At 37.0% G+C, this 144,179-nt stretch overlaps 2 long non-coding RNA genes across 2 annotated transcripts; one reads left to right on the plus strand and one right to left on the minus strand.

Annotated features, from left to right (window-relative positions):
• Window positions 1-18,442: 18,442 nt before the first annotated feature.
• On the minus strand, window positions 18,443-79,278 carry LOC120881897. The gene is made up of 3 exons (XR_005725355.1): window positions 79,182-79,278; window positions 78,727-78,765; window positions 18,443-18,636 (listed from the first exon to the last, which is right to left on the minus strand). It is a non-coding gene; the product is annotated as an uncharacterized LOC120881897 (long non-coding RNA).
• Window positions 79,279-90,213: 10,935 nt separating this feature from the next.
• LOC120881898 lies at window positions 90,214-108,421 on the plus strand. The gene is made up of 3 exons (XR_005725356.1): window positions 90,214-90,227; window positions 90,755-90,758; window positions 108,225-108,421. It is a non-coding gene; the product is annotated as an uncharacterized LOC120881898 (long non-coding RNA).
• The last annotated feature ends 35,758 nt before the right edge of the window (window positions 108,422-144,179 follow it).

Genomic DNA, 144,179 nt, shown 5'->3' on the forward strand with positions numbered 1-144,179 from the left:
TATCCATAGGTGTGAGTGGGGTATTAAAGTCTCCCACTATTATTGTGTTGTTGTTAATTTCCCCTTTCATACTTGTTAGCATTTGTCTTACATAGTGTGGTGCTCCTATGTTGGGTGCATATATATTTATAATTGTTATATCTTCTTCTTGGATTGATCCTTTGATCATTATGTAGTGTCCTTCTTTGTCTCTTTCCACAGCCTTTGTTTTAAAGTCTATTTTATCTGATATAAGTTTTGCTACTCCTGCTTTCTTTTGGTCTCTATTTGCATGGAATATCTTTTTCCAGCCCTTCACTTTCAGTCTGTATGGGTGCCCTGTTTTGAGGTGGGTCTCTTGTAGACAACATATATAGGGGTCTTGTTTTTGTATCCATTCAGCCAGTCTTTGTCTTTTGGTTGGGGCATTCAACCCATTTATGTTTAAGGCAATTATTGATAAGTATGATTCTGTGGCCATTTACTTTATTGTTTTGGGTTTGGGTTTATACACCCTTTTTGTTTTTCCTATCTAGAGGATACCCTTTAGCATTTGTTGGAGAGCTGTTGGTGTGAATGCAAACTAGTACAACCACTACAGAGAACAGTGTGGAGATTCCTTAAAAAACTGGAAACAGAACTGCCTTATGACCCAGCAATCCCACTGCTGGGCATACACACTGAGGAAACCAGAATTAAAAGAGACACGTGTATCCCAATTTTCATCACAGCACTGTTTATAATAGCCAGGACATGGAAGCAACCTAGATGTCCATCAGCAGATGAATGGATAAGAAAGCTGTGGTACATATACACAATGGAGTATTACTCAACCATTAAAAAGAATACATTTGAATCAATTCTAATGAGGTGGATGAAACTGGAGCCGATTATACAGAGTGAAGTAAGCCAGAAAGAAAAACACCAATACAGTATACTAACACATGTATATGGAATTTAGAAAGATGGTAATGATAACCCTGTATGCGAGACAGCAAAGAGACACAGATGTACAGAACAGTCTTTTGGACTCTGTGGGAGTGGAAGAGGGTGGGGTGATTTGGGAGAATGGCATTGAAACATGTATAATATCACATGTGAAACGAACTGCCAGTCTAGGTTTGATGGATGATACTGGATGCTTGGGGCTGGTGCACTGGGATGACCCAGAGGGATGGTACAGGGAGGGAGGAGGGAGGGGGGTTCAGGATGGGGAACACGTGTGTACCTCTGGCAGATTCATGTTGATGTATGGTAAAACCAATACAATATTGTAAAGTAATTAACCTCCAATTAAAATTGTAGGGAACAAGGTATAAGGAAGGTTGAGAAGTGCTTGCAAACAAGACTCTCAACCAGAGCTGAACATTCTTGCAAATGAGATGTTCTGCCCAGTGTATGGAACAAGGTATAAGGAAGGTTGAGAAGTGCTTGCAAACGAGACTCTCAACCAGGGCTGAACATTCTTGCAAACAAGATGTTCAGCTAAGAATCCTATGTTTGTTCCCGTGAGAAAAGAACATTTCTTGCACACAAGGATGTTTCTCTGATTCCTCAAAAGGAACAGACCCAGGGACAAAATGGATTCTAAGTTGATAAGGAAGTTCCCCAAAACAAAGTCTTAGCTGCAGTAAATAAGGTAAAGGTTATCTCGCCCCACGCCTGCGCACTGTATAGTCTCTGAATCATAGTGCTTGGCAACTTGCCCTGTAGGTTGTTGTGCAAGGGATATAAAATAAAGCAGCCGTAAGAAGCAAGTGTTAAAATATAAAGATTCAAACCACTCTGCAGTGTTGGTGTTTCATTCCATCGCCAGCAAAAATAAATAAATTTATATAAAAAAAGATTGTGGGAGAAATATCAATAACCTCAGATATGCAGATAAAACCAACCTCATGGCAGAAAGCAAAGAGGAACTAAAGTGTCTCTTGATTAAAGTGTGAAGAGAGTGAAAAAGCTGGCTTAAAACTCAACATTCAAAAGACTAAGATCATGGCATCCAGTTGCATCACTTCATGGCTAATAGATGGGCAATAATGGAAACAGTGGCAGATTTTATTTTCTTGGGCTCCAAAATCATTGCAGATGGTGACTGCAGCCATGAAATTAAAAGACACATGTTTCTTGGAAGAAAAGTTAAGACAAATATAGACAGCATATTATAAAGCAGACAACTTTGTTGATAGCTATCCATCTAGTCAAAGCTATGGTTTTTCCAGTAGTCATGTATGGATGTGAGAGTTGGACCAGAAAGAAAGCTGAGTACCAAAGAATTGATGTTTTGAACTGTGGTGCTTAAGAAGGATATGAGAAGTGTTTCTGCAGTGTAAATTATTTTCTATTTCTTGATCTGAGTGATGGTTTTATGTGCCCTCACTTTGTGATAATTCATTTATCAGTATAACTAGGATTTTTCAGCTTTCTGCATGTAACATGTATTTTAATGAAACTTTGTATTAAAAGAGTTTGCATGTGTGTTCCTCAAAATACTCCATGTATCTATTTGGAAATAATTAACCCTTACATAATCCCTAAGAAGGACACTCCTATAAAGAGATTTATTATATGCTAGCTTGCCAGAGTACATGAAATCCTAATATTGGTATTCATTTTGTGGGGACTCTGACTCCTGATTTTGCTTGGATTTCATGATAGGGAAATATAAACATTTACTTTCATACTATTCTTGGCACTGATTTTGAAAGAAATTTTTCTTTAAATAGTCATTAAAATGTTTGACTGTATAGTTTTAAACTGATAATCATGTTTTTTTTCCAAATATATAATTTGTAGAAATTTTCCATTCCTAGGAGACACTCCAGAAAGCATTTGCTTTTCATAGACAGTCTAACTTTTAAAGACCACTTATGTTCACAAAACTGAAAATACTGATTTTTTTTTCTTCAGTTCAATTCAGTTGCTCAGTCGTGTCTGCCTCTGTGACCCCATAGACTGTAGCAAGCCAGGCTTCCCTGTCCATCACCAACACCTGGAGCTTGCTCAAACTAATGTCCACAGAGTCTGTGATGCCATTCAACCATCTTGTCCTCTGTTTTCCCCCTTCTCCTCCTGCCTTCAATCTTTCCCAGCATCAGGGTCTTTTCTAATGAGTCAGCTCTTTGCATCAGGTGGCCAAACTATTGGAGCTTCAGCATCAGGCCTTCCAATGAATATTCAGGACTGACTGGTTTGATCTCCTTGCAGTCCATGGGACTCTCAAATATCTTCTCCAACACCACAGTTCAAATGCATGAGTTATTCAATGTTCAACTACCTTTATGGTCCAACTCTCACATCCATACTACTGACTACTGGAAAAAACATAGCTTTGAGTAGACAGATCTTTGTCTACAAAGTAATGTCTCTGCTTTATAATATGCTTGCTATGTTTGTCATAGCTATTCTTCAAAGGAGCAAGCCTCTTTTAATTTCCTGGCAGCAGAAACCATCTGCAGTGATTTTGGAGGCCAAGAAAATAAAGTGTGCTTCCAATGTTTCCCCATCTATTTGCCATGAAGTGTTGGGACCAGAGGCCATGATTTTAGTTTTAAGAATGTTGAGTTTTAAGCCACCTTTCACTTTCCTCTTTCACTTTGATCAAGAGGCTCTTTAGTTCCTCTTCACTTTCAGTCATAAGTTAGGTGTTATCTGTATATCTGAGGTTATTGATATTTCTCCCGGAAATCTTGATTCCAGCTTGTGTTTCATCGTTCCTGGTATTTCACATAATGTACTCTGCATAGAAGTTAAATAAGCAGGGTGACAATATACAGCCTTGAAGTACTCTTTTCCCAATTTGGAACCAGTCCATTGTTCCATGTCTGGTTCTAAGTGTTGCTTCTTGACCTGCATACAGTTTTCTCAGGAGGCAGGTAAGGTGGTCTGATATTCCAGTCTTTTTAAGAATTTTCCACAGTTTGTTGTGATCCACACTGGCAAAGACTTTAGTGTAATCAATGAAACAGAAGTAGATGCTTTTATCAAATTTTCTTGCTTTTTTATATGATCCAGCGGGTGTTTTCAGTTTGATATCTGCTTCTTCTGCCTTTTCTAAATCCAGCTTGAATTTCTGGAAATTTTCAGTTCATATACTATTGAAGCCTCACTTGGAAAGTTTTGAGCATTACTTTGCTAGCATGTGAAATGAGCACAATCGTGTGGTAGTTTGAACATTTTTTGGCATTGCCTTTCTCTAGGATTGGAATGAAAACTGACCTTTTTCACTCCTGTAGCTGCTGCTGAGTTTTCCAAATTTGCTGGCATATTGAGTGCAGCACTTTATCTTCATTGTCTTTCAGGATTTGAAAGAGCTCAACTGGAATTCCATCCATCACCTCCACTAGCTTTGTTTGTAGTGATGCTTCCTAATGTCCACTTGACTTCAAACTCTAGGATGTTTGGCTCTAGGTGAGTGATCGATTATACTACCCAAACAGTGTATGAGAACTTTTTGCTCCACATTCTCCATATCACTTAGTATTATACGTCTTGTAACATTAGTCTTTCTTGGGAGTGTTGTGGTATCATCTGCATGGTTTTGATTTGCATTTTCCCTGATTAAGATTGAAACCCTTTTCACATTTTTTTTTTGTTTGTTTTTTGGTATTTCTGTATTTCCTTTTCTGAAGTGTCCATTCAAGGCTTTCCCCACTTTATCATTAAGTTATCTTTTTCTTATTGCTTTGTAAGAATTCTTTGTGAATTCAAATTGTAAATATTTCTTTGTTACGTCTATTATAAATACCATCTTACATTTTTTTAGCCAGTGATTTTAGTCTCTGTGTATCTTTTGTGGGCAGAAGTTTTTTTTAATCAATAGAACAGAAGTCCAATTTAGCGATATTTTCTTTTATGCTCAGTACTTTTTGTATATTGTTTGAGTGGTTGAACTACCATAAAATGTGACTGTTGATGTTTAGATTTACAGTCCTATTAGGGTTACTAACACAAACCCTGATGCTGATTTTTTACTATGGTGTGAGTTAGAAATTTTTATCACTGCAGATGGTGATTGCAGCCATGAAATTAAAAGACACTTACTACTTGGAGGGAAAGTTATGACCAACCTAGATAGCACATTAAAAAGCAGAGACATTACTTTGCCAACAAACATCCGTCTAGTCAAGGCTATGGTTTTCCCAGTGGTCATGTATGGATGTGAGATTTGGACTGTGAAGAAAGCTGAGCACTGAAGAATTGATGCTTTTGAACTGTGGTGTTGGAGAAGATTCTTGAGAGTCCCTTGGACTGCAAGGAGATCCAACCAGTCCATCCTAAAGAAGATCAGTCCTGGATGTTCACTGGAAGGACTGGTGCTGAAGCTGAAACTCCAGTACTTTGGCCAACTCATGTGAAAAGTTGACTCATTGGAAAAGACCCAATACTTTGGGTCTGGGACTGGGGGCAGGAGGAGAAGGGTACAACAGAAGATGAGATGGCTGGATGGCATCATTGACTTGATGGACATGAGTTTGAGTAAACTCCGCAAGTTGGTGATGGAAAGGGAAGCCTAGCGTGCTGCGATTCAAAGTGTCAGGCATGACTGAGTTACTGAACAGAACTGAGTTAGAAATCAAGAGACAATTATCACCCCACAGCTCCTAAGCGCATGTAATAATAAATTAAGTATCCATGCAAGTGTCAGGTGTTTCTAAATCCTCTTAAGCTTCATTGGTCTGTGTGACTCTCTTTTGCCAATATGGAACTGTCTTAATGGAGATATATAAAAAGCCTTGATAAGCAGGAGTATAAGTCTACCAACTTCTTAAAAATTAACTTAGGTTTTACTGGTTTCTTGAATTTTATACAAATTTTAGAATCAGCGTGTCAATCTGTACAGAAAAATCCTATTTGTATTTTTATTTGAATTTAATTTAATCTATAGATCATTCTGAAGAGAACCAACGTCTTTAACATACTAAATCTTCCGATCTACAAATGTGAGATATTTCTGTATTCATTAAGGCCTTCTCTAATTTCTCTCATAATATTTTTATACTTTTAAATAAGGAGACCTTTCATGCATTCTGTATATTCTTCCCAGGTATTTGATGTTTTCCATGCTATTGAAAATGACATATTTTCATTTTTATTTCATCTCTAAATATTTGAAGTTAGTATATAGAAGTAAAACTGATTGTATTAATAGTATTTTGCCTTTCAGCAATATTGCTGAATTCACTGATGATTTCTAATATCTAACCTTCAGAATAATTTGAATTTTCCAAGTACACAATTTTGTCATGTAAGAACAATGACAGATTCATTTCTTCCTTTCCGACTCTTGGCCCTTGAATACACTGTAGAATAAAACTGTTAATACTGGACATATTTGTACCATCACTGATTTCACGGAAGAAGGTTTACAATATTTTATCATTAAGTATGATATCTGCCTTACTTTATTTTTAGATTGTTGTTCATTCAGTAAGTCATGGCCGATTCTTTGTGACCCCATGGGCTACAGCACGCCAGGCTTCTCTGTACTCCACTATCTCCCAGAGTCTGCTCAGTTTCCAGTGAATTGGTGATGCTATCCAACTATCTCATCCTCTGCCACCCTCTTCTCCTGCCCTCAATCTTTCCCAGCATCAGGATATTTTACAATGAGTTAGCCCTTCACATCAGGTGGCCAAACTTTAGAGCTTCAGCACGAGTCCTTCTAATGAGTATTCAGGGTTGATTTCCTTTGGGATTGACTGGTTTGATCTACCTGCAGTCCAAGAGATTCTCAAGAGTCTTGTCTAGCACCATAATTCAAAAGCTCAATTCTTTGGCTCTCAGTCTTCTTTATGGTACAACTCTCACATCTGTACATGACTACTGGAAAAATCGTAACTTTGACTATACCAGCTTTGACCATACGGACCTTTTTCAGCAAACTGATGTCTCTGTATTTGTACTTATAGGTATTTTTATTTGTATTTGTAGATAAATTTTATAACATAGGAAATTGCCATTTATTCTAAGTTTACTAAGAGTTTTTATCCTGAATAGATAATTAATTTTACTCAATGCTTTCTCTGTATCTTTTCAGTTCAGTTCAGTTCAGTTCAGTCGCTCAGTCGTGTCTGACTCTTCGCGACCCCATGAATCACAGTATGCCAGGCCTCCCTGTCCATCACCATCTCCTGGAGTTCACTCAGACACACATCCATCGAGTCCGTGATGCCATCCAGCCATCTCATCCTCGGTCGTCCCCTTCTCCTCCTGCCCCCAATCTCTCCCAGCATCAGAGTCTTTTCCAATGAGTCAACTCTTCTCATGAGGTGGCCAAACTACTGGAGCTTCAGCTTTAGCATCATTCCTTCCAAAGAAATCCCAGGGTTGATCTCCTTCAGAATGGACTGGTTGGATCTCCTTGCAGTCCAAGGGACTCTCAAGAGTCTTCTCCAACACCACAGTTCAAATGCATCAATTCTTCGGCGCTCAGCCTTCTTCACAGTCCAACTCTCACATCCATACATGACCACAGGAAAAACCATAGCCTTGACTAGGCGGACCTTAGTTGGCAAAGTAATGTCTCTGCTTTTGAATATACTATCTAGGTTGGTCATAACTTGTCTTCCAAGGAGTAAGCGTCTTTTAATTTCATGGCTGCAGTCACCATCTGCAGTGATTTTGGAGCCCAAGGTGTCTTTATACTATGTCACCACTATTCTGCTCTGGTTAATTCCATTGATTGGTTTTTAAATGTTCAATTGACCTTGCATTCCTGGAATAATGCTAATGTGTCTGTGATATATTATAATCTTTATGTATCACTGGACTCAATTTGCTATTTTTTGTTTGCTATTTCTTATTTTATGTAACAGACCTTTTCTTTCTTGTGATTTCCTTATAAAATTTGGTAATAAGGTTTCAATGGCGTCAGAACATTAGTTGGAATGTGTTCTTACTCTGTTTTGTTATCTGGCACAGTTTGAATAGGGTTAGTGCTATTTCAGTCTTAAATGTTTTGAGGAATTCACATGTGAAGTTATCTAGGCAAGAATATTTTTCTGGAAAGGTTTATAACTATGGATTCAATTTATTTAATACAATGTTTATGAAACCTTCATATATATAGTTAAAATTCAGACAGTGATTCAGTAGGTTAGTGTGAGACTCAGGTCTGCCATCTTAACAAGATTGAGGTGATATCAATGTTGCTGGTGCAGGGATGACGATTAATTGGTAAGATTTTATTGTATATGACAATTGCTGTTTCTTTTTATGTCAATTTCCATTATGTTTTCTAGGAATTTTTCTTTTCTGTGTTCATCATCAAATTTTCAACATAAAAGATATAAAAGTATTATGTATTACTTTACATAGGTAGAATTTGTAGTACTATCCCCTTTTCATTTATAATATTTTGTATATCAGGCTTTAAAAAACTTCATCAGAATTTATCACCTCCACTTTCAAATAACATTTTTTTGCATTTTTATTTTCAAAAATTTCTTTTAAAGGAGGATAATAAATTTTGAGAGTTTTAGCTTACTGCTTGCTTTCTATTTCATTAATTTCTGCATTTACTTTCAATATGTTTTGTTCTGTCTATATTGATTTTGAATTTAATTTGATTTTCTTTTTTTGGTTTATTTTATTTTTTTGGTTTTAAATCATTTTATTTTATCTTTTTTTAAATGGCTTTCTTGTAATAGCTTCGTGAGATGAATGCTTAAATTATAGGTTTTCATCTCTTTTCCCTTTTCATTAAATACATCAAAAGGTATGACTCTTTCTTAAATACAACATAAACTGCACGTCACAAGTTTGCTATGTCGTGTCTTCATTATCATTCCATTCAAAATCTTTTAAAATTTTCAATGTGTTTTCTTCTTGCCTTCTTTTTCCCTAGCTTTGTTGAGGTCTAACTGATAAATAAAATGTAATATATTTAAAAGTGAATGTGAACACCACTCAGTTGTATCCTACTCTTTGCAACCCCATGGACTGGACACTCCATAGAATTCTCCAGGCCAGAATATTGCAGTAGGTAACCGTTCCCTTCTCCAAGGTATCTTCCCAATTCAAAGATCGAACCCCAGTCTCCCACATTACAGGCAGAGTTTTGACCAGCTGAGCCAGCAGGGATATTTAAAGCATACATATGATTTGATACATATACATATACATACATATACATTTGATATATATATATATATTCACACATTGGAAAGCATTACCATGATCAAGTAATTTAACATATCTATCATTTCATACAGTTACATTTTTTATGAGAATGTTTAAGTTCTGCTCTATTTGTAAATTTTAATTACACAATAAAATATTAGTTTACAATGACTCTTGCTCTAGAATTTAGTTCAAATACATGGATGTACAAATATATATGTATATATAATTGCATGCTATATATATATATATATATATATATATATATATATACTATGTATGTATATGTACATACATATACTAATACATATTACTAATTACACATTACCTAACAGAAGCAGAAGATATTAAGAAGAGGTGGCAAGAATACACAGAAGAACTATACAAAAAAGATCTTCATGACCCACATAACCACAATGGTGTGGTCATTCACCTAGAGCCAGACATCCTGGAATGCAAAATCAAGTGGGCCTTAGGCAGCATCACTACAAAGTTAGTGGAAGTGATGGAATTCTAGATGAGCTATTTCAAATCCTCAAAGTTGATGCTGTGAAAGTTGTGCAGTCAATATGCCAGCAAATTTGGAAAACGCAGCAGTAGCCACAGGACTGAGAAAGGTCAGTTTTCATCCCAATCCTTAAGAAAGGCAATGCCAAAGAATGTTCAAACTACTGCAAATTTGGAAAATACAGCAGTGGCCACAGGACTGAAAAGGTCAGTTTTCATTCCAATCCTTAAGAAAGGCAGTGCCAAAGAATGTTCAAACTACTGCAAAATTACATTCATCTAACATGCTAGCAAAGTAATGCATAAAATACTCCAAGCCAGGCTTCAACAGCACATGAACCGTGAAATTCCAGATGTCCAAGCTGAAACATCTAAGGAACACCTTTCCTTAGAAAAGGCAGAGAAATCAGAGATCAAATTGCCAGCATCTGTTAGATCATAGAAAAAGCAAGAGAGTTCCAGAAAAACATCTACTTCTTCTTTATTGATTATGCCAACGCCTTTGACTGTGTAGATCACAACAAACTGTGGAAAATTCTTGAAGAGATGGTAATACCATACCACCTTACCTGCCTCATGAGAAATCTGCATGCAGGTCAAAAACCAACAGTTATGACATGGAACAACAGACTGGTTACAAATTGGGAAAGGAGTATGTCAAGGCTGTATATTGTCACCCCGCCTATTTAACTTATATGCAGAGTACATCATGAGAAATGGTGGAATGGATGAAGCACAAACTGGAATCAAGATTGCCAGGAGAAATATCACTAACCTCAGATATGCAGATGACACCAACCTTATGGCAGAAAGCAAAGAGGAACTAAAGATCCTCTTAATGAAAGTGGAAGAGGAGAGTGAAAAAGCTGGCTTAAAACTCAACATTCAAAAAACTAAGATCATAGCCTCTAGTCCCGTAACTTCATGGCAAATAGATGGGGAAACAGTGAGAGACTTTATTTGGGGGGGCTCCAAAATCACTGCAGATGGTGACTGTGGCCATGAAATTAAGAGACACTTGCTCCTTGAAAGAAAAGCTATAGCTGACCTAGACAGAATATTAAAAATCAGAGACATTACTTTGCTGACAAATATCTGTCTAGTCAAAGCTAGTTTTTCCAGTAGTCATGTACAGATGTGAGAGTTGGATTATAAAGAAAGCACGGTGCTGAAGAATTGATGCTTTTGAACTGTGATGTTGGAGAAAACTCTTGAGAGTCCCTTGGACTGCATGGAAATCAAACGAGTTATTTCCTAAAGGAAATAAGTCCTGAATATTCATTGGAAAGACTGATGCTGAAGCGAAACTCCAATAGTTTGGCCACCTGCTGTGAAGAACTGACTCATATGAAAAGACCATGATGCTGGGAAAGAGTGAAGGCAGAAGGAGAAGGGGATGACAGAAGGTGAGATGGTTGGATGGCATTGCCAACTCGATGGACATTATTAAGCAAGCTCCAGGAGTTAGTGATGGATAGGAAAGCTTGGTATGCTGCAGTCCATGGGGTCACAAAGAGTTAGACACGAGTGAGTGACTGAACTGACTGATATGTATAATTAGTATAACTAGGAACTAGGGACTGGAGAAGGCACTGGCAGCCCACTCCAGTACTCTTGCCTGGAAACTTCTATGGACGGAGGAGCCTGGTGGCTGCAGTCCATGGGGTCGCTAAGAGTTGGACACGACTGAGACTTCCCTTTCACTTTAAACTTTCATGCATTGGAGAAGGATATGGCAACCCACTCCGGTGTTCTTGCCTGGAGAATCCCAGGGATGGAGGAGCCTGATGGGCTGCCGTCTATGGGGTCACACAGAGTCGGACACGACTGAAACGCCTTAGCAGCAGCAGCAGCAGCAGGAACTAGGGACTAGTCTAGAGCTTTTGATATATGCTTTTATGGCATATCTTTTTCTATCCTTTAATTTTCAGTAGCCTTGTATATATGTGTTCACTTTGCCTTAACCTCTTTGATGCCCTCAAAGAGAAGAGTTTATTTTGTCCATATTTTCTAATTTTTCTCAGTGGATTGGTTGGCATAAATAAAAAGGAATCTGAAACAACTTTTCTGAAAGCAACAGTCTAACTTTGTGGCTTTTCATAATATATAAAATTTCCTACTTTTCTACTACTTTCTGCTGTAGTAAAATAAGAAATGCCAGAGACTGATCTGAGAAGAGGCCCCTTGCCCCTAAAAACCCATCTGCAAATTAATGCACAAAATAGATGGACCTTCATGATCTGTATTTTTCTTTATCTTCTCATTATACTCACCTTGAACTGAAGAAATTTCAGCAAGTCAACAGGCTTTAAATGAAGATTTTCAAAGTTATTATATCTAATGCTTAGAACAGTACCTGACAAATAATAATTGCTAAATAAGTATTATTTATTATTATTAAATATTCCCACATATAACCAGTTTTTGAACTTATTTCTGATAGAGGAATTACAATTAACATGGACACAATACCTGTGTTAATGAATACTGCTACAGGATTCCTTGGTATGTTTAATCATCATGAAATATTTATTAGAAACTCACTATGTAAAAATGATTATGTTGGAAAATCAGTATTAAAAAAATGTAGGATAATGCTTTACCTCAAGAGAATTAAAATCAAATTCAGAAACAATATATGTGTAAAAATGAACATTACTTATTTAAATATCTCAATATTCCACTAAAATTTGAGGCAAAGAATTCTGTCTCATTCATTCATGCCTCCTCCATGAAGCCTACCACATATATCTGTACGTAAGAAAAGAAAAAGTGTTAGTTGTTCAGTTGTGTTCAACTCTTTAGCAACCCCATGGACTGTGGACTGTAGCCTACCAGGTTCCTCTGTCCATGGAATTATCCAGGAAAGAATACTGGAGTGGGTAGTTATCCCCTTCTCCAGGGGATCTTCCCAACTGAGGGATTAAACATGGGTCTCTTCCTGCATTGCAGGAAGATTCTTTGTTGTCTGAGCCACCAGAAACTGTTTCTGCATATAGCCAACACTCAAATGATTTTGGAATTAAATCAAGTTTACAATGTTAAATTCTAGAAAATATTAACTACAAAGGAATAGGGTCATCTTTATGAATGGATGAATGGAAGTATGAAAAAATAAATGAATGAACTAGCTACACCTTAAAAGAAGTGTTATTTTGATAAGGAAAAAAAGTCATGGTAGTAAATTAGAAGTGGAGAAAATATTATGATAAAAATAATAAAGATAGAATCATACATGAAATATTTAAAGATAAATTAGTACAGGGATCACATAAAAGAGAAGGATATGATAACAGATGAGTATGAACTAAGAAGGGTTGTGAATGGTTGTGTAACAAGTTTAGACTATGTTCCCTGGATAATGGTGAGTGTTTGAAGGTTTCTGATCAGTTTAATACTTATTTTGGAATAACACAGCAACAGTGGTAAATTCTAGTTGAATAGAAAAGAGATTTGAGTTGACCAATCCATTAGTAGCTAAACAAATAGTCTACATATATAAATAAATATGGATCTGAATTTCAGTGTTGGCACTGGAAATGTTAAAGAAAAAACAGGTTACAGCACTATTGAAGATAAAATTACAAGATCTGATGAACAAACACATATGGACATTGTATGGAGAACAATAAAACAATACAATATATCTTACCTGTTCAGAGAAATGTTTTAGTAATGTAATATGTTTAACGAGGTGGTTTTTCAGACTGGAAAATTCTGACATGCAATCAAATGGAGGGCTGCCAGGGAAAGATGACAAGACATTCTATCAATCTCAGTTTCACTTAATGCAACAACTTTATACCATAGAAAAGTGAAAATTATAATCCACAATATGTACAGCTTTACATTATTTTGAAAGAGTGTCGAGTGTCAAGTGTCAGCTAAATTTAAAACATCACAAAGTTACATCAAAAAATAACAGAAGGCTTATATGGAAGATGATCAATGTGATATATCATTGGCCTCAATAAAGTGATAGGATGATAAGTGCACAATTTACAGCAGTTATTCCTATTTTCAAGTTACTATAGGTAGAAGGTAGAGTATGTAAGTTTTCAGTTTTGTATTTTCTTTGGCTAGTTTACTATACAGATGATTATATGAAAAAAGGAAAAATGAAAAGTATCAAATATTAATTAACTACCCACAAGTAGATTATCTACCACTTGAAAAACAGATTGGCTGTTGGCAACTCATTTTATTTGCCACAATTGAAGAAAGATGTATTTTACTTAGGATACTATAACCAATTGAAAAGTTTTGGCTTTATTACTTTTGTCAGGCATAGCTCTTAGCCTTCTGTGGTTTGGGGAAGCTGTAATCACAAGTACTAATTCAAATGAGGTGATAAAACCTACATACTTTTGTTGGACAATGATCACTATTACAATCTAAAAATGAGAACAATTTTCAGAATGACATTTGTAAAATAAATTAACAAGCATTACAAGGCTGAAACCATATTTGCCCTCACAAGGGAAATGAAGTTTTATTTTTAAAAATTAGCAAGAAAAAGTAATTTATAAGCACTTCTCCAAATTCCTAGGAGATTGCAGTCCCTAGATTTTATATGAATGTGCTATTTTCTGGAGATCTATTTCTAAAACACATAAGAACATGGGCAATGATTCAAATCTCTTCTTATAAAAATTATATAAATGTATGTGGCAAATATAGCTGCCAGATCCACAGGATAATCTCCTTTAACTATGTCCAGAGTATGAAGCATGTGAGCAAAATTTCTTAGGCTGTTTTTTCACTTCTTATTTATTTCTGGATCAAAACAATGAGCAAATAGGCAAGAAAATATTGGGTCACCCTCTTACCATCTCACCCTACCCTATCCCTCAATTCTCAACATGAAACATGCTCAATTTATGGTTCCTTACATGTAGAATCTTGCATAGTTATTCTTTGATAAGTAGTCTTGCATTACTACATTATGCTTCTCAATAAATTTTGTCACAAATTATATTTACCTCAAAAAACAATTCACTTAAAATTTTAATGACTAATGCCAATATAAAATAGAGAAGCCCTTGTAAAATGACTGAAATTTACATTTAGTAACATAAGAATTCTTAATACCTATAATTTCTATAATAAATCTTTTTTTAGTTACATTTTTATTTTTATTTTTGTTAATATAAATTTATTTATTTTAATTGGAGGTTAATTACTTTACAATATTGTATTGGTTTCTTAAAATCTTTATTCTATTAGTAATAAAGTAGAACTTAAACTTAGCTATCTCATCTATATCTAAGCTTATAATGCTGGCAAAGTCAACCTTCCAGTACTCTTGCCTGGAAAATCCCATGGACGGAGAAGCCTGGTGGGCTGCAGTCCATGGGGTCGCTAAGAGTCAGACACGACTGAGTGACTTCACTTTCACTGTTCACTTTCATGCATTGGAGAAGGAAATGGCAACCCACTCGAGTGTTCTTGCCTGGAGAATCCCAGGGACGGGGGAGCCTGGTGGCCAGCCATCTATGGGGTTGCACAGAGTCAGACACGACTGAAGCGACTTAGCGGCAGCAGCAGCAGTTCAGTCAAAAAGTTCTCTGTTGTTCAGTAGCTAAGTCGTGTCTGACTCTTTGCGTCCCCTGTCCTCCTCTATTTCCTGGCGTTTGCTCAAATGAAAAGTTCTAGTAACTCACAAAAAAGGCTAATACTTTTAGGAAAATATAACAAATGGTAATTGTTCATGGGGAGAGATCATATAAGCACATTCCCCCCCCCCCTTTTTTTTAATGATGACATCTTGATCCAACTCCTGCTGTGCGAGTGCTAAGTTGCTTCAGTCGCGTCCAACTCTTAGTGACCCTATGGACTGTAGCCTGTCAAGCTCCTCTGCACATGGGATTCTCTAGGCAAGAATACTGGAGTGGGTTGCCATTTTCTCCTCCAGGGGATTTTCCCGACCCAGGGATTGAATCCGTGTCTCTTCTCCTGCATGGGCAGGTGGGTTCTTTACCACTAGTGGCACATATACACTTCAATTCTCAAAAGTATTATCTCTACCACCAAGGTGACTCATCAGACTTATTTGTTTCTAATAAAGCTGAAATAAATTTTAGGCCTGAAATCATATTTTATTACATCAGGTAAATTAACAGCTTGAACCACAATTTAAGAAAATATGATATTAAAACTAATGAAGCAACATTTACATTTTAACAGAATCTTTCCTCTGTTTTCTTTTAGAAACACAGAGATTAGGCTAATTTTAGGATAAGCTATAGAAATAATTTTTTCCCAATGACACAATTACTCAATTTCAGAAAGCAAAGAATGAACAGTTCCTTAAATTGACACTCCAATTCCTCCAGCTAGCACAGATATTTGGTAAGGGGGACTTAATTTACTACATAAGGAAAGCAATTAGGCTGAGCCCCAACAATTCTTAAAATCCATGTAACTCTCTGATGAGTCCTTGACAGAATTTTCAAGACATCTGGACTTCCCTGAAGTCTGGAAAATCAAAAGCAATTAAAGTTAAGAAATTTTAAAATATTAAGTTGTTTTGTAGCAACCATGACCAGTGCAAAACACATCATTGTTTTTTAATGTGTTTCATTCATAATATTTTATGTATTCAAAGATAATATATCGGATGTTCAATAAGTCTTCAGCTTAGTAAAATTATCATTCAGTATGAAAAACTTTTATTTAGTCCTCAAGGAAGGACTATGAACATCTGTCATGTAGTAAATTGGAATTTAAAACCTTGAAGCAGTTGGAAAAGAAGATGCTGAGATGACCCATAAATATGTCATATGCAAATGCTGTTATAGGAAGTCATTGGTATAATTACAGAATTTATTGAAAGAGTAATCTGACTGATTATCTTTAGGACTATTCAATATAAAATATTGTAGGAGTAATATAACTCCCATTTAATCTTCCCTGGTTCCAGTGATGAAAGTAAAAAAAGCTCTCAAACTGGTGATGTAGTAATATTATACCAGAGAGTGCTTCTTAACACTAATATCATGATGTGAATTTTGTAATGAGACTACTTCAACCAAATGAAAATTTAATACTGTGAGTTTTCCATCACAAATGAAGCAGATTATATCCACTATGGAGGTCTTCATGTTGCCACTACCTAGTCCTATAGTTATCTTTGCTATCTGTCAATTATCCTTTTCCCTATTTTCCTTAAGCTGAATTTATTCCAAGGATTCCATTATGTCCTTTGTCTTAGCTTGTTACAAGATACATGTTTGTAAGGAGCTCAGAAGAGAGGAAGCTAAGGAACTGATGAATGTCCTAAATTTTTTCCAATATTCAATTTGGAATTTTTTGAACAAGTGTGTCAATCATTTCATCCCCTTTTTATATGAATAAAATGGGGTTGTCAATCAACTATGAATTGAAATGAAGAGAAATGATAATAAAAGAGCAAATAACAAAGAGGGAAGAAAAAAGTATCATGACTTCCTCTTTTACTTCTCTGATTTGATCATAAAAGCATACTTCCCTCTCTTACTATCTAACTTCTCCATCTTTGGGACATAACACTTTCCAATAGAAGAAGCAAATGGCCTAGATTATATATATATAATATTTCATTTGTGTATAGAATATAGAGTTGACTAAAGTCTTTGATTAAAAATAATTAGAAAATGGAAATATTAATATATTACCTACAGATTATTATCAAAACAAGAATAACAATCATTAGCCTTTGATTTTCATAACTCTCTCTTAGTAGTAGAGAGTTTTACAACCAGAACTGACTGGTTTATAAATATTTTTACTATAATTTATATATATACATTTATATTTATACACGCTATTGCTACTGCTAAGTCGCTTCAGTCATGTCTGTCTCTGTGCGATCCCATAGACAGCAGCTCACCAGGCTCCCCTGTCCCTGGGATTCTCCAGGCAAGAATACTGGAGTGGGTTGCCATTTCCTTCTCCAATGCATGAAAGTGAAAAGTGAAAGTGAAGTTGCCCAGTCGTGTCCGACTCTTAGCGACCCCATGGACTACAGCCTACCAGGCTCCTCCATCCATGGGATTTTCCAGGCAAGAGTAGTGGAGTGGGGTGCCATTGCCTTCTCCGATATATATACATATATATACTTAAATATTTGCTGTTTTTTAGTTACTAGGTAGTAATTGACTCTTTTGCAACCACATGGACTATAGCCCACCAGGCTCCTCTGTCCATGGGATTTCCCAGGTAAGAATACTGGAGTGAGTTGCTATTTCCTCCTCCAAGGCATCTTCCTGAACCAGGAGCAAACTTGCATCTCCTGCACTTGCAGGCAAATTCTTTACCACTGAGCCACAGGGGAAACCTATATATATATATATATGTATATGTATATATGTAATACATACACACACACACACATATGCACACTCACATACATATACATGTGCAAACACACACACACACGCATATATATATATATGAAAAAACTATTTTGTCCAGATGTGATAATTTAAAACTTTTTTGTAACTGTTATGTGTCCCTGAAAGAGTTCAGAGAAACAAGTACTCTTTCTAACGACACAGTAGTTTGATCTATAAAGACCAAAATTAATCCTTTGTAAAACAAATACTTTTTCGGTAAAGTGATTTTTTTTTTCTGTTTAAAGTCAGATGATCAAATATTGTTTACTTAATGGGAATTATATAAATGTGTTCTTTACCCTATGGAAATATTAGAGTATAAATAAAAATCTTTTAATGTCTTTGAAACATACTGTGGAAATAAAATCCAATTCCTACTTAAAAATTTTGAAGAGATAGAAAGAGGGGGAAATGCAACTATCTGAAAGCTTTACAGATTACATATTAATAATTACCTTTGCAGAATGTTTAGTATCATCTTGACCGTATTAATCACTTCAACAGCAGCAGTAAGAATGTTATCAGGTGGTTGTTCATAAATGCCATGTAGAGAACGCTCCCTTCTTCTTTCCGATATCATGACAAGAACACGGTCAACAGCATGCTCAAGATGTTCACTTTGTCTTCTGAATCTGGTAGGCATCTCTTTGTCACTCTGAAATTAAAGTGGGAGTTTGGGGGGAAGAAATGAGGCAGCGCTTATCTAACACACTATAAATGTGGAATAGATTCAACAGCAACACCATTTAGTCAAAGTAATGTAAGAGGTGCAAATCAGACACTTTTCATTATTTACATATTGTTTCTGGTAATGCTTATATCATTCATGGTAATTGTTATCTAAAGGGCATGAAAAGAATAAGATTCATCCACGGAAATACTGAGTCATGTTATTTTCAGTCAGTTCAGTTAAGTCGCTCAGTCATGTCCAACTCTTTGCGACCCCATGAATTGCAGCATGTCAGGCTATGTTATTTTAGAATGTGACAAAAACTACTTGCCTGTAATTATGATATGTTAATTCTGGTACTGACTTATTAGTAAACTTACCTCATTTTCTTTTTAAAGTATAATCAACTAAGGGGAAAACTTATACCACTCTGTATTCTGGAGAGGATTGGGTATAGATCTAAAAGACAGGAAAGGGAATCCTTACTTTTAATTTATCTTGGAGCCCTGTAAAATATGAGAGCTGGTATTTTTTTTTTTTTTTTTGAGAGCTGGTAATTTAAACACACATGAGCTGTAATATTATTCAGTAATAAATACAGCACTTCAAGTAATTAGACACTTGTCTTATTTACCTATTTTCTCTGACTGAATGTGTATACATATACTCACTTTTATAAGACTTTGTCCAGAGTTTCATCAAATGGCTATTTGAAATAACAACAGAGTTGCAATAATGGCCCCATGTAGTCTCTTCTTTAAAAGAAGTTACTCTAGCTTCCTCATTAAATGGTCAGGAAATAATCTGTGATTTACTAAGTAGTGAGGACATTTAATAAAAAGGATCTCTTCCCTTTTAGTCTTTGAAATTTTGAGGTATAGGAAAATTTTGTTTAATTATGAAAGAGATAAATATACAACTATTTCTGTCCTGATTTCAATAAGATATCACATGAAAATATCATATTAATATGATTTCTATAAAACCATAAAACCAAGTGCATAGCTAATCAATAATTACTTAGTCCTAATAAAAGTCTATCATGTAACATGTTCAGATGTTCAACCTTAGTGTTTCACTTTAAATATCATGAAACAACATAAACACAGATCATTGTACAGACTTCTGATGAATAGCTTGGTTTTGGTAGTATTCACCTTTTTCAAATAAGCTTGCTTTGCATTTGTTGATTGGCAAAATAATATGTGCATTGGCATTTTTAAATTTTTTTCAAAGTGTTTCAGCATACAAAGATAAAAGTAATAGAAAATTATGGCTTCTACTTTTCTTATTTATGGCTGTCAGAATGAAAGTATCAATGCCAACATTTAAGATATAAACCTAAGCATGCTTTTACTTTCATCTTCTGCTTCCCAACCTTCTTCTGCTTTCATTGATATAATTTAAATTTTGAATATAAACTATTATCATTAATATTTTAAATATTGATGTTATTCAGGTATATACTTTTACAAAGGTTTATACTTTCAGGAAGTTTTTCTAAGCCTATAACCATATTAATGAAGGTTATTTTGAAAAACTGTACTAGTTTAATAGCTCATTGTCCATTCTTTTATACCAAAACATGTCTGTTCTTGGATTATTTATCTTTGGTCAGCTGAAACACATCTTCCTGTAATTTTAAAGAATTAATGGGTTCAGGATGGGGAACATATGTACACCCATGAATGATTCATGATAATGTATGACAAAACCACTACAATATTGTAAAGTAATTAGCCTCTAATTAAGATAAGTAAATTAAAAAGATAAAAATAAAAATGTAAGCCTTTAAGAATTAATAGGATTGAAGATGGCAGAGGAATAGGATGGGGAGACCACTTTCTCCCCCACAAATTCATCAAAAGAACATTTAAACGCCGAGTAAATGCCACAAAACAACTTCTGAATGCCAGCAGAGGACATCAGGCACACAGACCATTGTCTTCAAAAACAGGTAGGAAAAAATACAAAAGACAAAAAAAGAGACAAAAGAGGTAGGGACGGAGCTCCATCCCGGGAAGGGAGTCTTAAAGAGAGAGGTTTCCAAACACCAGGAAACACTCTCACTGCCCAGTCTGTGGCGAGCCTTGGAAGCGCAGAGGGCAACATAAGATGGAGGGAAAATAAACAAATAATTAAAACTCACAGATTACGAGCCCAAGGTAACTCCCCCAGCAGAGAAGCACTGCAGACGCCTGCATCTGCCACTAGCAAGCAGGGGCTGGGCAGGGAGGCGTGGGCTGCATTGCTTAGATCTGGCCCTAATGCCCCGAGTGTAATCAGAGAGAACTAATTTGGGCTAGCAAACCAGACTGTGGGATAGCTACCACGTGAAAAGCTCTAACATAAGACAGCAACAAGACCATGCATAGAACAAAGGATGGAACAGAATTAGCTGGCTGCAGACCATTCCCCTCTGGTGACAGGCAGCCAGAGTGAGAAGGGCAGGAAGGGGGCAATCGCAGACCCAGAGAGACATTATCTACCAAACTACAAGCAAACTTCTTTGCTAACTAAGACTTCTTGGGATTCTGGACAGTTATCATCCGTCTGAAAAGGTGCACCAGTTGTACACCCAGAAAACCAAGCAGCAGGGATGGGAGAGATCATAAATTGCAGCAACAATGCTCGCCAAACACCCGAGCTACTCGGACCTGGGAAGGGCACGAAGCGGAGGCCCAACTGAGTCTGCGCCTCTGAGGACTACCTAAGTGCCTGAACCTGAGCAGCTTAGACCTGGAAGGTGCATGCAGCCCAGGGCCGGCCTCAGATGGTTCCAGCAGAGCAACCTAGAGCCTGAGCTGTGTGTGCCCCAAGCGTGGGCAAGTCCAGTGTGGCTGAGACACTGCAAGCATACGCCAGTGTTATTTCTTTGCAGCGTCCCTCCCTCCTCACAGCAAACTGAACAAGTGAGCCTAACACAAGTGTCCACCACCACCCCCCTTGTGTCAGGGTGGAAACCAGACAATGAAGAGACCAGCAAACAGAAGAAGCTAAACTAGAGGGAACTGCCTTGGAAGTGACAGGTGCAATAGTTTAAAACCCTCTCATTACTAATGACTACATAGGAAGGGGCCTATAGATCTTGAGAAATATAATCCAGACCAAGGAACTATCCGAAAGTGAACTGACCTGACACTGCCCACAACAACACCAGAGAAAGTCCTAAATATATCTTTACTATTTTTATGATCATTCTTTTTTTTTCAACTTTTTTAAAAAAATTTAACTCCCCTATTATTCCTTTTCCATTTTTATAATAGACTATTAATTTTCTAAAGAAAAAGACCCTATTTTTAAAGCAAATGATATATATATATATATTAATAATTTTGTGACTTTGGTTTTTTTTTCCTTCTTTTCTTTAATATTGTATTTTCAAAAATCCAAACTCTACACTAGATTATTAATTTTTGCTTTTTGGTATTTGTTATCAATTTTCTACCTTTAAAAACCCAATCTTCAGTACCCATTTTTACTTGAGAATGAGATTACTGGCTTGACTGCTCTCTCCTCCTTTTGACTCTCCTTTTTCTCCACCAGGTCGACACTGTCTCCTCCTTCTGCCTTCCCTTCTCTACCCAAATCTGTGAATCTCTGTGTGTTCCAGATGGTGGAGAACACTTCAGTTCAGTAGCTCAGTCGTGTCCAACTCTTTGCAACCCCATGAACTGCAGCACGCCAGGCCTCCCTGTCCATCACCAACTCCTGGAGTTCACTCAGACTCACGTCCATTGAGTCAGTGATGTCATCCAGCCATCTCATCCTCTGTCGTCCACTTTTCCTCCAGCTCCCAATCCCCCCCAACATCAGGGTCTTTTCCAATGAGTCAACACTTCGCATGAGGTGGGCTAAGTACTGGACTTTCAGCTTTAGCATCATTCCTTCCAAAGAAATCCCAGGGCTGATCTCCTTCAGAATGGACTGGTTGGATCTCCTTGCAGTCCAAGGGACTCTCAAGTCTTCTCCAACACCACGGTTCAAACGCATCAATTCTTCAGCACTCAGCCTTCTTCACAGTCCAACACTCGCATCCATACATGACCACAGGAAAAACCATAGCCTTGACTAGACGGACCTTAGTCAGCAAAGTAATGTCTCTGCTTTTGAATATGCTACCTAGGTGGGTCATAAATTTTCTTCCAAGGAGTAAGCGTCTTTTAATTTCATGGCTGCAGTCACCATCTGCAGTGATTTTGGAGCCCCCCCAAAATAGTCTGACACTGTTTCCACTGTTTCCCCATCTATTGCCCATGAAGTGATGGAACTGGATGCCATAATCTTCATTTTCTGAATGTTGAGCTTTCAGCCAACTTTTTCACTCTCCTCTTTCACTTTCACCAAGAGGCTTTTTAGTTCCTCTTCACTTTCTGCCATAAGGGTGGTATCATCTGTATATCTGAGGTTATTGATATTTCTCCCAGCAATCTTGATTCCAGTTTGTGTTTCTTCCAGCACAGCGTTTCTCATGATGTACTCTGCATATAAGTTAAATAAGTAGGGTGACAATATACAGCCTTGACGAACTCCTTTTTCTATTTGGAACCAGTCTGTTGTTTCATGGCCAGTTCTGACTGTTGCTTCCTGACCTGCATACAGATTCCTCAAGAAGCAGGTCAGGCGGTCTGGTACTCCCATCTCTTTCAGAATTTTCCACAGTTTATTGTGATCCACACAGTCAAAGGCTTTGGCATAGTCAATAAAGCAGAAATAGATGTATTTCTGGAACTCTCTTGCTTTTTCCATGATCCAGTGGATGCTGTCAATTTGATCTCTGGTTCCTCTGTCTTTTCTAACACCAGCTTGAACATCAGGGAGTTCACGGTTCACATATTGCTGAAGCCTGGCTTGGAGAATTTTGAGCATTACTTTACTAGCATGTGAGATGAGTGCAATTGTGCAGTAGTTTGAGAATTTTTTGGCATTGCCATTCGTTGGGATTGGAATGAAAACTGACCTTTTAGAGTCCTGTGGCCACTGCTGAGTTTTCCAAATGTGCTGGCATATTGAGTGCAGCACTTTCACAGCATCATCTTTCAGGATTTGAAACAGCTCAACTGGAATGCCATCACCTCCACTAGCTTTGTTCGTAGTGATGCTTTCTAAGGTCCACTTGACTTCACATTCCAGGAGGTCTGGCTCTAGATTAGTGATCACACCATCGTGATTATCTGGGTCGTGAAGACCTTTTTTGTACAGTTCTTCTGTGTATTCTTCCCACCTCTTCTTAATATCTTCTGCTTCTGTTAGGTCCATACCATTTCTGTCCTTTATCGAGCCCATCTTTGCATGAAATGTTCCCTTGGTATCTCTAATGTTCTTGATGAAATCTCTAGTCTGTCCCATTCTGTTCTTTTACTATATTTCTTTGCATTGATCACTGAAGAAGCCATTCTTAACTCTTATTGCTATTCTTTGGAACTCTGCATTCAGATGTTTATATATTTCCTTTTCTCCTTTGTTTTTCACCTCTATTTTTTTCACAGCTATTTATAAGGACTGCCCAGACAGCCATTTTGCTTTTTTGCATTTCTTTTCCATGGGGATGGTCTTGATTCCTGTCTCCTGTACAATGTCATGAACCACATTCCATAGTTCATCAGGCACTCTATCTATCAGATCTAGGCCCTTAAATCTATTTCTCACCTCCACTGTATAATCATAAGGGATTTGATTTAGGTCATACCTGAATGGTGTAGCGGTTTTTCCTACTTTCTTCAATTTAAGTCTGAATTTGGTAATAAGGAGTTCATGATCTGAGCCTCAGTCAGCTCCTGGTCTTGTTTTTGCTGACTGTATAGAGCTTCTCCATCTTTGGCTGCAAAGAATATAATCAGTCTGATTTTGGTGTTGACCATCTGTTGATGTCCATGTGTAGAGTCTTCTCTTATGTTGTTGGAAGAGGGTGTTTGCTATGACTAGTGCATTTTCTTGGAAAAACTCTTAGTCTTTGCCCTGCTTCATTCCGCATTCCAAGGCCAAATTTGCCTGTAACTCCAGGTGTTTCTTGACTTCCTACTTTTGCATTCCAGTCCCCTATAATGAAAAGCACATCTTTTTTTGGTGTTAGTTCTAAAAGGTCTTGTAGGACTTCATAGAACCATTCAACTTCAGCTTCTTCAGCATTACTGGTTGGGGCATAGGCTTGGATTACGATGATATTGAATTGTTTGCCTTGGAGACGAACAGAGATCAATCTGTCATTTTTCAGATTGCATCCAAGTACTGCATTTCAGACTCTTTTGTTGACCATGATGGCTACTCCATTTCTTCTGAGGGATTCTTGCCCACGGTAGTGGATATAATGGTCATCTGAGTTAAATTCACCCATTCTAGTCCATTTTAGTTCGCTGATTCCTACAATGCCAACATTCACTCTTGCCATCTCTTGTTTGACCACTTCCAATTTGCCTTGATTCATGGACATGACATTCCAGGCGCCTATGCAATATTGCTCTTTACAGCATCGGACCTTGCTTCTATCACCAGTCACATCCACAGCTGGGTATTGGTTTTGCTTTGGCTCCATCCCTTCATTCTTTCTGGAGTTATTTCTCCACTGATCTCCAGTAGTGTGTTGGGCACCTACTGATCTGGGGAGTTCCTCTTTCAGTATCCTATCATTTTGTCTTTTCATACTGTTCATGGGGTTCTCTAGGCAAGAATACTGAAGTGGTTTACCATTCCCTTCTCCAGTGGACCACATTCTGTCAGACCTCTCCACCATGACCCACCTGTCTTGGGTTGCCCCACGGGCATGGCTTAGTTTCATTGAGTTAGACAAGGCTATGGTCCTAGTGTGATTAGATTGACTAGTTTTCTGTGAGTGTGGTTTCAGTGTGTCTGCCCTCTGATGCCCTCTTGCAACAGCTACCATCTTACTTGGGCTTCTCTTACCTTGGGCATGGGGTATCTCTTCACAGCTGCTCCAGCAAAGCGCAGCTGCTGCTCCTTACCTTGGGCGAAGGGTATCCCCTCACTGCCATTCTTCCTGACCTTCAACGTGGGATAGCTCCTCTAGGCCCTCCTGTGCCCACATAGCCACTGCTCCTTTGATGTCGGGTTGCTCCTCCTAGTCACCGCCCCTGGCCTTGGGCGCCCTTGACCTCGGATGTGGGGTGGCTCCTCTTGGCCGCTGCCCCTGGCCTCAGACGCGGGGTAGCTCTTCCCAGCCGCCACCCCTGGCCTCATATGCAGGGTAGCTCCTCCCGGCCACACCCGCTGACCTAGGACGTGGGGTAATTCCTCTTGGCTGTTCCTGCGCCGTTGCAGCCTGGCACTCTCAGCTGCTGTCCCTGACCTCGGACATGGGGTAACTCCTCTTGGCCACCGCCTTTCGGGCATGGGGTCCTCCCAGCTTCTGCCCCTGACCTCGGACTTGGGGTAGCTCCTCTTGGCCGCGCTTACTGTGCCAGTCGCAGCCACCCGCGCTTAATGCACCTGTTGCAGCTGGGAGCTGATTACTGGCTGGATCTGCCTTTCTTCTCTCATTCCCCTCTTTTATCCTCCTGGCCTCCTCTGTCTCCTTCCTCTTTCTCCTCTTCTCTGTATAACTCCATGAACATCTCTGAGCGGTGCAGACTGTGGAGTGTACATAAGGAAATTATTATTGGCTAGCTTGCTCTCTCCTCTTTTGATTCCACCTCATCTCATTCGGGTCACCTCTAACTCCCTCCTCCCTCTTCTATTCTCCATGTAACTCTGTGAACCTCCCTGGGTATTCCTCACTGTGGAGAAACTTTTCATCTTTAACCTAGATGTTTTATCAATGGTGCGGTATAGAAGGAGAAGTCTTGAGATTACTATAAAAATAAGACTGAAAAACAGAAGCAGGAGGCTTAAGTCCAAATCCTGAGAACATCGGAGAACTCCTGACTCCAGGGAAAATTAATTGATAGGAGCTCATCAAATGCCTCCATACCTACACTGAAACCAAGAACCACCCAAGGGCCAACAAGTTCCAGAGCAAGACATACCGTGCAAATTCTCCAGCAACACAGGAACACACCTCCGAGCTTCAATATACAGGCTGCCCAAAGTTCCCCCAAAACAACTGACATCTCATAACTGATTACTGGACACTTCATTGCACTCCAGAGAGAAGAAATCCAGCTCTACCTACCAGAACATCAACACAAGCTTCCCAAGCCAAGAAACCTTGACAAGCCACTGATACAACCCCACACACAGTGAGGAAAATCCACATTAAAGAGAACTCCACATACGGCCAGAATACAAAAAGGCCACCCCAAATGCAGCAATATAAACAAGATGAAGAGACAGAGGAATAGTCAACAGGTAAAGGAACAGGACAAATCCCCACCAAACCAAACAAAAGAGGAAGAGATAAGGAATCTACCTGATGAAGAATTCTGAATAATGATAGTGAAAATGATCCAAAATCATGAAATAAAAATGGAATCACAGATAAATAGCCTGGAGACAGGATCGAGAAGATGTAAGAAAGGTTAAACAAGGACCTAGGAGAAATAAAAAATAGTCAATATATAATGAATAATGCAATAAATGAGATCAAAAATACTCTGGAGGCAACAAATAGAAGAATAATGGAGGCAGAAGATAGGATTAGTGAAATAGAAGATAGAATGGTAGAAATAAATGAATCAGAGAGGAAAAAAGAAAAACGAATGAAAAGAAATGAGGACAATCTCAGAGACCTCCAGGACAATATGAAACGCTCCAACATTCGAATCATAGGAGTCCCAGAAGAAGAAGACAAAAAGAAAAACCATGAGAAAATACTTGAGGAGATAATACTTGAAAACTTCCCTAAAATGGGGAAGGAAATAATCACCCAACTCCAAGAAACTCAAAGAGTCCCAAACAGGATAAACCCAAGGTGAAACACCCCAAGACACATATTAATCAAATTAACAAAGATCAAACACAAACAAATATTAAAAGCAGCAAGGGAAAAACAACAAATAACACACAAGGGGATTCCCATAAGGAAAACAGCTGATTATTCAATAGAAACCCTTCAGGACAGGAGGGAATGGCAAGACATACTTAAAGTGATGAAAGAAAATAACCTACAGCCCAGATTACTGTACCCAGCAAGGATCTCACTCAAATATGAAGGAAAAATCAAAAGCTTTACAGACAACCAAAAGCTGAGAGAATTCAGCACTACCAAACCAGCTCTCCAACAAATGCTAAAGGATTTTCTCTAGACAGGAAACACAAAAAGGGTGTATAAACCCAAACCCAAAACAATAAAGTAAATAGCAACGGGATCATATTTGTCAATAATTACCTTAAACGTAAATGGGTTGAATGCCCCAACCAAAAGGCAAAGACTGGCTGAATGGATACAAAAACAAGACCCCTATATATGTTGTCTACCAGAGACCCACCTCAAAACAAGGGACACATACAGACTGAAAGTGAAGGGCTGGAAAAAGATATTTCATGCAAATAGAGACCAAAAGAAAGCAGGAGTAGCAATACTCATATCAGATAAAATAGACTTTAAAACAAAGGTTGTGAAAAGAAACACAGAAGGACACTAAATCATGATCAAAGGATCAATCCAAGAAGAAGATATAACAATTATAAATATATATGCACCCAACATATGAGCACCGCAATATGTAAGACAAATGCTAACAAGTATGAAAGGGGAAATTAACAATAACACAGTGATGGTGGGAGACTTTAATACCCCACTCACACCTATGGATAGATCAATTAAACAGAAACTTAACAAAGAAACACAAACTTTAAATGATAAAATACACCAGTTAGACATAATTGATATCTATGGGACATTTCACTCCAAAAGAATGAATTTCCCCTTTCTCTCAAGTGCACACGGAACCTTCTCCAGGATAGATCACATCCTGGGCCCTAAAACTAGCCCTGATAAATTCAAAAAAAAATTGAAATCATTCCAAGCATCTTTTCTGAACATAATGGAGTGAGATTAGATCTCAATTACAGGAGAAAAACTATTAAAAATTCCAACATATGGAGGCTGAACATCACACTTCTGAATAACCAACAAATCACAGAAGAAATCAAAAAAGAAATCAAAATATGCATAGAAATGAATGAAAATGTAAACACAACAACCCAAAACCAGTGGGACACTGTAAAAGCAGTGGTAAAGGGAAAGCTCATAGCAATACAGGCATACCTCAAGAAACAAGAAAAAAGTCAAATAAATAACCTAACTCTAGACCTAAAGCAACTAGAAAAAGAAGAAATGCAGAACCCCAGGGTTAGTAGAAGGAAAGAAATCTTAAAAATTAGGGCAGAAATAAATGCAAAAGAAACAATAGAGACCATAGCAAAAATCAACAAATCCAAAAGCTGGTTCTTTCAGAAGATAAATAAAATTGACAGACCATTAGCCAGATTCATCAAGAAACAAAAGGAGAAAAATCAAATCAATAAAATTAGAAATGTAAAATGGAGAGATCACAACAGACAACACAGAAATACAAAGTATCACAAGAAGCTACTATCAGCAATTATATACCAATAAAATGGACAATGTGGAACACTGGAAAAATTCTTAGAAAAGTTCAGTTCAGTTCAGTTCAGTCACTCAATCATGTCCGACTCTCTGCGACCCCATGAACCGCAACACGCCAGGCTTCCCTGTCCATCACCAACTCCTGGTGTTCACTCAGACTCACGACCATCGAGTCAGTGATGCCATACAGCCATCTCATCCTCTATCGTTCCCTTCTCCTCCTGCCCCCAATCACTCCCAGCATCAGAGTCTTTTCCAATGAGTCAGGTCTTCACATGAGGTGGCCAAAGTACTGGAGTTTCAGCTTTAGCATCATTCCTTCCAAAGAAATCCCAGGGCTGATCTCCTTCAGAATGGACTGGTTGTATCTCCTTGCACTCACTCCAAGGGACTCTCAAGAGTGTTCTCCAACACCACAGTTCAAAAGCATCAATTCTTTTGCCCTCAGCCTTCTTCACAGTCCAACTCTCACATCCATACATGATTACTGGAAAAACCATAGTCTTGACTAGACCTTTCTTGGCAAAGTAATGTCTCTGCTCATCAGTATGCTACCTAGGCTGGTCATAACTTTTCTTTCAAGGAGTAAGTGTCTTTTAATTTCATGGCTGCAGTCACCATCTGCAGTGATTGTGGAGCCCCCCAAAATAAAGTCTGACATTGTTTCCACAGTTTCCCCATCTATTTGCCATGAAGTGATGGGACCAGATGCCATGATCTCCGTTTTCTTAATGTTGAGAAGTACAACTTTCCAATACTGAACCAGGAAGAAATAAAAAATCTTAACAGATACATCACAAGCATGGAAATTGAAACTGTAATCAGAAATCTTCCAGCAAACAAAAGCCCAGGTCCAGACGGCTTCACAGCTGAATTCTACCATAAATTTAGAGAAGAGCTAACACCTATCCTACTCAAACGCTTCCAGAAAATTGCAGAGGAACGTAAATTTCCAAACTCATTCTATGAGGCCACCATCACCCTAATACCAAAACCTGACAAAGATGCCACAAAAAAGAAAACTATAGGCTAATATCACTGATGAACATAGATGCAAAAATCCTTAACAAAATTCTAGCAATCAGATTCCAACAACACATTAAAAAGATCATACACCATGACCAAGTTGATTTATCCCAGCGATGCAAGGATTCTTCAATATCTGCAAATCAATCAATGTAATTCACCACATTAAAAAATTGAAAAATAAAAGCCATATGATTATCTCAATAGATGCAGAGAAAGCCTTTGACAAAATTCAACATCCATTGATGATTAAAAACCCTCCAGAAAGCAGGAATAGAAGGAACACACCTCAACATAATAAAAGCTATATATGACAAACCCACAGCAAACATTATCCTCAATTGTGAAAAATTGAAAGCATTTCCCCTAAAGTCAGGAACAAGACAAGGGTGCCCACTTTCACCACCACTATTCAACGTAGTTCTGGAAGTTTTGGCAACAGCAATCACTGCAGAAAAAGAAATAGAAGGAATCCAAATTGGAAAAGAAGAAGTAAAACTCTCACTGTTTGCAGATGACATGATCCTCTACATAGAAAACCCTAAAGTTGCCACTGGAAAATTACTAGAGATAATCAATGAATATAGTAAACTTTCAAGATATAAAATCAATACACAGAAATCCCGTGCATTCCTATACACTAATAATGAGAAAATAGAAAAAGAAATTAAGGAAACAATTTCATTCACCATTGCAACAAAAAGAATAAAATATTTAGGAATATATCTACCTAAAGAAACTAAAGACCTATATATAGAAAAATATAAAACAATGGTGAAAGAGATAAAAGAGGACGCTAATAGATGGACGAATACACCATGTTCATGGATCGGAAGAATCAATATACTGTAAATGAGTATACTGCCCAAAGCAATCTACAGATTCAATGCAATTCCTATCAAGCTACCAGCAGTATTTTTCACAGAGCTAGAACTAATGATTTCACAATTTGTATGGAAATTCAAAACACCTCGAATAGCCAAAGCAATCTTAAGAAAGAAGAATGGAACTGGAGGAATCAACCTGCCTGACTTCAGGCTCTACTACAAAGCCACAGTCATCAAGAGAGTATGGTACTGGCACAAAGACAGAAATATAGATCAATGGAACAAATTAGAAAGCCCAGAGATAAATCTACACACCTATGGACACCTTATCTTCAACAAAGGAGGCGAGAATATACAATGGATTAAAGACAATCTCTTTAACAAGTGGTGCTGGGAAAACTTGTCAACCACTTTTAAAAGAATGACACTGGAACACTTTTTAACACCATACACAAAAATAAACTCAAAATGGATTAAAGATCTAAATGTAAGACCAGAAACTATAAAACTCCTAGAGGAGAATATAGGCAAACCACTCTCTGACATAAATCACAGAAGGATCCTCTATGACCCACCTCCCAGAATACTGGAAATAAAAGCAAAAGTAAACAAATGGGACCTAATTAAAATTAAAAGCTTCTGAACAACAAAGGAAAGTATAAGCAAGGTGAAAAGTCAGCCTTCGGAATGGGAGAAAATAATAGCAAATGAAGCAACTGACAAACAACTAATCTCAACAAGCAACTCCTGCAGCTCAATTCCAGAAAAACACATGATCCAATAAAAAAATGAGCCAAAGAACTAAATAGACATTTCTCCAAAGAAGACATACAGATGGCTAACAAACACATGAAAAGATGCTCAACATCACTCATTATCAGAGAAATGCAAATCAAAACCACAATGGGGTACCATTTCACGCCAGTCAGAATGGCTGCAATCCAGAAGTCTATAAGCAATAAATGCTGGAGAGGGTGCGGAGAAAAGTGAACCCTCTTACACTGTTGGTAGGAATGCAAACTAGTACAGTCACTATGGAGAACAGTGTGGAGATTCCTTAAAAAAAAAAAAAAAAAAACTGTAAATAGAACTGCCTTATGACCCAGCAATCCCACTGCTGGGCATACACACTGAGGAAACCAGAACTGAAAGAGACACGTGTACCCCAATGTTCATCGCAGCACTGTTTATAACAGCCAGGACATGGAAGCAACCTAGATGTCCATCAGCAGATGAATGGATAAGAAAGCTGTGGTACATATACACAATGGAGTATTACTCGGCCATTAAAAAGAATACATTTTTATCCATTCTAATGAGGTGGATGAAACTGAAGCCGATTATACAGAGTGAAGTAAGCCAGAAAGAAAAACACCAAAAAAAAAAAAAAAAGAAAAAGAAAAAAACCAAATAAATATAACAAAGCATAATAAATGGGATTTAGAAAGATGGTAATGATAACCCTGTATGTGAGACAGCAAAAGAGACAGAGATGTATAGAACAGTCTTTTGGACTCTGTGGGAGAGGGAGATGGTGGGATGATTTGGGAGAATGGCACTGAAATATGTATAATATCATATAAGAAACTAATCGCCAGTCTAGGTTCGATGTAGGATACAGGATGCATGGGGCTGTTGCACTGGGTGACCCAGAGGAATGGTATGGGGAGGGAGGTGGGCGGGGGGTTCAGGATTGGGAACATGTGTACACCCGTGGCGGATTCATGTTGATGTATGGCAAAACCAATACAATATTGTAAAGTCAAAAAAAAAAAAGAAAAAGAAAAGAAAGAAAGAAAAATCTGGCACATATAAAGTGGCTTTCTCAAGAGAAGGGAAAGAAACACGGAAGAGTTTCATTCTCTATATATTTTGTGCCTGCCATATTTGAATATTTAATTATTATGTAATTGTGTAAATGGGAAAAATAAACAAAAGGATGAATAATGGACCAGGAAAACTAAATACAGGAATGGGTTATCATTTATATTGAAAAAAAAAAAAAGAATTAGTAGGATTTATTTCCTGAATTTGTATTTTTAGGAATATTTTAATCTGCCAACTCCCATAAACGGTCTCCCAAAATCATACAGCTAACTATTAGTAGACCTCATCCTGGAAACAGAAGGCTCCTCATGCTCAGTGCTCCCTTTCTACTACATTATTAAATATATTTGGTCCCAGAGGGACAAGAAGAGATGGGAAATTTTTGATGCATGCCATTTATGAGTGTGGTGAAATGGAAAGACTCTATGTTTGGTTTAAGATCAACCACTTAAATGTATCGATTTGTTTCTTGTTTCTTTTCAAAATGTGAAAATCTATCAGACATTTGTTTTCTTTCCTTTTCGGGTTTTAAATTCATTTCACAAAGAGGAAACATTTTTTCCAATAAGCCACAGGACTGGAAAAGGTCAGTTTTCATTCCAATCCCAAAGAAAGGCAATGCCAAAGATTGCTCAAAGTACCACGGAATTTCAATCATCTCACACGCTAGTAAAGTAATGGTCAAAATTCTCCAAGTCAGGCTTCAGCAATATGTGAACCGTGAATTTCCAGATGTTCAAGCTGGTTTGAGAAAAGGCAGAGGAACCAGAGAACAACCTCCAACATCCACTGGATCATCAAAAAAGCAAGAGAGTTCTAGAAAAACATCTACTTCTGCTTTATTGACTATGCCAAAGCCTTTGACTGTGTGGAGCACAATAAACTGTGGAAAATTCTGAAAGAGATAGGAATACCAGACCATCTGACCTGCCTCTTAAGAAATGTGTATGCAGGTCAGGAAACAACAGAACTGGACATGGAACAACAGACTGGTTCCAAATAGGAAAGGGAGTACGTCAAGGTTGTATACTGTCACCTTGCTTGTTTAACTTATATGCAGAGTATATCATGAGAAATTCTGGACTGGAAGAAGCACAAGCTGGAATCAAGATTGCCAGGAGAAATATCAATAACCTCAGATAAGCAGACGACACCACCTTTATGGCAGAAAGTGAAGAACTAGAGAGACTCTTGATGAATGTAAAAGAGGTGAGTGCAAGAGTTGGCTTAAAGTTCAACATTCAGAAAACGAAGATCATGGCATCTGGTCCCATCACTTCATGGGCAATAGATGGGGAAACAGTGGAAACAGTGTCAGACTTTATTTTTGGGGGCTCAAAAATTACTGCAGATGGTGACTGCAGCCATGAAATTAAAAGACGCTTACTCCTTGGAAGAAAAGTTATGACCTACCTAGGTAGCATATTCAAAAGCAGAGACATTACATTGCCAACTAAGGTCCGTCTAGTCAAGGCTATGGTTTTTCCTGTGGTCATGTATGGATGTGAGAGTTGGACTGTGAAGAAGGCTGAGCACCAAAGAATTGATGTGTTTGATCTGTGGTGTTGGAGAAGACTCTTGAGAGTCCCTTGGACTGTAAGGAGATCCAGCCAGTCCATTCTGAAGGAGGTCAGCCCTGGGATTTCTTTGGAAGGAATGATGCTTAAGCTGAAACTCCAGTAGTTTGGCCACCTCATGTGAAGAATTGACTCATTGGAAAAGACCCTGATGCTGGGAGTGATTGGGGGCTGGAGAAGAAGGGGACAACAGAGGATGAGATGGCTGTATGGCATCACTGACTCGATGGACGTGAGTCTGAGTGAACTCCAGGAGTTGGTGATGGACAGGGAGGCCTGGCGTGCTGCAATTCATGGGGTCGCAAAAGAGTTGGACACGACTGAGTGACTGAACTGTACTGAACAGAGCTGAAAATCACTGCAGATGGTGATTTCAGCCATGAAATTAAGACGCTTACTCCTTGGAAGGAAAGTTAAGATCAACCTAAATCCCATGGACAGAGGAGCCTGGTGGGCTGCAGTCTATGGGGTCACTAAGAGTTGGACATGACTGAGCAACTTCACTTTCACTTTTCAGTTTCATGCATTGGAGAAGGAAATGGCAACCCACTTCAGTATTCTTGCTAGGAGAATCTCAGGGATGGGAAAGTCTGGTGGGCTGCCATCTACGGGGTTGCACAGAGTCGGACACATTGATGCAACCTAGCAGCAGCAGCAGACAGCATATTAAAAAGCAGAGACATTACTTTGTCAACAAAGGTCCGTCTAGTCAAGGCCATGGTTTTTCCAGTAATCATGTATGGATGTGAGAGGTGGACTATAAAGAAATCTGAGCACCAAAGAACTGATGCTTTTAAACTATGGTGTTGGAGAAGACTCTTTAGAGTCCCTTGGACTGCAAGGAGATCCAACTAGTCCATCTTAAAGGAGATCAGTCCTGGGTGTTCATTGGAAGGACTGATGTTGAAGCTGAAACTCCAGTACTTTGGAGTTATTCAAAGAACTGATTCATTTGAGAAGACCCTGATGCTGGGAAAGACTGAAGGCAGGAGGAGAAGGAGACAACAAAGGATGAGATGGTTGGATGGCATCACTGACTAAATGGACATCAGATTCAGTGCTGCGCATGGGGTTGCAAAGAGTCAGACATGACCGAACGACTGAACAACAACAATACAATCTTCAGTAGTATTTTGGACTATGGGCAGAGGCTACTTTATTGCCAAAGTTTATGTGAAAAAAAAATTCAAAATTGGAGTTTTTCAGCATATAATATTCTTGAATAAGAGTTTGAATACCTATTTAATGTTGAATCATGCTTTGTGATCCGCATTCTAGGGATTATGATGGAAGATGAAATATATGTGAATGTATTATGATTTTCTTTTTTTAATCATGAAATTATTCATTTATTTTTTTATCAACTGCCTATCCTCATTATTTAGAATGTTAGTTATACAAGTGCAGGTACCATGCTGTCAAGTTTATTGTAATACTGAACAGTCTGGCACATAGTTGGCCCTCAGCAAATTTGTTGAATTAATTAAAGTCATATATTTATTAGAAGCTTGTGTATTTTGTTCTATTTTTACTTTCCAGAATTAATTTCACCCCTTTTCAGAACCACTGAATATCAGAAAAGCATGATTCATTGTAAAATGTAAATTCATCATCTCCACATGATGTAAGGTGAATATTTCTTCGGTTATTTCTTTATTATGGCAAGTCAAACTACTGTATTAGAATGGACCTATTGGTTTCAGAAGCCATTATTGATTAACTGCCTAAGGTACAATAACGTCTGGGGCATGGACGAATTAAGACTTATATAAATGCTCAAAGTTTCCAACTGAAAATGAAAAACAATTACCTAAGCATATGCATCATATTAAACATCTGGATGGGTGACAGTTTTCACCCATTTTCATCCTACTAGTTGGCACAATGTCAGTATAGCTATATGTTATTCTATTTGTGATATTTTGAAATGGTCCATCTAGTCCAACAATCTGTACTTTTTCAATCTGTAGAGTTTCAATTTTATGTCTTACATTTCACACATAGTATAGTATATATTAAAAGACATAAACATATCAATTACATATATAGGTGTATATGTATGTTATACATATATATGTGTATATATACATACACACATATATACATGTACTCAGTTTTGTGAATAGAATTTAGTTTGCTAACTGACACTAGCTGTACTTTTAGAAAAGTGTACATGAATTGCTGAAATGCCTATACTATAAATTTCAGCTTGTTATATCTGTGAAAATATCAAATCAATTATATAGACATCATGAAGCAAAGGAAAATGATCTCCAGCCTTCTTATTTATGTTGAAAACTGTTAAAGACTAACTACCCCATAGTAAGCCTGTAACCTGTTCTTCTCTATCAAATATTATTCAGTTCTCATATTTTTGGCAACAGACACCACTATTTCAACACTTTGAAAAAAAAAATCTATCAACAGCCAAACTCCTGGAGTTGCTCAAGTCCACCCCTTCACTATTAACACAAACTTCCAAAGCAGTCATCAGTAAAACAAGCAGTGAGATATTTTAAAATACACTGTAGTATGGAACTTCACTAGTGAACTTTAAAAACTTTAGCACTGTTTTTAAAATATAAATTCTTTTTTGAAACTCATTATACAGTAGCCCCTATATTTACATTCTGTCAATAAAGAATATAAATTCTGTCAATAGTGCATTTATGACTAAATGCCATTTAAGTCACTCTGAGTATGATTGTTAACAGTTTTCTCAGTTATTCAGACTCACTCTGACTAAATTATAGTAAATTTCCATGTTATAATCACTCTCTTACAGTACTTTACCAAAATAATTATAGATCCCCATATTATCTACACAAAATCTAATCTTTGTAAACCACCTTTGATCATTTTCTCCTTTACTTTCAATAGAGAACAAACCCCACCTTTTCCCCAAAGTATCTTAATTAAATTATATCTTAGCAATAACTTTAGCCTCTCGGAAGTCAATGTCAGGTGTTTTTTTTTTTTTTTTTTTTTTTTTTTTTTTTTTTTTTACAATAGAAGGACATTAGCTTTATAAATGCTAGACTCAGAGACATTCTGATTCTCCCTTTTGACTGGAAAACTCACTCTTTTATCTAGGTCTCTACCTCTTCCTGCAATTATTTTAAGTGCAGAGCTTTCACTTGCTAATATCATCTATCCAGTAGTGTTATTATCCTAATAGTTTACCCATAAAGAAAGCATTTTTTATGTCTAATTGAAGGGATTTGCTATATACAGTGTATATAACAAATTTTGCATTTCTCAAATATCACTCTGAGGCTATTTATGTTGAACAGACATTCTTATCATGCACTCATACTTCTCTACCTCCAACAGCTTTACTGAGAAATAATTAACATGTAACACTGTGTAATTCTAAGATGTACAATGTGATTATTTGATGAATGTGTATATTCTGAAATAATTACCATCCTAAAGTTACTTAACACATTTATTACCTCATATAATTATAATTTTTGTGTCCTCTGAACATTTTTTGAGATTTACTTTCTTTTAAATTTGAGCTTATTTTGAGATAAAATTACTATTAATATATCATACAATTCATCCATTTAAATTACAAGATGCAATGGTTTTTAGTATCTTCACAGAGTTATGCAACCATTGCCAGTAATTATAGAACATTTTCATCTTCTTCCAAACCCATTAACATGTGTGCATACACGCTAAGTTGCTTCAGTCATGCCCAACTCTTTGTGACCCTATGGACTGTAGCCCTCCAGGCTCCTCTGTCCATGAGATTCTCCAGGCAAGAATACTGGAGTGGGTTGACATGCCCTCCTCCAGGGAATCTTCCCAAACCAGGGATCAAACCTGTATCTACTGCAATTCTTGCATTGCAGGTGGACTCTACCACTGAGCCACTGGGGAAGCCCAAACTCATTAACAGCTACTCTCAATTTCCTCCACCTTCGCCCACCTCAGCTCACTCTACTCCCAACAAGAGGCAAAAATCTGCTTTCTGTCTCTATGGATTTGCCTATTTTGGACATTTTATATAAATTGGATCATATAATATATGATCCTTTGCACTTATCTTCTTTCACTTAGCATAATATTTCCAAAGATAATCCACACTGTAGCATGTATCTGTATCTAATTTACTTTTATTGATGAATGGTATTTCATTGTATGGATATACAGTGCTTTATTTATATATCAAGAAATAGACATTTGAGCTGTTTCCACATTTTGGGTATTATGAATAATGTTGCTATAAACATTTATGTATAGGTTTTTGAAAGGACATAAGTTTTCATTTCACTACTCATACATCTTGAATTCTCCATATTTCTTTGCTTTATTGCCTTTCTCTATCAGTCTGTCTCTTTCTTTCTCAACTGCAATTACTTTGGGCCTATCTTTGGAGAGAAAGCCACACCTTTACTTCATTCACCCTATTGTGTAACTTGTAAACATACAGCAGGTGTCACCTTAGCCGATATAGATTTTTTGCCACTTTACTGTTTTTAATTGAAGGATAATTGTTTTACAGAATTTTCTGGTTTTCTGTCATACATCAACAAAAATCAGCCATTAAGTACATCCATGTCCCCTCCCTCATGAAACTCCATCACTTCTCCCTCCCATGCCACCCTTCTAGATTGTCACAGAGCACCTGTTTGAGTTCCCTGAGTCATACAGCAAAATTTCTTAGGCTATCTATTTTACATATAGTATTGTAAATTTTGATGTTACTCTTTCCATACATTTCACACTCTCTCTCCTCCCTTCCCACCATGTCCATAGGTCGGTGCTTTATGCCTGTTTCTCCATTTCTACCCTGAAAATTAATTCATCAGTACCATCATTCTAAATTCCATATATATGTGAATGGCATCTGGTCCCATCACTTCATGGGAAATAGATGGGGAAACAGTGGAAACAGTGTCAGACTTTAATTTTTTGGGCTCCAAAATCACTGCAGATGGTGAGTGCAGCCATGAAATGAAAAGACGCTTACTCCTTGGAAGAAAAGTTATGACCAACCTAGATAGCATATTGAGAAGCAGAGACATTACTTTGCCAGCTTGGAGAAGGAAATGGCAATCCACCCCAGTACTATTGCCTGGAAAATCCCATGGACAGAGGAGCCTGGTAGGCTACAGTCCATGGGGTCGCGAAGAGTTGGACACAACTGAGCGACTTCACATTCACGTACTTTGCCAACTAAGGTCCGTCTAGTCAAGGCTATGGTTTTTCCAGTAGTCAAATGGATGTGAGAGTTGGACTGTGAAGAAGGCTGAGCACCAAAGAATTGATGCGTTTGAACTGTGGTGTTGGAGAAGACTCTTGAGAGTCCCTTGGACTGCAAGGAGATCCAACCAGTCCATTCTGAAGGAGATCAGCCCTGGGATTTCTTTGGAAGAAATGATGCTAAAGCTGAAAGTCCAGTACTTTGGCCACCTTATGCGAAGAGTTGACTCATTGGAAAAGACTTTGATGCTGGGAGGGATTGGGGGCAGGAGAAGAAGGGGACAACAGAGGATGAGATGGCTGTATGGCATCACTGACTTGATGGACATGAATCTGAGTGAACTCCAGGAGGTGGTGATGGACAGGGAGGCCTGGTGTGCTGGGATTCATGGGGTCACAAAGAGTCGGACACGACTGAGCGACTGAACTGAATGGAACTGATACTATATATATATGTGTGTATGTGTGTGTGTGTGTGTGTGTGTGTGTCTTTCTGACTTACTCTGTATAATAAGCTCTAGGTTTATGCACCTCATAAAAACTGACTCAAATGTGTCCCTTTTTATGGCTGAGTATTCCATTATATATATGTACCACAGCTTCTTTATCCATTCATTTGTCAATGGACATCTAGGTTGCTTCCATGTTCTAGCTATTGTAAATAGATCTGCAATGTGTTTTTTCAATTTTGGCTTCCTTAGGGTACATGCCTAGGAGTGGGATTGCTGGGTCATATAGTGGTTTTATTCCTAGCTTTTTAAGGAATCTCCATACCATCCTCCATAGTTGCTGTAACAATTTACATTCCCACCAACAATGCAAGTGGGTTCCCTTTTCTCCACACCCTCTCCAACTTTGTTTTTGGACTTTTTGATGATGGCCATTCTGACTGGTGTGAGGTGGTATCTCATTGTAGCTTTGATTTGCCTTTCTCTAATAATGAGTGATGTCGATCATCTTTTCATGTGTTTGTTAGCCATCTGTATGTCTTCTTTGGAGAAATGTCTGTTTAGCTCTTTTACCCAATTTTTTAATTGGACTGTTTGTTTTTCTGGTATTGAGTTGTATGAGCTACTTGTATATTTTGGAAATTAATTCTTTGACAGTTTGTCCTTTGCTATTATTTTCTCACATTCTGAGGGTTGTCTTTTCACCTTGCTTGTAGCTTCCTTTGCTGTGCAAAAGCTTTTAAGTTTAATTAGGTCCCACTTGTTTATTTATTTTTATTTCTATTACTCTAGGAAGTGGGTCATAGAAGATCTTGCTTTATGTCATCGTTCTGCCTATGTTTTCCTCTAAGAGTTTTATGGATTCTGGTCTTACATTAAGTTCTTTAATCCCTTTTGAGTTTGTCTTTGTGTATGGTGTCAACAAGTGTTCTAATTTCATTCTTTGGCATATAGCTGTCCAGTTTTTCCAGCACCACGTATCAAAGAGGCTATCTTTTCCTCATTGTATATTCTTGTCTCCTTTGTAAAACATAAGGTACCCATAGGTGTGTGGGCTTATCTCTGGGCTCTCTATCTTGTCCCACTGGTCTATATTTCTCTTTTTGTGCCAGTACCATACTGTTTTGGTGACTGTAGCTTTGTAGTATAGTCTGAAGTCAAGAAGATTGATTCCTCTAGCTCCATTCTTCTTTCTCAAGACTGCTTTGGCTATTTAGGGTCTTTTGTTTCCATATGAATTGTGAAATGTTTTGTTCTAGTTCTGTGAAGAATGCCATTCGTAATTTGATAGGAATCACATTGAATCTGTAGATTGCACTTGGTAGTATAGTCATTTTCACAATATTAATTCTTCCTACCCAGGAGCATGTGATATCTCTCCATCTATTTATGTCAACTTTGACTTCTTTCATCGGTGTCTTATAGTCTTCTGCATATAGTTATTTTGTCTTCTTAGGTAAGTTTATTCCTAGATATTTTATTCCTTTGTTGCAATGGTGAATGAGATTGATTCCTTAATTTCTCTTTGTAATTTTTCATTGTTAGTATATAGCAATGCAAGTGATTTCCATGTATTGATCTTGTATCCCACAATGTTACTTAATTCATAGACTAGCTCTAGTAATTTTCTGATAGTTTCTTTGGGTTTTCTATGTGTAGTATCATGTCATCTGTAAAAATGAGAGCTTTACGTCTTTTCTGACATTGATTCCTTTTATTCTTTTTCTTCTCTAATTGTCATAGCTAGGACTTCCCAAACTATGTTGAATAATAGCAGTGAGAGTGGGCACCCTTGTTTTCTTCCATATCTTAGAGGGAATGCTTTTACTTTTTCACCATTGAGAAGAACAATTTCTGTGGGATTGTCATATAAGCCCATATAGATTTTAACAACATACTCCAGTGGTTGTAAGTTCTTATAGAAACTCTCAAGTGCAAAACAGTTTGGTTAAATATAGCCACCATGATGTTTATTAGGTCCCCAGAATTTATTCAGTTTTGTACTAACTGATCAACATCTACTCCTTTCCACCACCTCAAAGATCCTGGTAACTACTATTCTACTCTGTAAGGTTTTTTTCTTTCTTTTATTTTATTTTTTTTTAGATTCATCACATAAGATCCCACAGTGTTTATCTTTATATGTCTGACTTATCTTCACCTAGCATAATGTCCTCAAGTTTAACCCAAGTTCTTCCAAATACCAAGATTTTCTCCTTTTATATGGGTGAATAATATTACTGTGTGTGTGTGTGATGTTTTCATTATCCATTCATCTACCAGTGGACCTTTGGGTTGTTTACATGTCTTGAGTAGTGTGAATAATGTTGAAATAAACATGGGGTTGCAGATATACCTTTGCAATGGTGAGTTTATTTTCTTTGGATATATACCCAGAAGTGGGATTTCTGGATCATATGGTAGTTTTATGTTTAGGTTTTTGAAGAGTTACCATATTGTTTTCCATAGGGGCTGTTCCAATTTACATTCCCATTAACAGTGTACAAAGGTTTTCCTTTTCTTCACACCCTTGCCAACACTTGTTATTTCTTTTCTATTTGATAATGGTCATTATAACATGTGTGAAGTGATATCTCACTGAGGTTTCAAATTGCGTTGAGTTGATAATCAGTGATGTTGACAATCTTTACATGTACCTATTGGCCATTTGCATGTCTTCTTTAGAAAAATAACTAGCAGGTCTTCTGCCTAATTTTTAGTTAGGTTCTTTGTTTTCCTGAAATTGACTTATCTGAGTTCCTCAAATATTTTAGATATTAACCTCTTACCTGATAATGGTTTGTAAATATTTCTCCCTTTCTGGACAGTACCTTCTCATTTTGTTGATTTGTTGTGCAAAAGCTTTCTAGTTTGATGTAGTTCTACGTGTTTATTTTTGCTTTTGTTGCCTGTGCTTTTGGTGTAATATCAAAAACTTGTTGCCAAGACAAATGTCAAAGAGTATTTTCCCTGTTTTCTTCTAAGTCTTAAATTTTAGTCTTTAATCCATTTCAATTTAAATTTTGTGAATAGTATAAGATAGAGGCCCAAATTTATTCTTTATATTTTAATATCTAGTTTATCCAAACCATTTATTGAACAGACTACCTTTTCCCCATTGAGTATTCTTGAAAAACTGAGGAAGTAGTGGTCTCAATTCACTCTTCCTTTCCATGCAAGTGGAACTCTTCCTAGCTGCACAGTTCCTTCTTGGTGCTGAGCAATGTCAGGTTGGGAATCAGAAGATATACACAAAATTAAGTTATTATCTTTCCGTTTTTATGTAATTGTTCTAAAAATTTTTGTTCTACTGTACTGCTGCCAAAGTTTCATAATTGGACTCCAGAGCTCTCCCAGACATGTTTTTCATAGTGGGTGGGTCTAATTGTAAGTCTTTGTGGAGGGATGGATGTTGGCATCTCCTATTCAACCAACTTAGTGGCATCACTCCCTTAGGGAAGATCATTGAAAACCACAGTAATGGTGTACATAAAGACTAAATGAGACATGGCTAGGTCCTTCTGAACAACACTAACTTCATAAATAATGAGATGATATTCAACACAGATCAGCCTTCCAGGCCAAAGACTGCTTTTGTTATTGCATTTACCTATTTAGTCCCCCTAAATTCTAGAGTTGTGATGTGTATATTAATCGCTCAATTGTGTCTGACTCTGTGAACCCATCGATTATAGCCCCCCAGGCTCCTCTGTCCATGGGATTCTTCAGGCAAGAACACTGAAGTGGGTTGCCATTCTGTTCTCCAGGGGATTTTCCTGACTCAGAGATTGAACCCAGGTCTCTGGAATTGGAGACAGATTCTGTACCATCTGAACTACCAGGGAAGCCCAACAGTTGTGATTAGGGATGCTATTTCCACAAATATAATACAGACAGAAATACATGCATGAATAGTCAATTGGATTTAAAATAAAATACTTAAAATCAATTAACAGGACTTCAGAATGGAACACTCCACTCTATTAAGCATATTTTCAATAATTTATCATCCATGTTATAAATTTACATGTGTCATAGAAGGATTCCATATTGTTCAGAGAAAATGATAAAACTAATTACAAAATGTGTGTGATAACTATATCTCCAAAGATATACCATGAACTAAATAAAAACAGAAGATAGAAGGCATTCAAACTACCATGCCATAAGACTGAACTGCCAGATCCTAGTTGATTTTAGGTACAATGACACATTTCAGTATAGTGAAAATGAGTATACTACCCAAAGCAATCTACAGATTCAATGCAATTCCTATCAAGCTACCAGTGGTATTTTTCACAGAGCTAGAACAAATAATTTCACAATTTGTATGGAAATACCAAAAACCTCGAATAGCCAAAGCTATGTTGAGAAAGAAGAATGGAACTGGAGGAATCAACCTGCCTGACTTCAGGCTCTACTACAAAGCCACAGTCATCAAGACAGTATGGTACTGGCACAAAGACAGAAATATAGATCAATGGAACAAAATAGAAAGCCCAGAGATAAATCCACACACCTATGGACACCTTATCTTTGACAAAGGAGGCAAGAATATACAATGGATTAAAGACAATGTCTTTATCAAGTGGTGCTGGGCAAACTGGTCAACCACTTGTAAAAGAATGACACTAGAACACTTTCTAACACCATACACAAAAATAAACTCAAAATGAATTAAAGATCTAAATGTAAGACCAGAAACTATAAAACTCCTAGAGGAGAACACAGGCAAACCACTCTCTGACATAAATCACTGCAGGATCCTCTATGATTCACCTCCCAGAATACTGGAAATAAAAGCAAAAATAAAAAAATGGGATCTAATTAAAATTAAAAGCTTCTGCACAACAAAGGAAACTATAAGCAAGGTGAAAAGTCAGCCTTCACAATGGGAGAAAATAATAGCAAATGAAGCAACTGACAAACAACTAATCTCAAAAATATACAAGCAACTTATACAGCTCAATTCCAGAAAAATAAACGACCCAATCAAAAAATGGGCCAAAGAACTAAACAGACATTTCTCCAAAGAAGACATACAGATGGCTAACAAACACATGAAAAGATGCTCAACATCACTCATTATCAGAGAAATGCAAATCAAGACCACAATGAGGTATCATTTTACACCAGTCAGAATGGCTGCAATCCAAAAGTCTGGAAGCAATAAATGCTGGAGAGGGTGTGGAGAAAAGGGAACCCTCTTACACTGTTGGTAGGAATGCAAACTAGTACAGCCACTATGGAGAACAGTGTGGAGATTCCTTAAAAAAACTGGAAATTGAACTGTCTTATGACCCAGCAATCCCACTGCTGGGCATACACACCGAGGAAACCAAAATTGAAAGAGATATATGTACCCCAATGTTCATCGCAGCACTGTTTATAATAGCCAGGACATGGAAGCAACCTAGATGTCCATCAGCAGACAAATGGATAAGAAAGCTGTGGTACATATTCACAATGGAATATTCCTCAGCCATTAAAAAGAATACATTTTTATCGATTCTAATGAGGTGGATGAAAATGGAGCCGATTATACAGAGTGAAATAAGCCAGAAGAAAAACACCAATACAGCATAGTAACACATATATATGGAATTTAGAATGATGGTAATGATAACCCTGTATGCGAGACAGCAAAAGAGACATGGATGTATAGTACAGACTTTTGGACTCTGTGGGAGAGGAGGTGGGTGGGATGATTTGGGAGAATGGCATTGAAACATGTATACTATCATGTAAGAAATGCATCACCAGTCTAGGTTCGATACAGGATACAGGATGCTTGGGGCTGGTGCACTGGGATGACCCAGAGAGATGATATGGGGAGGGAGGTGGGAGGGGTGTTCATTATTGGGAACTTCTGTACACCCATGGCAGATTCATGTCAATGTATGGCAAAACCAATACAGTATTGTAAAGTAAAATTTTAAAAAAATAATAAATTAAAAAAATAAAAAAATCATTTATTCATTTAATAAGAGTATATGGTTGAAAAGGCATACTGACAAAGCCACTTCTTTACGGAAATGGGAAAAATAAAATAGTATTTTTTTTAATCCACATAGGAAATAAACTACATCAAGCAACGATCTCTACTAATAAGACCTCACAGATTTCAATAATCTCTTTCATAATGTGCATTTAAAGAACAGAAGGTAAAGGAATAACAATGCTGATGAAGTTGAGTCACATCCAACTGAATTAAGGTAAAGAAAACAAACTTCATATATTAAAAGTTGAGCCTTACTATTTTTCAAGTCAACTCATGATGGAGTGATTTGGAAGTTATTTGAGGATGGACATTTTCATATAATCACAGCTGGCTTTCAGTAATGTCTCAGGGACACACATATTATAGTGTGGATCTTATGTTTTCAGGTAATTTATGATTACTTATAATTTAGTGATAAGTATTCAAATTGTGGGTTTGCTAGCAGGTGTTAAGGGACATGAACTGCATGCTGTCTATTGACGCCCTCTTGAAGTATAATATATGGATAACTGACTTTAGAAGCTGTGTGAATCCATATATCTATTCCAACGTATACTTTCTTGACAGAAAAGTCATGGAAAGGCTACATTCTTTTTAATAGATGCCACCACCTTTTTTCTAACCTAGAAGTATTGAGATGGTGGGGTGTACAGTATAGATGAATGGGGATAGACATAGGAAATGAGGGCAAAAAAAATCATCAATCGCTTTAGACTTAATGGGGAAAAGTTCAATAATGCTGAACAAAAGGATACCCTAAAGAGCTTTTGATGAAAAACTGGTAAAATTTTCTTTGAGTGGTAAAAATAAAACTACTATTATATTAAAATGCAATTTTAAAATTTTTAGTGAGACATTTAAAAATTCTAAGATATAGTAAAAACATAGCAAAGAAAGATCTCTACTGGCTATAATTTATATAATGTCAGTTGTCACTGTACAACAGGTGAAATCTTACAGTTTTTAATTAGACAATGAAGGTAATCAAATACTTCATAGATTCATAAACACAGAGGCTGAAAAAATTCTAATGTAAATGTAATGTGATCTAATTTTTTAAACAAAGCATTTTTCATAAAACAAATTTTTCCATTTTACCTTATCTGGAAACAATTTAGAGCCATTGGAGCACCTACTAGGCTTTTAGAACAATCTGAAAGTTGAGTAATAAGTACCTACTTACTCAGGTCACTAAGTAAGAGGGAAGCTGTGACCTTATGTATATAAAAAGTGGGATACTTTATTCTGTTCACCAGGATCATTTAACAACATGTGGTCAGCACCTGCTGAATATTGTGGGGATGAGAACATTCAAAAAGGGCTTTTAGGCTTCTACCAAATTTGTAAAAAAGAAAGAAGATTGGAATGGATTAATAATTATTATCATGATAATAACAGCTAATGTTGTGCTAGCTGTGAGTCAGGAACTCTGCATTACATTAATACATTTAATCCTGATTACAATTTGATGATATACAAGTTATTATTAACTACACTTTACAAAACAGGAAACTAAGGCCAAAAAAAGCAACAAAAATTAAATAATTCAGATAAGGTATTTATCTTAGGTCCTGACACAAAAAATAATCAATAAATATAAGAATAATATAATAATTAATGTTTCCCAAGGTCACAAAAATAAGCTATTAGAAATAGTAAACTCTAGATTGATTTTGGATGCTGTACATTTAATTCAGGTCTATGGAGACGAGCTGCCTAGCAATGGCTAAATATTTTACATAAAAATGTTACTATCCTTCATATACTTTCAAATGTCAGTATGATTAAAGGGAAAAGTTACGTTTATTTTAATAAAGCCAAGGAAAAATTTATGAGATAAGCAGAGTTATAGAGGAATTCAGCCTCACATCCTGTATATGTGCTTTCCTTATTGCTATATTATTATGGACTGGTTCCAAGTTGGGAAAGGAATATGTCAAGGGTGTATATTGTCAACCTGCTTATTTAATTTATATACAGGATACATCGTGTAAAATACTGAACTGGATGAAACACAAGCTGGAATCAAGATTGCAGGGAGAAATATCAATAACCTCAGATATGCAGATAACACCACTCTATGGCATAAAGCAAAGAAGAACTAAAGAGCCTCTTGATGAAAGTGAAAAGTGGAGAGTGAAAAAGCTGGTTTAAAACCCAACAGTCAAAAAGCTAAGATCATGGCATCCAGTCCCATCACTTCATGTCAAATAGATGGGGAAACAATGGAAACAGTGACTTAATTATTTGGTGCTACAAAATCACTGCAGATGGTGACTGCAGCCATGAAATAAAAAGATGATGCTCCTTGGAAGAAAAGTTATGACCAACCTAGATGGCATATTAAAAAGCAGAGACATTACTTTGCTGACAAAGGTCCATCTTGTCAAAGCTATGTTTTTTCAAGTAATCATGTATAGGTATGCATAGATATGAGAGTTGGCCAGTCCAGGTTTGATGCATGATACAGGATGCTCGGGGCTGGTGTACTGGGATGACCCAGAAGGGTGGTATGGGGAGGGAGGTGGGAGGGCGGTTCAGTATGGGGAACACATGTACACCCGTGGCATATTCATGTTGATGTATGGCAAAACCAATACAATATTGTAAAGTAATTAGCCTCCAATTAAAATAAATAAATTTATATTTTAAAAAAAGCTGAGTGCCCAGGAATTGATGCTTTTGAACTGTGGTGCTGGAGAAGATGCTTGAGAGTCCCTTGGACTGCAAGAAAAGAAAAGTAGTAAATCCTAATGGAAATCAGTCCTGAATATTCATTAGAAGAACTGAGGCTGAAGCTGAAGCTCCAACAGTTTGGCCACCTGATGTGAAGAACTGACTCACTGGAAAAGATCCTGATGCTGGGAAAGACTGAAGGCAGGAAGAGAAGGGGATGACAGAGGATGAGACGGTTCGATGGCATCACTGACTCGATGGACATGATTTTGAGCAAGCTCTGGGAGTAGGTGATGGACAGGGAAGCCTGGCATGCTGCAGTCCAAGGGGTCACAAAGAATCAGACAAGACTGAGTGACTGAACTGAACTGGTATTGTTTCCCAAAGCTCTGAAGTTTTGAATCACTCTGACCTGGATACTTTAGGACATTCTGCCTTTCATATGCTATCTTTTGACAACAGTTTAATGGTACAACTACACTTTTATAGCATAATTGATGCTTTAGAGATAAAATATTTTCTGAAGTACAGTGTAATGATTACACGTGCATGACCTGTTAGTTATCACAGATACATTTTGTATCTCATCAGTAACAATGGAAAAGAAGAGATAGATTTGAAGAAAGCAATAAAAGAAAAATAAGCAAGGCTTTCTAGTTGCATATGGAGTATTAAAGTAGTAAAATTTGTTTAAAGATGACTTCCACAAACCCACAGCAAACATCATTCTAAATGGTGAAAAACTGAAAGCATTCCCTCTAACATCATGAATAAGACAAGATGTCCACTCTCACCACTATTATTCAACAGTTTTAGAAGCCCAAGCCATGGCAATCAGAGAAGAAAAAAATAAAAGTAATTCAGGGGAAGAAGGAAAACTGTCACTGCAGATGACATGACACTATACAAAGAAAACCCAAACATGCTACCAGAAAACTACCACAGTTCATCAGTGAATTTGGTAAAGCTGTAGGATACACAATCAAGAAACAGAAATCTCTTGCATTCTTATATACTAACAATGAAAAGTCAGTAAGAGACATAAATGGAACAATTCCACCACATAAAACAGAATAAAAATATCTAGAAATAAATCTACCTAATGAGTCAAAAGACCTGAACTCAGAAAACTATACTGATGAAAGAAGTCAAAATGATACAACAGATTTGTAGAGAAATACCATGTTCTTAGATTATAAGAATCAATACTGTTAAAATGACTATACTACCCAAAGCAATCTACAGATTCAATCCAACCCTATCAAATTAGTAATGCTAATTTTTTGCAGATTTAGAAAAAAAAACTTTTTAATTTGCATGGAAACAGACCACGAATAGCCAAAGCAATCTTGAGAAAGAAAAATGGAACTGGAGGAATCAGGCTCCCTGACTTCACACTACAACAAAGCTACAGTAATCAAAAATGTATGGCACTGGTACAAAAACAGAATATGGCTCAATGAAACAGGATAGAAAGCCCAGAGATAAATCCACACACCTACAGTTGCCAAGTCTATGACAGAGGAGGAAAGAATATACAATGGAGAAAAGACAGGCTCTTTAATAAGTGGTTCTTGGACAACCTGATAACTACATGTAAAAGAAAGAAATTAGAATACGACTTAACACAATACACAAATGGATTAAAGACACAAATATAAGACCAGATACTACAAAACTCTTAAAGGAAAACATATGCAGAATACTTTTTGACATAGGTTGCAGGAAGATCTTTTCTGATCTACCACTGGAGTAATGAAAATAAAAACAAAAATTAAAAAATGGGCCATGAACAAAAAAGCTTTTGCACAGCAAAGGAAGCCATAAACTTAATGAAAAGAGATCCCTCAGAATAAGAGAATATGTATGCTCAGTCACTCAATTGTGTTGGACTCTGTGATGCCACAGACTGTAACCCACCAGACTCCTCTATTCATGGAATTCTTCTGGCAAGAATACTGGAGCAGGCTGCCATTTGCTACTATAGGGAAGCTTCCCCACTCAAGGATTGAATCTGTGTCTCCTGAACTGGCAGGTAGATTCTTTAACACTGCACCACCTGGGAGGCCCACAATGCAATATTACTCAGATATTGAAAAAAGATAGAAATAATTTCATTTGCAGCAACATGAATGGACCTAGAGATTGTAATACAGAGTGAAGTAAATCAGAGGAAGACAAATTATGATATCACTTATATGTAGAATCTTTAAAAAGGTACAGATTAACTTATCTACAAAATAGAAATAGAGTTTACAGGTGTAGAAAACAAAACATTGTTACCAGGGTTTAAGGGAGGCAGGCATAAATGGGAAAATTAGGATTGACATATACACACTACTGGAGTTGGTGATGGACAGGGAGGCCTGGCGTGCTGCAATTCATGGGGTTGCAAAGAGTTGGACATGACTGAGTGACTGAACTGAATTGATATATAGAATTGATAACTAATAAGGACCTACTGTACAGCACAGGGAACTCTTCTCAATACTCTGTAATGGACTGTATGGGAAAATAATCTTTAAAAAATGGACATACATAATTTATTTTCTTTGATATACACCTAAAACTAATATAATAATGTATATCAACTACACTCCAGTAAAAATTTAAAAGAGAGGGAGAGATTAAATTGTCCAAGTAAAATGAAAGTTTATCTATCAGTATAAGCTAAAGAAACACGACTTCCAGTTTTACATGGATAAATATTTTAATATACCATAATATAAATAGTGTCTTTGTTTAAAAAAATACAAAACCCTTATTATCTATCACATATGTATGTCTGTGCTAAGTCACTTCAGTAGTATCTGATTCTATGATCCTATGGACTGTAGCTCACTAGGCTCCTCTGTCCATGGGATTCTCCAAGTAAGAATACTGGAGTGGGTTGCCATACCCTCCTCCAGGGATCTTCCCAGGGATTGAACCAGCATCGATCATGTCTCCTGCACTGGCAGGCAGGTTCCTTACCATTAGTGCCAACTGGAAAGCCCTATTATCTGTTACTGATAACTAGTGAAGTGTCTTCATTAACAGTTGCAAGGATATGTTAATTTATTCTTAAAATTATACTAGATCAGATACACAGGCTGTGGGGAGAAATATCAACAATGTCAGACATGCAGATGACACGATCCTAAAGGCAGAAAGTGAAGAGGAACTAAAGACCCTTTTGATGAAGGTGAAAGAGGAGAGCAAAACTTAAAACTCAACATTCAAAAAACTAAGATCATGGCATCTGATCCCATCACTTCAAGGCAAATAGAAGGGTAAAAAGTGGAAACAGTGACAGATTTCATTTTCTTGGGCTTCAAAATCACTGCAGATGGTGACCACAGTCACAAAATTAAAAGACTTTTTCCTTAGAAGAAAAGCTGTGATACACATAAACAGCATATTGAAAAGCAGAGACATCATTTTGCTGACAAAGTCTGTATAGGCAAAGCTATGGTTTTTCCAGTACTCATGTAGGAATGTGATAGTTGGACCAGAAAGAAGGCTGAGTGCTGAAGAATTGATGCTATTGAATTATGGTGCTAGAGAAGACATTTGAGAGTCCCTAGGAATGCAAAAAAAAAAGCAAAAAGGCTTTCTTTTCCATTCCTAGGAGGAGGAGGCCTTACAAATAGCTGTGAAAAGAAGAGAAGCAAAAAGCAAAGGAGAAAAGATCTCTATATATGCCGTCTACAAGAGACACACCTCAAACCTAGGGACACATATAGACTTAAAGTGAAGGGCTGCAAAAAGATACTTCAGGCAAATGGAGACCAAAAGAAAGCAGGAGTAGCAATACACATATCAGATAAAATAGACTTTGAAATAAAGGCCGTGAAAAGAGACAAAGAAAGACACTACATCATGATCAAAGGATCAATCCAAGAAGAAGATATAACAATTATAAATATATACGAACCCAACATAGGAGCACCACAATATGTAAGGAAATGCTAAGATATATAAAACGGGAAATTAACAGTAAAACAATAATAGTGGGTGAAAGAAGAAAAGTTATGACCAAAGTAGATAGCATATTGAAAAGCAGAGACATTATTTGCCAACAAAGGTCCGTCTAGTCAAGGCTATGGTTATTTCAGTGGCCATGTATGGATGTCAGAGTTGGACTGTGAAGAAAGCTGAGTGCCAAAGAATTGATGCTTTTGAACTGTGGTGTTGGAGAAGACTCTTGAGAGTCTTTTGGACTGCAAGGAGATCCAACCAGTCCATTCTGAAGGACATCAGCCCTGGGATTTCTTTGGAAGGAATGATGCTAAAGCTGAAACTCCAGTACTTTGGCCACCTCATGCAGAGAGTTGACTCATTGGAAAAGACTCTGATGCTGGAAGGGATTGGGAACAGGAGGAGAAGGGGACGACAGAGGATAAGATGGCTATATGGCATCAGTGACTCAATGGACATGAGTCTGAGTGAACTCCAGGAGTTGGTGATGGACAGGGACGCCTGGCGTGCTGCAATTCATGGGGTAGCAAAGGGTCAGACACAACTGAGTGACTGAACTGAACTGAACTGAATAATAGTTGGAAACTTTAATACCTCACCCACACCTATGCATAGATCAACTAAACAGAAAATTAGCACGGAAACACAAACTTTAAATAATACAATGGACCAGTTTAACCTAACTGATATCTACAGGACATTTCACCATAAAACAATGAATTTCACATTTTTCTCAAGTGCACACAAACTTTCTCCAGAATAGATCACATCCTGGGTCATATCTAGCCCTGGAAAATTCAAAAAATATTGAAATCATCTCAAGCATCTTTTCTTATCACAATGCAGTAAGATTAGATGTCTACTACAGGAAAAAAAAAACTACTAAAAATAAAAATATAGGAGGTTAAACAACACACTTCTGAATACCCAACAAACCACAGAAGAAATCAAAAAAGAAATCAAAATATGCATAGAAACGAATGAAAATGAAAACATAACAAGCCAAAACCTATGGGATTCAGTAAAAGCAGTGCTAAGGGTTCATAGCAATACAAGTCTACCTCAAGAAACAGGAGAGAAATCAAATAAATAACCTAACTCTACACATAAATCCACTAGAAAAGGAAGAAATGAAGAACCCCAGATTAGTAGAAGGAAAAAAATCACAAAAATTAGGGCAGAAATAAATGCAAAAGAAACATAAGAGACCATAGCAGAAATCAACAAAGCTAAAAGCTGGTTCTTAGAGAAGATAAATAAATTAGACAAACCATTAGCCAGATTCATCAAGAAACAATGGGAGAAGAACCAAATCAACAAAATTAGAACAGAAAATGGAGAAATCACAACAGACAACACAGAAATACAAAGGATCATAAGAGACTACTATCAACAACTACATGCCAATAAAATGGACAACTTGAAAGAAATGGAAAAATTCTTAGAAAAATATAACTTGCCAAACCTGCATCAGGAAGAAATAGAAAATCTGAACAGACCCATCACAAGCACAGTAATTGAAACTGCAATCAGAAATCTTCCAGTAAACAAAAGCCCAGGTCCAGATGGCTTCACAGCTGAATTCTACCAAAAATTTAGAGAAGAGCTAACGCCTATCCTACTCAAACTCTTTCAGAAAACTGAAGAGGAAGATAAACTTGCAAACTCATTCTAAGAGGCCACCATCACTCTAACACCAAAGCTTGACAAAGATAACATAAAAAAAGAAAACTACAGGCCAATATCACTGATGAACATAGATGCAAAAGTCTTTAAAATTATAGCAAACAGAATTCAACAATATATTAAAAAGATCATACATAATGACCAAATGTGCTTTATCCCAGGGATGCAAGAATTCTTCAATATTCACGAATCAATCAATGTGATACACCACATTAACAAATTAAAAGATAAAAAAACATATGATTACCTCAATAGATGCAGAGAAAGCCTGTGACAAAATTCAACATCCATTTATGATAAAAATCCTCCAGAAAGCAGGCAAAGAAGTAAGATATTTCAACATAATGAAAGCCATATATGATAAACCCACAGCTAACATTATCCTCAATAGTGAAAAGCTGAAAGCTTTTCCCCTACAGTCAGGAACAAGACAAGGATGCCCGCTCTCACCACTACTATTCAACATAGTTTTGGAAGTTTGGGCCAAAGCAATCAGAGAAGAAAAAGAAATAAAAGGAATCCAGACTGGAAAAGAAGAAGTAAAACTCTCAGTTTGCAGATGACATGATCCTCTAACATAGAAAACTGTATAGACTCCATCAAAGAATTACTAGAGCTAATCGATGAATATAGTAGAGTTGCAGGATATAAAATTAATACACAGAAATCCCTTGCATTCCTATACCTAACAATGAGAAAACAGAAAGAGAAATTAAGCAAACATTTCCATTCATCATTGCAACGAAAAAAAACTACTTTGGAATAAGTCTACCTAAAGAAATAAAAGACCTATATATAGAAACTGATGAAAGAAATCAAAAAGGACACAAATAGATGGTGCAATATAGCATGTTCATGGATCAGAAGAATCAATACAGTGAAAATGAGTATACTACCAAAAGCAACGTTTACTACCTGGAGAGAAAGTTACAACCAAGCTAGACAGCATATTAAAAAGCAGAGACATTACTGTGTCAACAAAGGTTCAACTAGTCAAAGCTATGGTTTTTCCAGTGGTCATGTATGGATGTGAGAGTTGGACTATGAAGAAAGCTGAGCACAAAAGAATTGATAGTTTTGAACTGTGGTGTTGGAGAAGACTCTTGAGAGTCCCCTGGACTGCAAGCGTATCCAACCAGTCCATCCTAAAGGAGATCAGTCCTGGGTGTTCATTTGAAGTCTGATGTTGAAGAGAAACTCCAATATTTTGGCCACCTCATGCGAAGAGTTGACTCATTTGCAAAGACCCTGATGTTGAGAAAGAATGAGAGGAGGAGGAGAAGGGGACAACAGAAGACAAGATGATTGGATGGCATCACTGACTCAATGGAAATGGGTTTGGGTGGATTTCAGGAGTTGGTGATGGATAGGGAGGCCTGGTGTGCTGCCATTCATGGGGTTGCAAAGAGTCAGACATGACTCATCAAGTGAACAGAACTGAATACAAAAAAATCTAGAGATTCAATGCAATCCCTATCAAGCTACCAACAGTACTTTTCAGAGAATTAGGATAATTTCACAATTTGCATGGAATTACAGAAGACCTACTAGCCAAAGCAATCTTGAAAAAGAAGAATGGAACTGGAGGAATCAACTGGCTTGACTTCAGGCTATACAACAAAGCAACAATCATCAAGACAGTATGGCACTGGTACAAAGACAGAAACATAGGTCAATGGAACGAAACAGAAAGCCCAGAGATAAATCCATGCACCTATGTACACCTTATCTTTGACAAAGGAGGCAAGAATATACCATGGAGAAAAAACAATCTCTTTAACAAGTGGTGCTGGGAAAACTGGTCAACCACTTGAAAAGAATGAAACTAGAACACTTTCTAACACCATACACAAAAACAAACTCAAAATGGATTAAAGATCTTAATGTAAGACCAGAAACTATAAAACTCTTAGAGGAAAACATAAGCAAAACACTCTCCAACATAAATCATAGCAAAATTCTCTATGACCCACCTACCAGAGTAATGGAAATAAAAGCAAAAATAAACAAATTGGACCTAATTAAACTTAAAAGATTTTGTGAAAGGAAGGAAACTATAAGCAAGGTGAAAAGACAGCCTTCAGAATGGGAGAAAATAATAGCAAATGAATCAAGTGACAAAGACTTAACCTCAAAAATATATAAGCAACACCTGCAGCTCAGTTCCATAAAAATACACAACCCAATCAAAAAATGGGCCAAAGAACTACACAGAGATTTCTCCAAAGAAGACATACATATGACCAACAAACACATGAAAAGATGCTCAGCATCACTCATTATCAGAGAAATGCAAATCAAAACCACAATGAAGTACCATCTCACGCTGGTCAGAATGGCTGCTATCCAAAGGTCTACAAACAATAAATGCTGGAGAGGGTGTGGAGAAAAAGGAACCCTCTTAAACTGTTGTTGAGCACGCAAACTAGTACAGCCATTATGGAGAACAGTGTGGAGATTCCTTAAAAAACTGGAAATAGAACTGCCATGTGACCCAGCAATCCTGCTGCAGGGCACACACCCTGAGGAAACCAGAACTGAAAGAGACACGTGTACTCTAAAGTTGATTGCAGCACTATTTACAATAGCTAGGACATGGAAGCAACCTACATGTCCATCAGCAGACGAATGGATAAGAAAGCTGTGGTACATATACACAATGGAATATTACTTGGTTATTAAAAAGAGTGAATTTGAATCAGTTCTAATGAGGTGGATGAAACTGGAGCCTATCATACAGAGTGAAGTAAGTCAGAAAGAAAACACCAATACAGTATATTCACGCATATATATAGAATTTAGAAAGATGGTATCGATGACCCTATATGCAAGACAGCAAAAGAGACATAGATGTAAAGAACAGTCTTTTGGACTCTGTGAGAGAAGGCGAGGGTGGGATGATTTGAGGGAATAGCCTTGAAACCTGTATATTATCATCTGTGAAATAGATTACCAGTCCAGGTTCAATGCATGACACAGGGTGTCAGGGCTGGTGCACTGGGATGACTCTGAGGAATGGGATGGGGAGGGAGGTTGGAGCGAGGTTCAGGATGGGAACCACATGTACACCCATGGCTGATTCATGTGAATGTATGGTGAAAACCACCACGATATTATAAAGTAATTAGCCTCCAAATTAAAAAAAAAAAGATTGAAAAACAAGTTATTCACATCAGGGTAATATAAATAAAAATCGATGCCATTAGCAGTTTTCATTGTATGTGTAAGAAGTGATTAATGAATGCTATATAATAAGGAAAAAGATGTTTTCCCAAATCAAAGTGACAAATATATTCTCATATTTTAATGGTAAGAAGCTTTTAGTACATAACCTTTATCAGCTTCATAAAGTTTTTTTGCTCTTTGAAAAAAGAAAATCAGAGATACCAAGGGAACATTTCATTCATTTCATTCTAAGATGGGATCAATAAAAGTCAGAAATGGTATGGACCTAACAGAAGCAGAAGATATTAAGAACAGGTGGCAAGAATATATGGAAGAACCACACAAAAGAAAATCTTCAAGACCCATATAATCATGATGATTTGATCACTCACCTAGAGCCAGACATACTGGAATGCAAAGTCAAATGGGCCTTAAGAAGCATCACTATGAACAAAGCTAGTGGAGATGATGGAATTCCAGTTGAGCTATTTCAAATCCTCAAAGATGATGCTATGAAAGTGCTGCACTCAATGTGCCAGCAAATTGGAAAACACAGCAGTGGCCACAGGATTGGAAAAGGTCAGTTTTAATTCTAACCACAAAGAAAGGCAATGCTGAAGAATGCTCAAACTACCACATAATTACACTCGTCTCACATGCTAGTAAAGTAATGCTCAACATTCTCCAAGCCAGGCTTCAACAATACATGTACTGTGAACTTCCAGATGTTCAAGCTGGTTTTAGTGGAACCAGACATCAAATTGCCAACATCTGCTGGATCATCGAAAATGCAAGATAGTTCCAGAAAAACATCTATTTCTGCTTTACTGACTATGCCAATGCCTTTGTGTGGATCACAATAAACTGTGGAAAATTCTGAAAGAGATGGGAATACCAGACCATATGACCTGCCTCTTGACAAATCTGTATGTAGGTCAGGAAGCAACAGTTAGAACTGGACATGGAACAACAGACTGGTTCCAAATAGGAAAAGGAGTATGTCAAGGCTGTATAGTATCACCTTGCTTATTTAAATTATATACAAAGTACATCATGAGAAACACTGGGCTGGAAGAAGCACAAGCTGGAATCAAGATTGCCAGGAGAAATATCAATAACCTCAGATATGCAGATGACACCACCCTTATGGCAGAAAATGAGGATCTAAAAAGCCTCTTGATGAAAGTGAAAGCATAGAGTGAAGAAGTTGGCTTAAAGCTCAACATTCAGAAAATGAAGATCATGGCACCGGGTCCCATCACTTCATGGGAAATAGATGGAGAAACAGTGGAAACAGTGTCAGACTTTATTTTTTGAGACTCCAAAATCACTGCAGATGGTGAGTGCAGCCATGAAATTAAAAGACGCTTACTCCTTGGAAGAAAAGTTATGACCAACCTAGATAGCATATTCAAAATCAGAGACATTACTTTGCCAACAAAGGTCTGTCTAGTCAAGGCTATGGTTTTTCCTGTGGCCATGTATGGATTTGAGAGTTGGACTGTGAAGAAAGCTGAGCACTGAAGAATTGATGCTTTTGAACTGTGGTGTTGGAAAAGACTCTTGAGAGTCCCGTGGACTGCAAGGAGATCCAACCAGTCCATCCTAAAGGAGTTCAGTCCTGGGTGTTCATTGGAAGGACTGATGCTGAAGCTGAAACTCCAATACTTTGGCCACCTCATGCGACAAGTTGACTCATTTGAAAAGACCCTGATGCTGGGAGGGATTAGGGGCAGGAGGAGAAGAGGATGACAGAGGATGAGATGGCTGGATGGCAACACCAACTCGATGCACATTAGTTTGTGTGAACTCCGGGAGTTGGTGATGGACAGGAAGGCCTGGTGTCCTGCATTCCATGGGGTGGCAAATAATTGGACATGACTGAGCAACTGAACTGAACTGGACTGAAAGATCAAACCAGTCAATCCTGTAGTTGTTCACTCCTGAATATTCATTGGAAGGATTGATGCTGAAGCTGAAGCTCCAATACTTTGGCTACTGATGAGAAGAGCCGACTAACTGGAAAAGATCCTGATGCCAGGAAAGACTGAAGGCAGGAGGCATAGGGGACGACAGAGGATGACATGTTTGAATGGCATCAGTGACTCAATGGATATGATTTTGAGCAAACTCTGGGAGATGGTAAAGGACAGGGAAGCCTGGCGTTCTGTAATCCATAGGGTCACAGAGAGTCAGACACACAGTTGCAGATTGTGCAACTGAACCACAACAGGTATACCAATTGTGTAAATAGACCCATTAATGTCAGAAACCAATACTTTGCACTTTTTTTTTTACTGTGATATATAATCTTTTGATCTTAGTATGCATTGTAGACATGGTACAAAATTGATGACCTGGACTAAATAAAAATTACTAAAAATGGAACATAATTAGTGGCATGCATGGATGTGTACTCAATCATTTTAATCATGTCCAACTCTTTGCAACCCTATGGAATGTAGCCCATAGTCTCCTTGGTCCATGGGATTCTCCAGGTAAGAATACTGGAGTAGGTTTCCATGCCCTCCTCCATATCTTCCTGATCCAAGGATCGAATTTGCGTCTCCTGCATCTCCTGCATTGCAGGCAGATTCTTTACCCACTGAGCCACCTGGGAAGCCCAATTAATGGCATAATGGCTTCTAATTATAATAACAGGCATCATTTCTTAAACCCCTACTATTCTATAGGCAGTGGTATATATAGTCAATATATATATTGAATTCATAATTTTCTTATATTATTTCTAACCCTCACAACAATCCTACAAGGGAGCTATTTGATCCCCTCTTCGTATATGAAGAAACTGAAGATAAGTGAAGTTAAATAACTTGTCCAAGATCATACAGAATTACAAATCTTCTGCTTGAGCTAAAAGATAGAAAGGTTTTACACTAAATACAATGTAGCCTTTCTGATAACAGTGAACTTTTATCCATTTACACATATGGACAAATAAAATGGCTAAAAGCAGGCATTCCTGGGGGATAAATGGAAAGAAAAGAGTGAGAGATCATCATTCCTTAACATCAAAAGTAGTAAGAGCAGAAATAAAGATGAGTTAAATTTCATTTTTTATTTTTAATTTAGCTTATAGAAAAGCTCTGATTTGGTAAGCAGAGTACTACCCTCACCCCCACAAAAAATGTCCATGTCATAATCCCTGGAATATGTGAATGTGTTGTTTCAAAAGGGAATTAAGGTTGCTGGTGGAATTAAAGTTTCTTAGCAGCTGACTTTAAAAATGGGAAAATTATCCTAGATCATCTGCATGGAGAAGTGCAATAACATGGACCCTTAAAAGCACAAGTGGAAGAGAGAAATGGAGGTCACAGAGATATCACAATAGAGGAAGAGGCTGGAGAGATTCAAAACATAAGAAAGACCAATCAACAATCAATCAATGCTTGCTTTTAAGATGAAGAAAGGGGGTCAATGTGGCAAAGAATGTAAGTAAGTAACCTCTTGAAGTTGGGAATTACTCTCATTGACAGCCAGCAAAGCCACAGGGAACTCAGTCCTACAATTGTAAGAAACTGAATTCTGCCATCAACCTATATGAACAAGGAAATAGATTCACCTTTAGTGCATCAAGAAAGGAAAGCTGCTGTGCAGACACCTTAATATTGATCCATTGAGATCCATTCTGGACTTCTGATTTACAAAACTCTCAAATAAACTATTAATAGTGATGTTGTAAGCCCTTGTTTGTGATAATGTATTATGGCAGCACTAGAAAACTAATACAACTGGATATACTTATTTCAGTGTTACTATTGAGATGGATGGGCTTCCCAGGTGGCTCAGTGGTAAAGAATCTGCCTGCCAATGCAGGAGATGTGGGTTTGATCCCTGGGTTGGAAAGACTCCCTGGAGAAGGAAAGGGAAACCCATTCCAGTATTATTGCCTGGGAAATCCCATAGACAGAAGAACCTGGCGGGCTATATAGTCCATGGGGTCACAAAAGAGTTGGACACAACTTAGCAACTAAACACATACACACACATTGAGATGGATGCTTCCTTCTTCCTCTTCCAATTGAGACTCCCCATTCTTCTTCATTTTCCCATCTTAATGTTTCCTACTCCTATAATATTTGGTGCTGTATTTATTGTTTAAAATTTATTGAAAGTTTCCAAAGATGCTATGAAATATCACAAATTATTAATACTAAAGATGCTGTTCAATATGCAGGCCTTTCAGTTCTTACAGAGTTTATAGGTACAATAATTTTACTAACTGCTACGTTCTTACAGTGAGCTCCTCTCTATAAATAACAATGTTCAATGCTTCAAAATGCTTGATATAAGTTGAGCTTTTTTAGATTCCACATATAAGTAATACTGTGCAGTATCTGTCTTTCTCTTTGACATCTCATTTAGCATAATTCCCTCAAGGTTCATCCATGTTGTCACATATAGCAAGATTTCATTATTTCTCATGGCCAAATAACATTCCATTGTGTGTGTGTGTGTGTGTGTGTGTGTGTGTATAAAAAACACATTTTTTATCCATTCACCCATTGATACACACTTAGGTTGATTCCATATCTTGGCTTGCTTAATCTTACAATAAACATGAGATTGCTGGATCATGTGATAATTGTATCTTTAATTTTCTGAGAAATCTCAATGTTTTCTATAGTAGTTACACCAGTTTATTTTCCCATCGGCAATGCACAAGCATTCCTTTCCCTCCACACTCTCATCAAAACTTGTTATCTCTTGTCTTCTTGATGACAGCCATTCTAACCAGTGTTAGATTATATCTCCAGGTGATTCTGATTTGCATGTAAAACAAGCCTAACTTACACAAACAAATTTTAAAATGGTGGTTACTAGGAGCTAGGGATGGGTGTGGAGATTAGGGAAATTGTCAAAGGATACAAATTTGCAATTAGAAGATGAGTAAGTTCTGGAGCTCTAATGTACATCATTCTGATTTTAGTTAACAATACTGTACTATACACTTTGAAATTGCTAAGAGACTAGACTATACACTTCGAAATTGCTAAGAGACTAGATCTTAAATGTTGTCATCATACACACACAAATAATTGTCTGACATGAAACAGGTATTAGCTAACACTGCACTGGTAATCATACTGCAATACATAAATGTATCAAATCAACACCTTGCAATCCATAAACTTACACAAATCTATGTCAATTATATCTCAATAAAAACACGCTTGATAACACCCAGGATCCTTTACAGATTTTTAATGAATCAATGACATTTTTCCATGGTGCATTAAAACTGGATTGCTAGAGGCAATCGGTATATTGTCAGGAATTTCGCAAGCTCATTGATAAACACAGGCATTATTAAACATAATTAAATTAAATAAATAATGTTAAAAACAAAGTAATAAATGTTCAAAATTCACCATCTCTTTGCTATTTTACCACACTTTACTATACCTGTCCTTTTGAGTATTTACATTTATTGTATTGTATGTGTGTGATGATGTGGTACTGTACATTTCTTTCTAGCTCCATCATGTTGGTAGATTGAACCATAGAGGGAATAGTCACACAATGGAAATAGAAAGATTTCTGATTCTACAAATCAAGTCCTGATCTATTGCTTTGTTCACAATTCAGATCTGTGAAAGTGATGAAGAAATGTCAACAGCACAGATTAAGCTTGGAAATGTGACAGTCATGTTGGCAGCCATTGTACTGTAAATGGAATAAAAAGTTAAGTAAATATTCTTTGAGTTTCAAAATCTATCATGTAATTCAAAAAAGAAGGAATTCGAGAGGATGTTCAAGATGGCAGAAGAATAAGATGGGGAGATCACCTTCACCCCACAAATATATAAAAAAATCCATCTGCATGTGGAACAACACTTACAGAATGCTTTCTGAATTCTGACAGAAGACCCCAGACTTCTGTAAAGGCAAACCAGTGGCCTCAGAATGAGGCATAGCAAAATAAAGAGATTTTTAAAAAGGCAAAGGATTTTGGAATAGGGACCTGCACCCTAGGGAGGAAGTCCTGAAGGAGGAAACATTTCCTCACATTTGGAAACCCCTTCACAGGCGGTGACAGTAAGGAGCTTCAGAATTTCAAAGGGAAACACAACTACAGGTGGTTGCAAGACAAAATGGAGAGAATTCACTAAAGACATAATTGCCAAAGAGCACTTCCCAGATAAGAAGTGGCTTACATGACCAGGATTGGTTGCCTTAAAGATATTCTGAGGGAGCTAGAAGGACACAGGTGAGGGAGTCCAGGGAAATGCCTGGGCCAGCTAGAGAGGTTAGGGATCATTGCAGTGGGAATGCTCTAACTCCACACACTTGGCGAATGCAGGACCCCACCTTCTCAAATACAGTAAGTGGGGCAAGCCAGATGCACTCTGCAGCTCCAGAAGTAGAGAGTCCTGCAAGAATGCTAAAGGTGGAACTAGATGCAACTGCAGTTTGCAATACTAGAGAGGGGAACGTGAGAGCTAGATTTCTGCCAAGGCCTGCATGGGTGCCAGAGGTGGAGGACAGGAGGCCACCACACTCTCGTTCCTAGGGGTTATAGGTGCCACCAAGCTACAGGTGGCCACAGGTCACTGGCCACACCTTCCTGGGAGCCTGAGCAGCTTGGCTGTGCTGAAGAAACCAAAATCCAGGGCCACCTGTCCTGAGAAAGCCCACCATCTGCCTCAGATTGGCAACCTCCCGCAGTCTTGACCACAGCAGGCACTTCTCCCAATCCAAGCTGTGTCTGCCATACCTCTCTTCCCAGCCCAACTGAAAAGTGAGCCCTAATACTCTGCTACTTTTGCCCCCTTGTGTCTGGGAAAGGAACAGACACCTGAGGGTGGCCTACAAACACACATGGTGAAGCCCAAAGCAGAGAACCAGAAGCTGTGTGAGTAAAGAAGAGAAGGGGAAGTCACTCCTGCAGCCACAGGTGCAGTGGATAAATCCCCACAATCAGCCCGAGACTGTGGACTTCAGGGGAAATTGTGGACATTGGAAGCAATTTCAAGCAGGAGTAAGGCAAGATCTGAGTCTGAGTTGACCCTATACTATCCGCAACAGATCCAGAGACTTTACTAGAAATAATGGAGGGCTTTCTGTGTAGGCATATTGACTGGAGCACACTGTGTGGAAAGGTAAATAGAAAAATCACAAGGACATTCTTCTTATTAAAACTTTCCATATATTTTTTCTTCTTTTTTATATTGTTCTAATGTTGTTCATTCTTTATTACTCCTTTAATTTTTATTTTTTATAACCTGTTTCCTTTTTAAAAAAACATTTTAAAGTAAATTCATTTTATTTTCCTTTTTAATAGTACTCTTTAGTTTATTGATTTTGTATTTTTGCTAGTCTAGTTTTAATATTCATTTTTACTTATGAGTATCTTTTTTGGATTGATTGCCATCTTCTTTTTTGATTCCTGTTTTTATATATATTTTTATCTTCTCCTTCATCTCTCTTGTTTCTCTTCGTAAGTGTGTGAATTTCTTGGCTGCTGAGTGTTATTTTCACCATTAATCTTGGGGTTTTGTTTTCTGTGCTGAGTGTCCTGTGAAGTTTTGGTATTACAGTAAGGGAACATGCCCAAACCCTGAGGTGGGAGATTCAAGTCCAGGACTTTGAACCAGTAGAAAACTCCTGACCTCATGAAACATTAATTGATGAGAGATCTCCCAAATGCCTCCATCTTAACACTAAGACAAATACCCCTCCAAAGGCCAGGAAGCTCCAGCACTGAACGCCTCACACCAATCCTTCAGCAAAACAGGAACAACTGTGAACATCAATAGACAGGCTGCCTAAAGCCATATCAAGCCCATAGACACTCCAAAACACAGTACTGGACACAGCACTGCCCTTCAGAGAGACAAGACCCAGCTTCATCCACCAGAACACAGGCACAAACCTTCACCAACCAGAAAACTTTCACAAAGCACTGGTCCAACTCCACACATGGAGTGTAGACTTCACAATTAACAGAAACAATGACCTACCAGCCTGCATAAAGGAGACCTCAAACACAGTAAAATAAACAAACTGAAAAGACAAACATGCAGCAGATGGAGGAAAATGGTAAACAACCACAAGACAAAAAAATGAAGAGGAAACAGGCAATCTACTTGAAAAAGAATTCAGAGCAATGATAGTAAAGATGATCCATAATCTTGGAAATAAAATGGAGGCACAGAAAAATAGGTTGGAGGCATAGGTGAAGACAATACAAGAAATGTTTTAAAAGATTCTAGAAAAAATAAAGAGACAATCAGCAATGAACAACACAATAACTGAAATTAAAAATACACTAGAGGGAACCAGTGGCAGATAACTGAGGCAGAGGAACAGGTAAGTGAGCTGGAAGATGGAACAGTGGAAATAACTGAAGCAGAGTAGAATAATGAAAAAAAGAATAAAAAGAAATGAGGACAGTCTCAGAGGCCTCTGGGACAACACTAAGCACACCAACATTCAAATTATATTGCTCCCAGAAGAAAGAGAGAAAAAGAAAGGGTGTGAGAAGATATTCCAAGAGATTACACTTGAAAATTTTCCCTAACATGGGAAAGGAAATAGGCACCCAAGTCCAGAAAGCCTATAGAGGACCATACAGGATAAACATGCTAAGACACATATTAATCAAACTGATGAAAAGCAAACACAAAGAATGAATATTAAAAGCAGCAAGGGAAAAGCAACAAATAACACACAAGGGGATCCCCATCTGGCTAAGAGCTTATTTTCGAACAGAAACGCTGAAGGCCAGAAGACAGTAGCAGGATATGCTTAAACTGATGAAAGAGAAAAACCTACAATCAAGATTACTCTATTCAGAAAGGATCTCATTCAGATTCAAAGGAGAAATCAAAAGCTTTACAGACAAGCAAAAGTTAAGAGAATTTAGCACCACTAAACTAGCTTTACAGCAAATGCTAAAGGAACTTTTCTATACGGGAAACACAAGAGTAACTAAAGGCCTACACAAACGGACCTCAAGCAATAAAGTAGATGGTAATAGGATCATACATATCAATAACTATCTTAAATGCAAATGGATTAAATGCTCCAACCAAAAGACCCAGACTAGCTGAATGGATAAAAAAATCAATACCCACATATATGCTGTCTACAAGAGACCCACCTGAGACTTAGGGACACATACAGATTGAAAGTGATGGGCTGAAAAAGATGTTCCATGCAAATGGAAATCAAAAGAAAGTGGGAGTGGGAATACTCATATCACATAAAACAGGCTTTAAAATAAAGACCATTACAAGAGAGAAGGAAGGACACTATAATGGTCAAGAAATCAATCTAAGAAGCTATAAGAATTATATATGCACTCGACATAAGAGCACCACAATACACGAGGCAAATGCTAATGACTAATAAATGGGAAATAAACATTAACACAATAATAGTCAAGGACTCTAACACTCCACTCACACAAATGAACAGATCATATAGACAGAATATTAATAAGGAAACACAAACTTTAAACAATATATTGGGCCAGTTGAAATTAATTGATATCTACAGGGCATTCCATCAAAAAAAAAAAAAAGATGTAGATTTCACTGTTTTCTCAAGTGCACATGAAACACTCTCCAGGATGGATAACACCTTGGGTCACAAATCAAACCCTGATACATTTTTAAAAAAATTAAAATCATTTCAAACATATTTTCTGACCACAAAGCTATAAGATTAGATAACTACAGGGGGAAAAAAAGAACTATTAAAAAGTCAAACACATGGAGAGTAAACAATATGCTTCTGAATAACCAAAAGTTCACTGAGGAAATAAAAAAATACCTAGAATCAAATGACAATGAGAAATCAAAATCTATGGAATGTATTAAAAGTAGTCCTAAGGGGGGAGGTAATATCAATACAAGCATACCTCAAGAAACAAGAAAGAAATCAAATAAATATCCTAACCTTACACCTAAAGCAACTAGAAAATAAGAACAAAATATCCCAAAGTCAATAAAAGGAAAGAAATTATAAAGATCAGCACAAAAGTAAATGAAAAAGATATGAAGGAGACAATAGCAAAGATCAATAAAACTAAAACCATAAAATTGGCAAGCTATTAGCCAGACTCATCAAGAAAAAAAGGGAGGAGACTCAAACCAATAAAATAAATGAAAAAGGAGAAGTTACATTAGAAAAAGCAGAAATGCAAAGGCTAGTAAGGGAATACTATGAGCAGCTTTATGCCAATAAAACAGACAAACAGGAAGAAATAGACAAATTCTTAGAAAAGTATAAACTTCCAAAACTGAACCAGGAAGACATAGAAAACATGAATAAACCAATCACAAGCACAGAAGACAAACAAAACCCCAAGACAAGTTAGCTTCCTGAATGAATTCAACCAACCAGCATAATCAAACTTTTCCAGAATATTGCAGAGGAAGGAAAATTCCCAAACTAATTCTACAAGGCCACCATCGCACTGATACCAAAACCACAAAAAGATGTCACAAAAAAGAAAATTAGAGGCCAACATCACTGATGAACATAGACTCAAAAATCCTAAACAAAATTCTAGCAAACAGATTCCAATAACACATGAAAAAGGATCATACATCATGATAAAGTGAGCTTTATCCCAGGGATGCCAGAGTTCTTCAATATATGCATATCAATCAATGCAATACACCATATTAACAAACTGAAAGACAAAAACCATGTGATCTACCAATAGATGTAGAGAAAGATTTTGACAAAATTCAATACACATTTATGATAAAGCTATCCATAAAGTAGGCATAGAAGGAACAAACTTCAACATACTAAAGGCCATGTATACAAGCCTATAGCAAACATTATTCTCAATGGTAAAAAAAAACTGAAAAAATTTTCTCTAAGATTAGAAAAAAGTCACTCTTTCCACTATTATTCAACGTAGTTTTGGAAGTCCTAGCCACAACAATTAGAGAAAAAAAAAAAGAAATAAAAAGGAATGCATATTGGAAAACAAGAGATAAAACTCTCACTGTTTGCAGATGACATGATTCTATACATAGAAAACCCTAAAACTGCCACCAGAAAACTACTAGAGTTAATCAATGAATTTAGTAAAGCTGAAGGATATGAAATTAATATACAGAAATCCCTTGCTTTCCTACACACTAACATTGAAACCTCATAAAGAAAAATTAAGGAAACATCCTATTCACCATTACAACAAAAAAAGAATAAAATACCTAGGAATAGACGTACCAGAAGAGACATAAACCTATATGCAGAAAACTATGAGACACTGATTAAATTAATCAAAGTTAACACAAACAGATGGAGAGATATACAATGTTCTTGGACTAGAAGAATCAATATTGTCAAATTACTGTATTACCCAAAGCAATATACAGATGCAATGCAATCCCTATCAAACTACCAATGGTATTTTTAACAGAACTAGAACAAACAATTTTAACAATTTTTTTGAAACACAAAAGGATCTGCAGAGCAAAAGCAATCTTGAGAAAGAAAAAGAGCTGGAGGAATCAACCTTCCTCAATTCAAACTATACTACAAAGTTACAGTCAACAAGACAGTATGGTACTGGCAATAAACCAGAAATATAGGCTGATGGGACAAGGTAGAAAGTCCAGTGATAAACCCACACACCTATAGACACCTTGTATTTTGCAAAGGAGGCAAAAATATACAATGGAGAAAAGACAGCCTCTTCACGAACTGGTGCTGGGGAAACTGGACAGCTACATGTAGAAGAATGAAACTAGTACCCCTCCTAATACCATACTCGAAAATAAACTCAAAATGGATTAAAGACTTAAGTATAAGGCCAGAAACTATAAAGCTCTTAGAAGAAAACACGGGCAATACACTCCTTGACATAAATCAACAGCAACATCCTCTATGACCCATCTCCTAGAGTAATGGAAATAAAAACAAAAATAAACAAATGGGAACAAAATAAATTTAAAAGCTTTTGAACAGCAAAAGAATAAATACGGTGAACAGTCAACTCTCAGAATGGGAGAAAATAACAGCAAATGAAACAACTGGCATAGGACTAATCTCCAAAATATACAAGCAGAGGATGCAACTCAATAACAGAAAAACAAACAACCCAATCAAAAAGTGGGCAGAAGACCTAAACAGACATTTCTCCAAAGAAGACATACAGATGGCTAACAAACATATGAAAAGATGCTCAACATTGCTCATTATTAGAGAAATGCAAATCAAAACTACAATGAAGTATCAACTCTCGCTGATCAGAATGGCCATCATCAAAAAGCCTACAAACAATAAATGCTGGAGAGAGTGTGAAGAAAAGGGAACTCTTTTATGCATTTGATGGGAATGCAAAATGATACAACCACTATGGAGAAGAGTATGGAGATTCTTTAAAAATCTATGAATAAAACTACTATATGACCCAGTAATCTCACTACTGGGCATACACTCTGAGGAAACCATAATTTAAAATGACATATGTATCCCCAAAGTTCATTGAAGCACTATTTACAGTAGCTAGGACATAGAAGCAATCTAGATGTCCATCAACAGACACATGTATAAGGAAGTTGTTGTACATATACACAGTGTGCTATTACTTAGTTATAAAAAGGAATGCATTTGAGTCAGTTCTAATGAGGTGGATCTACCTAAACCCTATTACACAGAGTGAAATAAGTTAGAAAGAGGAAAAAATAAATTTCATCTATTAACACATATTTATGGAATCTAGAAAGACAGTACTGATGATCCTCTGTGCAGAGCAGCAAAGTAGACACAGACATAAAAAACAGACTTTTGGACACAGTGGGCTAAGGAGATGGTGGGATGATTTGAGAGAACAGCATTGAAATATATACATTACCATATATGAAATAGACAGTGGAGTTTGATGTGTAACACAGGGAGCCCAAAGCCAGTGCTCTGTGACAACTTAGAGGGAATGAGGGGCGGGGATGGGAGCTGGTATCAAGAGGGAGGGGACACAGGTATACCTATGTCCAATTCATGTTGATATATGGCAGAAATCACCACAATAATGTAAAGTCATGACCCTCCAATTAAAAATAAATAAGTAAATATAAAAGAGATGTGGTACATGTATACAATGGAATATTACTTGGCCATAGAAAGAACACATTTGAGTCAGTTCTAATGAGGTGAATGAACCTAGAATCTATCATACAGAGTGAAGAAAGTCAGAAAAAAACAAATATTGCATGCTAACACATATATGTGGAATCTAGAAAGAAGGTACTAATGAACCTATTTGCAGAGCAGCACTAGAGACACAGACACAGAGAACAGATTTGTGGACACAGTAGGGGAAGGAGAGGTTGGGATGAATAAAGCAGCAACATATACATATACATTACCATATGTAAAATAGATAGCCAGTGGGAATTTGCTGTACCATGCAGGGAGCTGAAAGCCAGTGCTCTGTGACAACCTAGAGGGGTGTGATGGAGTGGGAGAAGGGAGGGAGGTTTAAGAGGGAGGGATATATGTATGCCTATGGCTTATTCGTGTTGATGTTTGGCAAAAACTAATATAATATAAAGCAATTATCCTCCAATTGTAAAAAAAATTAATTTTAAAACAGAAGGATTTCATAATATTGATGAAAGGGTGAACTCTTAATACAAATATTCACTGCTTCAACATTGTTTGTCATTAACATAAACAGAAATATCACCTAAATTTCAGTTCAGTTCAGTCGCTCAGTTGTGTCCGACTCTTTGCAACCCCATGAATCACAGCACGCCAGGCCTCCCTGTTCATCACCATCTCCCGGAGTTCACTCAGACTCACGTCATCGAGTCCGTGATGCCATCCAGCCATCTCATCCTCTGTCGTCCCCTTCTTCTCCTGCCCCCAATCCCTCCCAGCATCAGAGTCTTTTCCAATGAGTCAACTCTTCACATGAGGTGGCCAAAGTACTGGAGTTTCAGCTTTAGCATCATTCTTTCCAAAGAAATCCCAGGGCTGATCTCCTTCAGAATGGACTGGTTGGATCTCCTTGCAGTCCAAGGGACTCTCAAGAGTCTTCCCCAACACCACAGTTCAAATGCATCAATTCTTCAGCGCTCAGCCGTCTTCACAGTCCAACTCTCACATCCATACATGACCACAGGAAAAACCATAGCCTTGACTAGGCGGACCTTAGTCAGCAAAGTAATATCTCTGCTTTTGAATATACTATCTAGGTTGGTCATAACTTTTCTTCCAAGGAGTAAGCGTCTTTTAATTTCATGGCTGCAATCACCATCTGCAGTGATTTTGAAGCCCCCAAAAATACAGTCTGACACTCTTTCCACTGTTTCCCCATCTATTTCCCATGAAGTGGTGTGACTGGATGCCATGATCTTTGTTTTCTGAATGTTGAGCTTTAAGCCAACTTTTTCGCTCTCCTCTTTCACTTTCATCAAGAGGCTTTTTAGCTCCTCTTCACTTTCTCCCATAAGGGTGGTGTCATCTACATATCTGAGGTTATTGATATTTCTCCCGGCATCTTTAACAGTGTAATTTCATTCTTTTGTTAATTGCAAATATAGCTTGCTACAGTATAAGAACTCATCAAAAATCAATGACACCATTTTCTGAAAATCAATTAGTTACAAGGAATTTACTGTAAAACAATAATGATTATTTTATTATTATTTGTAAATTATGTGCTACATATCTCTAGTATCAGTAACATACATATATCATAATGTTTTTCCACACAGACAGAGTTATTAAACATTTACCAGCATACCATTATCTAATCATTTCACTTTTTTCATTAATTTTCATTCAATGTACCTAAAACTTTAGACTTTGGTATACAGATGCAGAAAATAGTAAATGCAAATTCTTGCCATCTAAAAATGGCATAATATCCAACATTAATGAGAATCCTATTTGTTTTGACATGTGACAAAGGCAAAGGTAATCATGTTCTTTTTTCTTATCTATGAAGTATAATATAACCAAAATTTGAGGAGAAAGGAACCTAATGACTCTGTACACAACTCCAAAGGTAGCCCCTTTGGATCTTAATAATCAGGGGTTGGAAGAAAAGTTATGACCAACCTAGATAACATATTCAAAAGCAGAGACATTACTTTGCCAACTAAGGTCTGTCTAGTCAAGGCTATGGTCTTTCCAGTAGTCATGTATGGATGTGAGAGTTGGACTGTGAAGAAAGCTGAGCACTGAAGAATTGATGCTTTTGAACTGTGGTATTGGAGAAGACTCTTGAGAGTCCCTTGGACTGCAAGGAGATCCAACCAGTCCATTCTGAAGGAGATCAGCCCTGGGATTTCTTTGGAAAGAATGATGCTAAAGCTGAAACTCCAGTACTTTGGCCACCTCATGTGAAGAGTTGACTCATTGGAAAAGACTTTGATGCTGGGAGGGATTGGGGGCAGGAGGAGAAGGGGACGACAGAGGATGAGATGGCTGGATGGCATCACGGACTCGATGAACGCAAGTCTGAGTGAACTCCAGGAATTGGTGATGGACAGGGAGGCCTGGCGTGCTGTGATTCATGGGGTCACAAAGAGTCAGACACGACTGAGTGACTGAATTGAACTGAACTGAAGACGCTATATTAGAATTTGACTTCTCTGCAATTTCCATTAATAGAAATCCAAAGCATTATAAATGTCCACATTGACTCTCCAGCCTAATCCCCTTTTGTTTCCCTATAGGAAAGGCTGTGGTATTTCCTTATCTCCGAAACATACATTATGCTTTCCAATGCCTGTCCCTTCACTCAAACTCTTCACTAGGGATGACCCTTCCTCACAAACTACTATTTGAAGAGTCCTGTCCCCAGTACACCGCTAGTACTAACCATCAGTTCATAATCCACTAATCTGTTCTAAGAAGGCTGATGCTTTTCTAAAAAAACTCAAGATTTTCTCTAATACCCAAAAGTGCATATATTTTTTCTGTATATTGACCCCTTCAGAGAAATCCTTTGCCTTTGTCTGATGAAAATTATCAGTTAGGAAACGATCTATAAAGCATTCTGTACGTCTAAAAGTATACATCAGTTCAGTTCAGTCATTCAGTCGTGTCCAAATCTTTGCGACCCCATGAGTCACAGCACGCCAGGCCTCCCTGTCCATCACCAACTCCCGGAGTTCACTCAAACTCATGTCCATCGAGTCAGTGATGACATCCAGCCATCTCATCCTCTGTCGTCCCCTTCTCCTCCTGCCCCCAATCCCTCCCAGCATCAGGGTCTTTTCCAATGAGTCAACACTTCTCATCAGGTGGCCAAAGTATTGGAGCTTCAGCCTCAGCATCAGTCCTTCCAATGAACACCCAGGACTGATCTCCTTTAGGATGGAGTGGTTGGATCTCCTTGCAGTACAAGGGACTCTCAAGAGTCTTCTCCAACACCACAGCTCAAAAGCATCAGTTCTTTGGTGCTCAGGTTTCTTCACAGTCCAAGTCTCACTTCCATACATGACCACAGGAAAAACCATAGCCTTGACTAGATGGACCTTTGTTGGCAAAGTAATATCTCTGCTTTTGAATATGCTATCTAGGTTGGTCATAACTTTCCTTCCAAGGAGTAAGCAGCTTTTAATTTCATGGCTGCAGTCACCATCTGTAGTGATTTGGGTGCCCCCCAAAATAAAGTCTGACACTGTTTCCACTGTTTCCCCATCTATTTCCCATTAAGTATTGGGACCAGATGCCATGATATTCATTTTCTGAATGTTGAGCTTTAAGCCAACTTTTTCACTCTCCACTTTCACTTTCATCAAGAGGCTTTTTATTTTCTCTTCACTTTCTGCCATGTGTGGTGTCATCTGCATATCTGAGTTTATTGATATTTCTCTCAGCAATCTTGATTCCAGCTTGTGTTTCTTCCATCGCAGTGTTTCTCATGATGTACTCTGCATATTAGTTAAATAAGCAGGGTGACAATATACAGCCTTGATGTACTCCTTCTCCTATTTTGAACCAGTCTACATACACACATACATATATATTTTTTCAAGAGATTAGATATAGTAAACTGTGCACTTGAAGAACTGAAGAACTATGGATGGAGGTCCATAATATTGTACAGGAGGCAGCTAACAAAACCATCCCAAAGAAAAAGAAAAGCAAGAAAGCAAAGTGGTTATCTGATGAGGCTTTACAAATAGTAGAAGAAAGAAGAGAAAAGAAAGGGAGAAAAGAAAAGGTTCATCCATCTAAATGCAGAGTTCCAAAGAACAGCAGACAAGAAGGCCTTCTTCAATGAACAGTGCACAAAAATAGAACAGCAGAAAGGAAAAGACTAGAGATCTCTTCAGGAAAACTGTAAATATCAAGGGAACATTTTGCCCAAAGATGGGCACAATAAAGGACGCAAATGGTAGAGATCTACTAAATGCTGAAGGCAATCAAGAAAAGATGGAAATAATAGATGGCAGAAATAATACATTGAAGAACAGTACAAAAAAGATCATGATGAATAGGATAACCATGATGGTGTGGTCAGTCACCCAGAGCCAGACATTCCTGAGTATGAAGTCAAGTGGGCCTTAGGAAGCACTGTTGTTGTTAATAAAGCTAGTGTATGTGTTGGAATTCCAGTAGAGCTATTCAAAACTCTAAAGGATGATGCCATCAATGTATTGCACTCAATATGTCAGCAAATCTCGAAGACCCAGCAGTGGCCACAGAACTGGAAAAGATCAATCCTCATCCCAATTCCCAGAAAGGAGAGTGCTAAAGAATGTTCTAACCATCAGACCATTGCACTCATCTCCCATGCTAGTAAGGTCATGTTTAAAATCTTGCATGCAAGGCTTCAGCATTACATGAACCAAGAATTTCCAGACATCCAAGCTGAATTTAGAAAAGGCAGAGGAACCAGAGGAACCCAAACACAAGGGGATTCCAGAAAAAAACATCTATCACTGGTTAATCGACTACGCTAAAGCCTTTGACTATGTGAGCCATAACAAACTGTGGAAATCTCTTAAAGAGGGGAGTACCAGACCATCTCACCTGTCTCCTGAGAAACCTGTATGCAGGTCAAGAAACAAGAGTTAGAACCCTGTTTGGAACAACTGATTGGTTCAGGATTGAGAAAACAGTATGACAAGACTGTCTGATGTCACCCTGTTTATTAACATATTCACTGAGTACATCACGAGAAATGCCAGGATGGATAAGATGAGTTACAGGATGGAATTAAGATAGGTGGGAGAAACATCAACAACCTCAGATATGTGGATAATATCACTCTAATGGTAGAAAGTGAAGAGGAACTAAAGAGCCTCTTGATGAGGGTGAAGGAGGAGAGTGAAAGAGGTGGCTTAAAACTAAATTAAAAAAAAAAAAACTAAGAAAATGGCATCTGGCCCCATTAATTTATGGCAAATAGAAGGGGAAAATGTGAACGTAGTGACAGATTTCTCCTTTGGCTTTAAAATCACTGTGGAGGTGACTCCAGCCATGAAATCAGAAGATGATTGCTTCTCAGCAGGAAAGCTATGACAAGCCTAGACAGTGAGTTGAAAAGCAGACATTATTCCACTGACAAAGGTCAGTATAGTCAAGGCTATGGTCTTCCCAGTGGTCACAAACAGTTGAGAGAGCTGGACTATAAAGAAGGCAGAGTGCCGAAGAATTGATGCCCTCAAACTGGGAAGGCTAGGGAAGACTCCTGAGAGTCCCTTGGACAGCAAAGAGAGCAAATCACTCAATCTTAAGGGAAACCAACTCTGAATACTCAGCAGGACAGATGCTGAAGCTCCAGTATTTTGGTCACCTGATCTGAACAGCCAACTCATTGGAGAAGTCCCTGATGCAGGGAATTATTGAGTGCAGAAGGAGAAGAGGGCGTCAGAGGATGAGATGGCTGGATGGCATCACTAATGATGCAATGGACATGAACTTGGGCAAACTTCAAGAGATGGTGAGGGACAGGGAGGCGTGGGGTGCTACGAGTCGGGGTTTCAAAGAGTCGGACAAGACTGGGTAACTAACACAATACATATATTTATTGATATATGAGTGTTTTGCAGTTTAGAAGTGAAAACGGTTTTACTATCACCATCATAATTTTTCAAGATGTCGCCTTTCCTTTCCATTACCACCTGTTGTATTTCACCTGCAACATCAATAGGATTTAATTGCTTGAAATAAATTAGGAAAGTTCTAAATACTGAAAAATGAACTGGAGAGCTGGCATTACAGATAGGCATTATATTCACAAGGGGCTTTTAATAGTAGATTTGGCAGTCTGATTTTAATCAGTTTTTTTTTTCACAAGGGAATGTTTGAAGATAATGTTGAGGAAAGATTTTTCTGACTGAACTATGCAGTACAGTTTGGAGCAGAGAGCTAGGAAACCATCATATGTGCTAAGCCACTTCAGTCATGTCCAAATCTTTTGAGATGGTATGGAATGTTGCCTGCTATTCCCTTCTCTGTCCATGGGATTCTCCAGGCAAGAATGCTGCAGTAGGTTGCTCTGCCCTCCTCCAGGGTATCTTTCCAACTCAGGGATAGAGCCTGCATCTCTTATGTCTCCTACGTCTCCTGCATTGGCAGACAGGTTCTTTACCACTAGTGCCACATGGGAAGCCCCAGGAAACCATAGGATATAGCTATAAAATAACAAGAACAATAGCAAGAGCAATGAGGAGGATATGAATTAGTTGGAAGAGTAGTGGAAATAAGAGAAAGAGGAGGAGGAAGAGATATAGCATCTGTAGCTAATATTTACCAAATACTATATATAAAAGAACACTAAAGATAATTATCTTTGGCAATATTTACAACAGTTTTCAGCATTGGCACTATCTCCATTTTGGAGATAAAGCAATGAAAGTTGTGAGCAGTTGAGTACAGTGCACAAGGTCACAGTAAGTTTTATCTGAAATGTAAATCCAGGCAGCCTGACTCTAGAGTCTAATTTGAAACCACTCTGCTGAATAGTTTAGACGTGTGATTTCTCTGAGGCTGCTATATACCCATGATGGCCCAAGATAAGATTAACTCAACAGTATTTTGATAAAATTTAACTTGAGGACTGTCAATTCAACAATACTTAGTTTACAATTGAGAACATACTTGCATCTTCCTACTGGGGACTACTATAAACACCAAAGATATATACTACAACAGTAGGTTGAAAGGGATTAAAACCAGAAAATATTGAAACCCAAAAGAATCTAAGAACTTCAGAACTCAGGAGAGAGAGGCCATAACAATGCTCAAAAGTAGCTAAATGGAAACTCTTTACATTCAAATCTGGGTTCAAGGTATCAATCTTATACACTTCTAATAAGTGATTATCAAATTTTATAATTGAGTGTTTATATATCGCACCTAGGATGACAATATATTTTTTAAACATCCATAAACTGTTAACTTATACTTAAACAATTTAAGTTTATATATACAAGGAAATTTGCAAAGGAATCTCCCAGTGCACTTTCCATACCTGCCATAGCTAATTATATGTAACAATTCTTTCTGTTATGTTCTGTGACTAAAAATTAATAAATCAGTATCTCTTTCATGAAATATATCCATATTCTAACAGTCTTTCTGTGTATTCACTTGCAAATTTTTCTCATTTGTAAGACACATCTTTAGTACAATGGTAAATCAATCATAAGAAATACTCTGGTAAACAGGTATATCCCCTGTGAAAAATGAAAAAAAAATTCCTACTGTTTAATAGCTCTTACACACTAGCAAAAACACAAAATAATAATTGTCCACCAATAACTTGGACATCATACACCATATCTCACACACACACACACACACACACACACACACAGCTTAAACAGTACAGACAAGAAAGGATAGTGTTTCCAAATATCAGGACATCTAAAATGCCAGACCCAAAAGAGATGAGGTGCTAAAACTTTTACAGAACAAACTTAAATGGTTTCCTTGCAAAGTGAAACATCTAGCTATCCAGATGTTTCCAGCTGGGTAATTAATGTACAGAAAAGATCCCATTTGACTCAATTTTGTTCCATATTACAGGCAGTTGTTAATAGTAGCAATTTCAAAGCAATTTAGTAACTATACTTTGAATCATAAAATTATAAAGGTGAGTATATCCATCTTATTATATTCAGTTCTTAGCATTACAACAAATTATTTTTTACTTAACATTTCTCAATAGATTTTGTTGTTGCTATTACTATTATTTTCTTACCTGATCTTCTCCTTGCATAGCTTGCTCTTCAACTTTGTCCTAAAGGGAGAAAATAATTTATGAAGAAAATGCAGCAAAGGAAAAGAAAATCAAAATTTTTAAAAAGAAGTTAAGCTGTTAAAAAAGCAAAGATGAGTTAGTAGTAATTTCTGCATAGTGATTTTCAGTTCTACTTCTGTGGGAATTGCTTAAATTCATTAAATAGTATTATTTTAGTAAAGTTATTTAATCATCTACAAATCAACCTGACTATATTTATTTGCAAGCAATATTTCTACATCTTATAAAACATTTATGATTGTGAAATTTTGTAAATAAGGCTTTTAAGATCAAACTGTTCTATCTCTTAAGCTTCTGACATCTCTCTCATTTAAGATTACTGATCCATCATCTGAAATATTAATAATATGTACATGTATTTAGTTCCCACCCCCATAACTAGAGATAAAATTCACCTGAGTCTGGAGACTTGTACTCTTGGGAATTTCATTTCTCAGAAAAGCAAACCATGATAAGAACTCTTTCTCTGGTTCAAATTCTGACACGAAAGAAATGTTTAAAAGTCACAGTACCTACAGGAGAGAGTAACCATATTATCTTATAGTTAGTAAGTATTAATGAAGGAAGGGAATAGTAGGCATAGTCAGACACATGTCTTGCTATTAATAGAATGACATTTCCAGCAGCTGTCCAAATAGTTCAAATCCCCCATCACAACTGTAATGTACCTCAAAGTCAGTATAAAAATCAACCAGCTACCAATTCTTGAATTTAACTGTGAATGGACTTGAGGAACTTCCTACTCTATAGGCTCTGTAAGTGATAAATCACCTATTGAGATAGTTAACATAATTTCCCTAACCTTCAGCTTACCATGCAATCTGCCACTATAGAGCCAAATATAGTGAAATAGTTAACCATGTACTAATCTTTAACTACACATCTTTAGTCTTTATATTTAACTTTACATTTAACTTTCTATTCATAGGGCAAGAAAAAATGAGACTGTAGAAGACCAAAAATATAAAGTTATTTGAATTTTATAGCTTTATAATTGGTTAAGATTTTTCCCTTGAAATGTTGAAGAATAGAAAGAAAGATGAACTTCAATTTTAAACATAAAACTGGTCAACCACTTGTAAAAGAATGAAACTAGAACACTTTTTAACACCATACACAAAAATAAACTCAAAATGGATTAAACATCTAGATGTAAGACCAGAAACTAAAAATCCTAGAGGAAAACATAGGCAAAACACTCTCCAACATAAATCACAGCAGGATCCTCTATGACCCACCTCCAAGCATAATAGAAATAAAAGCAAAAATAAACAAATGGGACCTAATTAAACTTAAAAGCTTTTGCACAACAAAGAAAACTATAAGCAAGGTGAAAAGACAGCCTTCAGAATGGGAGAAAATAATAGCAAACGAAGTAAGTGACAAAGAATCTCAAAAATATACAAGCAGCTCTTGCAGCTCAATTCCAGAAAAATAAATGACCCAATCAAAAAATGGACCAAAAACTAAACAGACATTTCTCCATAGAAGACATACAAATGGCTATCAAACACATGAAAAGATGCTCAACATCACTCATTCTCAGAGAAATGCAAACTCAGACCACAATGAGGTACCATCTCAGGCTGGTCAGAAAGGTCCAAAAGTCTACAAACAATAAATGCTGGAGAGAGTGTGGAGAAAAGGGAACCCTCTTTCACTGTTGGTGGGAATGCAAACTAGTACAGCTGCTATGGAGAACAGTGTGGAGATTCCTTAAAAAACTGGAAATAAACTGCCATATGACAGCAATCCCAATGCTGGGCATACACACCGAGGAAACCAGAATTGAAAAGAGACACGGGAACACCAATGTTCATCAATATTTACAATAGCTAGGACATGGAAGCAACCTAGATGTCCATCAGCAGATGAATGCATAAGAAAGCAGTGGTACATATACATAATGGAATATTACCCAGCTATTAAAAAGAGTGCATTTGAATCAGTTCTAATGAAGTGGATGAAACTGGATCCTATTATACAGAGTGAAGTAAGTCAGAAAGAAAAACACAAATACAGTATATTCATGCATATATATGGAATTTAGAAAGATGGTAATGATGACCCTATATGTGAGACAGCAAAAGAGACACAGAGATAAAGAACAGACTTTTGGACTCTGTGGGAAAAGGTAAGGGTGGGATGATTTGAGAGAATAGCATTGAAACAAATATATTACGATACATGAACTAGATTGCCAGTCCAGGTTTGATGCATGAGACAGGGAACTCAAGGCCAGTGCACTGGGATGACTCTGAGGGATGGGATGGGGATGGAGGTGGGAGGGGGGTTCAGGATGGGGAACACATAAACATGCATGGCTGATTCTTATCAATGTATGGCAAAAACCACTACAGTATTTTAAATTAATTAGCCTCAAATTAAATAAATTTTAAAAATAAAAATGAAAAGAACCAAGTTATAGAAACAAAATAAATAAATAAACATATATTGATGGTAAAGCAAAGCAAGTATTGTAAAAGTTAACAAATACAAAAATTAGTTGCATAGGCTCTGTTCACAGAACAGAGATTCATCCATTTATCTTTGGGTGAAAAGGCTTAAGTATTTGAGTAATCAGTTTAGATCAACTTCACTATAATATAATGAATGAAATGAAGATAGCCAAAGGGATAATGTCTTAGAGCATACTATTAGTTATCCATAACAGTTGTATCACAGAAGGCAGAGTAAAACTATGTCTAATTTACATTCATAAGCAGTCCCAATTATTTTCATATCTAGATATTTTCTTTACTGGTACACTTAAGGATATTTCATTAATAATGTAAGCTTCACAAATGCTGCTATTCATTAACACACATTGCTCTGGGATACTTAGTAAATAAGTTTACTGATTTTTTCTATTTAATTTATTTAAAGTTATTGAAATATAACTTCACTGTACTTGAAAAAAAGGAAAGAATAAAGAGCATTTTAATGAAAAATTTTGTGCATGTCAGAAAGGTTTATGTTTTCAGATGGGAGACAAAGATTTTTAAATTTTATTATTAAATAAGCCCCAAAAAGGTTACTGCAGGTAAGATTAATATGAATGGGTTGTCTTGAAGCTAAGAAATGAGTTACTTGAGCTTTCCTTCTAATTGCTGAAGAGTAAGCCATCTGCTTCATCATCATTTAAATCACATTCCATTCTCATAATTTATAACCATTTTTTTATAGTGGCATGGAACTAAGAGGCAAACTAAGAAGCAAAAGGAAGGCTAAAGGAAACTGTACAGTAACCTGAGGATATAAAAACACAGCTTGGCAGGCTGATTTCACTGGGATTTTTAAAGTATACTTTAAGAATTAGTTCCACCATGGAAGTAAAGGTAATCATCTTTTATTACATCCCTCTAGTCAATATTTCAATGTGTCATATATGAATATTAACTTTCAGAATGTCTACTGCTCTATTCCCAATTCCAAAGTACATGAGGTTTTACACAAGTGAGCAATAGTGGAAATAAGGAAAAAGAGCACTTTTCTTTATCAGAAAGTGCAAGAAAATAACCCATAAAATAAACTACAGACCCACACTTGGTGCCACTGTCTGAAAAGCTGGAGACAGGAAGTCAAAACTTATGTTTCTTATTATAGAGTGATGCATTCCCTCTCAGATGTAAGCATGAACTAGGTTTGAGGATAAATTCCAAAAACAACACATAAATTATTTTTTCATGTAATCAAATGGATTACAATTGGACCCTGCGAAATGACCATCAGCATTCCATTTTTAATTTTTGCAAAATTATTTATGTTTTGCTAATTTTCCTAGAATAGACGATTAATTGTGAAGCCTCAAAAAGTTTCTCCAAACTCTCTAAAAGGCACTGGTAGTTAATTATGGTGATCTGTGATATTAAAGGGACAAGTGAGAGTTGAAATTCAAGTAATTCCTATTATTTCATTCCAGAAAAAGAAACTTCCCTACTCCTCTGAAGGATATATATATCTCCATCAGTTAAGTTCAGTCACGTCCAACTATTTGCAACCCCATGGACTGCTGCACGCCAGGCTTCCCTGTCTATTAACAACTCCCAGAGATTGATCAAACTCATGTCCATCAAGTCGGTGATGCCATCAAACCATGTCATCCTCTGTCACCCCTTCTCCTCCTGTCTTCATTTTTTCCTAGTATCTGAATCTTTTCCAGTGAGTCCATTCATTTCATCAGGTGGCCAAAGTATTGGAGCTTCAGCTTCAGCATCAGTCCTTCCAATGAATATTCAGGACTGATTTCCTTTAGGATTGACTGGTTTGATCTCCTTGCAGTCCAAAGGACTCACAAGAGTCTTCTCTAACATATCTCCATAACTTCTAGTAATTTCCTGGTTCTTCTGATAGTCTAGTCCCTTGATCCCTCTCATCCCTCTCATTCTGTCTTTCACTCCTCTGTCCTTTCACTCAGGGATTGAACCCCTGTCTCCTACACTGCAGGTGGATTCTATATCACTGAGCCACTGAGGCTTCACAAATATGGGATAGTAGTTTATAAATGATTCCTTGCTACATAAAGTCAAACAATGTTATTCAGATTATTATCTCAAAATCTCTGAATTGAGCTTTCTGACCTTCTTCATCAACACTTCCCAAGCTTTCCACTATCACCTTATATGGTGTTAGCTTTCAAAATTAGCTCTCTTAAATTCTGCTTAGAGAAACCTGATTTCTCACATATTTGAGTCCCACAAAATTAGAATACAGAGTGCGTGGAAAAATCTGGTTGTTTTCTTACCATTATTTATTTTTTATTTATACTTCTTTTCAAAAATTATACATTATATTGGAATATAGTTGATTAACAATGTGTAGTTTCAGGTGTATAGCAAAGTGATTCAATTATACACATATATGTCTATTCTTTTTCAAATTCTTTTCCCATTTAGATTATTACAGAGTATTGAGTAGAGTTGCCTGTGCTATACATTAGGTCCTATTTGTGATCTTTTTTAAATATAGCAGTGTGTACATGTCAATCCCAAATTCCCAATCTATCCCTCCTCCCACCCTTACCCTTGTAAACCTAAGCTCATTCTCTAAATCCTGTAACTGTTTCTGCTTTGTAAATAAGCTTGTTTGTCTATTATTTTAGATTCTGCATATAAGCAAGATCATATATTTGTCTTTCTCTGACTGACTTCATTAAGTATGATAATCTCCAGCTCCAGCTCCACCATGTTGCTGGAAATGGCATTATTTCATTCCCTTTAATGGCTGAGTAATATTCCATTCTATATATGTACCATACCTTCTTTATCCATTAAACAATTGATGAACATTTAGGTTGCTTCAATGCCTTGGTTATTGTAAACAGCACTGCAATGAATACAGGGTTGCATGTACTTTTTCCAACCATGTTTTTTCCCAGATATATGCCCAGGAGTGGGATTGCTGGATCATATGGTAACTCTATTTTTAGTTTCTTAAAAACGTCCATATCATCCTCCATAGTAGTTGTACCAACTTACATCCCCCCAACACTGTAGGAGGGCTCCCTCTTCCCCACACCTTCTATAGCACTTGTAGACCTTTTGATGATGACCATTCTAATTGGTATAAGTAAATGTCTCTTTGTAGTTTTGATTTGCATTTCTCTAATAATTAGCAATGCTTAGTGTATTTTCATGTACTTCTTGGCCATCTGAATGTTTATTTTGTAGAAATACCTATTTACTTTGTCTGCCCATTTATGGTAGCATTTTTTTTTTAACATAGAGCTGCATGAACTGTTTGTATATTTAGGAGATCAATCCCTTGTTAACCTCTTGTCAGTCACACTGCTTGCAAATAATTTCTCTCATTCTGCCAGTTGTCTTTTTGTTTTGTTTATGATTTCTTTTGCTATGCAAAACCTTCCTTTGCATATCAAAGGAAATTATGTCACATTTTATTTTTGTGTGTGTGCTTTTTATTTTATTTTATTTTTACTTTACAATACTGTATTGGTTTTGCCATACATTAACATGAATCCACTACGGGTGTACATGAGTTCCCAATCCTGAACCCCCCTCCCACCACCCTCCACATATCATCTCTCTGGGTCATCCCAGTGCACCAGCCCCAAGCATTCTGTATCCTGTATTGAACCTAGACTGGCGATTCATTTCTTACATGATAGTATACATGTTTCAATGCCATTCTCCCAAATCATCCCACCCTCTCCCTCTCTCACAGAGTCCAAAAGTCTGTTCTATACATCTGTGTCTCTTTTGCTGTCTTGCATACAGGGTTATCATTGCCACCTTTCTAAATTCTGTATATATGTGTTAGTATACTGTATTGGTGTTTTTCTTTCTGGCTTACTTCACTCTGTATAATCGGCTCCAGGTTCATCCACCTCATTAGAACCTATTCAAATGTATTTTTAATGGCTGAGGAATACTCCACTGTGTATATGTACCACAGCTTTCTTATCCATTCTTCTGCTGATGGACATCTAGGTTGCTTCCATGTCCTGGCTATTATAAACAGTGCTGTGATGAACATTGGGGTACACGTGTCTCTTTCAATTCTGGTTTCCTTAGTGTGTATGCCCAGCAGTGGGATTGCTGGGTCATATGGCAATTCTATTTACAGTTTTTTAAGGAATCTCCACACTGTTCTCCATAGTGGCTGTACTAGTTTGCATTCCCACCAAGAGTGGAAGAGGGTTCCCTTTTCTCTACACCGTCTAGCACTTATTGCTTGTAGACTTTTGGATAGCAGCCATTCTGACTGGCATTAAATGGTACCTCATTGTGGTTTTGATTTACATTTCTCTAATAATGAGTGATGTTAAGCATCTTTTCATGTGTTTGTTAGCCATCTGTATGTCTTCTTTGGAGAAATATCTATTTAGTTCTTTGGCCCATTTTTTGATTGGGTCATTTATTTTTCTGGAATTGAGCTGCATAAGTTGCTTGTATATTTTTGAGATTAGTTGTTTGTCAGTTGCTTCATTTGCTATTATTTTCTCCCATTCTGAAGGATGTCTTTTCACCTTGCTTATAGTTTCCTATGTTGTGTAGAAGCTTTTAAGTTTAATTAGATCCCATTTGTTTATTTTTGCTTTTATTCCAGTAATCTGGGAGGTGGATCATAGAGGATCCTGCTATGATTTATGTCGGAGAGTGGTTTGCTTATGTTTTCCTCTAGGAGTTTTATAGTTTCTGGTCTTACGTTTAGATCTTTAATCCATTTTGAGTTTATTTTTGTGTATGGTGTTAGAAAGTGTTCTAGTGTAATTCTTTTACAAGAGGTTGACCAGTTTTCCCAGCACCACTTGATAAAGAGATTGTCTTTAATCCATTGTATACTTTTGCCTCCTTGGTCGAAGACAATGTGTCCATAGGTGTGTGGATTTATCTCTGGGCTTTCTGTTTTGTTCCATTGATCTATATTTCTGTCTTTGTGCCAGTACCATGCTGTCTTGATGACTGTGGCTTTGTAGTAGAGCCTGAAGTCAGGCAGGTTGATTCCTCCAGTTCCATTCTTCTCTCTCAACATAGCTTTGGCTATTCAAGGTTTTTGGTATTTCCATACAAATTGTGGAATTATTTGTTCTAGCTCTGTGAAAAATACCGCTGGTAGCTTGATAGGAATTGCATTGAACCTGTAGATTGCTTTGGGTAGTATACTAATTTTCACTATATTGATTCTTCTGATCCACGAACATGGTATATTTCTTCATCTATTAGTGTCCTCTTTGATTTCTTTCATCAGTGTTTTACAGTTTTCTATATATAGGTCTTTAGTTTCTTTACATAGATATATTCCTAAGTATTTTATTCTTTTCATTGCAATGGTGAATGGAATCGTTTCCTTAATTTCTTTTTCTACCTTCTCATTATTAGTGTATAGGAATGCAAGCAATTTTTGTGTGTTGATTTTATAACTGGCAACTTTACTATATTCATTGATTAGCTCCAGTAACTTTCTGGTGGAGTCTTTAGGGTTTTCTATGTAGAGGATCATGTCATCTGCAAACAGTGACAGTTTTACTTCTTTTCCGATTTGGATTCCTTTTATTTCTTTTTCTGCTCTGATTGCTGTAGCCAAAACTTCCAGAACTATGTTTAATAGTAGCAGTGAAAGTGAGCACCCTTGTCTTGTTCCTGACTTTAGGGGAAATGCTTTCAATTTTTCACTTTTGAGGATAATGTTTGCTGTGGGTTTGTCATATATAGCTTTTATTATGTTGAGATGTGTTTCTTCTATTCCTGCTTTCTGGAGATTTTTTATCATAAATGGATGTTGAATTTTGTCAAAGGCCTTCTCTGCATCTATTGAGATGATCATATGGCTTTTATTTTCAATTTGTTAATGTGGTGAATTACATTGATTGATTTATGGATATTGAAGAATCCTTGCATCCCTGGGATAAAGCCCACTTGGTCATGGTGTATGATCTTTTTAATGTGTTGTTGGATTCTGATTGCTAGAATTTTGCTAAGGATTTTTGCATCTATGTTCATCAGTGATATTGGCCTCTAATTTTCTTTTTTATTGTGGCATCTTTTTCAGGTTTTGGTATTAGGGTGATGGTAGCCTCATAGAATGAGTTTGGAAGTTTACCTTCCTCTGCAATTTTCTGGAAGAGTTTGAGTAGGATAGGTGTTAGCTCTTCTCTAAATTTTTGGTAGAATTCAGCTGTGAAGCTGTCTGGACCTGGGCTTTTGTTTGCTGGAAGATTTCTGATTACAGTTTCAATTTCTGTGCTTGTGATGGGTCTGTTAAGATTTTCTATTTCTTCCTGGTTCAGTTTTGGAAAGTTGTATTTTTCTAAGAATTTGTCCATTTCTTCCACGTTGTCCATTTTATTGGCATATAATTGCTGATAGGAGTCTCTTAGGATCCTTTGTATTTCTGTGTTGTCTGTTGTGATCTCTCCGTTTTCATTTCTAATTTTATTGATTTGATTTTTCTCCCTTTGTTTCTTGATGAGTCTGGCTAATGGTTTGTCAATTTTATTTATCCTTTCAAAGAACCAGCTTTTGGCTTTCTTGATTTTTGCTATGGTCTCTTTTGTTTCTTTTGCATTTATTTCTGCCCTAATTTTTAAGATTTCTTTCCTTCTACTAACCCTGGGGTTCTCCACTTCTTCCTTTTCTAGTTGCTTTAGGTGTAGAGTTAGGTTATTTATTTGACTTTTTTCTTGTTTCTTGAGGTATGCCTGTACTGCTATGAACTTTCCCCTTAGCACTGCTTTTATAGTGTCCCACAGGTTTTGTGTTGTTGTGTTTTATTTTCATTAGTTTATATGTATATTTTGATTTCTTGGTTGCTTCTGTGATTTGTTAGTTATTCAGAAGCATGTTGTTAAGCCTCCATATGTTGGAATTTTTAATAGTTTTTCTCCTGTAATTGAGATCTAATCTTACTGCATTATGGTCAGAAAAGATGCTTGGAATGATTTCAAATTTTTGAATTTATCCAGGCTAGATTTATGGCCCAGGATGTGATCTATCCTGGAGAAGCTTCCGTGAGCACTTGAGAAAAAGGTGAAATTCATTGTTTTGGGGTGAAATTTCCTATAGATATCAATTATGTCTAACTGGTCTATTGTATCATTTTTTTCTGTTTCTTCGTTAACTTTCTGTTTAGTTGATCGGTCCATAGGTGTGACTGGGGTATTAAAGTCTCCCACTATTATTGTGTTATTGTTAATTTCCCCTTTCATACTTGTTAGCATTTGTCTTACATACTGTGGTGCTCCTATGTTGGGTGCATATATATTTATAATTGTTATAGCTTCTTCTTGGATTGATCCTTTGATCATTATGTAGTATCCTTTTTTGTCTCTTTTCACAGCCTTTGTTTTAAAGTATATTTTATCTGATATGAGTATTGCAACTCCTGCTTTCTTTTGGTCTCTATTTGCATGGAATATCTTTTTCCAGCTCTTCACTTTCACTCTGTATGTGTCCCTTGTTTTGAAGTGGGTCTCTTGTAGACAACATATATAGGGGTCTTGTTTTTGTATCCATTCAGCCAGTCTTTGTCTTTTGGTGGGGGCATTCAACACATTTATGTTTAAAGTACTTATTGATAAGTATGATCCCGTTGCCATTTACTTTATTGTTTGGGGTTTGGGTTTATATACCCTTTTCGTGTTTCCTGTCTAGAGAATATCCTTTAGCATTTGTTGGAGAGCTGGTTTGGTGGTGCTGAATTCTCTCAGCTTTTGCTTGTCTGTAAAGCTTTAGATTTCTCCTTCATGTTTGAATGAGATCCTTGCTGGTACATTAATCCGGATTGTAGGTTTTTTTCTTTCATCACTTTAAGTATGTCTTGCTATTCCCTCCTGGCCTGGAGAGTATCTATTGACAGAAACTGTTATCCTTATGGGAATCCCCTTGTGTGTTATTTGTTGTTTTCCCCTTGCTGCTTTTAATATCTGTTCTTTGTGTTTGATCTTTGTTAATTTGATTAATATGTGTCTTGGGGTGGTTCACCTTGGGTTTATCCTGTTTGGAACTCTCTGGGTTTCTTGAACCTGGGTGATTATTTCCTTCCCCATTTAAGGAAGTTTTCAACTGTTACCTCCCCAAGTATTTTCTCATGGTCTTTATTTTTGTTTTCTTCCTTTGGGACTCCTATAATTTGAATGTTGGAGTGTTTCATATTGTCCTGGAGGTCTCTGAGATTGTCCTCATTTCTTTTAATTCGTTTTTCTTTTTTCCTCTCTGATTCATTTATTTCTACCATTCTATCTTCTATTTCAGTAATCCTATCTTCCACCTCCATTATTCTACTATTTGTTACCTCCAGAGTGTTTCTGATCTCATTTATTGCATTATTCATTATATATTGACTCTTTTTTATTTCTTCTAGGTCCTTGTTAAACCTTTCTTGCATCTTCTCAATCCTTGTCTCCAGGCTATTTATCTGTGATTCCATTTTGATTTCAAGATTTTGGATCATTTTCACTATCATTATTCTGAATTCTTTATCAGGTAGATTCCCTATCTCTTCCTCTTTTGTTTGGTGTGGTGAGCATTTATCCTGTTCCTTTACCTGCTGGGTATTTCTCTGTCTCTTCATCTTGGTTATACTGCTGCGTTTGGGGTGGCCTTTCTGTACTCTTGCAGTTTGTGGAGTTCTCTTTATTATGGGGTTTTCTCACTGTGGGTGGGGTTGTAGCAGTGGCTTGTCAAGTTTTCTTGGTTAGGGAAGCTTGTGTTGGAGTTCTGGTGGGTGGAACAGCATTTCTTCTCTCTGGAGTGCAATGAAGTGTCCAGTAATGAGTTATGAGATGTCAGTGGGTTTGGAGTAACTTTGAGCTGCCTGTATATTGAAGCTCACGGGTGTGTTCCTGTGTTGTTTGAGAATTTGCATGGTATGTCTTGCTCTGGAACTTGTTCGCCCTCGGGTGGTGCTTCAGTGTAGGTATGGAGGCATTTGATGAGTTCCTATTGATTAACGTTGTTGCCTGGAGTCAGGAGTTCTCTGATGTTCTCAGGATTTGGACTGAAGCCTCCTGATTCTGGTTTTCAGTTTTATTTTTATGGTAGCCTCTAGACTTCTCCATCTATACAGCACTGATGATAAAACATCTAAGTCAAAGATGAAAAGTTTCTCCACATGAGAGACACCCAGAGAGGTTCACAGAGTTACATGGAGAAGAGAAGAGGGAGTGGGGAGGTAGAGGTGACTGGAATGAAATGAGGTGGCATCAAAAGAGGAGAGAGCAAGCTAGCCAGTAATCACTTCCTTATTTGCACTCCACAATCTGGACTGCTCAGAGATGTTCATGGAGTTATACAGAGAAGAGGAGAGGGAGGAAGGAGACAGAGGTGGCCAAGAGGATAAAAGAGGAAAATGAAAATGAAAGAGACAGATCCAGCCATTAATCAGTTCCCTAAGTGTTCTCCACCATCTGGAATACACAGAGACTCACAGAGTTGGGTAGAGATGAAAAGGGGGAGCGAGGAGGCAGAGGCAACCTGGTGGAGAAAAAGGAGAGTCCAAAGGAGGAGAGAGTAGTCAAGTCAGTATCTCGCTCTCAAGTAAAGATGGGTACTGAAGATTAGGTTTGTAAAGGTACAAAATTGATAACAAATACCAAAAAGCAAAGATTAAAAATCTAGAGTAGAGGTTGGATTTTCAAAAATACAATATTAAAGAAAAGAAGAAGAAAGAAAGAAAAAAAAAAAGAAAAAAAGTCACAAGAATTATTAAAAAACAACAACCACCACCACAAAAAATATATATATGGCATTTGCTGTAAAAATAGGGTCTTTTTTTTAAGTAATAGTAGGTTATAAAAATAAAAATTAAAGGAGCAATAGAGGAGTTAAAAAATAAAAAATGTTAAAAAAAAAGAAGAAAAAGAAAAGAAGAAAAAACAAACAAAAAAAGAATGATCATAAAAATAGTAAATGTATATCTGGGACTTTCTCTGGTGGTGTTGTGGGGTCAGTTCATTTTTGGATAGCTCCTTGGTCTGGCTTATATATCTCAAAATCTATAGGCCCCTTCCTATGTAGTTGGTACTAACGACAGGGTTTTAATCTATTGCACCTGTCACTTCCAAGGCGGTTCCCTCTGTTTTAGCTTCTTCTGTTTGCTGGTCTCTTCAGTGTCTGTTTTCTGCCCTGACACAAGGGGGGAGGTGGTGGACACTCTTGTTTTAGGCTCACTTGTTCAATCATGCTGTGGGGAGGGAGGAATGCTGCAAACAAATAACTCCTGCTGTGTGCTCGCACTATCTCAGCCATGCTGGGCCTGCCCCGGCTCATGGTGCACACAGTTCAGGCTCTATGTTCGTCTGCTGGGAACAGTCTGAGGCCGGCCCTTGGCTGCATGCACCTCCCCGGTCTAAGCCACTCAGGCTCAGGCCCTCAGGTAGTCCTCAGAGGCACAGACTCAGTTGGGCCTGCGTTTTGTGCCCTTCCCAGGTCCAAGTAGCTTGGGTGTTTGGCAAGCACGGTCACTGCGACTTATCGCCTTTCCCATTCCTGCTGCTCAGTTTTCTGGGTGTACAACTGGCACCCCATCTTAGGCGGATGGTGACTGGTTTTGAAGACAATGATCTGCTTTTCTGGGCGCCTGATGTCCTCTGCCAGCATTCAGAAGTTGTTTTGTGAAATTTACTCAGCATTGAAATGTTCTTTTGATGAATTTGTGAGGGAGAAAGTGGTCTCCCCGTCGTATTCCTCCACCATCTTAGGACTGCCTCCCTATGTCACATTTTAAAAATACTCAAAAGTTTTTGCATAGCAAAACAAATTATGTCCCATTTGTTTATTTTTTAGTCAATCTTGGAGGTTGACTAAAAAAGATAATGCTACAATTTTTGTCAAAGTGTGTTGTTATGTTTTCTTCCAAGAGTTTTATAGTATACAATCTTACATTTAGTTCTTTAATCCATTTTGAATTAATTTTATGTGTGGTGATAAAGAATACTTTAATTTCTTTTTTTTTTTACATGTAGCTGTCCAGTTTTCCCACCACCATTTACTGAAGATACTGTCTTTTCTCCATGGTATAGCTTTTTCTCCTTTCTTGTCGATTAATTGATCATAACTGTGTCTATTTATTTCTGGAATTTCTATCCTGTTCCATTGATCTATATATCTGTTTTTGTGACAGTACCATATAGTTTTGAAAACTGTAGCTTTGTAGTATAGTCTGAAGTCAGGAAGCCTGATTCCTCTAGCTCCATTTTCCTTTCTCAAGTTTGCTTTGGCTATTTGAGGTCTTCTGTTTCTACATATAAATTTTAAAATTTTGTATTATGAAGAATGGAATTGGTAAAATTTTTGCCATTGGTAATTTGCATTGAATCTATAGATTGCCTTAGGCAGTATGGTCATTTTGACAATATTGATTCTCTCAATCCAAGAACATGGTATATCTTTCCACCCGTTTATATCATCTCAGTTTCTTTCAACACTGTTGAGTATATCACTGTTACATCCCTAGGTAAGTTTATTCCTAAGTATTTTATTCTTTGTTGTAATAGTAAATGTGATTGGTTCCTTAATTTCTCTTTCTGATCTTTCATTGCTAGTATATAGGAATAAAAGAGATTTCTGTGCATTAATGTATCCTGCAACTTTACCAAACTCAGTGATGAATTCTAGTAGTTTTCTAGGGGCATCTTCAGAATTCTCTATGTATAGTATCATGCCATCTGCAAATAGTGATAGTTTTACTTCTTATCTAATTTGAATTTCTTTTTCTTCTTTGGTTATCATGGCAAGGACTTCCAATACTATGTTGAATAAAACCAGCAAGAGTGGACATCCTTGTATTATTCCTGATTTGGAAGAAATGCTTTCAGGTTTTCACCATTAAGAATGATGTTTACTTTGGGTATGTCATATATGGCCTTTATTATGTTGAGGTAGGTTACCTCTATGCTCATTTTCTGGAGCATTTTAATCATAAATACTGTTGGATTTTGTCAAAAGCTTTCTCTGCATCTATTGAGATGGTCATATGGTTTTTATTCTTTAAGTTGTTAATATGGTATATTAAATTGATTGATTTGCACATATTGAAGAATCTTTGCATTGCTGGGATAAATCCAACTTGATCATGTATGATCCTTCAAATGTGTGTTAGATTGTTTGTTAGTATTTTGTTGAGGATTTTCATGTCAATGTTCATAAGTGATGTTGGTCTTATTTAGTCACTAGGTCGTGTCTGACTCTTTGTGACACCATGGACTGTAGCACACCAGTCTCTCCTGTCCTTCAACATCTCCCAGAGTTTGTTCAAACTCATGTCCATTGAGTCAGTAATGCTATCTAACCATCTCATCCTCTGCTGCTCTCTTCTCCTTTTTCCTTCAATCTTTTCCAGCATCAGGGTATTTTCCAATGAATCAGCTCTTCACATTGCTTTACAATTGTGTGTGTGTGACATCATTGTCTGGTTTTGTTATCAGGGTGAAGATAGCCTTGTAGAATGGGCTTTGGGAGCATTCCTTCCTCTGCAAGTTTTTGCAAATGTTTGAGAAGTATGGGTGTTGGCACTTCTCTAAATGTTTAATAGAATTCACCTGTGAAGCCATATGGTCCTGGAAGCTTGTTTGTTGGAAGATTTTAAGTTGCAGTGTCAATTTTATTACTTGTGAATGGTCTATTTATATTTTATGTTCCTGGTTCAACATGAGAAAGTTGTACCTAAGAACGTGCCCATTTCTTCCAGGTTTACCATTTTCTTTTTTTCATACAGTTGCTTGTAGTAGTATCATGATCCTTTGTTTTTCTGTCATATGAGTTGTAATTTCTCCTTTTTTATTTCTAATTTTATTGAACTCTCTTTTTTGTTGATTAGTTTAGCTAAGGGCTTATCAATTTCATTTATCTTTTCAAAGAACAAGCTTTTAGTTTCTTTGATCTTTGCTATTTTCCCCTTCATTTCTATTTCATTTATTTCTGCTGTGATTTTTATGATTTCTTTGCTTCTACTAACTTTGGGTTTTGTTTGTTCTTATTTATCTAATTGCTTTAGGTGTAAAGATAAGTTGTTTATTTGAGATTTCTATTTCTTGAGGTGGGATTGAATTGCTATAAATTTCCGTCATAGGACTTTTCTGCTGCATCCTACAGATTTTGCGTCCTCATGTTTTCTTTGTTGCTTTATGTATTATTGAATTCTTTCTTTGATTTTTCAGTTCTCTCTTTGTTATTTAGCAGCATATTGTTTAGCCTACATGTGTTTGTGCTTTGTACAGTTATTTTGCTGCAACTGACTCCTAATTTCAAAGTTCTATAGTTGGGAAAGATGCTTGATATGATTTCCATATTCTTAAATTTACCAAGGTTTGATTTGTGACCTAAGATGTGATATATTCTGGAGAATGTTCTGGGTGCACTTTAGAAGAAAATGTATTCTGCTGCTTTTGGATAGAATGTCTTATAAATATCAATTAAATCTGTCTGGGCTATTTTGTCATTTAAAGTTTTTGCTTTCTTATTTATTTTCTGTCTGGATGATCTTTCCAAATGTGTAAGCAGGGTTTGAAAATCACCCATTATTATTTTGCTACTGTCAAACACTACCACAAGACTACTAGAGCTCATCAATGAATTTGGTAAAGTTTCAGGATACAAAATCAATACACAGAAATCTCTTGCATTCCTACACAGTAACAAAGAAATATCAGAAAGAGAGATTAAGAAATAAATCCCATTTGCCACTGCAAAAAAAAAAAAAAAAAAAAAAACAGATAAAATACCTAGGAATAAAACTATCTAAGGAGGTAAAAACCTGTACTCACTATGACACCAATGAAAGAAATCAAATATGACATAAATGGAGAGATATACCATGTTCTCAAGAGGAAGAATCAATATTGTGAAAATGACTATACTACTGAAAGCAATATACCTACTCAGTCCAGTCACTATCAAATTACCAATAACATTTTTCACAGAATTAAAATAAAAAAATTACAATTCACATGGAAATACAAAAGTCCTAGAATAGCCAAAGTAATCTTGAGAAAGAAGAATGGACATACAAGAATTAGGCTCCCTGACTTCAGTCTGTACTACAAAGCTACAGTCATCAAAACAGTATGGTACTGGCACAAAAAGAGAAATAGAGATCAATGCAATAAGATAGAGAGCCCAGAGATGACCTAATTTATGACAAAGGAGGCAAGAATATACAATAGAGAAAAGACAGTCTCTTCAGTTAATGATGCTTGAGAAAACTACATTTAAAAGACAGCTACATTTAAAAGAATGAAATTTGAACATTCACTAACACCATACACAAACATAAACTCTAAATGGATTAAGCACCTAAATGTATAGACACTGTGAAACTCTTAGAGGAAAACATAGGAAGAACACTCTGCCATACATCACAGCAAGATCTTTTTTGATCCACCACCTAGAGTAATGAAAATAAAAACAAAATAAACAAATGTGATCTAGTTAAAGTTAAAATTTTTTACACAGCGAAGAAAATCATAAAGGACATGAAAAGACAACCATCAGAATGGGAGAAAATATTTGTAAATGAAGCAACTGACAAAGGATTAATTTCCAAATATTCAAATAGCTCATTAAATTCAATAACAAAAAAACAAAGCCTGGGTGAAAACCTAAATAGATATTTCTCCAAAGAAGACATACTGATGGCCAAAAGCCAGATGAAATGATGCTCACTATCATTAATTATTAGAGAAATGCTGATCAAAGCTACAGTGAAGTGTCACCTCACACTGGTCAGAATGGTCAATATCCAAAAATATACAGACAGTAAATCCTGGAGAGAGCGTGGACAAAAGGGCACCCTCTGTCACTGTTGATGGGAATGTAAACTGACACAGTCACCATGAAGAACAGTATGGAAGTTTCTTTATAAACTAAATATAGAACTGCCATATGACCCAGCAATTCCACTACTGAGCATACCTCCTGTGAACCATAAGTATAAAAGACACATGCACCCGAGTGTTCATTGCAATACTATTTACAAAAGCCAGAACATGTAAACAACCTAAATAGCCATTGACAGAGTAAAGATGTGGTACATATATACAACAGAATATTACTCAGCCATAATAAAGAATGACACTGAGTCATTGGCAGAGACATGGATGGACCTAAGAGTCTGTTACACAGAATGAAGTAAGTCATAAAGAGAAAAACAAATATATATTACTGCATATAAGTGGAATCTAGAGAAATAGCACAGATTAACCTATTTTTCGGGCAGGAAGAGCCAGACATGTAGATAATGGATGTGTGGATATGAGTGGGGGATAGGTAGTGTGGGACAAAATAGGAGTTTGGGATTGATATTTGGGCACTGCTATGTGTAAAACAGATAGGCAGTAGAACATGCTGTATAGCATGGGGAGCTCAGTTTGGTGCTCCGTGGTGACCTACTACTACTACTGCTAAGTCACTTCAGTTGTGTCCGACTCTATGCGACCCCATAGATGGCAGCCCACCAGGCTCCCCCATCCCTGGGATTCTCCAGGCAAGAACACTGGAGTGGGTTGCCAATTCCTTCTCCAATGCGTGAAAGTGAAGTCGCTCAGCCGTGTCCGACTCTTAGCAACCCCATGGACCTAGATAAGTGGAAATGGGAGAGGGGGTCCAAGAGGGAAGGGATATATGTATTCATGTAGCAGATTCACTTTATTGTACAGCAGAAACTAACACAACAATGTAAACAACTATGTATGCATGCTCAGTCACTCAGTCATGTCTGACTCTTTGGGACCCCATGGACTGTAGCCCACCAGGCTCCTCTGTCTATGGGATCCTCCAGGCAAGAATACTAGAGTGAGTTGCCATGCCTTCCTCCAGGGGATCTTGCCAACCAGGGATCAAACCCGCATCTCCTGCAGTTCCTGCTTTGCAGGCGGGCTCTTTACCACTGAGCCACCAAGGAAACCTCAACTATACTTCAATTAAAAAAAAAGAAGAAGAAGAAGAAGACGATGAAACATGCTGCTGGTGATGGGTAATATGGTAGCACAATCACAAAAATTAATTTATGGGATTTTCTGAGAACAAGGAAGAACTGAGTTTTGATGCCAAGATATTTTAGAGAATGGCTGGCTAACAAGAAGAAATTAGTACTGTGAAAGTTTTTCCCTCATTAAATATTTTAAAATGGTATTCTACACTGTAGGGAAAAACTACTTGAACTCTTGATATGATCACTAGTCTCTAGTATAAGTGTTCCATATAGAAATTAACTGGTGTTTAAACAGTCTAAACAATTGCTAAAACTGAGCCCTTTTAGGATTGACACCATTTCAGGCAGTATGTAAGAATTCTCATGGTGTTTGTTAATTAATAGTTTCAGTTGAATACCTAACTTAATAGGATACAAAGTATAATCAAAAATACTTATTGTTAAAGTCTTATAAAGTTTAACTGGAATATGAAGGAAAAGATACAAAGAGACTTTATTTTTAAAAAGGAGTATATACTGTGCTTACAGAAAAAGTGGAAGGATAAAATTTATTCAAAAGAGACATGACATATTAGAATATTTAAAAATATCTTAGAAATAAAAGTTTAAGACTATCAAATAAAACACACTAGACACAATTAACAATATAACAGTGCTTGAGTTACCCAAGTAAAGTTTTCAATAAATATTTGTTGAATGGATGGTTGGATTTTAGCATGTTCACAACCCTTAAATAATGAAAAACTTCAAGCTCTCTTTATGTTTGTTAAATAGTCATAAGTTTGCCCTTTGCATTTATTATTTGGTTTTTGGTTGACTTGACTCTTATGTAAAATGGCAATTCTATTTCTAGGTGCAAATCAGCTGTCTGGAATACTGGATCTGGCCTTGATAACTCCTTCATTATTCTTTGATTCATTTAGAGGCTCAGTAGATATAGCTTTCTTCTAAATCCCTTGATCTTAGAGGAATTTTTTAGCTATGAATAATTTTCAAGAACGTCCACCTCTGACATTCATTTCTAGGAGAAAGTAACTTTATGAAGATTATCCTTGAGTTTTCCCAAGAATTATGGGGCACATCTTCAAGGCAGAGTAAGCAATATCAACCACTTCAGACAGTGCCATGATTCAAATATAGGGGCCCATAGAATTCTTAAGCAGAGTAATTAGAGAGCATATCAGTCAAAATAACCTTTGAACTGAAAAGGCAAGAAGCTACATTTTACTGTAGATCATGTAGCACACTTTTTCCCTTTACTTAATTTTTTTGAGCTAGAAAGACAGACAAGGCAGTATAGTACACAGCTATACTCACTTTTATATAGATATTAGTGAATGCTTTTAATATGATATCCTGGTGGGCAATTCGGGTTATGCCAAGTTTGTTAAGTTTTTGCTGGGTGATGTTAAGTAACTTCTCACCATTTATTTCTGCTCTTTCAAAATTTTCTCCATATACAAGAAAACTATAATCAACTCTGAAAAAGACACAAAAGAGTTAAGATGTCAGGAAAATAGAGACTATGCATCTTTGTGAAGGTAACTACACAATTCTATTGGAATAGACTTGCTTGTGTCTCTTTTGTCATTATCAAAGAGCTGTTTCCACCCTTTATTTCACCACACCATCTTAAATTTAGCATCTTTAGTGAGGAAGGCTTAGGAAGGACAATTTTTATAGGTCTTTACAAAAATGCTTCAATGAAAAATTTAACTCACTAAAGAGATACTATTAAATATACAAGAACAGTCAGAGAGGATAACTAAAACATATTTAGAATCTGTTATAATAATACCTAAAAAGGACTTAAGTGAGATAAAATACAGGTTTTGATTTGTGAGTGCTTTTATATCAGGAATTTTATCAACAACAAACCTACAAAGTTAAATATATGTGAACTATTTTGGGAGGGTACAAACTCTCAGATAAACTGCTTCAAAACCATATTCAAAACATAAAAATCCACATTTCTCAGATATGTTTTAATGAACTGCTTCTTCCACATATATTTAGATCTATTTAGAGAGAAACTAGAGGAACCATAAAAACATAACACAATGTATTATATGATGGAGAAAATAAATTACTATAACTGACATGAAAGGTTGCTGAGCTATGAATATCTAAATCATTAGTAGACTATAAATAAATTATGAAATTATCATTCACCTTTGGTTATTCATAGTAATAATAGTAGTTAAGTGGAAACAATACAAATAAAGTAAACTTATAATTTGCTTGAAATTTGATATTGAGCTTTCCTATGATAGTGGTGGTTTAGTCACTAAGTTGTGTCCAACTCTTGTAATCCCATGGACTGTAGCCTGCCAGGCTCATCTGTCCATGGGATTCTCCAGGTAAGAATACTGGAGTGGGTTTCCATTTCCTTCTCCAGGGGATGTTTCCAACCCAGGGACTGAACCTATCTCCTGCATTGCAGGCAGATTCTTTACCGACTGAGCTATAGTGAGTATGGCTAATTCATACTCTGGGAAATAACAGTATAAGATAATTAATACAGATTCCATTACTTAATATCTTAAAAAATAATTAAGTCAGGGAAATGATTACCTTTACAATATCTTTAGAAAATTTGTTAACAAGATAATGTAAATAAGATTTCATGAGGAATATTTAAACTGCTTTTTATAACTTATCAAGTGCACATATATATTTAATTATGCTGATATGCTAATTAAATCATGTTTGAATTCTCATCTATTTATTAAAACAAGATCTACTAGTAACTGGGCTTCCCTGGTGACTCAGCTGGTAAAGAACTGGCCTACCAATGCAGGAGACTCAAGAGACACAGGTTCAATCCTTGAGTCTACTGGAGAAGGAAACTGCAACCTGCTGCAGTATTCCTTCCTGGAAAATTCCATGGACAGAGGAGCCTGGTGGGCTACAGTCCATAGGGTCACAAAGAGTCAGACATAACTGAGATTGTGTGCACATGCACACACACACACAAACAACCTCTATTAACTTATTTTGTTGGTTTCATTCTCCTTACAATCTGCTCTTTAAAGGCTTACAACTACATTTATTTTAAATGTTTATAATTCTCTACTGCTACATATTCAGCAGGCCTTACACTTGATTACTCATAAATTAATAAGGTTTATTATTGCATTTTAAATTTAAAGAAGTGAAGTCACTTAGAATAACCCAACTTCCATCAGTGTAGATACTTATTCAGAATTCCCATTTCCCCCACTTGGAGCTTCATGATAGAGAAAAATTATCTGCCCCAATGTAGAAAATAACCAGAAATATAATTCAGACATTTTCAAACTATCTACTAAACTTGAGTGTATTTCTCACTCTAAGGTTATGTTTCAAGTTTATTATTTCCTTTCATTAAAGGAAGAGAAATAAGGGTTTGAGTAGTAAATTAGAAATATCAAGAGGAAGTTGTGTAAACATGACAAAATTGAAAGCTAAATATCTCAAAGTAATCTTCCTATTAATTTATAGAAGATTTTGGTGAACTAATTTCATTAGAGTGATTAAATATTATAAAAAGATTAATTGAATTAGGTATGGGTCAGTTTTAATACCAGGAATTATCTAGGGAAAAATTATACTTAGTTATGTTCAATAGAATTAGAAAAACACTTTTGTGGGTGGTGCTCACACTTGGAACTTCCCTCTAACTACATTTGAAAGTTGGATGACTTGTCAGGGAGAATTTTAGCTTTCTTTTACTTCTCATGTATGTATGATAGTAATTATATTGCTCTGAATATTTCATATGTATCACATTCCACATTCTGTTTTATGAACTGAAGCAGGTATTTGCACTAGAATATAATATACTGTCAATAAGTCTGTAGAAATAAGTTAAGAAACTATGATATAAACAAAGTTAATAAAATAACCTGCTTTCTGTAGATGACTGAATATCTGATATAATAAATGTCAGCTATCTCTACCAGGTTACTTTGCCTTTGCTTTTTCAAATGCTTTCATTAAAACTTATTTATATGCTAGCTGTAGGTTTATCTTATACAGCCTTTATTATGTTGATGAATGTTCCCTTTGGGCTTCCCAGGTGGCGCTAGTGGTAAAGAACACGCCTACCAATGTAAGAGACATTAAGAGACCTGAGTTCCATTCTGGAGTTGAAAAGATCCCCTGGAGAAGGGTGTGGCAACCCACTCCCATATTCTTGCCTGGAGAACCCCATGGACAGAGGAGACTGGCAGGCTAAAGTCCATAGGGTCAGAGTCTGACACAACTGAAGCTACTTAACATGCACACATGCATGTTACCTCTGTGCCCACTTTCTGAAGAGATTTTTTCTTTAATAATAAATGGGTACAGAATTTTATCAAAAACTTTTTTGCATCTACTGAGATGATCATATGGTTTTTATTTTTCAACTCATTGATGTATTCCAAATTGGTTGAAAAATTCTTGCATCCTGGATGGGATGGGAGTTTGAGGGAGAATGGATACATATATATGTATGTGTATATATATATATTTTTTTTATATGTATGTGTATATATATATATTTTTTATATGTATGTATATATATATATATATATATATATATATATATATATGGATACATATATATGTATGGCTGAATCTCTTTGCTGCTCACCTGAAACTATCACAATATTTTTAATTGACTATACCCCTATACAAATTTTTAAAAATAAATTAAACAATCTTAAAAAATTATTTACGAAAGATATGGACTAGATAATAGATATGGACTTCAAACAAGTTCCATAGTTTTACCAGTCAATAGCCTGCATCTTTGGATCACTGGATTTTGGATGAAGTCCATTCATATCATGTTGGCCTTCATCTACACAGGTGACACTTTGAGCTATCAATGACATAAATAACAAGTTTGTTTGATAAACATATGTCAGGCTATAAGCATTGAAAACTTTGCTAATCAGAGACATGGTCATTTCCTTAAAGAACCATGAAGGCAAAAGAGACTAAATCCCATGGTGCATAAAATCCATTGCAGACATCCAAGGAGATATTTAGGAAGATTAAGAATTGATTAAAATTCTATAGTCAGTTGGCAGGTACATTAAAAATGAGACCAAAGATTAAAAGCAGAAAACTCATTCCCAATATCTGTCTCACAATCTTTGGGGCTTTAAAACAATCTGTATTTTTATATCCATTATCACAGACATAATGGTGATGTTCAAATTATTGCCAAGGATGGAATTTATTATTGAATACTAAGTTATCAATGTGAACATTTGTGACTGTCAAGCTGATTTATACAACATACACATCTACCCCTACCTGGATTTGCCCTTCTTATCCCATGCCACTTTGTCTCATCAGAATTTACTATAAACAGTATTGATTTACAAATTAGGTCACAGTAATATTCTTAAATATTGTATGTGTGAATATGTTCATTCATGTGTTTGAATGAAATTTAAATTTAATTTGCCAATGTATGAGTAATTAACATAGTCATAGTCATAACCCCAGTTTATATTTATGAGGACTAACATAGCTATCAAGATTAGTCTGTATGTTTTACTTATAAATAAAAATGGAGAATTTTTTTAGCTTAAGAAACTATAAGACCCTCTGTCATAATAATAACTAATATTTTCCACTATTCTAAGCATATTTCATATATTAACTCAATTCTCGAAACAACTCTATGACAGAGGAACTTTCATTCTCCCCACTTTACAAATGTAAAAACTAACTCAAGGAGAGTTAAATAACTTATTTAAAGATACTTAAGCCTGTAAGTGGCTGAGTCAGGATTTAAATACAATAACATAAAAACTAGATGCCATGCTCTTAACCAATATGCTATTCTAATTTTCTTAGTAATTGAGATGGCCTAAGATTTATGAATAGCTTTTATGAGACCCCAAAAAGATCTTCTAAAATGGCATGCTCAATGATATAAGAGACAGCTGACCACAATCTCAGAGTAATCTTAAGTGCAGCCAACTATCCACAGCTGTGAATATTTGTAATAAGCATAATCTGTCTGTACAACTCATCATTCCTTAAGTTCACTCATTCATTGTTCACCGAAGATTTAATGAATGCTTTCGATATACACAAGTTGTTAAAAATCGTGAATCAAAGGAAGAAACAGAACACAATCTCTGCATTTAAATAACTTTTTTGGCAACTAAACAAAAACACACAAGATATTAATAAAATGCATGCCACACTAAAAGAAAGATGCTCATAAGTGAAATGAATAAGAATCATGGTAGGCATTTGGTAATCAGAGAGGTGAGAGACCAGAATGAGTCACACACATGTCCTACAGGATGAAATTACAACCCAGTAATTCTTGCAACTGTAAATAGCATGTAATTTTGCTTCATCAAGCAATGTTTTATGTTCCTGCAATCCACTCTACTGAACCCAGATTAATATAATGTTATTCTGAGTCTAATTCAGATTCTTAATTCTGTGTGCTATGACTTTATCTGGATGAGGACAGAAAAAAATACTTAAAAGGATTCAGGGAAAAGTCTATTAGTATTAGTCTATTGTATTAGTCAGAGATGGGCTATACAAATTATTTAAACAAAGACCACAACTCAAAATTAAAGATATGCATCTATAGCCAAAAGCATATCAAATGTTCTGAAACTTAACAATTAAGAAAATCCTATTCATCTATATTTTATAAGGAATCAGTATAGATGTGAAATAGGAAAATAAAAGGCCCCAAAAGACATCAAGTGCAATTCATAAGCACATCATTTACTGAATTTAAAGCAACAGATAATTTTTAGCATTTTAATTGATAGCTTCCTCAAATTAGCAAGTCAGAAAATCTGTATGTGATAGAATATAGACATATTACTGTGAACAAACTACAAAATTAGAATCCAGAGATTGCCAGGAATTTCAAATGTACAAAACAAACCTGGCACCAATAGAAAACTGTCACTTTGATTTGATGTTACAGAACAAAAGTCATACATAAGAAATATGCTAAACAAATCTGATATAACTTAAAGTTCAGTAAGAAGATTGTAGAAATGTCTATTTAGTTCTTTGGCCCATTTTTTGATAGGGTCGTTTATTTTTCTGGAATTGAGCTGCAGGAGCTGCTTGTATATTTTTGAGGTTAGTTGTTTGTCAAAATAAACTAGCATGAAGGAAAACATATACTATGAAATTTCAAAACTAGATGAGCAAGATATGGTAAAACTCTACGTAAAGATTGAGAATTATAATTAAAATGTCTATTTGTTTTTTTAATATAAATATTTATTTTAATTGGAGGTTAATTACTTTACAATATTGTATTGGTTTTGCCATACATCAACTGAATCTGCCACAAGTATACACGTGTTCCCCATCCTGAACCCCCATCCCTACTCCTTCCCCATACCATCCCTCTGGGTCATCCCAGTGCACCAGCCCCAAGCATCCAGTATCATGCATCGAACCTGGAATGGCGATTTGTTTCATATATGATATTATACATGTTTCAATGCCATTCTTCCAAATCATGCCACCCTCTCCCTCACCCATAGAGTCCAAAAGACTGTTCTATACATCTGTGTCTCTTTTGCTGTCTCGCATACAGAGTTATCGTTACCATCTTTCTAAATTCTGTATATATGCATTAGTATAATGTATTGGTGTTTTTATTTCTGGCTTACTTCACTCTGTATAATATCAATGTAATACACCACATTAACAAATTGGAAAATAAAAGCCATATGATTATCTCAATAGATGCAGAGAAAGCTTTTGACAAAATTCAACATCAATTTATGATAAAAAAATCTCCAGAAAGCAGGAATAGAAGGAACATATCTCAACATAATAAAAGCTATATATGACAAACCCACAGCAAACTTTAACCTAAATGGTGAAAAATTGAAAGCATTTCCTCTAAAGTCAGGAACAAGACAAGGGTGCCCACTCTCACCACTACTATTCAACACAGTTTTGGAAGTTTTGGCCACAGCAATCAGAACAGAAAAATAAAAAGGAATCCAAATTGGAAAAGAAGAAATAAAACTCTCACTGTTTGCAGATGACATGATCCTCTACATAGAAAACCCTAAAGACTCCACCAGAAAATTACTACAGCTAATCAATGAATATAGTAAAGTTTCAGGATATAAAATCAACACACCGAAATCTCTTGCATTCCTATACACTAATGAGCAAATAGAAAGAGAAATTAAGGAAATAATTCCATTCACCATTGCAACAAAAAGAATAAAATACTTAGGGATATATCTACCTAAAGAAACTTAAGACCTATATATAGAAAACTATAAAACACTGGTGAAATAAATCAAAGAGGACACTAATAGATGGAGAAATATACCATGTTCATGGCTCAGAAGAATCAATATAGTGTATTTATGGATTTTTAATTTATGGATTCTTTTAACAATCTTATTTCCCAATCCTATGGGATTATTGACATCTAACTTATCAGTCAGACTTAATTATAAAGAATCTGGGAAGAACTCAGAATTAAGATGGTGATCAATAATGTAGATATAATTTCAGTCCATCTATTTATTAACGGATCCTTTTGAACTATTAATAGAGGACTTTAGGCCAAGTTTGTCTCCTTGCCACACATCCTATCACCAACAATAATATTACTACTAGTTCACTGCTTGTGTATTCTGTATTTTCCACTGTGCTAAATAAGCCCACTTTACTTCCATTGTCTTATTTAATGTTAACAACAACGATGGTCAGGGTTTTATCATGACTTTAATTTTAAACATTTGGAGGTTGTCATTTAGAAAGATTGCTTTTACTAGTAGAGTTTTTTTGTATTTTCACACAAATTGTGAAATTAATTGTTCTAGCTCTGTGAAAAATACCATTGGTAGCTTGATAGGAATTGCATTGAATCTATAGATTGCTTTGGGTAGCATACTCATTTTACTATATTGATTCTTCCAATCTATGAGCATAGTATATTTCTCCATCTATTAGTGTCCTCTTAGACTTCTTTCACCAGTGTTTTATAATTTTGTATATGTCAGTCTTTTGTTTCACTCAGTTCAGTTGCTCAGTTGTGTCCGACTCTTTGCAACCCCATAAATCGCAGCACGCCAGGCCTCCCTGTCCATCACCAACTCCCAGAGTTCACTCAGACTCACATCCATCAAGTCCATGATGCCATCCAGCCATCTCATCCTCGGTCGTCCCCTTCTCCTCCTGCCCCCAATCCCTCCCAGCATCAAAGTTTTTTCCAATGAGTCAACTCTTCACATGAGGTGGTCAAAGTACTGGAGCTTCAGCTTTAGCATCATTCCTTCCAAAGAAATCCCAGGACTGATTTCCTTCAGAATGGACTGGTTGGATCTCCTTGCAGTCCAAGGGACTCTCAAGAGTCTTCTCCAACACCACACTTCAAAAGCATCAAATCTTCGGCGCTCAGCCTTCTTCACAGTCCAACTCTCACATCCATTCATGACTACTGGAAAAACCATAGCCTTGACTAGACGGACCTTAGTCGGCAAAGTAATGTCTCTGCTTTTGAATATTCTATCTAGGTTGGTCATAACTTTCCTCCAAGGAGTAAGCGTCTTTTAATTTCATGGCTGCAGTCACCATCTGCAGTGATTTTGGAGCCCCCCAAAATAAAGTCTGACACTGTTTCCACTGTTTCCCCATCTATTTCCCATGAAGTGATGGGACCAGATGACATGATCTTCGTTTCCTGAATGTTGAGCCTTAAGCCAACTTTTTCGCTCTCCTCTTTCACTTTCATCAAGAGGCTTTTTAGTTCCTCTTCACTTTCTGCCATAAGGGTGGTGTCATCTGCATATCTGAGGTTATTGATGTTTCTCCCGGCAATCTTGATTCCAGCTTGTGTTTCTTCCAGTCCAGCATTTCTCATGATGTACTCTGCATATAAACTAAATGAGTAGGGTGACAATATACAGCTTTGACGTACTCCTTTTCCTACTTGGAACCATTCTGTTGTTCCATGTCCAGGTCTAACCGTTGCTTCCTGACCTGCATACAGATTTCTCAAGAGGCAGGTCAGGTGGTCTGGTATTCCCATCTCTTGAATTTTCCACAGTTTATTGTGATCCACACAGTCAAAGGCTTTGGCATAGTCAATAAAGCAGAAATAGACGTTTTTCTGGAACTCTCCTGTTTTTTCCATGATCCAGGGGATGTTGGCAACTTGATCTCTGGTTCCTCTGCCTTTTCTAAATCCAGCTTGAACATCAGGAAGTTCACGGTTCACGTATTGCTGAAGTCTGGCTTGGAGAATTTTGAGCATTCCTTTACTAGTATGTGAGATGAGTGCAATTGTACAGTAGTTTGAGCATTCTTTGGCATTGACTTTCTTAGGGATTTTAACGAAAACTGACCTTTTCCAGTCCTGTGGCAACTGCTGAGTTTTCCAAATTTGCTGGCATATTGAGTGCAGTACTTTCACAGCATCATCTTTCAGGATTTGAAATAGCTCCACTGGAATTCCATCACCTCCACTAGCTTTGTTCGTAGTGATGCTTTCTAAGGCCCACTTGACTTCACATTCCAGGATCTGGCTCTAGATGAGTGATCACACCATCATGATTATCTGGGTCATGAAGATCTTTTTCGTACAGTTCTTCTGTGTATTCTTGCCACCTCTTCTTAATATCTTCTGCTTCTGTTAGGTCCACACCATTTCTGTCCTTTATTGAGCCCATCTTTGCATGAAATGTACCCTTGGTATCTCTAATTTTCTTGAAGAGATCTCTAGTCTTTCACATTCTGTTGTTTTCCTCTATTTCTTTGCGTTGATTGCTGAAGAAGGCTTTCTTATCTCTTCTTGCTATTCTTTGGAACTCTGAATTCAGATGCTTATATCTTTCCTTTTCTCCTTTTGCTCCTTTCATTAGGTAGATATATTCCTTATGTATTTTATTCTTTTCATTGCAACGGTGAATGGAATTGTTTCCTTAATTTCTCTTTCTATTTTCACATTATTAGTGTATAGGAATGCAAGGGATTTCGGTGTGTTGATTTTATATCCTGAAACTTTACTATATTCACTGATTAGCTCTAGGAATTTTCAAGTGGAGTCTTTGAGGTTTTCTATGTATAGGATCATGTCATCTGGAAACAGTGAAAGTTCTACTTCTTCTTTTGCAACTTGGGTTCCTGTCATTTCTTTTTCTGCTCTGACTCCTCTGGCCAAAACTTCTAAATCTATGTTGAATAGTAGTGGTGAGAGTGGGCATCCTTGTCTTGTTCCTGACTTTAGGAGAAATGCTTTCAATATTTCACAATTGAGGATAATGTTTGCTGTGTGTTTGTCATATATAGCTTTTATTATTTTGAGTTATGTTCCTTCTATTTCTGCTTTCTGGACGGTTTTTATCATAAATGGATGTTGAATTTTGTCAAAGGCTTTCTCTGCATCTATTTAGACAATCTTATGGTTTTTAATTTTCATTTTGTTAATGTGGTGTATTATGTTGATTAATTTGTGGATATTGAAGAATCCTTGCATCTCTGGAATAAAGCCCACTTGGTCATGATGTATGATCTTTTTAATGTGTTGTTGGATTCTGTTTGCTAGGATTTTGTTAAGGATTTTTGCATCTATGTTCATCAGTGATATTGGCCTGTAGTTTTTTTTTTTTTTTTTCGTGGCATCTTTGTCAGGTTTTGGTATTAGGATGATGCTGTCCTCATAGAATGAGTTTGGAAGTTTACCTTCCTCTGCAATTTTCTGGAACAGTTTGAGTAGGATAGGTGCTAGCTCTTCTCTACATTTTTGGTAGAATTCACCTGTGAAGCCGTATGGTCCTGGGCTTTTGTTTGTTGGAATATTTCTGATTACAGTATCAATTTCTGTGCTTGTGATGGGTCTGTTAAGATTTTCTATTTCTTCCTGGTTCAGTTTTGGAAAGTTGCACTTTTCTAAGAATCTGTCCATGTCTTCCAAGTTGTCCATTTTATTGGCATATAGTTGCCAATAGTAGTCTCTTATGATCCTTTGTATTTCTGTGTTGTCTGTTGTGGTCTCTCCATTTTCGTTTCTAACTTTATTGATCTGATTTTCTCCCTTTGTTTCTTGATGAGTCTGGCTAATGGTTTGTCAATTTTATCCTCTCAAAGAACCAGCTTTTGGCTTTGTTGATTTTTGCTATGGTCTCTTTTGCTTCTTTTTCATTTATTTCTGCCCTAATTTTTAAGATTTATTTCCTTCTACTAACCCTGGGGTTCTGCATTTCTTCCTTTTCTAGTTGCTTCAGGTGTAGAGTTAGGTTATTTAGTTGACTTTTTTGTCCTTTCTTGAGGTGTGCTTGTATTGCTATGAAACTTCCCCTTAGCACTGCTTTTACAGTGTCCCACAGGTTTGGAGTTGCTGTGTTTTCATTTTCATTCATTTCTATGCATATTTTGATTTTTTTTTATTTCTTCTGGGATTTGTTGATTATTCAGTAGTGTGTTGTTCAGCCTCCATATTTAGGAATTTTTAATAGTTTTTCTCCTGTAATTGACATCTAATCTTATTGCATTGTGGTCAGAAAAGATGCTTGGAATGATTTCAATTTTTTTTAATTTACCAAGGCTATATTTATGGCCCAGAATGTGACCTATCCTGGAGAAGGTTCCATGAGCACTTGAGAAAATGGTGAAATTCATTGTTTTGGGGTGAAATGTCCTATAGATATCAATTAGGTCTATCTGGTCTATTGCATCATTTAAAGTTTTTGTTTCCTTATTAATTTTCTCTTTAGTTGATATATCAATAGGTGTGAGTCGGGTATTAAAGTCTCCCATTATTATTGTGCTATTGTTAATTTCCCCTTTCATACTTGTTAACATCTCTCTTACATATTGCAGTGCTCCTATGTTGGGTGCATATGTATTCATAATTGTTATATCTTCTTGGATTGATCCTTTGATCATTATGTAGCATCCTTCTTTGTCTCTTTTCATAGCCTTTGTTTTAAAGTCTATTTTATCTGATATGAGTATTGCTACTCCTGCTTTCTTTTGGTCTCTATTTGTGTGGAATATCTTTTTCCAGCCCTTCACTTTCAGTCTGTATGTGTCCTCGTTTCAAGGTGAGTCTCTTGTAGACAACATATATTAGGATCTTGTTTTTGTATCCATTCAGCCAGTCTTTGTCCTTTGGTTGGGGCATTCAACCCATTTACATTTATGATAGTTATTGATAAGTATGATCCCATTGGCATTTACTTCATTGTTTTAGGTTCGAGTTTATACACCCTTTCTGTGTTTCCTGTCTAGAGAAGATCCTTTAGCATTTGTTGGAGAGCTGGTTTGGTGGTGCTGAATTCTCTCAGCTTTTGCTTGTCTGTAAAACTTTTGATTTCTCCCCCATATTTGAATGAGATCCTTGCTGGGTACAGTATTCTGGGCTGTAGGTTATTTTATTTCATCACTTTAAGTATGTCCTGCCATTCCTTCCTGGCCTGAAGAGTTTCTATCGAAAGATCACCTGTTATCCTTATGGGAATCCCCTCGTGTGTTATTTGTTGTTTTTCCCTTGCTGTTTTTAATATTTGTTCTTTGTGTTTTATCTTTGTTAATTTGACTAATATTTGTCTTGGGGCCTTGGTAAATTTTTAAAAAAACTGAAATCATTTCAAGCATTTTTTCAGATCAAAATATGGTAAGACTAGGTATCAACCACCTGGAAAAAAATATTTCAAATCAAACATATGGATGCTAAACAACACAGTTCTGAATAACCAGGAGATCAAAGAAAAAATCAAGAAGGAAATCAAAACATGCATAGAAACAAATGAAAATGAAAACACGACAAACCCAAATCTATGGGATTTTATAAAAGCAGTGCTAGGAGGGAGGTTCACAGCAATAGAATCCTACCTCAAGACACAGGAAAACAACAAATAAACCACCTAACTGTACACCTAAAGCAACTAGAAAAAGAAGAACCCTGCAGTTAGTAGAAGGAAGTAAATCATCAAAATCAGAGCAGAAATAAATGAAAAAGAAACAAAGAAGACTATAGCAGAAATCTACAAAACTAAAAGTTGGTTCTATGAGAAGATACGTAGACAAACCGTTAGCCAGACACATCAAGAACAAAAGTGTAAAGAATCAAATTAGAAAAATTTGAAATGAAAATCAAGAAATTATAACAGATAACACAAATATAAAAGATCATAAGAGATTAATATGAGCTATTATATGCCAACAAAATGGACAACTTGGAAGAAATGGAAAAACTCTTAGGAGAATATAACCCTCCAAAACTGAACCAGGAGAAAAAGAATATCTTAACAGACTCATCACAGAAATAGAAGTGGTAATAAAAATATTTTCCAACAATAAAACCCCAGAACCAGATGGCTTCACAGGTGAATTCTACCATAAATTCAGAGAAGAGCTAACACCTATCCCACTCAAACTCTTCCAGAAAATTGCAGAGGAAGATAAACTTACAAACTCACTCTATTAGGCCAACATCACCCTAATACCAAAACCAGCCAAAGGTGCCACAAAAAAAGAAAACTACAGGCCAATATCACTGATGAACATAGATGCAAAGATGCTCAACAAAATTGTTTGCTTAGCAACAATCCAACAACATATTAAATAGATCATACATCAGGACCAAGTAGTCTTTATCTCAGGGATGTAAGGATTCTTCCATATTCACAAATCAACCAATGTGGTGTACCATATTAACAAATTGAAAGATAAAAAACATATGAATGTCTCAATAGATGCAGTGAAAGCCTTTGACAGAATTGAACATGCATTTATGATAAAAACTCTCCAGAAAGCAGGCATAGAAGGAATATACCTCAACATAATAAAAGCCATTATAGGACAAACCCACAGTGAATATTATCCACAATGGTTAAAAACTGAAAGCATTTCCTCTAAACTTAGGAACAAAAGAAGTGTTCGCCACTCTCACCACTACTATTGAACATAGTTTTGGAAGTCGTAGCCACAGCAATCAGAGAAGAAAAGGAAATAAAAGGAAATCAGATTGGAAAAGAAGTAAAACTCTCACTGTTTACAGATGGCATGATCTTCTACATAGAAAACCCTAAGACACCACCAGAAATTTACTAGAGCTAATCAATGAATATAGTAAAGTTGCAGGATATAAAATTAATACACAGAAATCCCTTACATGCCTATACACTAACAATGAGAAAATTAAGAGAAGAAATTAAGGAAGGAATCCCATTCACAATTGCAACTACAAGAATAAAATACTTTGGAATAAATTTACCTAAAGAAACAAAAGACCCATATATAGAGCACTATAAAACACTGATGAAAGAAATCAAAAATAATACAAAACATGGAGAAATATTCCATGTTCTTGGATTTGAAAAATCAATACAGTGATAATGAGTATACTACCCAAAGTAATCTACAAATTCAACACAATCTCTATCCAGATACAAATGGCATTTTTCAGAAAACTAGAACAAATAATTTCACAATTTGTATGGAAAAGCAAAAAACCTCAAATAGCCAAAGCAATCTTGAGAAAGAAAAATGGAACTGGAGGAATCAACCTGCCTGACTTCAGACTATAAAGAGCTACAGTCATCAAGATAGTACTGGCACAAAGACAGAAATATAGATCAATGGAACAAAACAGAAAGTCCAGAGATAAGCCCATGCACCTATAGACACCTTATCTTTGACAAAGGAGGCAAAAATATACAATGGCGAAAAGACAATCTTTTATCAGGTGGTGATGGGAAAACTGGTCAACTACCTGTAAAAGAATGAAACGGGAATAATTTGTAACACCATACACAAAAATAAACTCAAAATGGATTAAAGATCTAAATATAAGGCCAGAAAAATAAAACTGTTACAGGAAATCACAAGCAGAACACTCTCTGACATAAATCACAGCAAGATCCTCTATGACCCACCTCCCAGAGTAATTGAAATAAAAACAAAAATAAATGAGCTTGACCTAATTAAATTTAAAAGATTTTGCGCAGCGAAGGAAACTATAAGCAAGGTGAAAAGGCAGCCTTCAGAACTGGAGAAAATAGTAGCAAATAAAACAACTGACAAAGAATTAATCTCACAAATATACAAGAAGCTCATGCAGCTCGATTCCAGAAACAATAAATGACCCGATCGAAAAAATGGGCCAAAGAACTAAATAGACAATTCTTCAAAGAAGACATACAGATGGCTAACAAACACATGAAAAGATTCACAAAATCACTCATTATCAGAGACATGCAAATGAAAACCACAGTGAGATACCATCTCATGTCAGTCAGAATGACTGCCATCAAAAAGTCTACAAACAATAAATGATGAAGAAGGTGTGGAGAAAAGGTAACCCTCTTACACTGTTGGGTATGCAAACTAGTATAGCCACTATGAGGAACAATATGGAGGTTCTTCAAAAAACTGGAAATAGAACTGCCATACAACCCAGAAATTCCACTGAGGGGCATACAAACAGAGGAAACCAGAACTGAAAGAGACACATGTACCTCAATGTTCACTGCAGCACTGTTTATGATAGCTAGGAAATGGAAGCAACCTAGATGTCCATTGGCAAATGAATGGATAAGGAAGTCGTCATACTTATAAACAATGAAATATTACTCAGCTATAAAAAAAAAACACATTTGAGTCAGTTCTAATGAGGTGGAAGAAATTCAAGCCTATTATACAAAGCACAGGAAGTCAGAAAGAGAAATGCCAATACAGTATATTAAGACACATGTATGGAATTTAGAAAGATGATAATGACAACTCTATATTCAAGACAGCAAAAGAGACACAGATGTAAAGAACAGAATTTTGGACTATTTGGGAGAAAGTGAGGGTGAGACAATATGAGAGAATAGCATTGAAACATGTATATTACCATATGTAATATAGATCAACAGTATAAATTTGATGAAAGAAGCAGGGCACCCAAAACTGGTGCTTTTGTACAACCCAGAGGGATGGGGTGGGGAGGGAGGGTGGAGAGGGGTTCAGGATGGGGGGATTGATTCATGTCGATTTATGGCAAAAAAACACCATAATATTGTAAAGTAATTAGCCTCTAATTAAAATAAATAAAGTAATTGAAAAATAGTATTTCTCCTATGTGGAAATTTGTAAGCACTTTAACTCACCTTGCACTTTATAATTTCTTTTGACATTATGTGGTGATTATTTTTGTTCAATCTTTATATTTCATTCTTGTCTGTCCCTACTAGAATGTAGAATTTGAGATGAAAAGGCTATAAGTCTTTTATTGAAAAATGTTAAATTGGAGAGAAAAAATAAAATATTGCTGGTCTATCATTTAATGATTTTCTCATCACTTGTATACAGATACATCTGATTGGTCTTTACCCTCTAGACCAATATATGGGTACATAATAGAAAGACATCACCTGACCTATCTTGAGAAAATATTCCAGTGATGTGAAGTGCTTTAAACATACTCTTGATATTCTGGATCCCTGGAAAATTAAACAGCAGATATTCTTCCTAGTATCTACACAAGGAAAGAGAAAAAGCATTCTTCTTTCATCTACAGCAAGCCTTGTTTTTCTGACAGATGACTTTGAAAGCCTCTTTCTTTTATTTATTTAACCATCATTTCATTGGATTTATGGATCTGTGTTCAAAAATTTATAACATTCTAGTACTGTGAAAATAAAATATTGTTCAAAGCTGTATTATTAGTTTTCTATTATTAAATAACAAATTACCACAAAATTGGAAGGTTGAAACAACAACCATTTATTATTTTACATCATCTATTGGTCAAAATTCCTGGTACAATGTGGCTAGATACCCTGTTAAGGGTCTCATAAGGCTGAAATCAAGGCTGAAGTCTCATCTAATGCCCAGGGTCTTTTTTTCCACCTCACTGATTTCTGGCAGAATTCTGTTTCATGTGGTGGTAGCACTGAGGTACCTACTTTCCACCTAACTGTCAACTAGGTCCTATTCTTGTCATCTAAAAGCTTTCACCATCTCTGGAATATGGTACTTTTCTTCTTCAAGATCAGCAGAAGAATCTCTATAATGTGTTACTTTTAAGTAAAGGGCACAACTTATTAGACATATGATAGTCTCCCTTGTTTAAAAGGTAAATGATTAGAAACCATGGGAGTCACTGTGCATCATATTCATAGGTCTTATACACAACTTAAGGGCATGGGACTATATAAAAGAATGCATTATTGGCAGTTATTTTAGAATTCTGACTACCACAAAAGCATATTGTCCCACATTCTGTAGAATAATTCAAATGATCTAATAATATGGTTCCTTAAAAAGGCATAACTTCCTGATTATGTATAGAACCTGTTTTCACAGCCTTGGCTACCTACAGAAAAAAATCATCATAAGAATCAGTCAGGGCAGAAACCAGACACTCCCACCAAGAAGCCTGCACAAGCTTCTTAGACAGCCTCATACAAAAAGGGGCAAACAGCAAAAGCAATAAGAAATACAATCTTGCAGCCTGTGGAATGGAAACCACAATTACAGAAAATTAGACAAAATGAAACAACAGAGGAATATGTTTCAGATGAAGGAACAAGAAAAAATTTCAAAAGAATAATTAACTGAAGTGGAGACAGGCAATTTTATGGAAAAAGTATTTAAATGATACTGAAGATGATTCAAGATTACAGAAAAAGAATGGAGGCATAGATTGAGAATATACAAGAAATAATCAACAAAGACCTAGAAGAACTAAGGGGCTTCCCTGGTGGATCAGTGGTAAAAATTTCACCTGCCAATGAAGAGATGTAGGTTCAATCTCTGGGTCAGGAAGAAACCCTGGAGAAGGGAATGGCAATCCCCTCCAGTATTCTTGCTTGGCAAATCCCATAGACAGAGTGGCCTTGCAGACCACAGTTTATGGCATCCCAAAAGTGTTGGAAATGACTTAGTGACAAAAACAAATAAACACAAGAACTGAAAAACAATTAGAAATGAACAATTAAAAACATGAAATGAAAAACACACTGGAATGAAACAATAGCAGAGTACAAAACGGTGGTAATCACTGCCATAAAAGACAATAAAGATAAAATAATGAAAATAAATAAGAACATGGAGGTTGAAGGGAGGTTCAAGTTGGGGGACACATATTGTATACCTATGGTTGATTCATGTTGGTTAATGGCAAAAACCATCGCAATATGTAAATAATTATCCTATAATTACAATCAGTTCAGTTCAGTTCAGTCGCTCAGTCGTGTCCGACTCTTTGCAACCCCATGAATTGCAGCACGCCAGGCCTCCCTGTCCATCACCAACTCCCAGAGTTCACCCAAACTCATGTCCATCGAGTCGGTGATACCATCCAGCCATCTCATCCTCGGTCGTCCCCTTCTCCTCCTGCCCCCAATCCCTCCTAGCATCAGAGTCTTTTCCAATGAGTCAGCTCTTCGCATGAGGTGGCCAAAGTACTGGAGCTTCAGCTTTATCATCATTCCTTCCAAAGAAATCCCAGGGTTGATTAAAACAGAAATAAGGACAGCCTAAGAGATCACTGGGGCAACATGAAAGGCACCAACATTTGCATTATAGGGATTCCAGAAGGAAAAGAGAGAGATAAAGTATATGAGGAACTATCTGAAGAGATGAGTTGAAAATTTTCTTACCATGGGAAAGGAAATAGCCACCCAAATCTAGGAAGCAGAGAGAGTCCCAGGAAGAACAAACCCAAAGGACAACATGTGATAACACATAGTAATCACAGTGACAAAAATTAAAGACAGAGGAAAAATATTTAAAGCAATAAGTAAAAAGCAACAAATAATATACAGGGGAACTCTCATAAGATTATCAGCTGATGTCTCAGCAGAAACTCTGCAGGCCAGAAAGAAGTGGCATGATATATTCAAAGTGATGAATGGGAAGAACAAACAACCAAGAATACTGTATGCGAAAAAGTTCTCATTCACATTTAGCAGAGAAATAAAAAATTTGACAGATATGCAAAAGCTAAGAGAATTCAGCACCACAAGATCATCTTTGCAAAAATTGTTAAAACAACTTCTCAAAGTGGAAAAGAAAAGGCCACTACCAGAAACAAGAAAATTATGAATGGAAAAGCTTGCCAGTAAAGGCAAACATAAAGTAAAGGTAAGAAATCACCCACATACAAATATGTATCAAAACAAGCAATTATGAGACAAGGAGAGCACAAAGGCAGAATATTGGAAATGGATCTGAAATTAAAAGGCCAGCCACTTGACACAATCCTGTTTATACACATAAACTTCTATAACAAAAGCTAATGGTAACTGTAAACTGAAAATAAACTATAGGCAAACACATTTTAAAAAGTAAAAACAACCCAAATGCAACACTAAAGTTAGTTATCAAACCACAAGAAAAGGGAGCAAAAGAGTAAGAAAAAAAAATCTACAAAAAGAAATCTAAAACAGTTAACAAAATGGCAATATGAATTACTATATATACATAATTACATTAAATGTAAATAGATTATATTTTCCAACCAAAAGACATAAGTTGACTGAATGGATGTAAAAACAAGACCCATATACATGCTGTCTACAAGAGATCCACTTGAGGCCTACGGAAACATACAGACTGAAAGTAAGGTGATGGAAAAAAATATTCCATGAAACTGAAGATAAAAAGAAAGCTGCAGTAGCAAAACTCATATTAGACAAAATAGATTAAAATAAATATTATTACAATAGACAAAAAAAGACACTACATAATGATCTAGGGATCAATCCAAGAAGATACAACAATTGTAAATATATATGCACTCAACAAAGAAATACCCCAATATAGAAGGCAAATATAGATATAAAAGTAGAAATCAACAGTAGTACAATAATAGTGGGGGACTTTAATACCTTACTTTCATCAATAGATCATTCACACAGAAAATCAATAAGGAAATATTGGCCTTAAATGACACATTAGATCAGATGCATTTCGTTGATTCTTAGATAGCATTCTATCCAAAAGCAGCAAAATACACATTCTTCTCAAATGCACACAGACTATTCTCCAGGATTGACCATATGCAGGGCTGCAAAGCAAGTCATGGTAATTTAAGAAAATTGAAATCATATCTGGCATGTTTTTGAACCACAAAGCTATAAGACTGGAAATGAACTACAAGGAAAAAAACTGAAAAAAAAAAAAAAACACACAAACACGAGAAGATTAAACAGTATGATAAAAACAACAAAAAATCACTGAAGAAATTAAAGAGGAAATTAAAAAAAAATACCTAGAAGCAAGTGAAAGTAAATTACAACACCCAAATCATATAGGACATGGCAAAAGTAATTCTAAGACAGATGTCTGTAGCAAAACAATCTTACCTTAGGAAACAAGAAAAATCACAAATATACAATGTAACCTTACACCTAAAGCACTTAGAGAAAGAAATACAAAACCCAAAGTTAGTAGAAGGAAAAAAAAAAAAACAAGATCAGAGCAGAAATAAATGAAATGGAAACAAAACAATAGTAAAGATAAATGAAATTAAAAGCTACTTTTTTGAAAAGATAAGCAAAGATGATAAATCTTTAACCAGACTCAAGAGAAAAAGGGAGAGGACAAAAATCAATAAAACATGAAATGACAAAAGAAGTAGGGAAAGAGTTTCAAGATGGCAGATGAATAAGACATAGAGATCTTCCTCCCCAGAAATACATCAAAAGTATATTTGTATGTGAAGCAACTCCTATAGAACACCTAAATGCTGGCAGAAGATCTCAGACTTCTAAAAAGGTAAGTTAATCTCAACATAACAAGGTAGGGCAAAAGATAATTTAAAAAAAAAAGAGAGAGACAAAGGAATTCAGATGGGACTTACACCTCTAGTAGGGAGCTGTAAAGGAGGATAAGTTTCCACACACTCAGAAACTCCCTCACGAGTGGGGACAGGGGGAGCTTCAGATCCTCAGAGGGGAGCACAGCAAGAGATATGTGGAAGGCAAAGTGGAAAGAATTCAACACAGAGATGGGTGTCAACCAGCAATTCCCAGCCTGAGACAATTGTCTGCACACCTGTTGTGGGGAGTAGGGGCTGAGTATTGAGGCTCAGGCTTTGGAGGTCACACCCCAAGGAGAGGACTGGGGTTGACTGCTGTAAAGATACTCTGAGGGGCTAGTGTGACACAGCTGAGGGATTCCAAGGAAAAGCCTAGGCCTGCCAGAGAGGCAAGAGATAATTGCTATGGAAACCCTCTAACACTGCACACTTGCAGATGCCAAGATGCCACCTTTGTGTGAGCAATATGAGATAAGAGCTGCAGGTACAGTCTGTGACCCCAGAGATGGGCACGCTGCTGCTGCAAAAGCCTGTGTGAGCACCTGAGGCTGAGGGCTGGCTGTGGCTGAGGTTTCTGACCCCAGGGATGGGCATGTGGGTTGCTTCCAAAATCTGTTTGAGTGCTAGAGATGGAGAGCAAGACAAGGCTTCAGTCTCTGACCCCAGAGGTGAAAGTGACAGCCACTGCAGCTGCCACCAAGCTCTGAGCAGGGATAGGTCACGGCCCACATGCATGGCTCAGGGCCAATTCCCCTGGGACAGTGCACAAGCTGACGCAGGCTGTAGCAACTTCCCTCAGTTTCTGCCACTACAGGCACTCCCTGCACATCCCAAATGTGTCTATCATATCCCATCCTCCCCCTGACCCGAGCTAGCAAGTGAATCCTAATTGTCACTGCTTTGGCCGTCTCCTGTCTGGGTGGGTACCAGACGCTGGAGAATGGACTACAAACAATGATAGGGCAAAAAGCAAAGCTGAGCATTAGGGGCAGGGTAACCAATGAAGAAGAAGGGAATCCCCTTCTGCAGCCACAAGAGCGGTGTATTAAATCCCTGCAATTGCCCTTAAGCTGTGTACTTTGGGGTTGATTGTGGACTTTAAGAAGTAAGTACAAGGTGGCATACTCAATAAAGCAGAAGTTGATGTTTTTCTGGAACTTTCTTGCTTTTTCTATGGTCCAAATTGGATCAGTGATTCCATTCAACCATCTCATCCTCTGTCATCCCCTTCTCCTCCTGCCTTCAATCTTTCCCAGAATCAGGTCTTTTCCAATGAGTCAGTTCTTCACATCAGGTGGCCAAAGTATTGGGCTTCCCTGATAGCTCAGTTGGTAAAGAATCCCACCTGCAATGCAGAAGACCCTGGTTCAATGCAATGCAGAAGACCCTGGTTCAATTCCTGGGTAAGGAAGATCCCCTGGAGAAGGGATAGGCTACCCACTCCAGTATTCTTGGGCTTCCCTTGTGGCTCAGCTGGTAAAGAATCCACCCACAATGTGGAAGATGTGAGTTCAATCCCTGGGTCGAGTAGATCCCCAGGAGAAGGGAAAGGCTACTCACTCCAGTATTCTGGCCTAGAGAATTCCATGGCTTCATGGAGTTGCAAAGAGTCGGACACAACTGAGCAACTTTCCCTTTCACAAGCTGGAATAAGGCCACTTCTGAGTCTGAGCTGACATCACAGAACACACGGCAAGTACAGAGACTTTACTAGAAATATTGGAGGACTTCTTGTATAGGCAGATTGGCTAGAGCTCACTGTGTAGCAAGGACACAGACAAGTAAGATCACAGGAAAATATTCTTACTACCAATAACTCTCTCTCTCTGACAGAGACAGTCTCTTTCATTTTTGTTGTGTCCTACTGTTCTTTTTTTTTTTTTACTATTCAATTTTTTACTTACTTTTTCCCTTATAAATGCTTTTATTTTTAAATAAATGTTTCATTTTTCCTAGTTCTATGATATTTTTGTTATATTTAATTTCCCCCTCCTCGATGTTTTTGGTATTGTATTTTTGCTAGTCTAGCCTTTAGTGTGGATGGGTTTAGTTATTGGACTGATTGCTCTCTTTTATTTTTATTTTTTTGGTTCATCTTTCTATTATTTTTTGCACATATATACAATGCAATATTACTCAGTTGTAAAAAATAATGAAATAATGCCATTTACAGCCACATGGGTGGATCTAGAGATTATTGTTCTCAATTAAGTCATGAAGTAAGTCAAAGACAGATATCATATGATATCACTCACATGTGGAATATAATTTTAATTATGAAACAGAAATGGACTTACCAATATCAAATACAAATTTATGGTGACCAAAAGAGAAACATGGTGAGGGGTAGATAAATCAGGAGCTTGGGATGAACATACACTACTATGTATAAGATAGATAATCAACAAAGACCTACTATATAGCACAGTGAACTCTACACAATATACTGTGATAATCTATATAAAAAAAGAATGACTATACGTATATGTGTATATGCATAAGACTGAATCCAGGAGGAGAAGGGGACAACAGAGGATGAGATGGTTGGACGCCTCACTGGACATGAATTTCAGCAAGCTCCGGGAGTTGGTGATGGACAGGGAAGCCTGGAGTGCTACAGTCTGTGAGGTCACAAAAAGTCAGACATGATTGAGCAACTGAACTGAACTGATACATGTAACTGAATCACTTTGATGTTACCTGGAACTAACACGACATTGTAAACCAGTTATCTTCCAATAAAATTAAAGTTTAAAAAGCCATTAACAAGAGGTTATGATTTCAACAGCATTAGTTTTAACATGTAATTTGATGGTAAACTTTCCAAAAATGTTGGCTCAATCTCCGTACTGCAATCTAAGTCATGAATTCATTATATGAAAGCATCTGTACATGTATGCATTCTGCTTACTTGTAGGCTTCTCTTCTCTCACCCCACCCCAAAAAAATAAATAAATAAGACCTAGAATTTGAAATAGAAGAGAGTAGTATCCAAACTTTCATCATTTAAAAAAGGTATTCAAAAACTTTCTAGTTTACATATTAATCATCTGTATTTTGCAAAATAAAGCCACACCACATTCAGAGAAAAATTCATCTACAGGTCATCCATTTTCACAAGGTTTTATATCAGGATCACAAGATAGTTTGGAAAAGGACCTGAATTAACAGCATGTTTTATTATTTAATCTTTGCTCAACTGGTGATGTATAACATGGTTTAATTGAATCAATAGAAATATCTAATAATGACAAAAAATAAAATCCCCCATATGCAAATTTGACTCAGGCTCTTATCTCCCACTACCCAATACTCTTTTTTAGCAAAATAACTAAATCAATAATAATGTTTAATATTACTCAATTATTAGTTCACTATTATATTTTCAATGATTTTTATAAAGATCCCATAATTTTAGTGTCTGTAGATCCAGACAGATAATCCATGAGTATGAGGCTAGTAACCTACTGAAAATGAATGTGACAAAAATTATTTCCTTTATTTGTGGCTTACATACTAGACCAAGGATAGACATATAAACACACACATAAGCCTTAAATACCTATGCCTGCAACCTGAGCTAGTACAGTATATAGAATGGAAGTTAATGAAATTATGTATGTTGATGTAAAGTGATAATTAATTATAAGTGCAGAACCAAGGAGAAAAAGGTTAATGAAAAGACAGGCAAAAGGGGAAAAAAAGGAAGTTTCTCTATTTCATGACTTCTAGGTAATTCAGGCATCTTATTGGCCAGTGCTCCTGACTTGATTATTAATGATTCCATTTTTAATGTAAAAGAGAAAATGCTAATGCACCCTTGCCAGAGCATATCTTTCAGTCAGTTCAGTTCAATCACTCAGTCATGTCAGACTCTTTGAGACCCCATGGACTGTAGCATACCAAGCCTTTAGCCTCTAGTTGTTATACCTCAATATGAATCACCAGTCCTCCCATATGTGATAGTTGTTCTCTTTATAACTTTTATACTTTGAACAAATATCAGTTAACTTTATCCATATTCTTATTTATCCCTTATAATAACTATTTTTTCCTCCAAGCTACAAGTTAACAATTTTTAAGTATCAAAAAACTACAAGCTGTTTTAAACAATATAAAAAGCCAAACCAAACTATATTTAAAACCTCACAAAGCTAATAATTCCTCAAGATACCTCATGGACGAGTATTGAATTTATTTCCAAAACTCTCAGTATCCTTCACTGATAACTTCATGCCCATGACAGAAGTACATATGAAAAAGATCAAAATGTTCCCTTGAAGAAAGCCTGGCACAAGTGACTGAAATGGATGGAATATTGAAGAGACTGCATTTTGAAGCAAGCCAATAAAGACAAGCAAATCTTCTGACTGTATTCATTTCTCTCTTTTCATGATTTTTTTTATGCTTTCACCAAATCCATAAGTCTATCCTACCCTTAGTGCATCCTCATTATACTGGTAATTAACTCAAAAAATCTTGAGTCAATCTTGTGTCAAGATACACAATTCTCTACTCAGATTTTGAATCAAAATAAAATTTACTATTTTTTGTGAAGCTTTTCCAGATGTTAGCCAGTAGGAGTGGCCATTATAGTCCTTAGAATGATAATATAAAAGTAGAGGCCATGTTTTCTTTTTAAATTTTCCATATCTATGCATAGGTATGCATAAACCTAATATCAATTATATGAATTTTATCCTTTTTTCAATGTCAAATATTCAGGGTAAAAGAGGGTAGCCTTTTGAAAATAATAATGTCCCCTCTTTGCAGTGAAAGGCTTATTAGCTATTTTAGAAATACTTAATTTCAAAAAATTGAATTAAATAGAGCTTAAAAAATAGAATTCTAGCTGGTTAAGTACTGAATGTTCCTAAAATATATGTCTTCTAGCCCTATAACATTTGATTGTGCATCTGAATATGTTTATTCATTATGACTCTTCATTTCTCTCCATTTACTCCTGATACAATGAAACCAATTATATTAGCTTCAGAGTAACTAAATGCGACTTTAATCATCTGTCTATAGCAATCAGTTCATGGGAAATAGATGGGGAAACAGTGGAAACAGTGTCAGACTTTATTCAGGGGGGCTCCAAAACCACTGCAGATGGTGATTGCAGCTATGAAATTAAAAGATGCTTACTCCTTGGAAGGAAAGTTATGACCAACCTAGATAGCATATTCAAAAGCAGAGACATTACTTTGCCAACACAGGTCCATCTAGTCAAGGCTATGGTTTTTCCAGTGGTCATGTATTGATGTGAAAGTTGGACTATGAAGAAAGCTGAGTGCCGAAGAATTGATGATTTTGAACTGTGGTGTTGGAGAAGACTCTTGAGAGTCCCTTGTACTGCGAGGATATCCAACCAGTCCATCCTAAAGGAGATCAGTTCTGGGTGTTCATTGGAAGGACTGATGCTGAAGCTGAAACTCCAATACTTTGGCCACCTCATGTGATGAGTTGACTCATTGGAAAAGACTCTGATGCTGGAGGGATTGGGGGCAGGAGGAGAAGGGGACGACAGAGGATGAGATGGCTGGATGGCATCACCAACTCGATGGACATGAGTTTGGGTGAACTCTGGGAGTTGGTGATGGACAGGGAGGCCTGGCATGCTGCAATTAATGGGGTCTCAAAGAGTTGGATACGACTGAGCTACTGAAGTGAACTGACAGCAATTGTACTTCTGCCACTTTAAAATGACCTTATGATAAAAAGGGTTGATGCTTCAAATAAAATACTGTTTATCACATATAAGCCTGGTCTTCTATCACTACTATTATGAAATGTGTTCCAAAATTCAGAAAGCTATCTAAATGACTGCTTCAGTACATGTTCTAGACAAAGGGCTATAAATGGATATTCCTAGGGTCTGAGGTTTTACAAAACAGTGTCTTCTCCAAGGAAATATAGCATACCACATGTTACTTTCTTCTGGCAATCATATTATTTGTCATATTAGTGCTTCAAGAAAGTCCCAAGTCAATGTTATACAACCTTACTAGAAATTTGGCGGCATCACTATTGTAAAATGTAACACAAAAATGAGAAGAGAATTAGCCCCTCCCCCAAAAAATTAAAGGATAAGGGATAGAAATTCTACAAAATGAAAAAAGGATAATTCATTATAGTAAATTAGTGAGTAATAAATACTCAGAAAATAAAAGCATAATTGTAGATGTATTTTCTTATTTCAAACAAATCAAAAATACACAGATTATTTTTATCTAAAATTCAATAGTTTCCAGAATATATCCAATTTATCAAGAAAAACCAATTATGTCCCTGCATGAAAATACTAAAATTTAAACACTTTTTAGTAATAGATACTTGAACACTGGAACCTTGGCATCCTCAATCTTTTGAGCAATTCATTTTGGCACTATACAATATAATGATCCAGAAAAAGCACTAGGAAGAGTAAGAAAATGAAACTAGTTCTACCATATGCTACTTTTCTTATTAAGAAAAATCACTGATTTCTCTTTGGTCAGTTTGCTTATCTATACAATAAATGCATGCATATATGTATGTATGTGTAAAAATATAAACATACATACCCTTGCTCTTTACCAGACTTTTATGAGTGGTTGTATAAAGAATTAGGGAGTGAACACAGCAGATAGAATAAAATGTCATTTTTAATAGTGCTGCCAGGTATATGACCACTACCAGTGAAGGAAATTAGCTCCTTTCACCTCCACCAAATGTGATTTTAAACAGTGAATAAACACTTCTACTGTTCAGGCTTGTGAGGAAAACCTGGGCAAAATGCAAGGCCACTGTGCCGAGGCACCCAGTTGTGCCAGGTTACATTTAGAGCCTATTGATTCCATATGCACAGCTATGAGAAAATAACAGACAAGTATACTGGAAAAAAGAAAGGGGAACTGCCCTATGAAAGCATAGCATACCGCTGGCTAAACTAGTTTGCTTTTCATTAAAGTGTATTACAGGGTAATAAACTTGAAACAGAACTCTTTAAAAATTACTTTAATGTCAGCTGTGCCAACAAACTACTAAATGCAATGTGATAAAATAGCTGGCACTTTCTAAGAAAATGATGAAGACAGTATTCTTAAGGTAACAGATCAGATCTTCTATTCACTTAATTCATTATTCTCAATTTTGTTTAAAAAGGAAATAAAGAAAATAAAAAAAGCTTTATGTAGTCAAGAACAGAAAGATTCTTGATCTCTCTTCAAATGCTTTAACTGACAGTGAAATAGCTGCTTTACCATCAGACATTTTTTTAAATAGTTTTTTTTTTTTTTTTTTAATCAAGAGTTAATTCAGGACTTTCCAACATGGCAGAGGAATATAAGGACATGGAGTTCATCTCTCCCCACAAACACATAAATAATATATCTACAAATGGAACAATTCTCACAGAGCACCTGCTGAATACTAGCAGAGGATCTTGGACACCTAAAAGGACAAGAAACCTCCCCATGTAACTGGGTACCATAAACAAAGAAAGAAGGGAAAAGGAAGAGGAGAGGAGGCAGGATGGGACCTGCATTCCTGGCAGGGAGCTGAAGGTGAGGAGAAGTTTCTGCATCTAGGGAAGACCCTCACTGGTGAGGGGATCAGATGGGACAGAACAGGGACTTTGGGGGCTTAGAAGAGAGCCCAGTAACCAGTCTCTGATAAGCAAGACAGAGTAAGACATACACAGATTGTCTGTGCCACAGCTCTGTGCACCCCAGCCTGAGATGGGTATCTGTCAGTGTACACAGGGGCTGGATGCTGGAGCAGAACCAGGGAGAGGCTGCTACTGACTATGAGGAGTTAGCCTGAGGAGATGGAATGAAGATCTCTGCAAATAGGAATGCTGGTGGAGGAAGCCTGGACTGACACAGAAGCAAAGTACCATTGTTGTGTGGCATGCAAAAGGCAGGGCAACTATTTCAAACTTTCTCCTTATGTGCTTGCCCCTGCCTCCATGGGCACTAGGGAGAGATCCCACCAGAGCTGACTCTCGTGCCAATGCCATCACCTCCTCCACTTCCACCACCCCCAATCCTGGGTGACCCACACATCCTGATTACCGCCTGATTGGCTTGCCCATTCCAATTGCTATGCCAGCAGCCTCCTGCCTGGGTGGCCCACTCACCTAATCACCACCCCTGTGCCTTCCTCCCTGACATACTCATATGCTATGGAAACACTCAGAAAAGACTCCAGTGGGAGGAGCATATAAAGAGCTGGGTGGAAACCACAACTGAGCCTCAGGGGACATGTGACTAAGGAAAAAGAGCTGAAATCTTTCCTCATGGTTATGCGAACCACAGAGTTAGACCTCTACTGATGGATTCCTAAATTGAGTGCCAGCAAACATCCAAAAGGACAGTAATTTTTCTTGCAGCTGTGGTGGGTCTGCCTTTAGCAGCTGTGGGTCTTGTGGGCAAGTACACATGGAGGTTGGACCAGGCCACTGTCTGAACTGCCCCTATAGCTCCCACAGTGGGTATAGGTGTACAACTACTGAAGTCTTGGAACCAGACCTCAGTGGATCTGTGCCAGTGGCCTGGTAAAAATAATACCAGAGAGTCACCAGGGCCAATTGCTGGCATATGCACAGTTAAGGTGGGACCAAGAGCAATGCCAACAATAGTGTACTTTGTGAGACCATACAATGAGAAAAAGTGGACACAACAGAGCACATTCACAGGTAAACAGCCCCAGAGGAGGAATATTCAGTGGCTCCTCTGCAAGTGGGAGTGCTCCAGTGCCACCTACATCACACCACAGATTAGACACATCAAAGAAACAGATCTGGGGGCCTCCACTAAAACAATGAGGAGGCAGACTCCTCTCTCTGACAAGGCAGGGGCAACCACAGAGCAAAGGGGAGGCCCTGATCATCCTGGGTAGGCTCTGGTCACAACACCATTCCAACTCCCTAGCAAGGAGAGAATGGCACAACCCTTAGGACCAATCTCACCTACCAGGGGGCAAAAACGTGAAGCAAAAGGAATTATGATCGATCCCGAAGCCTGTGAAAAAGAGACCACAAATACAGTTCAGTTCAGTTCAGTCACTCAGTCGTGTCCCACTCTTTGCGACCCCATGAATCGAAGCACGCCAGGCCTCCCTGTCCATCACCAACTCCCAGAGTTCACTCAAACTCGCATCCATCGAGTCAGTGATGCCATCCAGCCATCTCATCCTGGGTCGTCCCCTTCTTCTCCTGCCCCCAATCCCTCCCAGCATTAAAGTCTTTTCCAATGAGTCAGCTCTTCGCATGAAGTGGCCAAAGTACTGGAGTTTCAGCTTCAGCATCATTACTTCCAAAGAAATCCCAAGGTTGATCTTCTTCAGAATGGACTGGTTGGATGTCCTTGCAGTCCAAGGGACTCTCAAGAGTCTTCTCCAACACCACAGTTCAAAAGCATCAATTCTTTTGCACTCAGCTTTCTTCATAGTCCAAATCTCACATCCATACATGACTACTGGAAAAACCATAGCCTTGACTAGATGGACCTTAGTCGGCAAAGTAATGTCACTGCTTTTGAATATGCTATCTAGGTTGGTCATAACTTTTCTTCCAAGGAGTAAGTGTCTTTTAATTCCATGGCTGCAGTCACCATCTGCAGTGATTTTGGAGCCCCCCAAAATAAAGTCTGACACTGATTCCACTGTTTCCCCATCTATTTCCCATGAAGTGATGGGACTGGATGCCATGATCTTCCTTTTCTGAATGTTGAGCTTTAAGCCAACTTTTTCACTCTCCTCTTTTACATTCATCAAGAGGCTCTCTAGTTCTTCTTCACTTTCTGCCATAAGGGTGGTGTCATCTGCATATCTGAGGTTAGTGATATTTCTCCTGGCAATCTTGATTCCAGCTTGTGTTTCTTCCAATCCAGAGTTTCTCATGATGTACTCTGCATAAAAGTTAAATAAGGAGGGTGACAATATACAGCCTTGATGTACTCCTTTTCCTATTTGGAACCAGTCTGTTGTTCCATGTCCAGGTCTAACCGTTGCTTCCTGACCTGCATACAGATTTCTCAAGAGGCAGGTTAGGTGGTCTGGTGTTCCCACCTCTCTCAGAATTCTCCACAGTTTATTGTGATCCACACAGTCAAAGGCTTTGGCATACATAGTCAATAAAGCAATTGTACAGTAGTTTGAGCATTCTTTGGCATTGCCTTTCTTTGGAATTGGAATGAAAACTGACCTTTTCCAGTCCTGTGCCCCCTGCTGAGTTTTCCAAATTTGCTGGCATATTGGGTGCAGCACTTTCACAGCATCATCCTTCAGGATTTGAAACAGCTCAACTGGAATTCCATTACCTCCACTAGCTTTGTTCGTAGTGATGCTTTCTAAGTGTAAGGCCCACTTGACTTCATATTCCAGGATGTCTGGCTATAATGAGGGATCACACCATGGTGATTATTCGGGTCATGAAGATCTTTTTGTACAGTTCTTCTGTGTATTCTTGCCATCTCTTCTTAATATTTTCTGCTTCTGTTAGGTCCATACAATTTCTGTCCTTTATCGAGCCCATCTTTGCATGAAATGTTTTCTTGGTATCTCTAATTTTTTTGAAGAGATCTCTAGTCTTTCCTGTTCTGTTCTTTTCCTCTATTTCTTTGCATTGATCACTGAAGAAGGCTTTCTTATCTCTTCTTGCTATTCTTTGGAACTCTGCATTCAGATGCTTATATCTTTCCTTTTCTCCTTGGCTTTTTGCTTCTCTTCTTTTCACAGCCATTTGTAAGGCTTCCTCAGACAGCCATTTTGCTTTTTTGCATTTCTTTTCCATTGGATGGTCTTGATCCCTGTCTTCTGTACAATGTTACGAACCTCATTCCATAGTTCATCATGCACTCTATCTATCAGATCTAGGCCCTTAAATCTAGTAAGTTAGAAAAAATGAGATGATAAAAAATATATACTGCATATGAAGGAACAAAATAAAAACCAACAACTAAATACAGAGGAGACAGGCAATCTACTTGAAAATGAATTCAGAATAATGTTAATAAAGATAATCCAAAATCTCAGAAAAAGAATGAAGGCACAGATTGAAAAGATACAAGAAGTGTTTACAAAAAAGCTAAGTGCAAACAAAGGATTAGACAGCAGAATAACTGAGGCAAAAGAACAAACAAATGATCTGGAACACAGAATCACTGCCACAGAACAACAACAACAACAAAAAAAAAAGAATGAAAAGAAATGAGGACAGTCTAAGAGATCTCTGGGACAACATTAAACATACCAACATCCACATAATAGGGGTCTCAGAAGAAGGGAAAAAAAGAGAGACAGGGCCTAAGAAAATATCTGAAGGGATTATAGTAAAAAACTTCTCACATATGGGAAAGGAAATAGTCACCCAAGCTCAGGAAGCACAGAGAGTCCCATACAGGTTAAATACAATGAAGAACACACTGAGACATATTAATCAAACTGATAAAAAATTAAATACAAAGAAAAAGATTAAAAACAACAAGGGAAAATTAGGAAATAATATACAAGGGAACCCACATAAGGTTATCAGCTAATTTTTCACCAAAAACTCTGCAGGCCAAAAGGGAGTGGCAAGATATATTTAAATTGATGAAGGAAAGAAAACTACAGCCAAGAAAAATCTAACTAGCAATGCTCTCATTCAGATGTGATGTAGAAATTAAAACCTTTACAGACAAGCAAAAGCTAAGAGAATTCAGCACCATCAAAGCAGCATTTGAAACTAAGAGACCAGAAACTAAAACCAAACTTGTATATATTTATAGACTGCTGCATCGAAACCTCATTGGAAATGCAAAACAAAAATACACTCGATATACACACGAAAAACAAAAAGCAACCCAAACACAACATTAAACATGGTCATCAAACCAGAAGAGAAGAGAACAAAAGAGGACGGGAAGAAAAAGACCTACAAAAGCAAACCCAAAACAATTAAGAAAATGGCAATAGGAACATAAATCTTGATAATTACTTTAAATGTGAATGGATTAAATGACCAAAAGACAGAGAATGGCTGAATAGATCCAAAAAGTAATGCCTGTATTTATGTTTTCTACAAGAGACCCACTTCAGATCTAGGGACACATACAGTCTGAAAGTGAGAGGTTGGAAAAAGATTCCATGCAAATCAAAATCAAAAGAAAGCTAGAGTAGCAACACTCATATTAGATAAATAGATTTTATACTAAAGACTGTTATAAACAGTGTTACAGAAGACAAGGAAGGATACTAAAAAATGATCAAAGGATCAAAAAGAGAAGATATAGCAATTGAAAAATATAGGAACCCAACATAGGAACACCTTAATATATAAAGGAAATGCTAACAGCCATAAAATGGGAAACTAACAGTTAAAGAATAATAGTGTGGGATGGTAATACCCCACTTAAACCAATGGGCACTTCATCTTGACAGAAAATTAATAAGAAAACACAAGACTTGAATGACACATTAGATCAGATAGACTTAACTGATATTTATAGGACATTACATCTGAAAGCAGCAGGATACATATTCTTCTCAAGTGCACATGGAACATTCTTCAGAACAGATCATATATTGGGTGACAAATCAAACTTTGATAAATTTAAGAAAACTGAAATCATACTAAGCATGTATTCCAATCACAACACGATGAGATTAGAAATCAATTATAGGAAAAAAACTATTAAAAACATAAACACATAGAGGCTAAGCATATGTTATTAAATAAACACTGGGTCACTGAAGAAATCAAAGAGGAAATAAAAATGATCTAGAGACAAATGATAATGAAAACATGAAAACCAAAATCCTATGAGACAGAACCAAAGTAGTTTTGCTTTGTTTTAAAATTTTATTTATTTATTTTTTGGACATACCCTATAGCTTGTGCTATCTTAGTTTCTTGACCAGGAATTGAACCTGGGCTCACAGCAGTTGGAGCATCACATCTTACCCACTGGATGAATGGGAAATTCCCCAAAAACAGGTCTAAAGAGGGAAGTTTATAGTAATATAATTTTATCTCAAGAAAATCTCAAATAAACATAACCTTATACCTAAAACAACTAGAGAAAGAAGAAAAAACAAAATTCAAAATTAACAGAAGGGAAGAAATCATGAAAATCAGAGCAGAAATAATTCAAATAAAGATGAAGAAAACAATAATAAATATCAGTGAAACTAAAGGTGGTTCTTTGAAAAGATAAACAAAAATGATAAATTTTTAGCCCAGATTCATCAGGATAAAAACAGGAGATAATTCAAATCAATAAAATTATAAATGAAAAAAGGAGTAGCTACAACAGACACTGCAGAAATACAAAGAATCATAAGAGACTATTACAAGCAACCATATGCCAAAAAAATGAACAACCTAGAAGAAATGGACAATTTCATAGAAAGGAAAAACCATCCAAGACTGATCCAGGAAGAAATAGAAAATATAACAGACTAACTGTAAGTACTGAAATCCAAACTGTGATTATAAAACTTTAAATAAACAAAAGTCCAGGACCAGATGTCTTCACAGGAAAATTCTATCAAACATTTAGAGAAGAGCTAATAACCATCTTTCTCAGACTCTTTTCAAAAACTGAAAAGGAAGGAACATGCCCAAGTTTATTCTACAAGGCTATTACAACCTTGATACCAAAACCAGACAAAGATACCACAAAAAAGAAAATTAAAGGCTAGTATCACTGATGAACATAGATGCAAAAATCCTCAACAGTATACCAGCAAACTGAATCCAACAACATATTCAAAGGATCACCCACCATGATTAAGTGGGATTTGCAATGCTAGGATTTTTCAGTATGTGTAAATCAAAGTGATATGCCACACCAACAAATTGAAGAACAAAATTCATATGATCATTTCAATATATGCAGAAAAAGTTTTTCACAAAATTGAACACCCATTTATGATAAAAGCTCTCCATGAAGTGGGCATAGAGGGAACATAAATCAACATATCATAGGCCACAGCAAACATCTTTCTCAATGGTGAAAAACTGAAAGCATTTCCTCTATGATCAGGAATAAGACAAGACATTTGCACCACTAATATCCTACATAGTTTTAGAAGTCCTTTCCATAGCAATCGGAGAAAAAAAGGAATTAAAAGAAATCCAAATTGGAAAAGAAGCAAAAGTGACAAACTTTGCAAATGACATGATATTATACATAGAAAATTCTAAGGATGCTACCAGAAAACTACTAGAGCTCATCAATGAATTTTGTAAAGTTGCAGGTGACAAAATTAATACCCAGGAATCTCTTGCATGCTTATACACAAGCAATGAAAGACCAGAAAAAGAAATTAAGGAAACAATCCCAATTACCATTACATCAAAAAGAATAAAATAGGCTTATTCCTAGGTATTTCACGCTTTTTGATGTCATGGCAAATAAAATTGTTTCCTTAATTTCTCATCTGGATCTTTCTGCACACAGGTAAAAAGATGACCTGTATGCAAAAACTATACGATACTGGCGAAAGAAATCAAAGACTATACTGACAGATGGAGGGATATACTGTGTTCTCAGGTTGAAGAATCAATACTGTCAAGATGACTATACTATCCAAAGCACTCTACAAGTTCAATGCAATTTCTATCGAATTACCAATGGCACTTTTCACAGAATTAGAAAAAAAAATTACAATTTGTATGGTAACATTATGACAACATAAAGATGGCTAAAAAGCACATGACAAGATGCTAAACATCACTAATTATGAGAGAAATGCAAATCAAAACTGCAGTGAGATATCACTTCACACTGTGCAGAATGGCCATCATCAAAAAATCTACAAACAACAAATGCTGGAGAGGCTGTGGAGAAATGGGAAACCTCCTACACTGTTGGTGAGAATGTAAACTGGTACAGCCACTATGGAGAACAGTATGGAGGTTTCTTTATAAAAGTTTAAAAAAGAGCTATCATATGATATAGCATATATGTAGGGAAAACCATAATTTGAAAAGACACGTACATTTCAATGTTCACTACAGCAATATTTACAACAACCAGGACATGGAAGCAACCTAAATGTCCATTGACAGATGAATGTATTAGGATGTGGTAAAAAGATACAATGGAATATCACTCAGCCATTAAAAATGAAATGACATCATTTGCATAAATATACATGGACCTAGAGATTGTCATACTGAGTGAAGTCAGAGAAAGTCAAATATCATATGACATCATTTACATGTGGAATCTAAAAAAAGAGTACAAATGATTTTATCTACAAAATAGAAGTAGAGTTACAGATGTAGAAAACATATTTATGTTTACCAGGGGGCAAAGCAGGGGGGCGGGGGGTGAGAGGAGATATAAATTAGGAGATTGGAATTGACGTATATACATTACTATACATAAATTACATAACTGATAAGGACCTACTGTATAGCACAGTGTACTCTGCTCATTACTCTGTAACAGCCTATATAGGAAAATAATCTAAATGATTAAAAAAGAATATATACATATATATGTATAACTAATTCACTTTTGTACGTCTGAAACTAACTCAAGATTTTAAATTAATTACACTCTAATGAAAACTAAAAACAAAACAAAAAATTAACTCATTTGGCTTGGTTCCACTGTGTGTATATATATATGTATCACTCATCACATATATCATAATATAACATGAGTATATAACAATATAACATGAGTTAGCTCACTGGTTTGAGAAAAGTTAAGTTCAGGTGGAACCAGGTGTCATTGTGGCAACAGAATTTTAAGAGAAACTTCTTTTTAAATTTGTAAAGAGCAGGGGAAAAATATAACACTAGTTTGTTTCCTCCTGCCACTTGAGAGAGAGAAAAAAATGTAACAATATAACAATATAATATAATAGTTTATTAGAAACTTGGCTTTTACAGTCATTTTCAAAAATACTTAAATCCCATAAATAGAACAACTTCTCAAATTCCGTATGGTTACAACTAAACTATATCCTGAGAGTCTCATATTTTCTTCACCCTTCTGAAATAAAACCACTAACCCTGAGGAGTTCTTACTAAACCAAGGAATTGTACCACTTTCTAAATGTTTTAGTACAAGTTTAATGTACTGCTTAAAGATAGTATACCTAGATCCTTTCTGGATTTGGACATATACACAGACTAGTCAGTGTCAGGAATAGGAATATAAGTGTTACTAAACATTAGTAGTTAAATGAGGCAATCATGACATTTATAAGTGTGTTGGAAAGGGAAAGGGGCTCTGAGGTTTAAAGCCACACACTTTGCTTTAAAATATTTGATGTATTCCTGATTTGTGGAAAAGTGATTGAAAACTCTAATAAAAGTTGGTAAATAGTTATTTATGCAAAGAGCAATACCACTGTGAGTTTATAATTTGCTGACTGTAGAACCCTGAGCAAGTAAATCATTCATCTATAATCAGAGATACTAGAAGTTACTACAGAGGAACAAATCCTGTCTAGGGAATCCGAAAACGTGGCCAATAGCCCCATTTCTTCAGAACCTAGTCATCAAAAATCTAAGAAACTCACTTTCCTAATCTATGCAATTAAGGTTGAATACTAGGATAGGAATAATTCTAAATTTAAATCCTTGGGGGGTACTTGAAATAAGTGCAATTCCTGCAATGTTGGATAATGTTCATTGTCTATTTGCTACCATGAAGAAATGCAAATTGATACCCCGAGCTATGGAGATATGAGAATTGCATTTCTTATTTCCTCCTTTAAAAAATTAGGTCAGGTCCACTATCACCTATGAAGGAGTAAGAACTGAGAGGGTAACAGGTAGGAAGGCCAGGGGTCTCCAAACGGAGGAGATAGGCTGCAAGTGGCAGGAGGAAACAAACTAGTGTCATATTTTTTCCCTTTCTCCATACAAATTTAAAAAGAGGTTTCTCTTAAAATTCTGTTGCCATAATGACACCTAGTTCCACTTGAACTTAACTTTTCTCAAACCAGTGAGCTAACCAATGCATCTTTCTTATGGAAATGTTTGTCTTAAGCTATGTTAATGTACTTTGCATTTACACTAGACTATCTTCAAGTCAGTTCCACCTAAAGGTTCAGAATAGACTTGATAAACCAGTATGTTATACCCATACATCGTTCTCATAATCCATGTTAATCAAACTATATATTTGCATGGAAATCTGCCTTTCTTCAAGATTCACGTCAATCATTTTATGGCCCAGGATGACTTGCCTAGTGCCATTCTCTGAGTTTCGAGACATTTCCTTTCTTTAATTAGCAGACTGCTAGTAGCTATATAGCATCCAGCTAAAGACTAGCAGGGGAACACTCTGCCCGCTTCTGATGTCTATGTCAGAAGCTTTCTCTATCTCTTTTATACTTTAATAAAACTTTATTACACAAAAGCTCTGAGCGATCAAGACTTGTCTCTGGCCCCAGATTGAATTATTCTCCTCCTGAGGCCAAGAATCCCTGAGTCTGTCGTGGTTCAGCAACAACCTTTCATCTTGGGGGCTCATCTGGGATTCTTCAGGACAAGGTAAGGATGCTTGGAGCTCTAGTTCTTTGTTCTCCTAGCAAACACGTTTTCTGCTGTACTTTACTAACTCTACAGTGTACTTGTGTGAATGAATGACACACCTTGTGCAGAGAAAGTGTGGAGCCCTGCTCTGCACTTCCACGGTGACCTCATATAGCTTATGGCAGAAACCTGTCAGGGGATTATATCGACCTGCCAATGCCAAGAGGCATCCAAAGTGTCCTTCAGGGACCAACCAGAAATGGGCAAAGCATGTGGACCCAACTCTCCTTTCTTGGTCAAACTTTCTGGTCTCTTTGACCATTTCATAACTTCCTGGGAATCAGAACTACTAACATAATCTGTCAGATCATAGACTTTCAAGGGACTTGGGATCCATGCTGTTACTGTGTACTCTGTGACTAGGTCCTAAACTTGGATTGGTAGTCAGGAAGCACCTAGCCTCACTAGGAGTTGAAAGTTTGGAAGCTAGATGGAGCTTTAATTCCAAGAGCATCTCCGAGGTTAAAGGTTACCCAGATTGGAAGTGTAATGGGCTTTTTCCTTTGGTAATATTAGCTCTTAGTGGACCAGAGGAGGCTTTGCAGTGGCTTTTGTCCCAACTCCTTAGATATTCTTTCTGTGGAATCTGTGGGAATGAAATGGAAGGACTGGCCCTAATAACTCGAGGATAAAAATCACTTTTTCCTCACTGGCCAGCCCTTCACCATCTCTTCTGCTATTGTTTATACTGGTGTGGTGATGCCTGGAAGGAACATCTTGGTTTTATGTTCATACCAGTCTTATTGTGGTCAGGAATATACTCAGGGTCATGCACAGGCACTCAGGTGATGAATGTTTCCCCCAGCGGTCTTAGCTTGGGAGCCATTCTGGAAGGTTACTCTGATTGCACCCCGCGTAGCATCAGAGGTAACCAAGGTTTTAATGGTGAGGAACGACATCAGTCTGGGATGCCATCAGGTCTACCCTTGGTGCATCTCTATCCTGCCTTGGTGGTAGAACCAGGAAGGATGAGTATAGTACCTGCATTGGTAAGGGACAGACTAAGTCTGACCAGGGAAGGAAAGCTTTGATGTAAAGGCTGTCTACACCCCCATCTAGAGCAGGGAGAGACACTTCTGATAGAAACATGGCGTTGGTCACTTTTTTTCTCTCTTACACTTTTTTTTTCTAACAATTCCATCCTCACTCCTTTGAACTGTATCCTGAAAAACTGGGATAGATTTGATCCCCAGAGCTTAAAGAAGACACACCTGACCCTCCTATGTGATATTGCATGGCCACAGTACCCATTGGAGGATGGCAAATGGTGGCCAGTTGGAGGGTCTCTTAATTATAATACTCTTTTACAATTAGACTGGTTCTGTACAAAACAAGGGAAATGGGTAGAAGTAGTCTATGTGTTCCCCTTTTCTTCTCTGTGAGACATGCCAGACTTATTGCCTAAGGGTACAGATTTGGGTATAAAACCTTCAGCTCCCTCCTGTCCTCCTACTTTGCCCCCATACCTGGGGCTCCAAAGTGAGCAAATTGAAAGTCAGAGAAGCCCTCATCCCCCTGCCCAGAAAGGGTTGCCTTGGTCTCAGTAAAACCCAAACTGAGATTCAAACTCCCCAAGTAGAGGTCCAAACAACCCCTGTGCCAGTACAACCTCAGACTACTCTGGTTTCAATAGAAACTCAGACAATCAAAGTAAGAGAATCTCAGAAAGCAAAAACTAAGGGTGAAATACAGGCTAAGATGGAGGACAGGAGACAAAGAGTTAAAGAAAAGCAGGTTTCCCCAATTTATCCCTGGAATCATATGTGCAGAGCAGCCAGAGAGGCTGAGGAATAGCCACACAAGCTGTTGCCTCTTCATGAAGCACCCACCAGGAGAAATAATCAGTCTATGAGAGTTAATAAGCCCTTTTCTTATCAAGAAATACAAAGAATCAAGGAGGATCTGGAGGACTATTTAGAGGACCCAGAAAAACATATTAGAGCTTTTAAAGGTGTTACTCTGCTTTAAAACCTTACTTAGAGAGATGTATATCTTGGGACAAACACTGACTTCCAACTCAAAAACTCGAGTTTTGGGGAAAGCAGTTGCTTATGGAGATGAATGGTTTGGTAATGAATCAGTAGGGAAGAAGAAAGATGAGAGATAGCTGCCCTCCCCACTGGGAATCAGGTGGTCCCAACTATAGAACCAGACTGAGACTATAACACGGCTAAAGGAAGATGGGATCAGAGTCATTTTGTCAGATGTATTCTTGAAGGACTCAGGCAAGCACGTGCTAAGACTTTAAACGATGCCAAATTGGCAAACATAGAACAGGAGGAGAAGGAAGCTCCTGGTAAATTCCTAGATAGAATGAGAGAAGCCCTTCACAGATTCACTGAGATTGATCCTGAAAGTGAAGAGGGAAGAATGATCTTAAAAGATAGGTTTCTCACTCAATCCACTCCAGATATCTGCTGTAAGCTATTAAAACAGGTGCATGGACCAAATCAGACTTAAGATAATCTGTTGCAACTGGCTCAACAGTCTATTATGGTAGGGAATATGAGGAAAAGAAAGAAAGGCAGAAGAAGACAAAGAAACAAGCAGAAGCCCTTGTAATGGCTGTCAGAACCATCCTTAAACAGCCTGAGTAAAATGAGGGACCCAGGTGAAAAGGGATGGGCTTGCTATTACTGTGGAAAGGAGGGGCACCTCAAGCGGGATTGCTCTCAGGCATCTATGCTGCCCCTGGCTCCATGTCCAGTCTGCAAGAGACCACACTGGAGGAGAGACTGCCCCCAGAGGCATAGGTTTCAGGGGTCGGACTCTCAAGACAATCAGGACTGAAGGTGCCCAGGGGTCCCCACACAAGTTCCCATACTAATTACACCTGAGGAACCCCAGGTATAAATAACTGTATTGGGGCCAATGCTTTGATTTCCTTTTAGACACTGGGACAACTTTCTTTTTGCTTACTGAAGCCCCTGGCCTTCCTGCCTGTTACCCTGTCAAAACTATGGGATTGTTACTTTTGCTAGAAATAACAGAAGAAACTAACACAATATTTGAACAATGATTTTTTGATAGTTGATAAGTAACATAATATTCTGATTACATAGAAGCAACACAAAATTGATAAACCCTAGAATGTGGCTTCCTACCTGGAGGCAATCTTCAGACCACAGAAGAGGAAGGAAGAGCCAAAAGAATTATTGACACTCTCATTGAGAAGAGGAAACTAAAATGGACTTTGGGAAACCTGAAGTGACTAGAATTTGTACACAGAGTATTAGAGAGGATAACATTATACATAGTAAGAGATCCGTAAATCTGTGCCATGGCTACCTTGAGTCTTTGTGAACTGTATAATATTCTGCAAAACTGGAGAGTGAAATACTATGAGCTCAGGAAAGAAGAACAATTACTGAGAAAAAACAATATCTGGGGTTATCTAAACTGAATAATCCCCAGAGTACACAAAGGACTGAGAATACCTTGAAAACATATGAGCGATAATGAAGAGACTTCATTAAACATGTGAGACATTCCACAGAGAAAACGGAAATGTCATGCTCTAGTGGCAGAGCAAATTAACAGAAATTAAAGGGTACTCTAGGTCCAACCTTAAGAAAAGCTTAAACACAAGCCTTGAAAGGGTCAAGCTAATGTACTAGTAATATGGTCAACAAAAAGTTCGAAATGCAGTACTTGCATGCAATCTCAAAAACGACAGAATGATCTCTGTTCGTCTCCAAGGCAAACCATTCAATATCACAGTTATCCAACTCTATGCCCCAACCAGTAACGCTGAAAAAACTGAAGTTGAACGGTTTTATGAAGACCTACAAGATCGTTTAGAACTAACACCCAAAAAAGATGTCCTTTTCATTATAGGGGACTGGAATGCAAAAGTACAAAGTCAAGAAACACCTGGAGTTACAGGCAAATTTGGCCTTGGAATGCGGACTGAAGCAGGGCAAAGACTAATAGAGTTTTGCCAAGAAAACGCACGGGCCATAGCAAACACCCTCTTCCAACAACACAAGAGAAGACTCTACACATGGACATCACCAGATGGTCAACACCAAAATCAGATTGATTATATTCTTTGCAGCCAAAGATGGAGAAGCTCTATACAGTCAAAAACAAGACCAGGAGCTGACTGTGGCTCAGATCATGAACTCCTTATTGCCAAATTTATACTCAAATTGAAGAAAGTAGGGAAAACCGCTAGACCATTCAGGTATGACCTAAATCAAATCCCTTATGATTATACAGTGGAAGTGAGGAATAGATTTAAGGGTCTAGATATGATAGATAGAGTGCCTGATGAACTATAGAATGAGGTTCGTGACATTGTACAGGAGACAGGGATCAAGACCATCCAATGGAAAAGAAATGCAAAAAAGCAAAATGGCTGTCTGGGGAGGCCTTACAAATAGCTGTGAAAAGAAGAGAGGCAAAAAGCAAGGGAGAAAAGGAAAGATATAAACATCTGAATGCAGAGTTTCAGAGAATAGCAAGAAGAGATAAGAAAGCCTTCTTCAGCAATCAATGCAAAGAAATAGAGGAAAACAACAAAATGGGAAAGACTGGAGCTCTCTTCAAGACAATTAGAGATACCAAGGGAACATTTCATGCAAAGATGGGCTCGATAAAGGACAGAAATGGTCTGGACCTAACAGAAGCAGAAGATATTAAGAAGAGTTGGCAAGAATGCATGGAAGAACTGTACAAAAAAGATCTTCATGACCCAGATAATCATGATGATGTGATCACTCATCTAGAGCCAGACATCTTGGAATGTGAAGTCAAGTGGGCCTTAGAAAGCATCACTACGAACAAAGCTAGTGGAGGTGATGGAATTCCAGTTGAGCTGTTTCAAATCCTGAAAGATGATGCTGTGAAAGTGCTTCAGTCGATATGCCAGCAAGTTTGGAAAACTCAGCAGTGGCCACAGGACTGGAAAAGGTCAGTTTTCATTCCAATTCCAAAGAAAGGCAATGCCAAAGAATGTGCAAACTACTGTACAATTGCACTCATCTCACATGCTAGTAAAGTAATGCTCAAAAATTCTCCAAGCCAGGTTTCAGCAATACGAGAACTGAGAACACCCACATGTTCAAGCTGGTTTTACAAAAGGCAGAGGAACCAGAGATCAAATTGCCAACATCTGCTGGATCATGGAAAAAGCAAGAGAGTTCCAGAAAAACATCTATTTCTGCTTTATTGACTATGGCAAAGCCTTTGACTGTGTGGATCACAATAAACTGTGGAAAATCCTGAAAGAGATGGGAATACCAGACCACCTGACCTGCCTCTTGAGAAATCTGTATGCAGGTCAGGAAGCAACAGTTAGAACTGGACATGGAACAACAGACTGGTTCCAAATAGGAAAAGGAGTATGTCAAGGCTGTATATAGTCACCCTGCTTATTTAACTTCTATGCAGAGTACATCATGAGAAACACTGGGCTGGAAGAAACACAAGCTGGAATCAAGATTGCCAGGAGAAATATCACTAACCTCAGATATGCAGATGACATCACCCTTATGGCAGAAAGTGAAGAGGACCTAAAAAGCCTCTTGATGAAAGTGAAAGAGGAGAGCGAAAAAGTTGGCTTAAAGCTCAACATTCAGAAAACGAAGATCATGGCATCTGGTCCCATCACTTCATGGGAAATAGATGGGGAAACAGTAGAAACAGTGTCAGACTTTATTTTTGGGGGCTCCAAAATCACTGCAGATGGTGACTGCAGCCATGAAATTAAAATACGCTTACTCCTTGGAAGAAAAGTGATGACCAACCTAGATAGTATATTCAAAAGCAGCGACATTACTTTGCCGACTAATGTCCGTCTAGTCGAGCTATGGTTTTTCCAGTAGTCATGAATGGATGTGAGAGTTGAACTGTGAAGAAGGCTGAGCGCCGAAGAACTGATGCTTTTGAACTGTGGTGTTGGAGAAGACTCTTGAGAGTCCCTTGGACTGCAAGGAGATCCAACCAGTCCATTCTGAACGAGATCAGCCCTGGGATTTCTTTGGAAGGAATGATGCTAAAGTTGAAGCTCCAGTACTTTGGACACCTCATGCGAAGAGTTGACTCATTGGAAAAGACTCTGATGCTGGGAGGGATTGGGAGCAGGAGGAGAAGGGGATGACCCAGGATGACATGGCTGTATGGCATCACTGACTCGATGGACGTGAGTCTGAGTGAACTCCAGGAGTTGGAGATGGACAGGGAGGCCTGGCGTGCTGCAATTCATGGGGTCTCAAAGAGTTGAACACGGCTGAGCGACTGAACTGTACTGAAGAGTGAAAAAGAAAAAAACCCACCACCTTAAAGGATAAAACAAAATCCAGAAATAAACAACATAAAAATTTAGGATACACTGCATCCAATAAAAGTTTACAAGGTACATGGAGAAGGAAACAACTTTTAACCAAGAGAAAAGACAATTAACAGATGAATGAATAAATAGTGGCATATCCATACAATGGTATACAAAATGATATGCTGAGCACAAGAAGCAATTGAATAATTCTAGGAAATTTAATATTTAATATTCTAGGAAATATAATACACTTATAAAATTATAGAAAGTAGATCAGTGATTACCTTGGACCAGACCTGGGGGTACAGAGCATAATAAGGCACAAGAGAATTTCTTGTGGCTCCTCTTTTTAATTGTAGTCATGGTACACTGATGTATACATGTGTCAAAACCCATCAAACTTGTATACTTAAATGAAGGCATTTATCTTCATATAAATAAAGTATACACTTATACTTCATATAAGTATATCTAACATACTTCAATAAAATTGATGCAGATAATTAGGTGCAGAAAAATTTTGTGACTAATAAAATAAAACTATATTTTTTAAAAGATTAATTGTTTGTTTACATCCCTTTATACTAATTTGAATTTTTCCTAGATGGAATAGCTACTTATGTTATTACAATTATGTATTATATTATATTCATGCTATGTTATTTTTAAAAAACTATAATTTGTATTTTTTTCTAAAATTTATTTTTTGAAGGATAACTGCTTGACAGAATTCTGTTGTTTTCTGTCAAACCTCAACAGGCATCAGCCATATGTATACATGTATCTCCTCCGTTTTAAACTTCCCTCCCATTTCCCTGACATCTCACCCTTCTAATTTTATACAGAGCCCGTTTGAGTTTCCTGAGCCATACAGGAAACTCCCATTGGCTATCATATACCATTTTACATATGGTAATGAAACTTTCCATGTTATTCTTTCCTATTTTATATATGGTAATGAAACTTTCCATGTTATTCTTTCCATACATCTCACCCTTTCCTCCCTTCCCTCCATGTCCATAAGTCTATTCTCTATGTCTGTTTCTCCACTGCTCCCTTGTAAATAAGTTCTTCAGTACCATTTTTCTAGACTCCATATATATGTGTTAGAATACAATATGACCTTTCTCTTTCTGACTACTTCCCTCTATATAATAGGTTCTAGGTTGATCCATCCCATTAGAACTGACTCAGATACATTCCTTTATATGGCTGAGTAATATTCCATCATGTGTATGTACCACAACTTCTTTATTCATTCATCTGTCGGTGGACATCTAGGTTGATTCCATGTTCTAGCTATTGTAACTGCTGCAATGAAAACTGGGATACATGTCTTTTTCAATTTTTGTCTCCTGATGGTATATGCCTAGGAGTGGCATTGCTGGGTCATATGGTGGTTTTATTCTGATTTTTAAAGGAATTTCAATACCATCTTC

This window comes from Oryx dammah, unplaced genomic scaffold (assembly GCF_014754425.2).
Source record: "Oryx dammah isolate SB20612 unplaced genomic scaffold, SCBI_Odam_1.1 HiC_scaffold_23, whole genome shotgun sequence".
Classification (NCBI taxonomy): Eukaryota; Metazoa; Chordata; class Mammalia; order Artiodactyla; family Bovidae; genus Oryx; species Oryx dammah.